The sequence below is a fragment of the Carassius gibelio genome, chromosome A6 (assembly GCF_023724105.1).
Source record: "Carassius gibelio isolate Cgi1373 ecotype wild population from Czech Republic chromosome A6, carGib1.2-hapl.c, whole genome shotgun sequence".
NCBI classification, from domain to species: Eukaryota; Metazoa; Chordata; class Actinopteri; order Cypriniformes; family Cyprinidae; genus Carassius; species Carassius gibelio.
The window spans coordinates 15433416-15567940 of record NC_068376.1 but is presented as its reverse complement, the minus strand read 5'-3'; the positions used below and the strand labels follow the sequence as shown (position 1 = coordinate 15567940).

Sequence of the window (134525 nt, the reverse complement as noted above, 5' to 3'; positions counted from 1 at the left end):
GTGTTCTATCACATACAGTGGGTATATTTATATATATATATATATATATATATATATATATATATATATATATATATATATATATATGTATATGTGTGTGTGTGTGTGTGTGTGTGTGTGTGTGACGAGTGGGGCGGGGCCGAGAGACGTGGGAACGAGGAGGGAGGCCAGGTGTAGTGATTAGAGATGAGCTACACCTGCGACCCACCACCGGTCTCGAGTCCCACGTAGGAGATGGAAGGATATAAAACTGGAGCGACGACCGTGAAGGACGAGAGAGGACCAGGCCTGGGCAATATTTTATGTTTTGCTTTATTTATGCGCACCAGTCGTCCATGAGGGGCTGGTGCGCTGTTTTGTGTTTATTTGTGATTATTAAAGTTTAATTTCGATTGTGCGCCGGTTCCCGCCTCCTTCTTCCCGGTGATTATAGGGTTTTTATTATTACAGTGGTGCCGAAACCCGGGAGAAGGAGGGACGCGCTGCTGAAGATCCCACGACACTGTGATGAATCCACGGTGCCATCGAGCAGGCGAGGAGTGTGCCCCCATGGACGCTCGAGGCGGTGGGCTGGAGCGAGTTTCCGGGGATGGGCGAGTTCGCTGCCGGCCGCCCACGATATGGAGGGGCGGCTGCCGTCCGTGAGGGAGCGAAGGAGTCGCGCTGTTCGCCAGGGGGCCGGAGCCTGCTGCCTCCGTGAAGGAGCGCAGTCTCGAGGGAACCCCGGCCTGCAAGGGGCGATGGGGGTATGTGGCGAGTGGGGTGGGGCCGAGAGACGTGGGAACAAGTAGTGAGGCCGGTGGAATGATTGGGAAATCAGCGACACCGGCGACCCACCGCCGGTCTCGAGTCCCACGTAGGAGATGGAAGGATTTAAAACTTAAGGGACGATAGTGAAGGACGAGAGAGGACCAGACCTGGGTCTTATTTTATATTTTGGTTTTTATTGATGTACACCAGTCCTCCGTGAGGGGCTGGTGCGCTGTTTTGTGTTTATTTGGAGTTATTAAAGTTTCGTTTTTGATTGTGCGCCAGTTCCAGCCTCCTTCTTCCCGATTACTATGGAGATTTTATCATTACAATGTATATATAAAATAAATCACCCCCCTTTAAAATGATTAAAAAAAAAATTGCAGCCTGAAATGAAGACAGAAACAGTTTTTGTTTTATCTAGCTGAATTTTCTCAGTGCAATTTCTAACATCCACTTATGCTGCAATAAATATATATAATTGTTCATTTATTTATTTATATAAAAATGAACCTATTTAGGATATATATATATATATATATATATATAACTGAGATCACACACGAAACCCAACAATTGTTCACTGTGTTGAAATTTAATATCTACTTACAGTCCTATTTTAATATTATATACTGATAGTATTTATTCAGTATAGTATAATATTTATTCATATTTTAAATTAGCTTTTATTAATTTTTTTAGTTTTTTTCAATTTAACATTATTTTATTTAAATATTTTACATTTTTTGTTAACTATAACAATGCCGTCAGACACCACAGTAAATGTTAAACAGGTAGGTCTTTACCTAGAGCTCCATAATCTGATCCCTGAATCATACTTAATAAACTGCTTTTTTCATCAGTCAGCTTAAGTCTATAAGTGGTCCTGCTGTCCCAAATATTGAAACTCTTGTGCTAGCATGTGAGAAGGACACCCGTCCTTTGTCTCCTGTTGACCATGCTACCAACAAAGTGTTTGTGACTCATCACAAGACTGCCTCATTATAACTGACTAAACTGTCCTCAATAAGACACTGAACAGAGAAGCAAGCACTCCTGACAGAGCTAGTGCTACTTTATTAATAGCCTATGGTTAAGACCATTTATTTTTATTCCTATTGACATGAAGAGCTGCTGTGGTGCCCTGCAGGCTGAGTCTTTAGGCAAGTCCTTATGTTTGTTCAGATCTCTATAAGCCATGTGAGAGACACCTGCGCTGTGGAAGGTCTTATAAAATAAAGATCTTTTTTTAGAGCAAACTTAAACTTAAGAGATTTAAAAAGAGACAAAGGGCCTGGTTTTGCTTCTGGACATGATCTCTGAAAGCACACAACAGAGTTTATAATCAATAAACCAAGATAGAGGTAGAAATATGCTAATGATGGAGATAGAAATTCTCACATGTCCGTTATGGACGCTTTATGTGTAGCTGTGTAAAATTCACTCAGGAACATTCTGGTACTGGCAAAACTGTTTTAATGTGGAGCTACCCAGAATGCCTAGCTGTATTGTCCATTGGTGCTTAGTGAAGTGTAGATAGCCACGTTGCTGAAGGCTGTGAATCAGGCTGGTCTCATGACTGCCACGGCTCTCTGTTCACTCTTTGTTTGTTTGCCTGCAGGTTAATTTTGCTCTCAATAACAAGTATAAAAGAAGACCGTCTGCTCCTTTCTAGCAGAGAGACTGTTTACAGATACAGAACTGATTTGGTTGACTACTTTAGATGAAGCAGGCAAGCATTAGAATAAAAACACAATGGGATACTACAACAGGAAACAGAATGACAAGGTAGTGTTTGGCTGAACATTATTAGTCGTCTTTCTTGTAGTATTTTGTGCTAAGTAGCAGGAGAAATCAGGGTTGGCAGGGAAAAATACAGTTTTAGTTGTCTTTTAATTTAACATTGTAAAGTGTTTGATTGTGCTTTTGTGCACTGGCCACTGACAGAGAAGATGAGTCAGTGTAAGAAAGAGTTGAGTGAGAGAGAGAGAGAACGGCTGCTCATCCGCAGGGCCAGCGGAGCCAACGCCTCTCAGCTGGCTCATATGGAAAAGATGCTACAAGAAACCAAAGGCCTGCTGGAGAAGAAGACAGAGACGGATTCAGAAAGCAAAGCCTGTGGAGACACTATGGGTCTGTATCTGAATCCTCATCAGAGATATTGTCTGGGAATCTGAGCATTACATTACCAGTTCACAATAGTGAATATCTGCACTTTACTTTTTTTAAAAACAAGAAACATTTGGTGACCAAAATGACAAGATTTCATAATCTTTCTCTTTCAGATAAAAACTACTGGAAAACCAAAACTTCAAATGTTACCTAATTATGAAATTTATAATAAAAAAAATATATATATATATATATATATATTTTTGCAATTAACTTCTACAAATATATCTAAGACTTGTTTTCAGAGAATATATCTTGAATTAAGCTTATTGTACTTACCCAATTAATATTTTTTCCTTCTCATTTTAAACAGAAAACTTCTGTGTTTTAAATGCTTTATTTATTTATTTTCTGTGTTTAGAAAAGACAAAGAGACAAGTGGGTAATGAATTCAAAACCTTCTCTCAAGACTCAACAGTTCTAAGTACTGCTGTCTAATTTCTTGCACATTCCACAAATGGAATTAATAAATGAAAAAAAAAACACTATTTATTCATTTAAAATAAAATAAAAAATGTTACTTCTGGTTTCATTGTGAAACTTGTGAAACCTTTATTTTTTTAAGAGTGTGTATTAGACTTTTTTTAAAGAAAGCGTAACAACTTTTTGTTGCTTCCTTATGAAGGTTGTATATCATGCTTTTCATGTTGACAAATGAATGTGTATAGTTATGAACTGATGAGTGTATATTCAGACTCATTTGTCTATTTGCTCTGGTCTTAGTGTCTGATCTGGAGCAGAAGGTCCAGCGCAGCAAGCGAGACCGTCGTAACTCTCTCCACCGCACACAGCTGCTGGAGAGTCAGATGAAGACGGTTCGTGGTGAGCTGGTTGGCACGCTTGACCACCTGCAGGAGCTGCGCAACATACTGCGACGCTCGCAGCAGAACGCAGAAGAGCGGGACGCAGCCATGCAGAAACTAGCTGCAGGGCTGAGGTGAGACTCCACACCATCTGTCTGCCTGCAGTTCCTGGGTCACCACATCCATCCATCTCGTCTTAAAGACTTTAAAGCACTGTTCCTCTGAAATATTTCTGCTTGACTGCACATCCAGAATGATGTCATTTTTCACAATGGCTCATACATTCCTATGCAGCCAGATGATGCTGTTGTAAAATCTATGTTAAATGATCAAAGCATGCCACAGTTATTTAAAGGGCATGGTTTCATTCTCTTAAGATAGAAGTAGTTCTGCTATTTTGGTTGATGAGAAATCTGTTTGGTAGCATCCGGTTTTTATATACTGTTGTCAGTGAAATGCAGCCTTAAAGGAACACTTCACTTTTTTTGAAAATAGGCTAATTTTCCAACTCCCCTAGAGGTAAACGGTTGAGTTTTACCGTTTTCGAATCCATTCAGCCGATCTCCAGGTCTGGCTGTAGCACTTTTAGCTTAGCTTAGCATAGATCATTGAATCTGATTAGACCGTTAGCGTCTCGCTTAATAATGACCAAAGAGTTTAGATATTTTTCCTATTTAAAACTTGACTCTTCTGTCGTTACATCGTGTACTAAGACCAACGAAAAATGTAAAAGTTGTGATTTTTTAGATCGATATGGCTAGGAACTATACTCTCATTCCAGATTAATAATCAAGGAACTTTGCTCCTGTACTATGAGTGCAGCAGGCGAAGTGATATAACACAGCGCCTGAAAATAGTCCCCAGCAACTCTGCTATTGCTGCAACTACACAAACTAACTGGGGACTATTTTCAGATCAGCTGAATGGATTCGAAAACAGTAAAACTCAACTGTTAAACTAGGGGAGTTATAAATAAGCCAAAACAGTGGCATAATTCACCCATATAAAGAAATGTCTGTATAAGTAAATAGACATCAATTGAATGCCTTGTTAACTTCTTGTGAATAAAATTTACACCGTCACATCTGACACATTTTATTGTACCAATTCTTGTGTGACAGCTTCAGTCAATTGTTTATTTTGGTTTATGTCTTCATATAAGTTTTGTAAGACCACAGTGTACAATGACTTGTAGCTTTGAGCTGTTTCATATGTGGTACCTGCAAGGTCCAACATTCCTTAATATGAATGCTTTAGTCCCGTATATTCAGAGAGCTGCTTTTATCGTTTAATTTAATATATTGTTTATTGCTTTTACATGATCCGCAATATTACATGCTGTTTCATTAATATTAATCTCCAATTCACCAAGTAGTGCAGGTTAAGAATGTTTGTGTCTGGGCACTCATTAAAGTATCGATATGTCCTCCAGGTTGTACTTTATGAAAAGAAAACAGAAACATTATATCCATTTCAGTTGTGGATTTCCCCCCCATATCTTGAAGATCGCTTTTTCATGTTGCTTTCGGGAGTTTTTGTATGAGATTCAATTTCAAATCTAATTTTCAGATCCTCCTTTGTGAGTGAAGTTCTCTCAAACTCTGCGTCCTCATTCCAGCGTTAGCAAGATAACGCCACTTATCCGTCCTCATAAGGTAATGGTGCAGTATTTTACCCCTATTAAAATGCACACAGAGACATTTTAAATAAGTTACTCTGTCAGTATTGTAACGGAAACAGGTCAATTTAGCTCAAAGGGAATCATTTAATAAGTTAAAGGGAATTTGAACAGAATCACTGTTTCACGGCTGATCGCTGAGACGCCCTGCGATTCACTGAACAAGCCGTTTAACATCAAATCTGCGCTGGATATTAATATCCAAAGTATAGTGAAAACACTATCAATTAGCACAGTAACAAGATCGGCAGTTTAAGACATTAACTTGTAAGCACAAAACACAAGATACTTCTCTTTTCAATATGAATAAGGCTAATCTAACACATAAGTTTACAGCAATACGTTAAATTGCATAGACATGAACAACCATCAATCACTTAATTAACGCTCGCATTGAGTTCCTCAATGGGGTTAAAATTATATTAGATACACCAGCACAAATGTCTGAGGATACATTGCCTTGGTTTCCTGTGAAAAAGGAATCCCGTTGAAAGGGGTATCCCGATGTCGCTGATTGGCTGGAAGTTCAGTAGTCGCTGAAGTGACGTCTTAGGAAGGCCTGTGGTGGGGCGTTGGCTGAAGGTGCAGTTGTGTGGCTGGTTAAAGTTGAACGGTCAGGCGTCAGGGGCTGGACGTTACAAAACTTAACTCAGAACACAAAACTCTCAAACGGAAAAGAAAATAAATAAAGTTTGACGAGACAAGGTGGTGTTTCTTCTCATCGTGGCTAAGTAGCAGCAGGCGTGCAGGCTGAAGCACGCTGCAACCGCGCTCAAAGAATAGTGATGACAAACAGCATGGCTAAAGGCTAAAAGCTAAAAGCTAAGAGCAGGCATGACTGATTGCAAAAGCAAGGCTAGAACTAAAAGCAAGATTTTATGGTGTCCTAAGTATTTAAACTGGCCTGTTGTCCACACCTCAAATGTTGTCTTGACCAATACGATATTGTCTTGGCTTGGGGGTATCATAAATCATATGTTTATCTTACCAAGCATGTGGTCCGAATTTATTTTGACAAATAAATGATTGTCTGGACTAATTCAAGCAAGCAGATTCAATTATATAAATACTAGACATGACTATGTATCCTATAGTTATGAAAAGACATACACAATAAGTGATTATACATGATAGTCGAATGTGTGGGTTACATATAAATGAATATGGAGTTAAGCGATGGAATGATATTCATTTAGAAGTCATTTTGGAGTTCATTTTGGTCCATATTTATGTACAAAAGACAGTTTCTTTGTCATTCTCTGACATAGGGATGTTCTGTGAAGACAGAGGTTTCAAAGCCCCTTCCCCCACTTAGCAATTTCAGTTTGGTTCTGCTGGGTGGGGGAAGTGTTTAAGAAAGTGTTTTTACTCTCATGGGTTTACATGTGATGCCCGACTTTGCATCTCACTTATGAACAACCCATTTGACACCAAATTTCTCTTCTTCGAATTGAAATTGTAAATAAAGCGTTTCCACCGCCGGAACTTTACCCAGGAACTAGGGACTTTGGCCTGGTACTTGGTGTGTTTCCACCGCAGGAACCAGGAACTAAATAAAGTTCTGGGTAAAAAAATGCCCCTTAGAAAGTCCCTGCTGGCAAGGTGGTACTTTTTCAAAGTTCCGGAACTTTCGGGCGCGGGACTTTGGCGCTAAACATCCTGATTGGTTGAGTTCATGCAGCATTGGTTGAGTTCAACCACCATTTATTCGGATCAACATTTTCAAAATATTACTGTTATTGTGTCATGAAATGTAATTTTAAAAGTATTTCAGGCGAGAATGTAGTTGTTTAAAACTCAAATCTGTTGTTTATTTATAAAGACAGCGCCTATTTCAAAATGTGTTTCGCCGATCTCGGAGACGGTGAGCTCCACGCAATCAGCGGGAGCTCAGTGATCATCTATCCACCGAGAAGCAGCCTCACCTCGGATAGACCTTCTGATATGTGCCGCTGGCTCTGATGTCTCTTTAGTGGTTAAACATAAAATATAATTCAGCTGCGGGGTAAATCTAACAGGTTTTCTTTGGTCTGTATTCAATTTATCTATATGTTAAAATGAAAATAAAAAAGGCAAGTCTATTTCGTTTCATTGTAATGGCTGTATATAACGTTACACATCCCTGAACTAAGTACATTTCTGCAGCTGTTATTATGTTTAAATGAAAACGAAAGGAGGCAGTGGTATTTTATATACTATTTCGTGTTATTGTAAATATACTGAGGGGAAAATTGCTGTAGCCAAAGCCATCTGAGTTCGCGCAGAATTGGTTGAGTTCAAACACCATTTATTCGGATCATTTTCAAATATTACTGTTATTGTGTCATGAAATGTAATTTTAAAAGTATTTCAGGCGAGAATGTAGTTGTTTAAAACTCAAATCTGTGGTTTATTTATAAAGACAGCGCCTATTTACAAATGTGTTTCTCCGATCTCGTAGACGGCGAGCTCCACTCGATCAGCGGGAGCTCAGTCCTCATGTATCCACAGAGAGCAGCCTCTACGCGGCTAGACCTTCTAATATGTCCTTCTGTAGACCTTCCGCTGGCTCTGATGTGTCTTTAGTGGTTAAACATAAAATATAATTCAGCTGCGGGGTCAATATAACAGGTTTTCTTTGGTCTGAATTCAATTTATCTACAGTATATGTTAAAATGAAAATAAAAAAGGCAAATTTATATAATATTTTTCGTTTCATTGTAATGGCTGCATATACACATAGCCTATCCCTGAACTAAGTACATTTCTGCAGCTGTTATTATGCTTAAATGAAAACCAAAGGAGGCAGTGGTATTTGATATCCTATTTCGTTTTATTGTAAATATACAGTAAGGAAAATTGCAGTAGCCAAGACGAGCAGACTGAAGTTATCAAGTATGCTGCTGTTTATAGATTTACCAGACTTGCGTCGTCGTGGACGTCCAAAATCAGCATACTTTTTTGTTTTATTTTTTTATGAGCGGTACTTTGTATTGAGAAACGCGGCGCAGACCTACGTCACCAGTCATTTGCCTAATCTTCCCGGTACTTTACACCGCGGTGGAAACCAGGCCCCAAGGAAGTCGACTGGAAGTTGAAGTCGGCAATCTGCTACATCTTGTAGCAGAACTTCACTTGCGTTAGCATTCCCATTGACTCCCATTCATTTTGGCGTCACTTTGACAGCGAACAACTTTACATGTGAGTCGTTTAAAGACTCCATTTGTCCATCATTTATTTCTAAAGATACACGACAATGTATAAAGGGCTCCATTACCTTCTATGTTACATTATGGCCCCGTAGAAACAGTTTTTGTAAAAAATAGGCTAACGATTGCGTCATAACCACTCGACTCTCTGTCGCATTACCGTACAGACAGGAGGAGAAGCTCGCAGGCAATTTACTTAATATGGCGTACTGGCGTTACATTTTAAAATACTATACAAAATAATTAATCAGAATACTTACTCCTGCTCACTCACGCCAAAGAACTCCCCGCTCAAGCTCGCCGTCTCTGCAAGATTAACGATGACAGTTTGCACGCACAGCTACTAGAAGATGTACATCTGTCAGACAGGTTGCTGATGTCGTCAAGCTTCGTTTGAGTCTGCGCGTCAGAAACGGAAGTGCTAAAAAACACTAAAAATGGGCTTCACTTGTCTCAATTGATTTCCAATGGGGTCGCTGTGTCCATTTTTTTTACTGTCTATGGTGGAAACACAGAAAGCAACAGGTCTGGGGGGAAAACAGTTCCTGGGAAAAAAAGTTCCTGGTAAAATTGTTCTGGGTAATTTCGGTGGAAACGCGGTATAATTGTTCTAGTGGTGTAAATGTTGAAAGCTGTTTTGTTAACAAGTTGGTTGCTCATCTTGCTTGGGACTTGTGGCACAGAATGTTTTATGACTTCCTGAGGAATTCGGCTTCGTGTTTCAAACATACCCTTGATAGACTCTTTGATTTGTCTGGTTCGACTCATTTCTGTTACAGTATACATCTTAGTAGATTGCTATAGTGCCCATGGAATCATAAACAATAAGAGTGTACCGTTAAGCCATGATTATTTATCACACAGTTTCAATGCACATTACATAACAATTACTAAAAATATGACCCAAAACATTTCCCTAATTTATGGAGCTCCACACATAATTGAATTTATTTGATCCCTTGTTTTAGTAAAATATTATACATGTATTATACTGTGGCCACAAAATCTTTTTTTTTTTTTTTCCTTTACATGTCATGCATTTATTGTAAAATATAACACTATATTTTAAATCGTTTTCCAATAAAAATATCTAAACATTCTCAAAATATATAATCTTGTATTGAATTAGAAGACTTGTTTTCAGAGAATGCATCTTTAAGTTTATTGTTCTTAGCCAGCTGATATTTTTTATTTTTTTTAAAACATATAACTTCAGTGTTAAAAAAAAAAAAAAAAACAATTCCTTAAGACAAGAATTAAATGATTTCAGGTTCTCAAAAAGACTCAACCGTTCTCTGCTCTATTTATTTATTTAGTCCTTTAATTGTTGAAAATTTGCATTTGATTTCTGCTCACATGTGCTCAAACTTTCAAGGTCTTGTACAAGCCAGCGAAAACACTGGACTGGTGAATCCAAACTATAATCTTCTGGGCCACTTACATCTTGAATGAATCTTTAGTACAGCACAAACTGGCAGGTTATTATGAATCTCAGAATATCAACTTATCTGTTTGCAGATAAGCATCGACAGTAGAAAACTCTGGATGGCCTGTGAGTGAATTTCATCAAATATCTTCTTAATGTATATATTAAAATCCTAGATGGTTTATTCAAACCAAGCTCTCTAATTACATTATAATTCCTCTCAGGTCACTGCTCAGAGAACAGAATATTGTTATAAATCAAGGAGGTTTTTCATCTGTATCATTCCCATCTTAAAATTTCTAACAATGATTTTAATTCTCACACTGCCTGAAATATTCTCCCGCTCAGCATTTCCTTCTTACTGATATATTTATCTGTCTGACTTGCAATGTGTCTCAAACAAATATAATGTTTAGGAACTAATTATGTTGAGTACTTGTTTGTGCATGTGGTCTTGTCATGTGAATTAAGATCAGGAATTGAATGTTTTGCAGAGGAGGAAAAAATGTGTAAATCACCTTGTTCTTTGGATTTAAGAGAATGAGATTAAACATTCAGAGGAGGACGCACAAGCAATGAAGGAATGAGAGATACAAAAAAATCAAGACTGCTTTGAACCACCTCTGCACTCATCCAGAACCTCTACGTACTATCAGCAGCACCAGACACCACTATTCATGCTGATACACGCTGAAAATCATGCAGGAAACATTATGAAAGACTGCATTTTCAGTGGAGGAGAGCACTGAAGTACATCTGGTATGCAACATCACAGCACACAATTATGGGATGTTTTGTTTATAATTATTCTTTTTTTTAAGTATTTTATGTATTTGGATCTTAAGGACTTAGATTGTCTACACTTTAAGTGTGCACTTTTTTTAAATTTTAACTGTGTATATGCCTCTTATGTGTATATGAGGTGTCTTTTTTGTACTTATATATGTATATATATATTATTAAACAAATAATAGATATATTATTCAAACATTTTCTTAATTAAATTCACAATTGCTAGGGCACCTGTGTCCTGTCTCATACATACACTAAAGTGACCATGGCCAAGTAGATGTCACTGTAAAAACATGGCCGAGAGAAGCATTAACATTCGTTTGCAAATGCCACGTTACATATCTATGCTTCATTGCGTTTTGAGTTTTGTCTTTCTTGTCTTGTGACCTAGTTTTACTGTGTTGTCTGATTAGTTATCATGTCCAGCTGCTGTCAATTAATTAACTAATTAGCTTATGTAGTTTCACATTTGTTCTTTGAAGTATACAGTATTGTTCAAAATAATAGCAGTACAATGTGACTAACCAGAATAATCAAGGTTTTTCGTATATTTTTTTATTGCTACGTGGCAAACAAGTTACCAGTAGGTTCAGTAGATTCTCAGAAAACAAATGAGACCCAGCATTCATGATATGCACGCTCTTAAGGCTGTGCAATTGGGCAATTAGTTGAATTAGTTGAAAGGGGTGTGTTCAAAAAAATAGCAGTGTGGCATTCAATCACTGAGGTCATCAATTTTGTGAAGAAACAGGTGTGAATCAGGTGGCCCCTATTTAAGGATGAAGCCAACACTTGTTGAACATGCATTTGAAAGCTGAGGAAAATGGGTCGTTCAAGACATTGTTCAGAAGAACAGCGTACTTTGATTAAAAAGTTGATTAGAGAGGGGAAAACCTATAAAGAGGTGCAAAAAATGATAGGCTGTTCAGCTAAAATGATCTCCAATGCCTTAAAATGGAGAGCAAAACCAGAGAGACGTGGAAGAAAACGGAAGACAACCATCAAAATGGATAGAAGAATAACCAGAATGGCAAAGGCTCAGCCAATGATCACCTCCAGGATGATCAAAGACAGTCTGGAGTTACCTGTAAGTACTGTGACAGTTAGAAGACGTCTGTGTGAAGCTAATCTATTTTCAAGAATCCCCCGCAAAGTCCCTCTGTTAAAAAAAAGGCATGTGCAGAAGAGGTTACAATTTGCCAAAGAACACATCAACTGGCCTAAAGAGAAATGGAGGAATATTTTGTGGACTGATGAGAGTAAAATTGTTCTTTTTGGGTCCAAGGGCCACAGGCAGTTTGTGAGACGACCCCCAAACTCTGAATTCAAGCCACAGTACACAGTGAAGACAGTGAAGCATGGAGGTGCAAGCATCATGATATGGGCATGTTTCTCCTACTATGGTGTTGGGCCTATTTATCGCATACCAGGGATCATGGATCAGTTTGCATATGTTAAAATACTTGAAGAGGTCATGTTGCCCTATGCTGAAGAGGACATGCCCTTGAAATGGTTGTTTCAACAAGACAATGACCCAAAACACACTAGTAAACGGGCAGAGTCTTGGTTCCAAACCAACAAAATTAATGTTATGGAGTGGCCAGCCCAATCTCCAGACCTTAATCCAATTGAGAACTTGTGGGGTGATATCAAAAATGCTGTTTCTGAAGCAAAACCAAGAAATGTGAATGAATTGTGGAATGTTGTTAAAGAATCATGGAGTGGAATAACAGCTGAGAGGTGCCACAAGTTGGTTGACTCCATGCCACACAGATGTCAAGCAGTTTTAAAAAACTGTGGTCATACAACTAAATATTAGTTTAGTGATTCACAGGATTGCTAAATCCCAGAAAAAAAAAATGTTTGTACAAAATAGTTTTGAGTTTGTACAGTCAAAGGTAGACACTGCTATTTTTTTGAACACACCCCTTTCAACTAATTGCCCAATTGCACAGCCTTAAGAGCGTGCATATCATGAATGCTGGGTCTCATTTGTTTTCTGAGAATCTACTGAACCTACTGGTAACTTGTTTGCCACGTAGCAATAAAAAATATACTAAAAACCTTGATTATTCTGGTTAGTCACATTGTACTGCTATTATTTTGAACAATACTGTACATGTTTCTATACTAATACGTGACAAACAGGATATTTTCTCTTTTTTTGTGATGACATTATACATAACTCATACAAGTGGGGGATTAAGTGTCCAAATGCTCTTTGGGGCCGATTAATGAGTCCGTTTGTTTGACTTTGTAATTTCTACTTGTAGTCAAAATGTAGGGTGACCATATGTGCCATTCATACGGGACACGTCCCAGCCAGGATTTTAACATTGCCTAAAATATTCAGGTTTTGGCTATTTGCACTGTGCAGGTTTAACGTTGCGTAACATTCATGAGAGCTATAAAGACCAGAGCAGACGGGTCCTTATGCTTTCGAATCGCTTTCACGTGTTTGTTCGTTGGTTTGACTTAAAGCATTGTGGCGCACTTTGTTGTTTTTTGGATTTGTGCTCAGTGACGCTTCAAGTCAATCGAACGAACAAACACCTGCACATATTTGCATCGCTTTGATCATTCCCTCTAGATCTCACCTTCTCACATGATTGGTCGATTATGTACAATACATGTTATTGGTCAAACTGCTCTGGATGTTTTAGGCATTATTAAAATCCTGTCCGGGACGTGTCCTGTATGAACGGCGCATATGGCCACCCTATCAAAATGCAGAATGACTAATATGTGGTCATTACTTAATGCCCGGGACAACTCTAAATTTTAAAACCCAGGCACTTTGGTTATGTGACTTCATTTCATACCTGTACTACTTCAATCAATGAAAATTTTGTGTGTCCCTAGTTTGCCTTTTCTAGTCCTAGCTGGTTGAAACATAGTATCTGTTTGCACATATTTGAATGAAGAGCTACTCTCTTGCCACAAAGGCTGGCATGAGCATGGCTGTGCTATGAGTTCCCAGAAGTCAGCACCAGGAAATGATTATGGTGATTATGGTTGGTTATTCAGCACACGTGTTGCTCCAAAATCTCTTCGAGATCCAAGTTCACAAGGACACAGGGAAGTAGAAAAATGTACAGGTTAGCCAATAGTGTTTCAGATAGACTGACATATGGAAGGTCATTTTTGTCTCATATTTGAGGTAAACTTTTCTTTTACATGAAATGGATAATATAACTATCAAATCCACAGTACAGTGGCAGTGTGAGACATGTTTATTTTATTTATTTATTTATTTTTTATGCTGTGATGTTTCAGAAAGGGAGGCCAGAGTAAATTTCCATTGGCACAGGAACAAATCCAGAGCTGCAGAGAGAATGAAGGCTCACATCAAACTTTGCCAAAAGCTTTATTGAAAGCTTTATTCAGTTCGCAGGCCAGTTTGTGATATAAAAATTTAAGACTAGCACATCTACCAAGATTTTAATTTATTTTGAATCAGCATTCATCAGCCTTTGTTTGTTATTGCTGGATAATCATATAAAGCCTATAGTGCTGGATTTATTCACATTCCTGATGGCACACTCTGCTCACACTCCTCCGCTCTGAAGACAATAGCGTTATATCCCTGTCTTTTGTTGCATGAGCATTAAAGCACAGTTTTGTATTTGTGAATTTGTGCATGAATGAGGCTTGTTTAAATTTCCACAATTGGACTGTGTTACTGACCACTTCGGGAGGTGTGTGTGTGTGTGTGTGTTCAGGTATGTGTTTCTGTGTGTGGGGGATTGTGTGTTAAGGGCATCTGTGTTTAATAGGCAGACAATAGCAGAAAATGCTGAGGTTGCGGTGAGGGGTTTAGGGATTCTGCAGCCCTCCCACAGTCATGAGAGGGTCTAGCAGGTGCACTCAATCCTCTGCCTTACAACTATGTGACAACTAACACATACAGACCCACCAAATCACTTATTCCCAATCAGTGGGGTCTACCACATTAATACTGCCACAAATTTCTAAGTTTTATATAATACCTTGAAAAATATTTAGGACATTGTAACAGTAATAAGTTGAGACAATACTTTAACTATGGTCAGATATAAATTACCAATGAAAACAATGCAGGAAGACTTCTCTACTTCTATGACAACAGGTTTTCAAACATTATTCATTACAAAGCTGTAATCATTGGTCCATAAAAATGATGAAAATAAAACAAATGTGAAAATAAAGCATTTCTGGTCTGGCACACACTGTGTTCCCATATGCATGTTAAACTCACAGCATATGCAGTTCACTTGCTGTATTTACTGTAAACATAGCTGAGATGCTGAGAAAAAGAGGACTATTTGCTTAATTTTTCACACTGTGGTTTATATAAGGAATATGAGATTGAAAAAGCAAAGGTGGTCTATCAACAACCTGCAAAAAAGTAAAAAAATACTAAAACCATTTTCAAAATTTTTGGAAAAGATATATATATATATATATATATATATATATATATATATATATATATATATATAGAATAAATCTAGAATACATTTTAGTACGAAAGCTATTATGTAATAACTCATGATTTGTTCGGTTCAGTTCACACAGTTAGTGAATGTTTCAGGAATTTAAAAAAGCTAAGAACAATACCCTAAAATCTGGTAAAGTTGCTAAGAAACAGTTCGTATTCTGCATTATTTCTATTTCTATAACAGCATGTGCAATGAAAAAAGTATAAAAAATGTATTCTAAAATTATATTATTAATGTTTTATATAAATAGATTTCAAAATACACAGTTTCAACATTCACATTTAACATTCAGACATCATTGCTGTCAAGTCTGCTATTCACTGATACAATTGGTAACATAATGTACTAAAAAGTGCAGTTATACCTGTAGGTTTACTTTGATATATTAAGCAGCAGCTCTGTTGTTGTCATTGGAAACATTTGTTTGTGCCCTCAGAGAAAAGGGTTTGTATCATGGCACAACAAGCTTCAAAACACACTCTTTACTTCTTCCATAATCAGGAAGTGACAGCGATGTGTCTAAAACCCGGCCTTGATACACATTCATTACTTCAGAGATGTGGTTTTGTCTTGTGTTTCTCCATATTATTCAAGATAGGCAGTGATGTGTTTCAACAGAAATATTAAGAAATAACTTAGAATAACATAGTTTCTGTATTAAATAGGACATTTTTAAACCTTTGGTAATCTAAACAAAGATGTTGCTAAATATTAAAGCATTGTAATATAGTTTGAAAAGATGCATCGAATTTTACACAAATAAAGACCCTCAGTTGTGTTATCAATGCCTTTTTTTAAAGTTAGTGTACTTGGTTACCAATGAAGACAATATGCAAAACTTGCACATTTCAGATATATATTTAGGACACACAAAATGCTAGCTTATAAGTAAGTATTTGCATTTTAAAATGAGTAGTAGTTAACCCAAGAGTGAAAATCTGCTGAACATTTAGCATTTTAATCACCCTCAGGACATCCAAGCTGTAGATGAGTTTGTAACAGATCTGGAGAATTGTTGCATTACACCACTTGCTAACCATGGATCCTCTGCAGTGACTGGGTGCCATCAGAATGAGTTGTTCTGGACTGTTTTCACTTGTAAAGTGTGCTTGATCTGTGCACATTTCTCTTCTGATTCAGACAAGCCTGCTTTTTCACTGGAAAAAAAATATTAGATTATAAGAAGGTGACTCATGTTAGCCGAGAGCAACAGTTTGAAGTCAACAGTTTAAAGTCTTAATGATGGATTTGTTTATATTACAAACATGCAGCTATTTGCTTTAAAAAATCTTAATTGATGGCGTCATGTTGATTACTTTGGATTATTGTGATTATTTTATAATATTTGTTGTTTGTTCAGTATGGCAACAATTGCAGAACTGTCCTGTGACAAATTACATTGACTAGTGAGAGTAAGAAAAGGTTAGAGAGTCAAGTGTTCCAAATGTGCCCATAGATTTATTCAAAAGTCTGTTTCATGCGTAACAGTGAGCACAAGTTAATGCAATGGAAAATGGCCATAGACAGTTGAGGAAACACCACTATGAGACTAAGTTTAGCTCTGAGAGCCTTTGACTCTGACTCACACTCTGACTCACTCACTCCATCTCACTGTTATTTTCTCATAACAGGCATTCGTGCTTTAAAGGCACAGGCATTGTTCTGAGCAAATCGTTGGGCATATTTCCCTTTGAGAAATGCATATATGATTGCCCTGAGAACTGCCTGAGAAATCCTGCTTGGTAGCGTCATAAGCCAAAGGCATATTCAAACAAAGCAGTGCGCTCAGGGCATTACATGGTGGATCTGATGAGAATATTAAATAGAATGCTTGGACGCTCCTTATAGGCTGGTGTCTTATAGGCAAATCTAACAGTCTTTGTGTTGCCAAAGGTTTCTGCCTGCTGTTGTGAGGCAGGTTCTCAGGTCTGCAGGAGTAGTAGAGCTCAGAGAAAGCCTTGAGATTGTAATGACATTGGAAAGCCATGAGGGCTGGGTGGAGCAGTGTGGGGAAATGCAAGATTAGGGAAGGGCAGCACAAATAGTCAAGAGCGTAAAGAAGGCAATGAATGACACAGGGAAGACTGAATTGTTAGCTGAACTGTGAACCTAATGTGCATGAAGCACAAACAAATAGACCTGACTAAAGCAATAATTACATGAAAGGTGTGGTCACACTTTCAACAAGGACAGAATGCCACCTCACTGGAAATGTGAGCTTCATGAGCTTAACCTTAAATGTGAGAACAATGCTTTACTAGAACGACCAACTGCAAAAATAATTTTGAATTATACTGTACAATGAATAAATAACATGTCAATAAATCAAAGGAAAATAGAAGTGGTGAACACCTTTCTATGTCCCTTGCATGCACTAAAATGTTTGTCATTTGTTATTTTTACACATTCTTTTGAGACATTTACCCTTCAGTACCTCAGATTCACATTATTACACTTCTTTAATTAAGAATAATGCATTTTACATGCAATAACATTTTTCTGTATGAACTATTTAAAGTGTGAAATGTTTTGTGCATACAGACTTGCATTTGTGTAGCCAGCTCTATCATGTATGAGGATGTTGAAATATGCTGAATATGAAATACTTTTAGGAAGCTGACGTGTTCTGAAGTTGTGCATCTAACAGTTTTTCATAAGAGCATTTTGAACGAATGAATGAATGATTATTGAATGATAATTATTTTGTATTTATTTTTAGTAGCCTATTTTCTCATGGTAAATTAAATTTACGTTTTAAATGATAAAAACAAGCTAATAAATAACTAAGTAGTTAAATAAATAACTCAAATATATGTATAAACGAAAAATACTAGTTTATAAATATGTGTATAATAAATACTCGTTTTTTTATATATTGTTTTAGTATAGTAATCGTTTTTATAATGCATTTCATTATAGTAATATATGTTGCACTGTTCTAGCATGCTGGATTTGGTTTTGGGGGAGTGGAATGACTTTGTGCCATAAAGTTGCACAATGTGGGTTTTAGAGAGCAGCCTCAGGGGGAAGAGAAACAGAGAGAGTCATTGGCTGAGCACTCGCATCTGCCTCTTCCCTAAAAAAAAAAAAAAAAAAAAAAAAAAAAAAAAACGCAGGTCATTTAAAGTCGGTTCGCATCGATTGAAACTTTTGAAACTGAGTCTGGACTAAACCCGGAGCAGCTTCTCAAACCAGAGTCTTCATCGCCCTCTGTGCATTTCAGTGACCAGGAAGGTAGGAAAACTAAACTCCCTTCACTTTTAGTCTCCTGCTTCAATGCATCTCCTAAAGACAGCTGAGTGCTGGATAAAATGTTATTTTGTATCTGGGTTATCACTTTACATCTGTTATACTTTCTGGCATCTTTCTTTTGGTTTGGTTTTGCAGGGGATGTTGGTAGCGGATTTTAATTCTTTGTTTGCCTTTAATAGATTATCCATATCTCCGCTTTATCACGGAAAGTGAAGAACAGGAAATAACAGTTTTATTATAAATGTAGAGGTGGAGTCTAGCTGCAGACGACATTTATAGTAGCCTACTGCAAACTCTTATCTGTATTTACAAGCGTAGTTGGTACGAAATTATTCTTTTGTGATTTGCAGGCATTTGAGATCATGCAATTTAGAGCATAAAATCCCTTTCACTTTGAAATGATCCGAATCGCCAAAAAGGTGAGGGGGGGGGGGGGGGGGTGCATGTTATTTAGCTGATCATGCACGCTGATTGTGCATGCTATTTATATTAAATAAAAATTTAAAAAATGTCTTTTTTAATTGATTTGTTGCTTTAAAATTATGGCTTGAACTTTAAAATGTGGGCGTTTCCATTCAGACACGGACGTCAAGCCCTTACATGAATTGCCATGATAACCATACCTTGCTTCAAAATATTTAGGCGTAACCTTTATTTTAACAGTTTCAGCCTCGTCTAAATCAATTCGAAATGGTTGAAAAGCTTATAAATGCAGGGTGTAGGGTACACAACTTAGATTTTGCATACAAAGTTAATTTAGAATTAAATAATAAATAATTAATAAGATGGATAGATAGATAGATATCTTTTCATAGTTTATGGTAAATGGCACTGTCAGGTATTTCTTATAATAATATGAATCTGTAAATGGCAGATCTCATGCACATGCAAAGTGTTTTCTTTGCATAAAATATTTTCCTGGTAAACTCAAAGGAACGGGGCACGCATCTCTGCCAACAGCTGTAGGCTTTATCATGCAGCATGACTCATCCATAATTTTTTTTTTTTTTTTTTTTTTTTTTCATATGTCTTGAAAATGCTGTTAAATGCTCACTGCTGAAGTGCAGGTACAGTAATGCAGGGAGCATATAAACAGCCTCATATTGTCCTCCGAGAAAAAACGCATCTGATGCTTCCTGCATTATTATTAATGCAAATGTTTTACCGTTTGCATCCACAAATTTTCCTTATATTTAAATAAAATGTAATGCCACTGTGTTATAGTTTTTTTTTTTTTTTTTTTTTTTTACATATGTAGTAAATAAAAAAAACCTTAGACTTTGGTCTCTGTAATTTTAATGTTAGTAAATAATTAGAACATTTGCCATTCTAATATAAGATCCATTTTTATAAAATCCATTGTGCACGTTTTTATCATTCTCTCAGTAGTTTTCACCTTCAGACCATTACGTCTTCTAATAGTATGGAATTTTAGCCACAGTATTTTTGTATGTTCCAGGAATCATGGTTTCCCATAAGGAGTTCCAGGATGCAGGCAAGGTGGCTGGTCTGCAGATTTGGAGGATAGAGAACCTGGATCTGAAACCTGTCCCCAAACAGCTCCACGGAAACTTCTTCACTGGAGATGCCTATATTGTCCTTCACACCACTTCTGCTCCATCCTACAAGATCCACATGTGGTTGGGTGAGTGAAAATAACCACATTCACAATTCAGTTCCCTTTTAAAGATGTGGCACTGTTGATTTTTTTTTTCCTTGTCAGATATGTTGGCTAAAATAAGGCACACCCTGACCCTATTTATTTTGAATATTTGCATTACTCTCGGTCTATTTAAACTGCAGGTAATGAGTGCTCTCAGGATGAAGGTGGAGCTGCTGCAATCTTTTCTATGCAGCTGGATGATCATCTGGGTGGAGCACCAGTCCAGTACCGTGAGGTTCAGGGCAATGAATCTGTCACCTTCCTTGGCTACTTTAAAACTGGAATTAAGTACAAGGTAATAATGTTTACAGAGGACTGAATGAAAAATAATGTCGCTAAATCTGACAAATTCATAAAATTGTCTTTTGTGTCAAAAATATGTCTATTTGTCAACATCAGTGGTCGGCCTGGGAAGTAGTTATTATAGTCCATGATTACAAATATATATTTTCCCTCAAGTAACAAATGTGTTTATGTAGGGTGTCAATCAAAAAAAAAAAACAAAAAAAAAAAACATTCAAATCAGTAGTGGAAACTTCCTGAATGATTTTCCCTTGCAAATTTTATAGTATGTTGTGGCAGGTTTAATGCATGTGTTGTCTGAGATGATTTTAATAATTTAAAAAGAAGAATTCATTCACCAGAACATATCACTGTGTATTGCTGTGATGAATATTTCTCTTTTTCACTCATGTGCAATTTTCCCTCTAAGATTAAATGCATTTAACTTTTTGGTATAATTTTATCTGCAATTAATTTGTGTGTATCATGAGAAAACTTTACTTATTTTAGTTGTAATTCAAGACATTTTGGTGTATTTTGTTCAATGGCAGATTTTCTTTTCCATTTACACAGCAAGGTGGTGTGGCCTCTGGGTTCCAGCATGTAGTGACTAATGACATGAATGTGAAGCGTCTGCTTCACATTAAGGGACGACGTGCCATTCGTGCCACGGAGGTGAATATGTCTTGGGAGAGCTTCAATCACGGAGACTGCTTCATCATTGATCTCGGCAAGGTCAGAAACACATGGAGTGACGCAAGAAAAAAATCTCTTTACTTCTGTCCTTTTGAGAAATCCAAAATTCTCAACCTCACATATCATAATCTGAATTTCCTAGGATATCTACCAATGGTGTGGGAATGAGTGCAACCGTTTTGAGCGGTTGAAGGCCTCCGAGGTGGCTATTGGCATTCGTGACAATGAGAGAAATGGGCGCGCCAGTCTGCAAATGATTGAGGATGGTGCAGAGCCAGATGCTGTCCTCGCTGTAAGTCTTATCGTCTTCTACAAAACAACAACAAGAAAAAATTATGTTGCAAGTTTAAACGTGCAGTGCAAAGAATAAGCATGTGTTTAGTCTTGTTGTTACAACAAGTGAAAATATAAGTAATTGGGTCCGTGGTGGCACACCTCAATAAGTTGTTCATTTAATAGAACAAATGAAAGACAGCAAAAGAGTGAGACCAGTAACAGCACTGATTTTCTTTATCAGTTGTTTTTGGCTTCTTAAGTTGTAAACCACCTGAGCTCCCTCAAAACAGAATATACAAGTATATTGTGAATATAAACTGGTAGAACATTAGACTATGGACACTTTGGACATTTTTTTTTTTTTAATTTGCATTCATGCATTTGGTTAATGCTTTTACTCAAAGAAACTTACATAGCATTCAATTACCGTATTTTTCGGACTATAAGTAGCACCTGAGTATAAGTCGCATCAATCCAAAAATACGTCATGATGAGGAAAAAAACATATATAAGTCACACTGGACTATAAGTTGCATTTATTTAGAACCAAGAACCAAGAGAAAACATTACAGTCTACAGCCACGAGAGGGCGCTCTATACTGCTCAGTGGTAGACTACAGGAGCAATGAGCAGTATAGAGCGCCTTCTCTCTGCTGGAGACGGTAATGTTTTCTCTTGGTTCATCATCGAACCCATGACCTTGGCATGATTTGCACAGTGCTCTACTGTTCGAGCTACAGAAATGTAACTCAAGACATGTGATTGATCGTATTGTAAACAATTCATCCATGCACATTTCTTTTTTTTTTTGTCCTTGTAATTTTCATTTAAAATACCATAGCGCACGCGTTCACAACACTGCAGTGACGCTGCTGACGTATGATGCTGCTGACGTGTTATCTTTGTTATTGGGCGTGCCAGAAAACACGTCAGCAGCGTCATACGTCAACAGTCACAGTAGTCGCACTCACAACAGACCCGGAAGAGAAGACAATGTTGAATAAAGTCGTACTTTTTGTTCTTTTTGGACCAAAATGTATTTTCGATGCTTCAACAAATTCTAACTGACCCTCTGATGTCACATGGACTACTTTGATGATGTTTTTCTTACCTTTCTGGACATGGACAGTATACCGTACACACAGATTCAATGGAGGGACTGAGAGCTCTCGGACTAAATCTAAAATATCTTAAACTGTGTTCCAAAGATAAAGAATCAGAGACACTAGACAAAGTGAGAAAAAATGAATCAGTGAACATTCTTATAAAGACTCTTTTATCCCAGTGATTTAAAGTATATTCAAGTTCATGCATTCTCTGAACTCATGATCTTAGTATTGCTTGCACCATGCTCTTGTGTTTAATGCACAGAAACACTAGAAGAAAGATGGGTAACACTTTAGAATAAGGTTCCATTAGTTAATGTTAGTTAACTACTTTTGTTAACATGAACTAAGCAAGAACAATCCTTCTACAGCATTTATAAGTCTTAGTTCATGTTAATTTCAACATTTACTAATGTATTATTTATATCAAAAGTTGTGCTTGTTAACATTAGTTAATGCACTGTGAATTACCATGAACTAACAATGAATAACTGTATTTTCATTAACTAACATTAACGAAGATGAATAAATACAGTAATCAATGTATTATTCATTGTTTGTTGATGTTAATTAATACATTAACTAACATTAACTAATGGAACCTTATTCTAAAGTGTTACCGAAAGATGGAATTCATTTGTCACAGTAAATATTATTAAATAGTAAATGTTAAATGCAACTAGAGTTGTAATCAGCAAAAAAAGAATCCCAACTTATCTGGTTTTGATTTTGACTTTTAGCTTGAGGTTCTGCATTTTTGTGTCCTGGGTTGACCGCTGCCATAGAGAAAACTGGTGGAAACTCTTACTGTGTTTTATTTTTAGGCTCTTGGGCCCAAGGTCGACATCCCATCAGGAAGTCCTGACGATGAGACAACTGATAGAAGCAATCAGAAAAAGGGCACACTCTACGTGGTACATTTATGTATTATGCACATATCTATGAGTTACCAGGAGCACTGCATCATGCTAATTGTGTGGCATTCATGGTGTTTTGTAAATGTATGCATCTGTGTGTTTTGTATGGGTTAGATATCTGATGCTGCAGGCTCTATGAAGACATCTGTAGTGTCCGAGAGTAGCCCTTTCAAACAAGCAATGCTCAATCCCGATGACTGCTACATCCTGGATAATGGAGTGGACAGCAAGATCTTTCTTTGGAAAGGTATGGTCAAAATATATTTTGGCGTCCTTGAATTACACACACACACACATATATATAGAGAGAGAGAGTGAAGCATGGATGCGTTTGACTTTATCAACCATTTCATCTGTGTTAACAACTCAGGACCAAACGCAACCACTGAAGAACGTAAGGCATCCATGAAGGTAGCTGAGCAGTTTATCAAAGAAAAGAACTACCCCAAAAACACACAGGTATCAGACATAGAACTGGCAAGTTAATGAAAAGTAAGTCAAGTGAAAGCCAAATTCTAAATAGTCTATCTAATTTTTTGTGACCAGATCCAGGTTATGCCAGCCGGAGGTGAGACCACAATGTTCAAGCAGTTCTTCAGTAACTGGAAGGATAAGGATCAAACCACAGGTCCAGGCCAGGCCTACAGCATTGGCCGAATTGCCAAAGTACCACAGGTTCCCTTTGATGCCTCCAGTCTGCACGACAACAAAACAATGGCTGCCCAGCATGGTATGGTGGATGACGGATCTGGCAAGGTCCAGGTACTGTATAAATATTGAAGCTAATAACACCAAAAACCATAGAGTTGTTCAGTTTAGTCCTAAAAACCAGAAGAGAATTTGCTATTTCAAGCCATGGGTTGCCTCAGGAATTGGTAATGGGTTTTTAGAATACCTTTTTGGATTTTGCTTGCATCCATTGTCAGTAGTGTAGCAATATATGAAGCGCACACATTTATGTCATATTCAAACTGAGCAGCTTTCTGTTGGTCAGTGGCGCAAATTCTAATGACCAACTTGAAGCCGTAATGGAATCTGTGAATGGAAGTCTTTCACACCCACACAAAATACCGTATTGCACAGAAGTTCTATTGAAATGACTCGGCTTGAAAATTCACAGGAAATTGCAAACTGTATCTTTGGTTAAAATGACTTAACAAAGCTTTCAGGTAATTTCTATACAACATATACTATACACAGTCACATGTCAAACCTTCGTTTTTGCTATGTACTAACTACAAGTTTATAATGGTAACTATAAACTTATAAATGAAGCTCTATTCTAAAGACCCATTCAAACTGGATGAACAGCCATAATTACTAACAATTCAATAATGAGGTTGATTTTATTGTTAACTACAATGGTGCACTTGAATGAAGTCCATTGCTCTGACTTTGGCAGATATGGCGTGTAGAGGCTGGGGATAGAGTTCCTGTGGACCCTTCCAGCTATGGGCAGTTCTATGGAGGAGACTGTTACTTGATTCTCTACACCTATCGCCAGGGAAGCAGAGAGCAACACATTATCTACACCTGGTAAGTCAAGGTAGCCACATGTTGACATGCTAGAACATGTGTTCATTAACCACCTGATCAGCCAATATTTACCCAATCAAGTCAATATTTAATGCCCTACTTACAGTAAATGTGACATTTTTATATCAGGCAAGGACTGAAGTGTACACAAGATGAGCTGGCTGCCTCAGCTTTTCTAACAGTCAAGCTGGATGATTCCATGGGAGGTTCCCCTGTCCAGGTATCACCAAACACAAGCCAAGTTTCACTCTGTCTATGCCGTTTATTATAATGAGCTTAACTAGCAAGCAAGGGAATTTAAAAATAACTCCAAAATTGCCTGGTGCTTTTCAACACCTCTGTTTCTATTAGTATAAAATATTAAGAAAAATTATTACAATTTCTATTTTTGTTTCTTATTTGAATATATATATATATATATATATATATATATATATAATGCAATGGCAGTACATTCTGCAATCAAAAACCGTGGCAAAATTATAGTCATAAATATTTTTGGGATAAATTGTTTAACTGAATTTTAGAATGGAATTGTTTTTTTTTATTTTATTGTAGGAAATAAAAAGATATACTTGATTTTCTAATTCACTTGTATTTCACTCTGCAGGTTCGTGTCACTCAAGGCCAGGAGCCAGCTCATTTGATGAGTCTGTTCAAGGGGAAACCCATGGTCATCCACACGGGTGGGACTTCACGTAAAGGTGGTCAGAGTCAGGCTGGCAGTACGCGCCTCTTCCATATCCGCCAGAGCTCAACCCGTGCAACCCGCGCTGTGGAGGTCAGTGATGACGGCAGGCACATACATGAACACAATCAGCAATGACCATCAGGCAATAATCTTCCACTCTGGCTCTTTCTCTCTCTCGCTCTCTCTCATTTTACCCAGGTGGAACCCACTGCATCTAAACTGAACACTAATGATGTGTTTGTGCTGAAGAGTCCTGGCGGCCTGTTTCTGTGGAAAGGAGTGGCCGCTTCAGAAGAAGAAATGGCTGCTGCTAAACACACCAGCAGCTTCCTTGGAGGAAATGCAAAAGAAATTTCAGAGGGCAAAGAGCCGGGTGGGTGTTCAAACATTGCAATTTTTACATTTCAAAGGCATTCCATAACCAGTTTCCTGTTATTTCTAACTGATTGGTACTTATCTGTATCTTTGCATTGCTCAGCTGAGTTTTGGTCAGCTTTGGGTGGAAAGAAGGAATATCAAACCTCTAAAAGTCTGCAGAAGACTGTTAAACCTCCACGCCTCTTTGGATGCTCCAACAAGACTGGACGTCTAATCGTGAGTTAACATAAATGGAATTTCCAACTCATTTAAATAATTTTTTAAAATGAATGCATACAATTTATTATTCCTCTCCTATTCCATTTCAGGCTGAGGAAGTGCCTGGAGATTTCACTCAGTCTGATTTGGCCACAGATGATGTCATGCTTCTGGATACCTGGGATCAGGTTAGCATTTAAAGGAATAATGACCTAAAGTCAACATGATATGATGTTTGCAACACACTTTATGCTCTTAATCTGATAACCTTCTGAGTAAAACAGGTGATATGATGAGAATAGATTTTTATATATAATCATTTGACTGGTTCTTAAAAACTGGATGTTAACATACCAGAATGAACCACAGAGGGAAGTTCATTTATAGACCTTAGTCAGGGTAGCGCATTTCACAAGAATGAAATGAAAGCAGAGCTGTGAAGGATATAAATACAGTAGGCTACGTTCAGTGGATTGTGCTGTTGTTAAGAACATACCAGTTCTTCACGTGCAAAAAAACCTGCTTTCTGAAAAAAAAAAAACCTGCCAATAGATAAAAATTACAGCTACAGTTTTGAAAAGTCGTGAAAATGATTTGATCGATGCCCATCCATCACAGCCTTGTTATCATTCCTGTCGAAAATTAAATTGAAATGTAACCTGACTTAGTTCTAATGTTGACCTTTAAATGTTTAATTCAGCTTCTTAAATCTTCTTTCTTTAGGTCTTTGTTTGGATTGGTAATGAGGCCAATGAGGTCGAGCGGAATGGAGCAGATAAAATAGGTAAGCAAGATGCAGTAGCACTAGCCAACTTAAAAAAATTACATTTATACTGTTATACAGTATTTATGCAGTTAAGGTACCACAAATCAAAATCAGAACGCAAAATCCCAACTAGAGCAGTCCATGTTCACCAGTAATGGAGAATTACGATTACAAATTTGTCATTGAATGTAATTGCTGATTATTAATGTGCATTTTTTTTTTGCTGTTAGCCAAAGATTATGTGGATTCTGACCCCTCTGGTCGCCGTGGCACCCCGGTCATCACTGTAAAGCAAGGCTTTGAGCCCCCAACCTTCACTGGCTGGTTTCAGGCTTGGGACTCGAAGATGTGGGAAACAGACCCACTGGATCGGATCCGTGCTCGCTTCTAAAAGCACGCACATTCAGACACACAAAGCATTTTATACTATAGCTTCCAGAATATTCACCTCTTGTGATTCATGCATTGATGGTCTGAAAGGGATGCAGATGGGAACACAGGATGCAATAATGCTGCAATGTTTTTACTACTTTTAATGACTTTTTGCCTTATTATTCCTATGCCTTTACTTTGCCTTTTATACAATTCAACTCTTTTATATTTTCTTTTTATATGCTTCTTAATTCCAGTGATGTTTTCACCTACATGGTCTTTATGGGGTTTTTTTTTGTTTGTTTTTTAAAGAAATGGAAATGGAAAATGTATTTTTTTTTTTAAGCAAGACAACGTTTGTCTGTATTTCACAACTTTGTGCCAATTAATTTTTAAAGACAATTGAATAATTGTATTGAATAATGCCTCATAAATTAGCTAATTAAATTATCTGAAAATATATTGTAACTGCTAAAAAGATTGTAATGTCTCTAAACTTCTTCTTTTTATTATTATATGATTCCCCATATATAAAAATAAAACTACAAAAATACTACTGAGTTATGTGTTTGCTTATGTGGGATGGTACAATTTTTTAAATACTATTATAATTCAGCAAGGATGCATTAAATAGATAGAAAGTTGCAGTAAAGACTTTTACATCATTAATATATATATATATATATATATATATATATATATATATATATATATATATATATATATATATATATATATATATATATATATATATATATATATATATACTAGTTGGTGCTGTAAAAGCTGTTCTTTAACTTCCTGAGAGAAAAAAAAATTATGATCATGTTTAGACAAACTATCATTCTGGGATAATAATAGTAATGTTACTTAATCACCAAATCAGCACATCAGAATGATATTTCACAACATTACTGTATTTTTTAATGGCATAATAAACCTTGAATGATATGTATATGATGTTGTGTTTTATCAGATATTTCTTTCAGATGACAGTGGTTCTGTATAGACCTTGTGTCCCAGCAGTCTTAATGTTACATATTGCCCACCACATGTCTAGACTATAGCGACACGTGGATCATTCTGCTGAGTCTTTATGCTTTGGATTAGCAAGAGTTTTAGCTCATCTCTCAAGCTCTCCCTCATTCGGTCTCTTTATCTTCTTTCCAGTTCTCCTTAGCCTTCATTTGTCTCTTGTTCTCTGTCCCACCGTATCATCAGAGAAAGCAGCCATGAATCAGAAGGTTGTACTGATCACTGGTTGTTCTTCTGGCATTGGATTGGCACTTGCGGTTCGTCTCGCCAAAGATGAGAAGAAGAGGTTTATGGGTAAGGCCCATAAGTTATCTATAGTAGTATAATGGTGGGATAAACCAAGTACACCTACTGCTGTAAAATGCTAGCTTTTCATTGTACTGTCTGCCTTTTTTTTTTCAAAGGATGCTATTTTCTGTTTATCGACAAAATTTCAAAAACCTAGATAGATTCCTATTTTCCAATATTATTGAGACAATAAGTTATTTTGCTACCCCATGCTACAGTGCCCTGGGACAATTGTGACATGAATTAGTGTGCTAAATTAGATAGACATGGACACGTTTAACAAATGTTAATGTGCACATGGATGATGTAAAAAGGGAAATAGTCTTCAAATTCATTTTCAAATCTTTTTTTTTCACATGGGTTTATTTTTTTTGTATTCAACTAAATGAATTGATATTGCTTGTAGATTTTCTCAAAGTGAGTATCTCAGTAACTTTCATTAAATGACGACTATGTTCTCCATCTTTTAGCTGAAACCACTTATTAGCAGACTAGTTCAAATCAAAGTTCAGCTAAATGTTTTGGCTTTTTCAGTGTATGCGACCATGAGGAACCTGGCTAAAAGTGAAGCTCTGGTGGAGGCAGCAGGTCGTACATTAGGCAGGACCCTGGAGATCAGGCAGCTCGACGTGTGCGATGAGAATTCTATCAAAGCCTGTGTGGACAACCTGCCGATGCGCAGAGTTGACATTCTCAGTAAGGGTTTCCTAGATGAATTTCTTACATTAAAACACAAACGCAATGATTTCACTTTTGTGGCCATAATAATATCTCTTTTCCCTGCATACTACGTGCAGGTCGCCCTGATATACTTTAAGGTGGAGATGGACTTAATCTTAACACGCAGGGCTTTTTACACTGCCCTTAACCCCGGATTATCTTCATTCTAAACGAAGGTGACCAGATTTCTGAAATGAAAACCAAGGACATTTCCTACTTCAGTGAAACGTTTTTTTAATTGTTGTGGTTTCCATATACTAATATCATCATTAGAAATTACAAAAAAAGTTGATCACAAATAAATAATAATAAATAAATAAATAATTATTTACAATGATGTTTAAGGATCGAACTTACTTTAGTTTATTAATAGGCCTACAATTCACCAAATGTAAATAAATAAATAATTCACACTATGAAAAGTAAATTGTAACTATACTGCAATAGCACACAGATCAAAATAAAGAAATTACAACTTTTCAAATTATTTTTTTCCAATTTATGTTTATGCTTTTAGAAATGGATCTTTAGCTACCATCACTAATCAAGATTATTATTTTGCATTTCAGGCTCATTTTGACCGCAAAGTATCTGCTTTCTGAAAATGTAATTGTATATTTTATTTACATTATTTATATTGGAGTTGTGGCAGTGGAAGTTTCAGGACTTTTCTTATCATGCTTTGTTTTAAAGTGCACACAAACAGTATTAGTCTACTTTATTTTAACATGTATAGTTAGTATGTGACTTTATTGTTTCACACTGTTCATAATTTACCAGGGGTTAATAATAAATCCTGGGTATTGAACCCTAGGGGAAGTAGCCTATGAGCAGTATGAAACATAAAGCAAGATAGCCCAGGATTCTATTTACCCGGGGTTTTAGAATGACACTAGGTAGTGTGAAATGCCCTAATATGTTGTAATATGCTGTGTAAACAGAAGTCCTGCTTTTCATTAAAAAAAAAAAAAAAAACAGCATGACTTCTTTGTGGCATGGATATAACAAGAACCTGGGGAAATCAGAGATTCTGGTCTATGCAGACTTTATAACATAGTGCAGTTGCTGCACATTCAGTTCTATCCACTTAGACTACAACATTTAGATTCAACATTTTCATCCAGCATTGCTCTACTGCATAGCAATCTAACACAACGTAATTCAATTCCTTCCTGTTAGCTTTAATCTGCCTGGCCATTCACCTCTGATTTCTCAGAAAGTATCATTACCCACACAATTGATTCTTACCGGATGTGTTGTGAACTGTGAAGGAAAATCCCAGCAGTTTATGAGATACGATCAAAAAATACACAATGCTTTTAAAGTTGCAGATAAGAAAAAAAAAAATACAATATTAAAAACTTTTCATGATTTGCTTAGTTTATCCAAGAATCAGCATTCTTTAAACTACTCTTTGGTTCTCTGTATTTCAGTTAGTAATGCTGGAATGGGAATGATTGGCCCCATTGAGTGTCAAAGCATTGATGAGATGAAAACTGTCATGGACACTAACTTCTTCGGGCTTGTGCGACTCTTGAAGGAGATTCTGCCTGGTATGAAGATGAGGAAAAGTGGCCACATAGTGGTAATCAGCAGTGTGATGGGGATTCAGGGTGAGTTGTTTAAAACGGACAACAACCAGCTTTCATTAATGCCCGATTCTCTTAAGCTGATATTTGCATTTGAGCTCATTATACCAGTGGGTGAGAGGTCCAACTTAGATACTTATAGGATTAACAACCATGACTAAACGAGCTCTGAGAGGATTGAAACAGGGCTTACCATCTCTAATCACTGTTGTGTTCATGTACACAGGTATTTTGTTTAATGACATTTATGCTGCTTCCAAGTTTGCTGTTGAAGGGTTCTGTGAAAGTCTGGCAGTTCAAGCTCTGAGATTTAATCTGAAGTAAGTGATCGCACTTATACGTAGGGGTCCAAGCATTTAATTGTCCCAAATACCCCACTACCCTTGTCTTTCCTGTGGTAGTTTTTATGACTAAAACTACTCAAAGTTCACAAGTTTAAAAGAGCTCAGTTTGCTTGTTCATGATAATATATTGCAGCATTTTGAAATCATTGACACTCACATTTAAGTTGTAATTGTATGCATATTGTCTTTGCGTCGGTGCAGTATCAGCCTCATTGAACCAGGACCCGTCATCACAGAGTTTGAGAGTAAGGTGTATGAAGAAGGTGCGAAGATAGACCTCTCCAAAGCTGATAAAGTGACAGCAGATATGTTTACCAACATCTACTTGAAGAATTACAACCAGATATTCCAGAGTCTTGGACAAACTCCAGAGGATGTTGCAGAGGTACAACCCAGGTGCATGAGAAATGTTGTTGTTTTATTTTTTCCTCCGAATGGCTAACAGTCCATATGTTGTTTCTTTTATAACCAGCACACATTCAAAGTGATCACCATGGAGAACCCACCATTTCGGCATCAGACTAACAGTCTGTACACCCCCATGACCACCCTAAAATATGCAGATCCAAATGGTGACCTTCCCATTGAAACCTTCTATAAAATGGTGTTTGAACATGACAAGGTGTTCAATGCAAGTCTCAATTTCCTTAAGCTTCTGCGCTGGAGAAGCCGTAAGAGCTTTACTCTGGGCAAAGAGAAGAATGCCTCTTAAAGAATGTTCTGCAGGAGATCTGGGGCTATTCCAGAAAACAGGTTAAGCAGTTTAACTGGGTTAATTTACCCAAAGTAAATGGACAACCTTACCTTTCGGTTCAGGGTATGTAAATAGCCATACAACAACTTATAGTACTTTAAAATAATATATATATATATATATATATATATATATATATATATATATATATATATATATATATATATATATATATATATATATATATATATATATATATATATATATATATATATATATATTATATAAATAGTATCATATTTAATATACTTATAACATAATTTATAAATTAAAAATACAACTGACAAACACGTGAGATACATCACACCATATCACTAAATGGAAATGTAGAAGTAATATGGCTAAATAAATAAAAAATAATTATGAAGAAATTACACGTGCATGGCAGGGACGTCTAGTCTTTCTCCTTGAGGGATTTTTTTCTTGCAGAATTTAGTGCCATCACATCTCTTTCTGGAAATTTCTTGTGATCCTAGGGACCTTTATTAGCTGGTGTGTTTAATAGGTGCTGAAGCTAAACCAGGGCCACTTTAAAGTAAACATCCAAGGTTAACAAAAAATGAGTGTAGCGCTATGTTACACTGGGGTAGAAACAAAGCTTTTTCTTAAAGGATGTCAATGGAGGCTTTCACATGCTGAATAAACTGACTTTGTGAGGAAACCACTTATTGCTTAATGAATCAACATAATATAGGGATCTCCAGCAGTGCTCTTGTTACTGTCCTAAGGTGCATTTCTCAAAAGCAACTATGGTCACAGGGTTCAAGGGAACTGGAAATATCAAGTAACCCTGAACACCTTGATTAGCTCAGGTGTGTTTGAGCTGAACTCTGCAGGATGGTAGCTCTCTAGGAGCAGGGCTGGAGACCCCTATGATAATGTGATCCAAGACGACTGATGCTTTCGCCAGTGGTAGAGATGCGAAGGTTAGTATCTCCTCAAAATTTAAAGGAATATCTCTGGCTAAACTCTGCTGGATGGTAGCCCTTTAGGGGCAGGATGGGACACCCCTGGCCATAATACAGCTGTAATATCTTTGCAACACATATTATAATTTATTTTATTTACCATCAATTCTGCATTACTGAAGTACAGCAGCCTCCTGAGAAAGAGGAAAGAGAAAAACAGTCAGTAGGTAGCAATGCTAGTTGCTTCTTAGCATCTGTTTTCATGGTGTTTCTTTCTTTGATTCGACGCACTCTTGAGAATGTATTTGTGTTCACTGTTAAGTCTGAGTTTTAAAACACCAGCCATCAAACACTTGATGACTTGTAAATGGTTACACAGAAAAACTGGGCATCATACATTACATAACTGAGCATTATTACCTGATTTCCAAGTGTGCCTCATTACTAGAACATTCTAGACAAATAAAAACAGTTTGTTCTCAAAGAAATATATCAGACATGTTTGATATCCTCCAGCTGGGTGGAATCATAGTCTGAAGCCCATCATAGTCTGTGCCCATCATACACTATGCAGTTTTCTGCTAAATCTGTCAACATTGACGGGTTGGCTCTGATAATCACACACAAGTTAATCAACCGTGAGCTCAGGATTTAAAGGACACAATAAACTTGTTTCCTGCAGTACCTCTAAGGACAACTGACCTGTTTTTCCAGTTCTGTTTAAGATCATTTCATTATATATATGAATAAAGCAAATCTGCATAATACAAAACATTGTACAGTCTTTCAGTCTAAATCACAGAGTTTGCTATAAAAGTTTTCAAAATTTTCATAATAGTTCTGCTGTTATCTGTGCAGCGGTGCAAAAACGACCTAAATGCCATACTCGAGTAAAAGTAGCCTATCTAACCAGAAAATTGCTTTGGTAGAAGTTGAAGTTTAGAATATTACTTGAGTAAAAAATTTAAAGTATGTGACATTTATTGTACTTTAAGTAGCCTATGAAAATATTTTATTTGAATAAAAAAATAAAAAAATAAAAATTAAAAAATTCTAAAAAAAAAAGATATAGAATTCACAAAGTTCATTTGTGGATTATGAATCTGAAATTACATTTAGAAGTATTTACACAGTTTATGGAGCCAATATATCTCAGAGGGGACATGAATGCATGAATACTGATATTTGAAATTATTAAAAAAATGAATATATATATATATATATATATATATATATATATATATATATATATATATATATATATATATATATATATATATAATAGTTAATAATATGTTAAAATAAAACCGCATGTAGGTGACAGCAAAGTTACTGTTAATGAGTGAGTCATTGAGATTCAACCCAGACTCGACTTGAGTGGAAAATGAAATCGTCCGTGGATGTGGGGTCAGGGTATATTCTGGCAAACCGTTTACCCATAGAGGCGTGTGCCACAGATTGCTTTGCTGATTAAGAAACGTGATTTGTAAACGGTTTGCCAGAATATACCCTGACCATTTGCGCGCGCGGCGCACCGGTTTGCACGTGAGCAAAGGTGTTTTTTAGGAGTCTAACTTGCAAACACCAGACCACTGATTCATCAAACCTGCTTTTCTCGAGTCCGTGTTCTTCTGATTTCTGACTAATTTGTGGTAGTAACAAATATGTTTTGGGGAAATTAAAGTATTCATTTTGATTATGAAATGTAGCGGAGTAAAAGTAAAAGTAGGCATATATATATATATATATATTTTTTTACTTTATTTTTTTATAGTCAGCATTGAAACATATGTTGTGTGTAGCTATAAGTGTATATATACAGGTGCTTCTCAATAAATTAGAATGTCGAGGAAAAGTTAATTTGAGTTGAATTCCTGAAATAAATTGTGAAACTGATGTATATTATAAATTCAATGCAAACAGACTGAAGTAGTTTAAGTCTGTTTATTTTAATTGTGGTAATTTTGGCTCACATTTAACAAAAACCCACCAATTCACTATCTCAACAAATTAGAATATGGGAACATGCCAATCAGCTAATCAACTCAAAACACCTGCAAAGGTTTCCTGAGCCTTCAAAATGGTATCTGACAATCATTGAGATCCTTCACAAGGAGTGTAAGTCAAAAAAATGAATTGCCAATAAGCTGGCTGTTCACAGAGTGCTGTTTCCAAGCATGTTGCAGAGAGTTGAGTTGAACGAAAAAGTGTGGAAGAAAAAGATGCACAACCAACCAAGAGAACTGCAGCCTTATGAGGATTGTCAAGCAAACTGAATTCAATAATTTTAGTGAACTTCACAAGGAATGCACTGAGACTGGGGTCAAGCCATCAAGAGCCACCACACACAGACGTGTCAAGGAATTTGGCTTCAGTTGTTGTATTCCTCTTGTTAAGCCACTCTTGTACCACAGACAACATCAGAGGCATCTTCCCTGGGCTAAGGAGAAGAATAACTGGTCTAAAGACATTGGTCCAGTGTCCTTTTTTCAGATGAGAGCAAGTTTTGTATTTCATTTGGAGACCAAGGTCCTAGAGTCTGGAGAAAGAGTGGAGAAGCTCATAGCCCAAGTTTCTTGAAGTGCAATGTTATGATTTAATGTCAATTGCTTTTTTGAAAACCCAAGTCACTGCACCCGTTTACCAAGAAATCTTGGAGGACTTCATGCTTCCTTCTGCTGACCAGCTTTATGAAGATGGTGATTTCATTTTCCAGCAGGATTTGGCACCTGTCCACACTGCCAAAACACCAAAAGTTAGTAAAATGACCAAGGTGTTGGTGTGCTTGACTGGCCAGCAAACTGACCAGACCTGAACCCCAGAGAGAATCTATGGGGTATTGTCAAGAGGAAAATGAGAAATACGAGATAAAAAAGGCAGGTGAGCTGAAGCCACTGTCAAAGAAACCGAGGCTTCCACACCACCTCAGCAGTGCCACAAACTGATCACCTCCATGCCACGCCGAATTGAGGCAGTAATTAAAGCAAAAGGAGCCCCTACCCTACTGAGTACATGTACAGTAAATGAACATACCTTCCAGAAGGCCAACAATTCACTATTTTTTTTTTTTTTTTTTGGTCTGAGCCAAAATCATCACAATTAAAAGAACCAAAGACTTAAATTCAATGCACACAGACTGAAGTAGTTTATTAAATACACAAGTTTCACAATTTGAGTTGAATTACTGAAATAAGTGAACGTTTCCTTGACCTTCTAATTTTTTGAGAAGCACCTGCATATTGTTGCTCTTTTGTACATTTTAACTTCTTTTATTGTCCTCATTTATAAGTCGCTTTGGATAAAAGCTTCTTCTAAATTACTTTCAGATTAAAACATCAATCTGATTGAGAGCTTCTTCTGAAGTAAATTAATCTTGATTTGAAGATTTTTAGTTTGTGTATTGAAGTCATTGTAGTCAATGTTAATGTAAAATGTTAATGTTGCCTTTGAGGATTGGGAGGGGGAAAAAAGAAATGCTTTGAATAAAGCTTCTGCATTATACACACAAATCTAAAATCAATCACTTGTTATAGCATCACCTTGTGGCCAGTTCTCTCAAAAAGTGCATTGCACTGGTACATGTCATGATGATCTTTAAAAAACAGTAGAAATTATTTTATAAGCCGTTCAAAAGTAAATTGATTGATCAGATTTTCAGATCTTTTTAGATACATTATTGAAAATTGGTTTTTCAAAAAAAAAAAAAAAAAAAAAAAAAAAAGAAAGAAATCAGAAAATTGATTAAATCCAGTCATCCATGAATGGTTTATTTGTCAGTAGTTGTTTACAACTCTTTGTAGGATTAGGGTACCTTTGAATCAAAAAAAAAAAAAAAAAAAAGAAAGAAAAAAAAGTTGATCCTGATCAGTCTGGAAGTCTGTATACAGTTCTCTCCCTCGGGATACATGCATCATGGACAGTCCCTGGCACTTCAGTACAGTTCATGATGGTGAGGTCATGCATACTGTAGAAAAAAAAAAGAAAAGGAAGAAAACCATAAACACAAGCCTCAAACAACTGGATACTTGCACCCTCAACTATGTACCACATAACTTACCCTAATCTTGTGCTTGCAATTTAAGTTTTGTACTTTTTCTATACAAAATGTCAGGGGTATATACAATATAATGTTTTGAAAGATTTCGATTTGCTGTAGGTAATGAGATCAAATTTCGTAATTTGGGGTTCGTACAGCAAGCGGCAGTGTCGAGCAACCCCCGGATACAATAACAAGCAGAAGAATCGCCGGATATCCGGGAGTGTTGCATTGTAGGGTTCATTTAGTTGATCGCTAACGGAGTGGTTGAGGCAATGAATTAAGAACTTCATGCTTAAAAAAAAAAATCCGCTCTGGCCGAACGCTGGCTGCGTCTGTTAGTTTATCCAGGCAGCTTGAGAATGAACGATCGGAGCTGAATCATGATTCTAGACGTGCACAGGAACAGCAGCAGAAGCAGCACTGATGTGTGGATGTGGAGAGTCAGCGTAAACTGATCAACCGAAAGGTACCGACTCCTCTCATCCTCTGGTCAAACACTCACCCTCTTTCCCTGGATTTGAGTTCAAAACTATATTCAAAAGCATGCATTCTCTCTGACAGTGTTTTAGTGATCTGCTATAAGAAACCGAGCGCATCATTTGAAGCTCCACACAAAGCCGCCTCTGTGGCTGTTTTATCATTAACAACGCATTAACCTCCTCGTCTGGAAGCGCCTCGGCAGCTCATCCCTCATGGCCTCTTCATCGGGCAACGACGATGACCTGACGATCCCGAGGGCGGCGATCAATAAAATGATTAAAGAAACCCTTCCCAATGTGCGAGTGGCGAACGACGCCAGAGAGCTGGTGGTGAACTGCTGCACAGAGTTCATTCACCTCGTCTCATCCGAGGCCAACGAGATCTGCAATAAATCCGAGAAGAAGACTATATCCCCAGAACATGTTATAAACGGTGAGGATGGCACTTCTGGATGACTTTTGAGATCAGGAACTGCTAATTAATCAGAAGGATGAATGATGGAGGGTTGTATTCAAAGCTTGCGCAGAAAACTTGAGTTAAAGGGTAGTTTACTTGAAATAAACGTTCTTTCATTTGCTCACCCTCATGTTGTTCCAAACCCTATATTTCTTGCTTCAGATGATCACAAAATGAGATGTTTGCCTGAGTGATAGGGACTGTCAGCCTCGGTCACCATTCACTCATCGGCTCATTGAACATTTCTAATTCATGATCTTAAACCAGCCTAAAGTGTTCTGCTGGTCTTATCTGCTCTTCCAGGGGCCAGTTTCAAAAACATAGCTGTTATGTCCAGACTTCATTAGTTTGGCCACATTTGTCCCCTGGTCTGGCTAATCGTTTGACTGTTTTTTAAAGAGGTTTGGGGCACTTTTCAGCTGCTCGGTCTTGAAGACTTGCTGATGTCCAGCTTAGCCTTTCTTGGGGACCACCTTGAACTGGCTTAGATTGGTTTAAAGTGGAATTCACCTAAAAATGAAAATGGTTTGACTTGCTTCAAACCTGTATGCTTTTCATTCTTCTGTGGAACACAAAACCTGATAATGTAAATTGAGTTATTCCTTTAAATATGTTTATCAAATTCATAGTGGGGATTGCACTGATGGCCCTTTATGGGTTTGAACCTACAACCTTTTAGGTTACCTTTAAAGTCTTGGATTGTATTAATTCAATGCTTTCTGATTAATTCAGATTATTCTAAAGATTAATTCAGTGTTTTAGCATTAATTATGCATTTAAACTACACAGAAGATAGATGTGAATGTGTAACAGTCACGATAAAGGTTTACAGTATGAAGATGATGATTTCTTGTTCACTGGTTGTACATTTCATTTCCAACAGATACGTAACGTCGTAACAGAGATCGTTTTTTTTTCTCCTCTCCTCAGCCCTTGAAAGTCTAGGTTTTGGGTCATATATCGCAGAAGTAAAAGACGTTCTGCAAGAGTGTAAGACAGTAGCACTTAAACGGAGGAAAGCCAGCTCTCGACTAGAGAACCTTGGCATACCCGAGGAAGAACTTCTCCGTCAACAGCAGGAGTTATTTGCCAAGGTAAAAAAAATCCCTGAAGGGACGCTTTAAAAGCATGAAACGGCTGAAATCAGCTTTGCGCTCTTGTGCCTTGTATTGCGTAACAACCTGAACGCTGTGCTTTGAGGTGGCTCTTCTGATCAGTTCTGCTGATGTGTCTCGCAGGCACGGCAGCAGCAGGCCGAGCTGGCTCAGCAGGAGTGGTTACAGATGCAGCAGGCCGCCCAGCAGGCACAGCTAGCGGCCGCTTCAGCCAGCGCTGCTCAGCAGGCCGGATCTTCCCAGGATGAAGATGAAGAGGATGACATGTGACTCCTGGCAGGCTTTTCAAGCACACAGATAGATTGACAAATATATATATATATATTTACAGACATGTACGGCTTCGATCACACTCTCTGTCCTCTGTAACCTTTGCAGAGAGGGACCTCTGCAGTGTTTTCTTCTGTATAAACTTTTAAATCCCAGATCAGCAGTATAAATTCATACTGTCGGTTTAGGAGCAATCATGGGTGTTCTCCTGTGATCTGTTGCTATGTTTGCCTTGATTCACTTGTTAACTAGAATCATTAGCTTTCAAAAATCCCTCTTTTTTTTCTCATTTGTTTTGGATTTATTTGAAGCCAGTTGCCATAAGTTACACCCTATGTGAACATTAAGACACGTGCTGTGACATGAGGTGCATCGTGTTATTGTCATTTGGTTAAATTCAGGAGCCGGTGTTTTGAATCGCGTCCTGTTTTAGGCAATTGCGTATTTCTCTTATATTTGTATTTGTAAAATAGCTTAAAGAAACGCATTTTTTGGAAAGCGATTTTTACAGCCGTTCATCCCCACTTCTGTGTTTCTCTGTTCTGCTGAGTGAGATATGAGAATGTGATTTGTATTTTACGATGGTGCTTTTTGGTTCATTTTAGTTCAAGTAAAGATAATAAACATCGTGTAGATAGGCTTTTAGCTGCCCTGTGTTCAGAACAGTATTCCAAGGGAAAGATTTACATGTGCAGAATAAGAATCTGTGTCATTGTACCAAAGATAGAAAAACTATGAAAAATTCAGTCACCAGATATGCTTTGGAAATCTGTCCTGGTATTCGCTCTCTGTATGACGTGAACACTTTGCTGCATACAGCGCTATAAATGCTCTGCGAATCTCACTTAGTACAATGTTTTGATAGCAGGTTTTTTTCCAGGTGCAATGTGTAAAAGTGCAGATGTGAATGTGTGGTTAATTCTTGTATCTCGTAATGACTGGTAAGGTGTAGTTGAGAAGTGTATTCACATGCCTTTACAAAAGCTGTAAGCTGTATTCTCTAAGCAATAAAGTCACCCGGTTTTATAGACAGCCTGTGTTCTGTTGTTGTTTTTTAATGAAAAATTTGAAAATAAAAATCGATTACAAATGTTATAAACAAAGTGTTCATTATAGTAATTGCCAGACATATTTTAAATGGCATAACAGATAAATAATTCAGAAAATGAAAGTGGAAATAGTGTCTTTGAACAGGGTGGTGTTTATATTATTGTGCGTCGATAGATGGCGCTCCTGCAGCCCTAATGGATACGAAGACTTTCCTAAGACTATGGCAAAGGTTTGAGATATTAATATTAATGACGCAAACTGACGTTCTCCCAGTAGCCCAGTGCGTTTGGCTGAATAATTTATCAGGTTACGTGACCGGACGCTACCGGAAAGTTACCAGGCAACGTCAGAATGACTTAATTAATATTCATAAGCTTTGCCTCTGCCCGCTGTGGACGTGTAGAGAAGCTGTTGCGCTCCAGTCCTTCCAGCGTTCCCACCGTTCCGCCTTATTTTCGCGTACAGAAGAAGTGAAAGGTCGATCGGTTTCTGAGTTTGGCCGTGTTTAATAAACATAGAGAATTCTGCAGAGCATTCAAGTCAAAAATAACATGTTTATGAGGTGACGGTTGTTACAGACGAACTTTATATACTTTATATACTGCCATCGACAGGTCGGTCTGTTTTGGTAGTATCACACCAGGGTTGTCCTTCCATTCCCGTTTTTTCCTCTCCACTAAACCGACTGAGCCAAAATACGGTAAGTGTCAAAATGTCTGCACGTTTACAGTATGTTTAAAGGCGTTTATATGTGTCCTTCATCACTCTCATTCCGTGATATTCTGTGCAGGGGTAAATAACGTTTATCGTTTAACGTTAAATGTTTATTAACACTGTTGCTGTTGCACGAAGACTTGTTTGTGTACGATATTGTTTTGATCAGGCTTTAGACAATATTATCTGTCTCTTGTTTGATTGCTGCTGTAACAAGGAGCTCATGTTCAACCATCAGAAAATTATTACAATGGCTCTTAAGATTTGCTGTACATTTGTTTATTTGCCATTAATGTGTTTCCAGTTTGAATGGTTTAAGATCAGCTGAGATATAGCTGTCACCTTAAGACAGATTATATCTGGTTATATGAAGACATTATTCCTGTATGGGATCTACTACTCTTATGCTGTTCTTTATGCTTTGGAAAGAAAGATGAGTTATTGATCATCAGTGTTCTGCAATAACTACAACAAGATGTGACTTACCACAGGAAGTTCAACAACACAGTTTATGTCATCCGGAAGAAAGCCAGAACACGCTCATTCATTATCACTGACATGAACCAGATATTTAAACGTACTGTAAAGGACTTTGCACATTGATCTGTTAAATGCAGGCAGTACATAGGCAGTTTAGACTTGAATAGGTATTCTGGGTATTCGCATAAAATGAAAAAAGTGTAGAAATCTGAGTCTGTTCTTTCAGTGGCATATCGTATTTATTTCTTTAAAGTTTGCTATAATATTTTAATAATGTTGTATTTTCATACCATTTGAAACAGAGTGATGGTTGCGTGAATGTTTCTAGGCTGCTGATCCTGTGAAGTGTCTTGTCAGCAGTGGGGTCTTAAATCTTTACCCTTACGTGCTTAATTCATTTATTGGCCTTTGTAATTGGATTTATAGCTCATGAAAATAAACAGGTGTAGTTCACCCCAATTTTTCCTGTACATTATTTACTTACCCTTATGTTAATCCAAACCTTTTTACTTCCTGTTTTCTGTTGGAACACAAATATATTTAAAAAAAATACAGATTTGGAACAATATGAGATTGAGTAAAATACAAACTTTTCATTTTGTGGTGAACTATTTTCACTTTAAAAAAGTGTCCCATTAGTGGTTCCAATTTGGTTCCAATGGCTTTGCAATTAATTGAAATATGGCCTCCAAAGTCAAAGTATTCATGTTTTTAAAAATCATGAAATAGAACTTGCACTGTTTCTCAGGAGGAATTGATGTGCTCGGAGACAGAACAGAACACGGTCAAGTAAAGTGAACGTTTATCTTTAGGTACGTGCCTAAATGCTCAAATACATGCAAAAATGTGTCAAAACGCGGCGCTTGAATATTATTCATGTATACCCTTGTTGGTTATGTAATATATGAACGTAAACAGTTGAGAATGAAAACGTGCATAACAGTAAATTGGATTCTAGCCTCATTCGTCCTGCTCACAGACCGTTGGCTAAAAGTCTGATGCATATAGGACACAAAAGTGGAAACTTATCAGGATCAACTAAACACTGGAGTTTCAAAAGTATTTAAAATATTTAGAGTTTGCGGCATAGAATCTTTCAAATACATCCAAGAGATTTACACACCGGTGAGTTATTGTGGCAAAAATTCCACACCGCAAAACATGATGCTAAAAGAAATGAACTGTGATTGATTGTTTGACATGTTGGTCAAATGGCCTCATGGGCGGGCCTTGGCTAATGAATGCTGCCATGGATTTCAGACCTTCAGCCGTCAGTCTGAAGGTCTGGCTACATGAGACTAATTAGATCAGGGGTGCCCAACCCTGCTCCTGGCGATTGGCTGACAAAGTTTGGCTCCAACCCTAATCAAACACACCTGCCTTTAATTTTTAAGTGAGCCTAAAAACCTTAATTAGTTGCTTCAGGTGTGTTTGATTAGGATTGGAGCTAAACTTTGCAGGATAGTCGATAGCCAGGAGCAAGGTAGGGCACCCCTGGATTAGATCAATGCAGCTCTTAAAGTGACAGCAGGCTAAAATTCCTGCTGCTGACTGTGCTTAAAGGGTAGTTCACCCAAAAATCTAAATTATGTCATTAATAACTCACCCTCATTTCGTTCCAAACCTGTGAGACCTCCGTTTATCTTCGGAACACAGTTTAAGATATTTTAGTTTTATTCCGAGAGCTCTCAGTCCCTCCATTGAAACTGTGTGTACAGTCTACTGTCCATGTCCAGAAAGGTAAGAAAAACATCATCAAAGTAGTCCATGTGACAACAGAGGGTCAGTTATAATTTTTTGAAGCATCGAAAATACATTTTATTCCAAAAATAGCAAAAACAACGACTTTATTCAGCATTGTCTTCTTTTCCTTTGTCATATCCTGTTAGCGAATGAATCATTTGATTTAACCGGATCTTTTTGAACCAGTTCACCAAATCTAACTGAATCGTTTTAAACGGTTCGCTTCTCCAATAAGCATTAATTTACAACTGACTTAAGCTGTTAACTTTTTTAATGTGGCTGACACTCCCTCTGAGTTCAAACAAACCAATATCCCGGAGTAATTCATTTACTCAAACAGTACACTGACTGAACTGCTGTGAAGAGAGAACTGAAGATGAACACCGAGCCGAGCCAGGTAATGATTCGTTCACGAGTGAAGAACCGGTTGCATCGGTGTTCGGATCACCAGTAGTTCTTTCGGACAGTTCGATTCAATAAACCGGTTGAACAGTTCACCGGTTCTTTTGCGCTCAACGTAATGGCGTCATTGGCGATGATTACCCTTGATTCAAGCCTTCGGTTTACCTGGGCTCATAACATTAGCTCAGAATCAATCTTTAAAAGAATCAGTTCGGTTCAGACGCTCTGTGTGTCGGTTTGCTTCACGCTGAATCACACATGCGCAGTATCATCAGCTCCTCGGTTCTCGAATCGGACACGTCTGACAGAAACGGTTCTTGACACGAGAACGAGTCAGTCTATTGTTCGTTATCTGGCTCGGCTCGGTGTTCATCTTCACAGCAGTTCAGTCAGTGTAATGTTTGAGTAAATGAATTACTCCGGGATATTGGTTTGTTTGAACTCAGAGGGAGTGTCAGCCACATTAAAAAAGTAAACGGCTTAAGTCAGTTGTAAATTATTGCTTATTGGAGACGCGAACCATTTAAAATTATTCGGTTCGATTTGGTGAACTGGTTCAAAAAGATCCGGTTACATCGAATGATTCGTTCATGAACCAGATATCACAAGCTGCTTTGTTTTGAACTCCCTCACAACAGACATGGAAGAGAAGTCAATGCTGAATAAAGTCGTAGTTTTTGCTATTTTTGGACCAAAATGTATTTTCGATGCTTCAAAAAATTCTAACTGACCCTCTGATGTCACATGGACTACTTTTGATGATGTTTTTCTTACCTTTCTGAACATGTACAGTAGACCGTACACACAGCTTCAATGGAGGGACTGAAAGCTCTCGGACTAAATCTAAAATATCTTCAACTGTGTTCCGAAGATAAACGGAGGTCTTACATGTTTGGAACGACGTGAGGGTGAGTTATTAATGACATCATTTAGATTTTTGGGTGAACTATCCCTTTAATATTGATCAACAATGTTGTGGGTAACGCGTTACAAAGTAACGCGTTAGAGTACTCTAATTACTTTTTTCCTGAAATTTGTAACTTAACGCGTTAGTTCCGTGCGTAAGTAATCAGTAACTTCGTTATTTTTTTAAAAAAAGTAATCCGTTATTTTAAGGAAAGGAAAATCCCGACTGCAGCCTGCTTTTTGTCAGACAGTAGTCCTAGGTCTACTGTGCCACCTGCGGATGTATCAGTGGAGCCGAAGCTCTGTGATCGTAAAGTCAATGGCTGTGATGCGTCTGTGCCCTGCGCCTGACCTTGTGTGTGTGTGTGTGGTTTTTTTTTTTTTCGAACTCCCGTCTAGATAGCAGAGAGGACAGCGTTTGGTTTATGGAAGTACGCACATTATTTTCAATTTGTCAACGAAAAAGAAAAGAACATCACGGTAAAATGCACAATCTGCTTTGGTGAAAAGCTTCTGTCGACCGCCAAAAATTCTACCTCAAATTTAACGCTACGTTTTAATCACTACTTTGAAGAGTAAATGTAAGAGGACTGTGTTAAAGCGAATTTAGGCTTGTGACTGTGAGTGACACTTTAATAATAATTAGTTCGGCTATTAAGCGATTTGTCATTTGCCTGTGTGGCAGTGAAGAATTTAATTCGGTTTGTTATCATTTTTGTTTGACAGGCAGCTGTTAATTTCTGTTAGATCATTGGCTGGCTGGTTGTTCATCATTTCTAAATGGATTTAAATCTGCAAGCCTGTTTAAGGTTGTGTTTACAAGTAAGCATACTTGTACTTTGATAACTGCATTATTTAAAGTTAAAGAAAAATCAGGAGTTATCTTGTGGTGCTCATAATATACAGTAGCCTAGGCTACCCGGGCTGGGTAACGTTAGGTGCGAATTTTGATTAATAATATATTCTGTGATAATAAATAAATAAAACGCCATGTGGAATAGCCTAATGCTGACTGTCTTTCCTGTTATTGTTATCCTGCAGTGTAAATTTAGTCGGATGACTGACGTTATTCGTTGTCGGGAGTCACGACTTCTAGGTGCATTTAAAGGGGCCGGGGGCTGTGTCTGTCATGTGTGAGCCACTGCAAACGGCTTTTAATTTTTGGTAACGCATGAGTACTCTAACGCGTTACTTTTATGAATAGGTAACGCCGTATCATAACTGATTACTTTTAATTGATGGTAACGTTGTAACCTAACTAACTACTTTCCAAAGTAACTATACCCAACACTGTTGATCAAACAACAAAAGACAAAGACAAAATAACACACTTTCCTTGACTGAAGGACTTTTGTAGCTTTAATAAGAAACAAATGAAGTTTAATTCTTACATTGAAGACTATGCTGTTTTTTTTACTTTCAATTTCTGCAGTAGGCTGTTAGCCAAATACTGTTTGTTTTAATTGTATCCTTTTTTCAATTTTATTTGTCCTTTGCTTTTTTTTTTATTACTAACAGTTTAATTATTTGCAGTAATTTTTGAAGACCTTTTTTTTTTTTTTTTTTTCTAATATTAGCTAGCCTACATTATAGTGTTAAATGCCATAGCAACCCTATTTACAGAATATAGATATTTATTATATTTTGTATATATATGGCTATCTTTACATAAATCACTCATATAAAGTTTTGGTCATGTGGCCCAATCATAATTGTGTTAAATAATCATGATTACAACATTGATCAAAAATAATCATGATTATGATTTTCGCCATAATCAAGCAGCCCTAGTTCCAATAAAGAATTTAGAAAATAATCGCCTCAGACAAGTTTCCTGAACACTCCACCAATCTCTCGTTGATTGGACAAACATATAGTCCCGCCCCAAACTCATACCATTGACACATCTTGGTGGTGTGTTGTGTGTGTTACGAGTCAACGTTGCCTGGTTGTTCAAGGGGTGAAGATTTGCCTGGTCACAATTGTACACAGTTTGAAAAGCTATTTTAACAGATACCTTTCTCCAGACATCAAATACCTTATTGTTAAAGACTCAAAGAGCACCACAGATATTAGAATAATAATATTATGTTGTATATTAGTTTAGATAATTCTAATTACAGTCCGAGTACTACATGCTGTCAGGCCAGAGTCATGTGAGGAATGGGGGGAATTAACCAATGAATGTGGATTTACCAGTTTGGTCTAGTTTTTTTTTTTTTTTTTAAATAAGAACCAGACAAGTTGCAAGGTTTGCCTTTGGCTTTCCCACTTTATGTAATCTGATTGCTCTGTAGTATATATTCTTGAAGATGAATTGACTAATTCGGCCAATATTCAAAATCCACCAAATATCAATACATTTAAAGGACTTGAATTTCGGCCGGGGATTACGCATAATTCTACTGATTCCCACAGTTTATGTGCTTGTAATGTGGGAAATTCCTGCAAAAGTTTCAGTGTAGAAGACACTCAGGACAGATGACGGAGTGTATCGTTTGCATGTGCTTCTGAGTCTTACAATTTTAAAATGCCGGTCTTGATGATTATTTATGTAAACAGTCGATTTATACTAAACAGTTGAGAAACAACACTTGTATAACAGTTAGATTCGTGCATGTGGTCTTAAAGAGACAGCAACCTAAATAAACCTGCTGCTACATTGAAGATTAACCAGTGTTATTTTAAAGTTAAACAGCTATTCAGTTTCTGAAGGCATTTCTGTACCTGAATATTACTGTTATACCTACCTGACAAACACAGCTAACTTTAGGTCTGTCTTATTTTTTATTTGTGCCATTGCTTGTCATTTATTTCTTTTTTATTCTATTACTGCTTACTTGATTTTTTCAGTTAAAATAAATTCAATTTAGAGTTTGAAATCAGTTCTTTGTAAGTATCTTTCTCACAGTAAAAATATGAATTAACAACATTTATAAACTCTAAAACACAAATACAGTTACTGCAACAGTTGTTGCAGATGAACTATACAGCAGATAACATTTAATATTTTTTCCCCAGTTTAGATGTTGATTATTGCTCAAACCCATTTCTCGGCCTTGCATATCCGCCATGCTTGCTGTTTTTGAAACACTTTTTATTTATTTTATTTGTTTGTAGTTCTAATCGATTCCTTGTCTGGCATGCAGTGGATTGTGGGCATTAGAAGTCAAACCAAAAATAACCACCCAGGTTCCTTTGGGATAATCATTTCAAATTACTATGAGACACATTAATTAATTAGATTACTATTTAGGATGGATAGTGTGCGGATTGGGACGCAGCAGTATTAACAATGTTTGAAAACATGCTAACAACATGCTGACAGTGTACTAAAATGTTAATCATTTTGCCAATATGGAAACACATTAACAACATGTTAAAACATGCTATTAATGTTCTAGCATCACGTGAAACAAGCTTAAAACATTTAACCTATGAATAGCAAAATGTTAAATCATGCTAATAGCTCCAAGTAAAATGCTAGCACTGCCTGACAACACTTGTTAAAAATCTTAACAATTAGAAACATGCTAACAATGCAGAGAAACTTGTGATCCGATGTGGTTTCTTAGTGATCTTATGAGGTCACTGAGTTCGAACTACACTGTTTTGTTGTGGTTTCTTATAGGTGAGTGATTTAATATAGTCTGTGTGAGATTTTATTTGTCCTCCCATCTTCATCTGTCTATCTCACAATAAAACCTTCAAACCTCAAGCTTGTAAAACTATTTAATTCCTTGTCGTCAGACCTTATGTATTTAGTTATGTGATTCCTGATGTCTTCTACATGTCTGTCCTTTCAATACTTCTTTACTAAAATTCCACTCAGAACTGCTTACATGAAGCAACCTTTCTGATATGTTAGCATGAACATTGGTATGGGCAGAATCAGTCTCCGAAGGAGAGCTGTGAGTTAAAGTTTATTGCTTATTTTAGCTTGTTGGCCCAGAATCTCAGTTTCACCATATATTTATATAGCCTTCCTTTTTTTTTATCAATATATGATTAACCCACACAAGGCAATAAATGTGTGGTGACACATGGCTTCTTTCTCTTTTATAAACATACCCTCTAGAACTTGGTCTGATCTCTAAACAGCTGTTATTCTCATCATTAAGCAGCCTTGCTCTGTTAATCACAGCAACTCCAGAGTTATTACTTTTTCCATCGATTGATTTGTAGTGGTGCGTTACGGCTGATTTGTTCCTTTGTTTTGAATTCATTGACATTCAAAGGTCAAGTGAGTCATTTTATAACTATTACTATATTACTTTAAGTAATCCATTCAGTGGTTGACATACTGATGAATGTAAACACTGTGGCTTTGTGGCACTTTAAAAACATGAGGTATGACGTGTCAGCCAATGGCATGAGTTTGAGGCAGCGCTGCCTGTTTACCCAAACAATGTCAGATGAGGGGCCATGCAGTATATTACACACATCAACGTTAAAGATTTCATGAAGAGAATTTGACCAAAGGGAATGCATGAAGTGCGAATATAGTCCCATTTACAAAAAAAGGATATTTTTGCTGGTATAGTACATTGGCTGGTTCCTGCCTGTTGTTGACCGCTGACACCTGAAGATTTTCATGTGCAATTGCATTATTGAATCTATGACATAGATTTGTTTAAAATGAATATTGACATTTATATTGGGGTCACTGAATTATTGACTCACCGATTTGTTAAAAAATGTGTATTTATTTAATAATGAAACACCACTGTGTGTTGCCCGCAGGTGTGCAACAGTGTTGCTGTGGCAATTTCTATTGGCGAAACAAAGCAAAAACAAACAATGAGAATATTATGTTCAAAATGTGTCTGAAACTCACATTATTAACTTCTTGTTTAAAAATCAGTGTTGTGTAAAATCAATATCACGTTTGCAACCATGCCATTCGTTCTTCCAAACAAATAGACTTTATATGGCCCAAGTATATTTGGAGAAACATTTTTGCTTTTATTATTTTTATCCTCTTATATTTTTTTCCCTAACTACACATAACATTGCTTGTACCCCAGGCACATTTTCAAGAGGGCTTGGGTGTGATTCTTCACCCACCAAAAAATTCTGATTGAAAGCTTAATTAAAAGCTTATCTGTCTCAGTGGAATTGAGCACAACCCCAGCTAACCCCATGTGATCTGTTTCAAACTACGCCTCTCTTCTACCATTAGAGAGTACTTTACCTCACTCATTGACTCACTTCATTTCAGTAATCTTCCAGAAGGCTTTGCTGTACTCAGTCTGTTTGAGTCGCCCTCAAAGCACTTAGTATCACACCTATTTGAAAGCTCCAACTCCCTGTAGCAATTTTCGGCTTAATGTCAGCTTTCCTGCCTTGCCTCCATATTTATCCAAGTGGACTTCATTGTTTTACTCATTGTCTTGGTCATTAACCTCATGACAGAGATTATTTAAATGACCATAGGCGGGTACTCTCTCTATGTCATTCACACAAAATGATGTCATGAGTTGGCCTGCTCACTTATGTACCTATTAATTTTGGAATAAATTACTTAAAATGCATTTTAACATACGAGCGTGCACACACACACACATGTTGTTATATGTGGTTTATGGGGACTCTCCATAGGCGTAATGGGTTTTATTTTCTATTGCCCTACCCCAACCCTACACCTAAACCTAACCCTCACAGCAAACTTTGTGCATTTTTGGATTTTCAAAAGAACTAATTCTGTATGATTTATAAGCGTTTTGAATTACGGGGACACTAAAAATGTCCTCATAAACCACCTCCTCATTGTAATACCTGTGTCATACCTATGTCATTATACAAATTTGTGTCCTCGTTAACCACATAAACAAGCTCACACAGACACAGAGAGAGAGAAAGCACATGCTTTTTTATCAGGTTAGGTTGAAACACTAAATATTATGGTAGAAGATTAATTTGAATTACTAGTCCTTAGTATTGACATTTTCTGTAGATGCAAATAGGGTTGAAACTTTTATAAGTTAACTGCAAATCCTTGTATTTAATGGAGAAACAAATTATGGAAGTGTGAAAATGGATCAATGTCATAAAGCACGATTTAAATCAGTTACTCCACTTTCTAAATACACCCGTCATACTGTATTTTACTATCCCTTTTGTGCAAATGTGGAGACCTTTGCTTTTGGACAATCATTTAACATTTTTAGGTGTTGTTGTTCATGCGGTCAGAGGTACAGATTCTGATCCTGTTTTTCGAGATTACTGTCTGGTTTCGGGAACAGAACGACTGAAACTCCAGGCTTTCTGGATGCATGCACCATAACAGCAGCTTTTGTTAAAATTAGGGTTGAATGTCACATACAGTTTAGTAAGATTAAAAATGGTTGCACTTTGGTTAGCTATTTTAAGTCATTTCTCTGTTGTAAGGCCAGTTGTGTACAAATGCTAATAACCTCATCAACCCCAGATGTCTTAACTTTCACTTCCAAGGCATGGTAGGTTGAAACAAGGTAAATGCACTATTTATTGAAGTCACAACCTGATGTACCAGATGTTCATGTCATCTAAGATGACTTTCCAGTTTCTTATGGGAAGCTTATTTACCAGGATAGCAGAAATCACTCATATAATGATGCACAGGGTCACTCGGCAAGAGCTGGTTAATTAGGTGCTGGCACATGAATGCCGTGGTCATGTTATTGCCTACATGGAAAGGAAGAAAAAGAAGAACCCTGTACAAACTCACTGGCTAGGGAAGTAAGTGGTTGCCTAGTAACTGTACAACACAGTTGGTAATAAAGAAACAAAATAGGATCAGCACCTAAACCAAAACAGTAGACGCCATGATGTTTGGGTGTAGACAAGCATCTTTTGTCTCTGAGCCAAATATGATCCATTAGATGATTGAAGGTGCTGTGGTGTGGATGAAGGAGAGTTTGTCATTATTATGCTTTTAAGAAACAGATATTTCATTGACTCCATTTGATACTTCTGTGTGATTGACGGGGCGATTTCCGACAAGCCGTGATTTCCCTCGAGACGACTGCAGAATCTGAATTGCTGTTTTGTGTAAGCGTGACTCTGTGAATAACCTCGGGACTCACAGTTCTCACCGTCCACAAGGCCTTATCTTCTGTCACGGTGTTGTGTTGGAACAGCTAGATTACACTAATTGTAAACACACAGAGGGAAAATGAGCCCGGAATGGATTTGAATGGATTTTAAGCTGGCAAAAAAAGTAGGATCGAGAGTTATACTTGCAGTAAATCAGCAGTGAGACATAGTTTTTGGACTTTGTCTCTACTTTATGAGTTCTTGTTTTATTAAGCCGTTTCATCTGGAGAGTGTTCTGTCCCGCACCTCCTGTCTCCATCACGGGTTTCCTGCTATGTTGCATAGCAATCTAGAAACCTACAATGTCTATAAAGTTTCTCTGTAGAGCCGCATATTCAATTTAATGTTGCTGTTGTATTACTTTCTACAGCTAGTTTGTTTACTGCCAGCATTCAGACTTGTTTATTACAAGCTTGTTACATCCTACTTTGCCAGTCTGGACCGTGAATGGATTACAGAGATTTTCTGCAAAGATCTCGTTTTTAACTGGGTCAGTGACGCAGTTTTTTTTTGTTTTTTTTTGTGCCAGATCTATTAATTATTCAAAAATGTATAATGAATTGAAAACATTACATTGAATTACATTACATTGAATTACATTTTTTGGAGGTTAAAGTAAAAAAAAAAAAAAAAAAAAAAAAAATAATATATATATATATATATATATATATATATATATATATATATATATATATATATATATATATATATATATATATATATATTTGATGGTTATATCATAAAAAAATATATTTTTATAAATGTGAATAATGTATGTATTTGTATCACTTAGGAAGCATCTGGGAAGCTGATGCCTGTTGCCAGGCAATGGCTAAATTAACCCCTCCAGCTGCTTAAAAGAGACGGTAATAAATGTAATTGCTCACACTGATAAGAGCTGCTGTATGTCCAAACTAAACACACTAGACGTTGATACACTGGTAGTCTCATTCTCATCTCTGATGCATATTGCTCAAAAACTGGAAAACCCTTTCTAAATCTGCCAAGCTCTATCATGAATGGCTGGTCATATGCACTCACACACATACGGGCAGAGGATTTTTCTTTTTATTAATCAGTTTGTCTACAAAGTCATGTTTACAAGTTACAATATGGCGTTTTAAGGATGAAATAGACTTGATTTCCAGGAGAGATGTAGAGAGGCCGAAAATTTCATGAGACTTTGGCCATCGCTGAATTTCATGGCGATTGAATTCATGCCAAATATAAACAAGTAAGGAAGTCTTCAAAGAAAAATTAAGAGGAAATAAAGACCATAGGGATTTTCCAAGAATGTGTTTCTCAGGTTGTGTCACGCTTGTATAGATCATATCGACCTGCATCTGTTGGTTGACAAATGGTGAGCCTTAGGGGTTAAACTGGTTTCACTAGAATGTGGTCAGATCCCCTTCCTGATTATGTCCAATCTGATAACCAACTGGATCCAGAAAATAAGCGTTTCCTTCTATTTCTGAGTGTTAGCCTATATCCTCCTGGAATATTTTTGTTGTTAGAAATTACATTCACAATCCAAATGGTATGTTAAAAGTTGCTAAAACTCAGCACAGACGGAGCTTTTATCACCAGCACAAAACAGTTGCCCAAGCCTAAAGATGTGAATTCTCCTGGTCTATGTCTGTTTGTTCTATTAAACATTCAGAGGTATCCTCTTCAGTCCTTCATTGAGCTCACGTTTCATAATAATATTCACATACTACTGTTCAAATATTTGGGGTCGGTAACATTTTTACATTTAAATATGCTGATTTGGTGCTCATGAAACATTTCTTTTTATCATCAATATTGAAAACAGTTATACAGCTTATAAAACTAATTGCAATACATATTTTTCAAGATTATTTGATGAATATTAAGTTCAAAAGAGCAGTTTTCTTTGAAATAGAAATCTTTTGTAACATTATAAATGTCTTTACTGACCATATTGATCATTTTAATACATCCTTGCTAAATGAAATCAAACCTAATCTACATTTTTTTTCAAGAGTTAGTGTGTACCATTAAAATTGATTTGAATGATTTTGACGTTAAAACCACTTATCTGTTGTTATTAACCCTTTTCCTCCTGCTGGGGAACACTGACCCCTAGTGAGGTAAAGACAGCAATGCATGCGGTTACGCACAGTTGTAGTGATATTATCAAGCTCTTTCAAACTGTGGACGAAAGAAACAGTGGCAAGTGTCATATACGGAAATGCTTATATGTGTGACTGGAATTTTCAGTGGTTTTTTTAATGTTTTGCTGGACTATCACTAAAAACATTCCGGGACTAAATTGTATCATCCAAGCCCAATGGTACGGCTATCATGTAAAAACATAGTCTAAAAAAAGTTAACAATGAGAAAATGTGTTATGAAATTTGGTAAAGAAAGATGAATCATGAGGGAAACATGAACATTAACTACCTTAAATGGCCCTCCAACATTCTAGGCTCTGGGAGACAGTTTCTCATCGCTTATGATTACTTTTAGATGTCTAGAGCTACAAGTGGTGGTTAAAATAATTTAATTGAACTGATTCATGGATTCCGGTTGGCCAAAGTCTCGTGAAGCCACTTTGTCCACTAGAGGGAGCCACAGAACTATAGAAGAGATTTAAATTCCCTCAACATAGAACACTAAGCTTCCATCAACAAAGTAGACTGGATTCTTCTTTTATAAGAATTGCTGTGCACCAGGTCCAGCATTATAATTCTTTATCTAATCTAATCTGTTTACATGTTGTTATGATTATGCCACAATTATTCCTTCAGGTTTTATCCTTCACTTCTCACACAGAGAAATAGATCCAAGGCCCTTTCGTGGTGTCCACTTCTTAAATAAAAAAACAGTCTTTGTGAAATTCTGAAGTTTCACTGTCAAAACTAGCCTAGTGTTGTAATAACATACTTGAGCATAGCAGTGAATGCAGGTCAGGTGTGCTTAGTTACTCAGAACACAGCCGTAATTCACATGAATAAAAGTGTATTTGTTAAATTTGTTAACAGAGAGCAGGCTGGAATGCATGAAGTGTAATACAATCTGTGATGGAGTGTCATATTGAGCTGCTTTAGAGAAGAGGGTCTCTTGGCTGAGAAAGGTTGTTTTCACCCCTGCTGGAGGAAGTGTGGGAAAAATTCCTTTCTCTTGCAGGACAACAAGAGCGGCAGGTTTTAGTTTCAGTCTTTCTTTTGTGTGGATTGACGGCTTGCTCTCTCAGAGCTCATAACCGTGTGATCTCTTGGCTGGTGGGCTTGCATTAATGATATGCTATATGGGCACAGCGGATGCGAATGTGAACCTGAGCCATAATCTCAACTCCTGTACACACGCTAGAAGGACCTCTATGGAGCCTGAGTCATTATGTTTAAATGGGAGGTACAAATGGGTGTCATCAGCGTACGATAACTTATCATAAGTGAAATGATACTCCATATTTGAAAAAGATGGAAACCAATGGCAGCAAGTATAAAGAGAATAATGTTTGAGCAAGAATAATGTTGGAGCAAGAATAGAACCCTGTGGAACACCACATCAGGAGAGATGTGCTGCTGAGGAGGTATGGTTTCCGATACATACAGAGAACTTTCTGTTTGAAAAAAAAAAAAAACTGAACCAATTTAGAATGGTGCCTTGAATGCCTACAATATTTTCCATTATGGAAATAAGAATTGTATGAAATACCATATTAAAAGCTGAGCTAAGATCTAAAAGAACCGGAGCAACAGCACTCACATTATCTGTAGCCAGCATAAAGTCATTGGTAACTTTCAATAGAGCAGAATAAGGCTGTGTAATTTTCTAAAACCTGAATGGAAAGTATCATTAAAAGAATTTAAATTCAGAAAAGATTGTAGTTGAGCAAGTACAACCTTTTCTAAAATGTGTGATGTGGTTTCTTCAGAAAAGGTGTAACTGAAGCATGTTTTAGGCAGTCAGGGACTGTACCAGTACTCAAACACGTTAATAAAAAATTGATAGCAATGATTTGCTTAAATAAGTGTGGAGGAGTACTTTCATACAGACAAGAAGTAAGTTTCAGGTGATCAATAATGTCCAGGTCTGGAGAGAAATTAAATCAAACGTGCTCTAGGTAGAAGAGAACCTAGTTATTTTGGAAAAGGCATAAGGAGTCACCATTGATTGTGGTCTTGACTTTGTTGTCTTTTCAACAAAAAATGGCTAAAAGTTTTCAGTTAAGATATCAGATACATCAGAGAAAGCAGCAAGGTTTAAAACAGCATCTATAGTTGAAAATGGAACTCTTGGTCTATGGTGATTTATCGTGACAATCTCTGAAAGAAATATAGATTTAGCAGACTCAACAGCTTTCTGAAAAAATAGAGAGAGTCCCTTAAAATGTCATAGGAGACCTGCTGCCTGTCCTTATGCAATTTGCGTTTTGCTGGTCTACAGTTTCATCAGAGTGAATGAATAGAGTCATTAAACCAAGGAGCAGCTTTTTTAATAGAATGCTTAATCTTCAAGGGAGCAATGTTATTAACAATATTCAAGCAGGTATTACAAAAAAAAAGTAAACTTGCGTCAGCATAAGAGCTTTCTGGAAACCAGTCTTGTAAACTATAGCAGAATCCTTGTATGCGTAAGAGACCTGTAAGGATATATATATGATATATATAAATATGAAAATAAATGCTGATACTATGTCAAAAATGTTAAAGTGAGAAATTACAGGCTTGGCCTACATTGCCTCATGACTGCTTTATTATAGGCACTTCCCATTGAAGGCATCTCTAACTTCCTGTTTCGCAAACACCTGCACATATATGGGCATTGCATTATATATGAATGTGGTTGAGTTCCGTTCACCATTCTTTTAGCTCCCCCTCTACAAGCACATAGACTCGCACTCTCCCACATCCTCCGCACAGACACACTCACTCGACATACGCACAAACCAGCCCGAAGCGCAGACAGGCGTGGTCTGGCAGGAAGTGATGTTACTTGGCTTTGTAGGACTGGTCTTTTTGATCCTGTGTGTAGTAGTGTACCCCAAAGGAAGTGCTTCATTTAGGATTTGTTGTTCTCTCTGTCTGTTAGTACGGATGCTGACTACAGATAACTTTGTAGTTGCTTGTTAACAGAATATGCATGAAGTTCCTTGTTCCTGTGTGTGTGTGTGTGTGTGTGTGTGTGTGTGTGAGGGTTATGTTTTGCCTACTCTGTGGAGACAAAATGTATCACAAGAATAGTAAAACCTGAAATCAGCTGCACTGAGGATGAGCCAGTATTACCAGAAAAAAGCTAGAGCTTCTATTTTTCAATATACTGCATTATATTAATGGACCATGTATGGCTATATATTGAAAAATACATATAGACATCAACTGCACTTCATTTTTACGTGCAATTCAACAACAACTCAGTTTCTCGAGAAACCTCTCACTTGTTTGCATTGTTACACATTTGATATATGAAAATGTGTGTAATGTTTATAAGAAAAAAATGTTTATTGATTTATTGTTTATTCTGTGGAATCACCATGCCACTTGCATCTTGTGAATTGTAGAACAGGTTTCTGCTCATAACCTCATTTAGGAAAAAATAGGGAGAAACCATAAGAGAGCCGAAGTGTTACAGCAAATAGAAGTCATCATGACTTATCTGTGTGTCTGCTTGTGCACACAGCTCTGTCCCAAAACCTGGTGAGCTACCTGCGTAAGCAGCATTTTAAGGCATTGTGCATGAGTTACTTTTGTGAAGGCTGGTTCAATAGATTATAAATTTGTGTTGATTTAAAAAATGCATTAAATCAGCATTAGATTTAGAATGCATTTCAGAATGCATTGCGTTCAAAAGCTCTTTTCAAATTTGTGTTCATGTACTTTACACTGAGATGATAACGGTATTGTTTTTCAGGCCCCCAAAATGCCAGCGTTGTGTAAACGAAAGGATTTTAGTTGAAAACTGTCGTGTACATTCCCCCTTTGTAAAATTGTGGTCACATTGCACTTAATCAAGCAAACGAATCATTGATTAAAAAAAAACTAATTTATAAGCTGTTGCTCATCAGTTTAAGAGCTGTGTTTTGTTTTTGTCTCATTTTTTTTATTTTACAATTGGGGATGTACAGAAAAAAAAAAACAATGGGGTCTGGATAATGGGACTGTTTTGTCAATATTTGTGTGCTCTGGATTTGGAAAGCTTGTAACAGTGTCAATGTGTTTGTTTTTGTTATTTGTTCTATAGTATAATGTAAGGTGATGTGCAAAGATATTTGAAAGGTGAGATATATGTCAAAGTAATGAAATAAAGTGTACTATCCTAAAAAATGCAGCAAAAAGTAGAACTATCAAAACATGACCTTGCAGCAAATTTGCAGGGGTTTGTGTGGGATATCAGTTCAGATGCTCTCTTGGAAGCCAGCTGCCTCTGGAGACAGTCTTTCGAGGCTGCTCACAAGGTTTTTAAAGGGAACTGTTTGTGTGGTCAATCAGAGAGATGTGAACACACAAAGTCTGCCACAATACCACTGAGACATTTGAACCAGATTTGTCCACAGATCTCCCTCATGGCTGAATCTGTCGGACATCTTGTGCAGTCATGGTCTCCTGACAGCAGTCAGATTTGTTTAACATTAATAGCTCTGATAAGAGTGTCTGAATCCTGTGTTGTTGTGTGCCTTCTGCAGCTTTCTCAAAGGGCTAATTTGAATGTTACAGTCACTAATTGACTAGCAGAAGACAGGAAGTGCTCTTTTTAAGTGTATTGCCCAACCTCCGAGTCAAAATCAGGGCTTGGACATTGGTCTTTTTTTGTCCCTTGCAGAAGCGTGTGGCAAGACTATCTGGGGAGTATCAGAGCTCTGTGTGTGGGTTACCTGGTCCCTGTCACACTGGTATATTTGACCTCCTTTAACTGGGTCATCTCAGATCACATTTCTGTATCTCAGGCTTTCTTTCTCACACTGACAAAGGCAGGTCAGTCGTGGGATCCAGTGCTGACATGCATGGTAGCCATTATTATGGTTCTGTGTGTGTATTTATTTTGCCTGCTTGTTTGAGTCAGAATATTACATTTTATCTCAGCTATCTATGAGATTTAATTGAAATATTTGTGCCGCATGCATCAACTTCCATGGATCTAGTGACAGCAGGATGAGAATGGACATTTTTTTTCAGGCTACAAAAACACACTTCAACAGCTGGAAGTTTGTGAGGTTTTAGGGGTTAAATAATGATTAGATATTCAAAGACTTTAAATGATTCAAATACCCAACTCTACATGAGAAAGTGTTATAATGTTTGCCTTTCTGTTACTAATTAGACAGAACTGTTAAACAAAGACTGTAAAATAATGAATGAGGAGTGTTTGTGTATCAGGTGGTTATGTTCTCAACGCTGTTACAATAAAAGTCTCGCTTATGGCACTTAACGGCCAAAGTGGAGAAACTTATCAGCTGATGCCGCTTTAAAACAGTATATCTGTGTTTGTAATCTGGAATCATTTCAAAGAAGCTTGCCTTCAGCAGTCTGCAGGACATGAGTTGATATATTCAATGATGCTCACAGCCAGGTCAGCAGCATGTGACCAAACCCTCTGTGGCCTCACAGGAAAAATCTCCACATGCCTGAAAATCTGCATGCAGTCTGCCCTTCGTGATGTTTTTTGTCCTTTGTCCTGTTTTTTATTTATTTTTATTTTTTTAGGTTAATTTGAAGTCGTGTCTCTTGGCAGACATAGGAAAAGGAAATGTTTGCCTGGCCATAAATGTGAAGAGTTTAATTGCAGGGGTAGTGGCTGTCAGTGGCCAGAGAATATTAATGTGCTGGAAAGTAGATGGAGGTAGCTTTGCCAGTCCTCAGTTTAATGAGTTTTAAATATGCCAGTTTCAGTATAAGTTAAAGTCTCTCTCTTTTTTCTGCTTTCATAATTTCTTACATATTTGCACACTTGAAAGAACATTACATTATTATTTGAAATCAGAGACTCTTAGGGTTTCTGAAAATTAATTAAATCGAATGTAACAATGAAATCGAATTCCTTCAATGTTTATAGGAATCGTATATGACAGGAATTCTTATCATATCAGCCTTATTAATATTTATGAGTGTACATGATTTACATTCTCAGGCTCAGCATAGGTGCACATATGGACACATTACTTATTCTGCTTCATTCAAAATGCAGTTGAAGGAATATTCTGGGTAAAGCAAAATGTTTCGTTACGTATGCAACCCTCGCTCCCTGAAGGAGGGAACAGAGATGTTACATTGACACTGACATCAGGGGTCTCACTTGGGAGTATAAAAAACAGGCCAATGAACATTGGTGAGTGTAATTTGCATGCCCAGCCACTCCCCTGTACACATGGGTATTTAAGAGGACAGTGCGCATCTACTCATTCGGGTTTGTAGGTTTATAGTGGCCGTGAGTAACACCCTACCCCCCAAAACCAGTCATCCAGCTGTAAATGCTTTCACTCCAGCTCAATGCTCATGGTGGCACAGGAAAGCATAGCTGTCAACTTTAAATCCGACTGGCAGTCAGCCCAAAGTGGTGACACTGAGCAGAGGACATTGGCTTACCCTCCAATGCAGTGATCGAAATCTGATCCTCCTCGGGAGCCCCAGATCTGGGAGCATGCAAGATTTGTCATGTGACTGATCAGCGGCATCACTCGGGAGCTCAATGGTATGCGACACGTGGGTGGTCCGTGGGGACTGACCCAGCGGAAAAAGCTCATGCTGTAATCCTCAAGCCTTCACAAGCAAAAAAAAGCAATAGAGTCGTGATTGCAGTGAAAGCATAAACTATGCACAAACAAATTCTCAGCATTCTTTTTAGACATTATGAGAAAGTGACCATGGCCGTCAGAAGATGCCAAAAAAGGACTGCATCCAGAAATGTACAAATGGAGAGGCATCTTTAAAAAGCTTGTCGCTGTGTTGCTCTTTTAGGGAAAGCTGCTCTTTTATTGTGTAGCACCCAGGGGGAATCGCTGCACTCATCTGTGTCAAACACCAGCGAAACACCACTAACTGCACCATCAGAATCACTATCAGCAAGAGAGTTTCTGCTTCTCTTCTACTCATTTAGAGATGAATGTGAGCATGATTTCTTAAATATGGGCAACCACTTGGCTCCAAAGCAAAAATCATATATTAACATGTGTATGGGGTATAGCTTGACATGCAAATTCCACTAACCTGTTTTTTACTTCTCAGATGTGATTGGGACGTAACATCAAATGTGACTAATTGAAAGAGAATTTGGGTTACTACGAAATCCCACACAGGAATTTGCTCCCATATATAAACTCATCCTTTCTACTTGTCCGCTTGATCCTATTCCATCTCATCTCCTACAAGCCATTTCTCCTGCATTTGTACCTGCACTCACTCACATCATTAACACATCCCTTCACACTGGTGGTTTTCCCCTCAGGATTTAGACAGGCTCGTATAACCCCACTACTGAAGAAACCACCCTTAACCCTAAATCTTTTAGAGAAATACAGACCAGTTTCCCTTCTTCCTTTCATTGCAAAAACAATTGAACAACCTCCTTGACAGCAAATAGTCTGGTTTCAGAAGTGGAGGTTCAATCGAGACTGATTTTCTCTCAATTGTTGAAGCCCGAAGACTGGTAAGAGTGGATTAAAAATCTTCAATATTTATCTTGCTGGATCTGTCCGCTGCTTTTGAAATGGTTAACCACCAGATCCTCCTATCAACCTTATTGGTAAAGGGAATCTCATGAACCACACTCCAGTGATTTGAGTCTTCTCTCTCAGATAGGTCCTTCAAAATATCTTTGAGAGGTGAGGTGTCCAAGTCACAGCATTCAACTACTGGGGTGCCTCAGGGCTCGGTTTTTGGACCACTTATTTTCTTTGTCTACATGGCATCTCTAGGTTCTGTCATCCAGAAACATGACTTTTCACATCACTCCTATCCTGATGACACTCAACTCTACCTCTCATTTATGATCCTGATGATTCAATAGCTGCTCGTATCTCAGCTTGTCTAACAGACATTTCTTGATGGATGAATTACCATCACCTTCAACTCAACCTTGCAGAGACAGAACTGCTTGTGGTTCCATCAAACCCATCATTTCATCACAATTTCATCATCCAGGCACATCAACCATAATTCCTTAAAAAACAGCCAGAAACCTTGGAGTTGTTATTGATGATCAGCTGACTTTCTCAGACCACATTGCTAAAACTGCCCTATCCTGCAGATTTTCTTTATTCAACATCAAGAAGATCAGACCCTTTCTTTCAGAACATGCTTCACAACTCCTTGTTCAAGCTCTTGTTCTGTCCAGGCTGGACTATTGCAATGCTCTCTTGGCAGGTCTTCCATACAGTTCTATCAACCCTTTATAATTAATTCATTCCCTAATTTTAATTTAGTTAAATCATGATATAACAATTAAAATATTTTTTTGTCGCAATGATCAGGTTATCTTTTAACTAAAACTACAAATAGAAAAAATTCAAAATATTCAATGATCAGTATCACTGTAAAAAAAAAAAAAAAAAAAAAAAACATTATATAAAAACAAAACTCCTCTACTTCAACTTCTATTCCACCTACTTCTAAGTAGGTTTACATACTGAATTATAGCTTAAAAACTGAAATTGAAATTGGTTAAATTAAACATTTAGGTTACAATCAAGCAAATGGAAATAAATGGGGTAAATTTATATGTAATTTTTTTTATTTATTTAGTATAGCCAGAAGGTGATTGGTGTAAGGACGTTTGTAATTGTAATCAATGTAAATACCTTGATATATCTTAAAAATAGTTGCAATTATTTTTTGTGTTATTAAAAAAATCTTTAGTCAGTGATGCATAAGGGTGCATGATCACTACATATGTTATTTTAGAGGTCGTGTAAATTAAGCACTATTCGGACGGGACTAGTTTTCTAAACTACGTTTGAGTTTCGATTCTTACCACCTGACGTCTGTGATTTTCATGTACCAATTCGGACGAGACTAGTATATCCGTGTTTATTACAGAGGTGGGAGGGTCTGATTTGTGCATTTGGGCGTCACATCACACGCTCTGTATGCGTGCATTGCATTCATTCAAAATGATTGCCATTAGTATTATTACACAATAAATACTAAATGGCTAGTATAGCAAACCTTGTTAATGTGTGGTTCCTTTTAGTTTAACTTGTTTTCCTTTTTTTTTTTTTTTTTTTTTTTAATGTAACTGAGTACATAAATGAACGTGAGTAATCTTACCTGATGCTGATATTACAATAGCCGGTATTAACAGTTTACGCGATCTTGCTCTTGATTTTATTATTTGTATTTTTTATTATTATTATTTATTTGCCGCTAAGCAAATATATCAAACATCCGCGCGGTAAGAGCATCTACGGTAATTCACGTTGGCCAAAACACACATGGAAACGCGTTGTGAAATAAAATATCACCGGCAATCACAGACATTCGCATTCGGACGGGATTAGTTTTCTCAGAGGATCACTGAGTTTGCTGAAAAACGGTAGGTAATTTGCTCTGGAATTATCACAGAGGTTGTTTGAGAAAAACACAGACGTGGCAGATTCGGACGGGATTAAAATCACTAAGTACGTCTGTGAAACGCAGATTTCTCTAACGACCCCCTGTAAAACTAGTCCCGTCCGAATAGGGCTTTAGATGGTAGAGCTGTGAAAATAATTCTTGAGACCAACTGTGGTGGTTTGTTCTTTTTAAACTATCACAGACTGATTAAATAGCCTGCTTGGATTGTTTATGGTGGGGGGATTTTTTTCCCAAGGTTGTCAGTTCATCCTCACTTCTTCCTTGTAAAGATGGAACATGAGAAATATAAACAAGAGAGAGAGGAGGAACCTTCCCATGAGCTGTCAGAATGGCCTCCAGACCCGTGGTCAGTCACACATTATGAACATACACTCACTCCTACCTTGTCCAGTCCTCCCACCAGAGCAAGGCGGATGACCCCATGTGCACTCTCACAGAAAGAGATTGAGTAGTGAAGAACGTGTTTGAGAACTGAACAAGATTGTTGTGTGATTTTAGATAGTTTGCATTTTAGTTTAATGCACATGGCTCTGATTTAAGCTTTTGACCCTGCTGCACTGGCTCCATCTTCAGTCATTTGTTTCAAGGTTTTCAGTTCAGTTATATTTCCATTTGCTCAGCCTAAACATAAGACGATCGTATCCTCTTTACAGTACAGACAACCGTTTCTCTGAAATTTCTCCTTTGCTTTTCCTTTTTTTCACGGACATGCTATTGCTCAACAACACCACAAGCAGCTTCCCGCTTGTCCTTGGCCCTCCAGGAGCTGTTTTTTTCAGGTAGGCTAATTCTTTTCCATGTGCTTAGAGAAATCTTTCAATTTCACTTTACTAGAAACAGTGCTGGCACTTCTAAGAAGTGGAGGGAGGAACTGAACTGAACTGAACTAACGCCCAGCTTCCAGTTAAGCATTAACTCTGAATTCTCTGCACTGAGGCCCCTTCTCAAGATTGCAGCTGTGCACAGGGGCCAGAGATTTACACAGGGTGTAGAGCAATGTGTGTGTGAGAAACAATACTGTATTAGATATTCTTCAGGCTTCTGATGATATTTGAGACCTATACCTATATATATTTTTTTTATTTTGGCTGTTGACACTTTTAAGGTTGAATGGACATGTGGCATGAGAAATGTTTTAATTTTGTGAGTCTCATGCTGAATGCGTGTGAGTTGGCAGCTCTGCTGTCAATCAGTATTTACATAGCAGCACAGTAGTGAATGTATTTGTCCCACGTTTCCCTCATTGTCTCTCAAAATCACATCTACAGTCCTGCAACAGCTCTATTGCCAGGTGGTCAGCCAAATTGTATTTAATTAACTTACATTAACAAAGAATTAGAGGAGCCATCATTTAATCAAACAACCATTTTGGCCAAATAGATCATTGTTTAGGGCTCCAACTTAAAAAAATAAAATAAAATAAAAAAATAATACATAAATTTAACCAGTTCCTCAGTTAATCAGATTTTCTGCCTCTTGCTCAATAGGGGTGTAAGAAAATATCTATATACGTTAGTATCAGGATATTTTGTTTGGCGATACTGTATCGATTCTCAAAAACGGAATATCGATAAAATATATAATAATAAAAAATCATCCAAGATTCATGGCAGTTGTTTCATTTAGATTTTTGACTTTAATTCCCAACTACCCCACCCTTAACTCGTACTGCACAAAAATTGTTTCAATAACGCTGAATGCAGGGACTGATTATTGCAAATGCAGATCCAATTGTGTTCTGGTTAAAAATTGATTTTTCCATACATTTCTGCCTTATTTGCATAAACTGACGTGACTGTCAGTTTATGCAAATAAGGCAGAAATGTATGGAAAAATCAATTTTTAACCAGAACACAATTGGATCTGCATTTGCAATAATCAGTCCCTGCATTCAGCGTTATTGAAACAATTTTTGTACACTGATAAGTACTAAATATTGTAGAAACGTAATTTTATGTAAAGTTGCTTTGGAACCATTTGTATTGTAACAAGCGCTATACAGATAAACTTGAATTGAATTGTGTTCTTAATGACAGCTTTTCTAAAAATATATCCTATTCCTAAAATAAGAAATATTCCAATATATCGCCTTGCTGACAGTATCACAGTGTATCTCAACATATCGTATCGCAACCCCTGTATCGTGATATGTATCGTATCGCCAGATTCTTGGCAGTACACAGCCCTATTACTCAATGCTCTGCTTTACACAATGTGCAAAAAGTAAATATAATTAGGGTTGTACAGTATATTATTACTATACTGTATATTGGTTAAAAGCCTGATGGAACATTTTAATGTAATCTCTAATATTAGAAATAAACACATATAAAAATACATATAAAATAATTGCCTGCTTATTGGTTTAAGACAGAATTTTCAAAACTATGCATTCTGAGCTGCATCTTACAGCTATTTTATATTATTTCTTATTTTTTTTCTATTATAAATAAGATATTGCACAACATTTAAAATTATGTATAGCCTTATACTTATATATATTTTGTGTGCAACTTAGTGTAAAACACAATGACTAAAATATACAATAAAAAACACAGTTTGAAAGTGGCAAAAAAGTAAACAACGTTACCATCTTGTAAGAGATGGAATGTTCAGGAACACACGTCCTCTGAACAGAAGTAAAGCACTACTCTATTTTTTTGGTTCTACCATTAAGTTACTGTTGATATAAAAGGCTTTAAAAACTAAATTTAATGTAACACAGCAAATCTCGTTTTTAATCAAATGATTGCACTCCCTTTTTGTTGCACTGTTTTTTTTTTTTGTTTTTTTTTCTGCATATGAACATATAAAACAAAATATTTTTGGAAGAAGTTTTCAAATATTTGTGCAACATTTAGTATCTTCTTTGCTTTAAGGATGCACATGATAATTTACATAACAGTCAATTTTAAAAGTAAATGTACATGCACAATGCAAGTTAATGTACATTAGGTTTATCTCATGCAGAATGTAAGCTTACGTATGCAAATGTTTGTGTGAGTGTGTGTTCTTTGAACTGCACTGAGGAGGTGACTAACTATGCAGCAGGAATGTGCTCTCTTGTCAGGTGCTTTCTTATCTGCCGTTGAAATGTTTGAGAATCCAGCTCGATTTCCCCGTGCTACCTCTTCCTACCCGCTGAGGTCAGCCTGAGCCTGGCACACTCACATACACGCATTGAAATCTCTTCCTTGTACACACTCGTTGTCCTCTCTCTCTGTTTCTGGCCAGTAGGGACAGTGTGCAGTCACTTAGGTAACAGCTTTACGCTTGTGAACACGCATCATTGTTGAGTTATGCCACGATGAGGTCATCCTTGTGTTTTTTTCTCTCTTTCCTTCTCGAAAAACAAAAGAGGCATGTTTTCACCTGGATCGGGGACTTCCCTCATTGTCACATTGAAATATCTAAAAAAATGCAGTACATTGCGATTAAGTTTGTTGTGCAAGTTTCCCACAGATATTTGTTATTACTGAATGTCCTGTTAATGTTTCTTGTCTCATCACATCGAAATAGGAAACAGTGTGTAGTACACGAATCACGTGAATGAAAAAGTCTATTTTTAATTCAAAACTGCAATTTTGACAAAAAAATAAAATAAAATAATAATAATAATAAATATCCCTTTCAATGTCTGTTATGGTTAAGGTTTCTGTGTTTCTGTACTTAACTCTTGTCTTCTTGTGTGCACATACAGTAATATGTAAACAGTGCAGATAATACCTGTTCGTCAGTGCATATGAAAGAGATTGATTGTTACTGTGGTTATTTCTACAGAATGTTTGCTTGTGTCAGATAGTGTGGAAGTCATGACCAGAAGAAAATATATTGCACAGAAGCCAAGAAATATAATGCAGGGCTCAATGATAAGAACGGCCTGGGCCCAGTGTGAGAGCGTTTTGACCGAAGTTTCACTGTATCAGGGCAGTGTTGCATTGTTATTGCATTCATGTACCTTTCAGACTTAAACATTTAGTGATTTGTGATACATTGAATATTGTCGCTGTGTATTCTGCTGATTTAAATAGTCAGAAAGGTGAATCTTCTAGCTGACTCACACAGATGGGGCAAGATCAATTTACAGTAGTCCTGGAAGCATCATTTAGAACATAAACAAATCACCATATGCCGTCGCTTTTCATGCTGTTGTATAATTATAGCCTTCATGAAGTTGCATTTTAACTCTTTCCAGCTGTTTTTTACAAATATGTATGTGTGTATGCATGGGGCCAGCTGAAATTTTAGAAGCACAGTGGAAGAAAATCCTTCTCAATTACATTTTATTTTAATTATCAAATTTGCACTATAGTACAATTTCAAAGCTGTGAAAGAAAAAAAGAATCTGTCCTCTGTAGCATAGTTCACTCCGACCATTTAGTATTAATACTTGAATTTTGAGTGCATCATCTCTTGGCAAATATGAGCAGAGTTTGTTATATTGTTGAAATTCCATAAACTCTAGGGGACACACGTGAGATTAATAGTGTTGTTTACTATAGGAGGCTTGCAACATTCCTTATTTGCCCCCCATATAATGCCATTGTCGTCTAGGAGTGCCGATTGAGATATTAAAGATACTAAACATTTGTGATTTTTTTTTTCTTTCCTTACGTGTGTGTAAGAGACTGTCGCCATCTACAAGATAACAACCTCAGTGTACACGTGACACCATGTTTCAGAGATAAGAGCGTACTCTTATACTGTGAAAATCAGTGTGTGTGTGTGTGTGGAGCTGCACCTCACATTCCCGCCTCAAGCCATCTCTGTCCTCCACTATGTCTCATAATCACATCTGCCCTGTTTGCTTGTCATAAAAGCTCTTCTAAAGAAACAGCAGATAGTTATTATGGTAAATAAGGGTGATTTTAGGTGATTTAAATATAACTCTGCTATATAACGTCAGTAATGTCTTTCATCTTTGATGTTCTTGGCACAAAAGTGTAGAGCAAACAGATTTACATGGAAATATGACGGCTTAGCATTCAAGTCACTGACGCACAGATTGAGACTACTAGGAAGACTGATGCATGTTTCCTTTTTTCAACTCAGTTTGGCACAGAATAGTCATACTTGTATGCAGTGGCACAAATTACTAAGTTTGAGTTGTTAATAGAAGCATTAGGCATCTGTTACACTAGTGGGTTTTTTTTTGTCATGAATGTAAGCTGCTATTCTTAACACAACAGAGATGGTCTTTAAATGGAAAGAAGGTAAAAGGTGACTAAACAACCTTGCCGTGCATCCTTGATGGGTCAGTTTCAGGAACACACCCAAAGCTTTACTGTACTCACATCTACAGCAGTTTCTTCATCCTGGGCTGCTTTCGCTTACGTTATGAGCTATTGTGCTTTTGTACGTACACACACATCGTCTGCGCACTCTACAAATCCTTGCTATGCTCTTTTATTGTTACTGTTTGCGGAGAGATTTAGGCGTTTGCATAGAGATACTGCGAGTAAATAAAGTTTACATGCAATGTCGGACGACAACATGTGCACTTTTGTATATAACTGGCTTTCGAGCATTTGATGTTAAAGACTCTTTAAGACACATTCATAAAAAAAAGGGACAATATCATTGCGTTTGATTACAGCAAGTGGCATTTATTTATTTTAAAGAAACCGATGCAGAACTTGGTGGGAAAATTGTCCAGATCTTGTAACAAAGAAAAAATAAAAAAACATTTTGTTTTCTTCTATATTGTAAATGTTTGACAAATTTTGTCTGCCTAATCAAAAAACAGGAAATGATATTACAGTGAGGACCCCTAATAAACTTTATCACAAGTTCAATAAAATAGGGAAGTCATGGCCTAGTGGTTAGAGAGTTGACTCCTAACCCTAGGGTTGTGGGTTCTAATCTCGGGCTGGAAATACTACGACTTAGGTGCCCTTGAGCAAGGCATCGAACCCCCAACTGCTCCCCGGGCGCCGCAGCATAAATGGCTTCCCACTGATCTGGGTGTGTGTTCACTGTGTGTGTGTGTGTGTGTTCACAGTGTGTGTGTGCACTTTGGATGGGTTAACTTTCCCTTTCATATCAGTTAATTGTGAATTTTTTATGTCAAGGTTAGTTCAAGTTGTAAAATGTCATATTATACAACTCCTCAAATACTCTAATGATATGCATGATATTTGTTTAAAATACTTATGTTAAAGTGTGTTTTATTTGTGTGTACTTATTATGTTTATTTCCTTGGATTCATGTGAAATGAGCTCAGTCTGTCCTGGACCATAGACTTAGAATGGAGTCATTGGCTGGACCTGAATGTTTTTGCTCGAGCAGCACAAAATAGTCTAACCCAGAGCTCAGGGCTCCAGGAAGTGGTGTGTGAAGGGAAAAAATGGGATTGAGCTCTTGTCAGCATCAGCCCCTCCGCTGTTGACCCTGGAGAGGGTACTGTAGCCAAACCACTCTGCTCAAGCGTAAGATACACAATCTTCCTTTTTGCAGCTTTCCTGCATGGCTTGCCATGGAGCCTCTGTTACTCTGTCCCTCACTCACATTTACGCCGCTGAGAAATGATGACATCCCCTCCTGCTCACTTGGAGCGTTGCACGACTGATGGACGTCAGAGTTGTGCGTCTGTACTGTTCCAGATCAGGAAACACAGGGTTGAGCAGCTTAACATGAAATACTCCAGATACTCAGGGGCTCTTTCACAGAGTCTTTACGCAACTATCTAGTTGCATGTTCCAGTAAATGACAGTGCTGTTGGTTTTTTGGGGTTTTTTTTTTTAAGCTTGAATTAAAGTGATAGCTGACCCAAATTTAAATAGTTTAAAAATATCAAATGTGATTTACTTACCTTCTTGTCATTCCAGACCTTTCTTCCATGCACTTTGCTCCTTCCATGCAATCAAAGTGAATAGGGACAGGAGCTGGTGAACTCAAAATTGAACAGAGTTATTTTACATAAAAAGTGTTTAAAAAAAATCTTATGTTAAAACAATTACACAAAATTAGTCCATACAACTGTATTCCAAGACTTCTGAAGTCATACAACAGCTTAAAAGCTTAATGTATGGGCACATTTAGCATTGTTGTGCAAATTTTTGTGCTCAAAATTATAATTATGAATTCGAAGAGGACCTGAAGGCTTGTTGCAAGTCGGAATCTCATAATTATGGCCATCCCGACATGCATGTACTTTAAAAGACCAAAATGTTAATTATTTGATGAAAATCTTCACCTGTTTGAGCTGTAGCATTTACACTTGGGCATATTTTAATTAATATTCATAACCAATCTAGAAATGGTGAGCCAATGCGGATAAGTTAATTATTTTTTATTTGAAAAACTTTTTCATTTTCATTTTCTATGCAGTGATTTTTATTTATTCTAGGTTTGCATTTTTTCCATACTTGCATACATGCATGAGTGTTGTTTCTCAGCAGTGGAGTACTTGGCTGGGATTCAGAAATTCTTTTGCTGCCATGAGATAAATGTAGACCTCACAAGCGGAGTGCACAAATGCAACATTTTCTCACCAGGTCAGTGAGTGAGATTTTGAGGAACCGGAATCTTTATATGTGCCACTGTCATTTCTGGTAATCTTAACGCAATCCTTCTCGTATTTTTAATAGTGAAGCACACATGCAGCCACAACTTCCCTATTGTCTGCATGCAGATCATAGAATATAAGGATCCACTTTGATAGCATGAACCGTGAAATGACACTGAAAGTGTCTGTTGTGCATTTTTGAAGAACAAGCAGGGCCCAGACAGACTGCTCGTCTTCATGTCTGGTATGTGTTATCAGGTGTAAAGGTGAGTCAGTGTATGGAGTGGAGACGAAAGAAAGCCTTTCTACTTTCTCACCACACACAGAGCCCCTATTAAACCCCACTCCATGATAAAACACCAAAGACACAAACAAAAGCTGTATCGTGATCTGCTGATACAAGCTTTCAGCAAAGGTGAGCATGCACACTGTCATAAAAGATGACCTCCACATGATTCACCTATCCTCTTTCATCTCCTCAAAGATGCACTTACTGTATACATAACATGACAGTAGGGTGAAGAAAAGGTGATAGGCCACCAGCAGCTCTAAAGATGCAGAGTCTCTTTGTCATTGCACTTAACACAGTGACAGTGAGGATAAAAGCTGCTGCTGATGCCAAAACTACAAGTTATTTCCATATTTACTGCTTTAAATGGGTACCTACTCCAGTTCTCTAGACTTTAGATCTTTCTCCACTTAAAGACAGCTGACCCACCTAAACAAGGTCTTCATGATACTAGAAACTTCTTAGCTGCATTTGAAATCACATAATACATAGTCATAGCACTGGATTTGATTTGAACGTTACTTTGGGACCATTAAAAAAAAGAAAATCTTTATTAAAAAAGTACCTATGTAGTATGTTTTGGCGTACAGTATGTCTGCAGAGAAAAGTCTTTATATAAATGGTTTAAAAATTACTAAGTAAAATAAATATATCAGTACAAACATATGCATGGATGAATTGCATTTAAAACATTTTTAAGGGTCTGGAAAGGGTGGAGCCTCTGCTTTTGGCACAAACTTACAGTAGAAGTGGATTTGCTACAAAACGCCAGTTGAGGCCACTTCAAGGTGCACACACACCCTCAAGCCATTTTACCAGAATTTCATGCCAGCTTGTCTCATTCAATAGCCAAGGTCTAAAAGCAAACAGACTTCTACAGCAGGTCTGTGTTCTCTTCCCCACCCTTCTCTCTTTGTCTCAAACTGGTGTATTTATAGAAGCAGATGGTGGATTTGTTCATTGATGTTGCATCTGGTTGTTCCTGACTGAACTCTCTCTACTGTGCCGCACCATTTCCTGTCCCGCCATGCCTCAGAAGGGCCGCCCATGCCAAATGTACACATTCTTCGTCTCTGCTGGATTTGATGGCGATTCTCCTATTTTTTTTTTTTTTTTTGCCTTTCCTTTTCCTTTGCCTCTTGTACTGCCATGCAGATGTGGTGAGATGCTCATACACTTGAAAATGAAGTGTCTCTGAAGTCTCTCATCTGGCCCGTCCACATTGCACATCCCCCCCCCACAACCAAAAAAAAAAAAAACCCCTGAAATTTAGATGTTGTTACGCAGACTGTTTAATGCAGCTCAGAGGCGGCTTGAATGCATGTACACTGCATTTGCTCAACAGTTGCATTAATAATGCTTTGAGATTTTAATTACGAGTGACCATGACATTTCGAGACACACACTTCTAGGTGAAAGTGATTCCCAAATGCTAACAGTGTGAATGTAGCCATAGCCAGAAAGAAGAAGATAAAAAAAGCAAAAACTGTCTGAATTAGACATGGTGGAGGTTACTGGAGTCTTACTGTCCCGGATGTGTCTGGGATGTAGGTGTGCATTTACTTTTCAGCTCTTTTCTTCATTCCCTCAGTCCGAGACACTCTGGAGACATGAGAAAACTCGCAGGATGTGACTCACAGGCTAAATGTTCAGAGTACACACTGTAAATGAAACAACCTCACATTAGACATTCCCACAATCTGTCATCTTTTGTCTGTCATGATCAAGAACCTTAATGTGCTCTTATCTATAGAATTACCTTTATAGACAGTGCTAAAGCGTTTGCCAATTTTACATTGGTGGGAATCTTTTTTGTAACTCCCATCTCTCCTTTTAAACAAACACATGCACTTACACACCTCTGTCAACACTCTTCATCCCCTCTTTCTCTAACCAAAGCCCTGTGTCACTGTAAGAGGGGCTGTCTCTCTTCTTCCCCATGCTTCATGGCCTCAGTCTGTCTGTCTGATAATATCAGTCTTTCGGAGATTAGCTTCCATGAGGGTGCTGTTAAACTAGTTACCTCGGCCTACCATGTTTTACTGTCTAGCTGTAAACTATCTCCCACTTTACAAGCTGGAGTGTGTCAGTTCTATGATAGCAGACTCTTAATTTTCCTTTCTGTGCACTGTGTGTCCAGGACTTAACAGCCTTATTGTGTTGCAGCAGCAATTTTAGGCACAACCGTCACTTAGCAATCAGACCGTGTGAAGGAGAGATAATAGACCTGGCAATAGAACATTTATGGGACAGGGGAATAAAAAATAGCTTGTTCTTCTTAGTACTTTGTAACCCACGCCGCCACCCAGTCATTAAGGAACACAGTGCTCAATTCATGTACATCTTAAGACGTTATGTTCAGAATGCTGAAGACTTCATATGCATACTTGCTGGATTCTGTCCCAGCGATGGTGGTCCAGTCAGATTTAGGCTGTCACTGTGGTCGAGGGCTCTCATGTGAGGTACGACCACCCGACAAATTCCTGTCTGAGCATTGGAAACGCAGCTGTATATATATATTTCTCCCAAACTCTCCTAAAAAAAACCCTGAAAAAAAGCAGTGTGAATATGAATAATGTTAATGTGAAAGGAGTAATGTAGTGTACATACCAACAAATACTCTTGTGGCTAAGTGCACATATTAGTACTGAGATATGCATTTTTTACATTTTTTTCATGTCTTAAGTCAGTGGGGGTATGACTGGTTCTTGCTAAGGCATGCATCATTACTTTTGCTCATACCATTGATATCAACAGAATTTATCTACCCTTCACTTAGTCTCTCTTTCAGTCTATATATATATATATATATACATATATATATTATTGTGCAATATTTTTCCCCACTGTAAATACTGAAAATTCTAAATTAATTAAGTATATTTTAAAATACTGAAATATTGTTTTAATGTTTTTTTTAATTATTTATCAAAACTGTTGCAAAAAGGGGACAAAAAATTGACAATCCAAAATAGTAAGTAGAAATTCAACTGTGCGTGCTTGATGTGGGAGAACAAAGTTTGAGTGTCGTTTTACCATATTTGATATGCTATATGTTTGTGTTCATATGTGAATAAGAGACTGAGTCAAATCTGTTCATCAAAATGCAATCATCAGAAGACTTGGATTAAATTGCTTAAAACGTACGGATTATATTTATGATGCCTTCATTAACCCTTTATACAGTAGCTTGCAATTGTTGGTTGTGGGTACTTTCAATGGAAATAATATATTTATATATGTTTGTTTGTTTTCTGTAGATGAACAAAAGTCTTATGTGTTGGAAATCCACTACCGCTCTATCACGAGCACAATTAATGGCAACAGCCCATAATATAACAGCATTTTAGCAAGAATTCATGCACTATCATTAGCTAGCTTGACAAATACGTGGATCACTCAAATCAGAAAGAAGGTGAAGGTTGGACAGCGATGGACGAGTGCGGGATGTTATTTCTCAAGCATGTTTGTTTGTAGCATGTTGATACTCAACACTGATTGGGTTAATTTACTTTTTAAACCGTCTTTTGTAGTTAACCTCTGCTCTAAACTAATGTGCTGCTACATTGCTGCACACACAACACAAAAGCTTGCATATAACATACAGATTGCGCGCACATAGAAACATTCAGGAATGAAGAAAATAATTGAAAATTATAAGGCGGAGCAGTGTTTCTGTTCAGTGGAGTCACTGGAGTGGGGAGTGGGAAGTGCTGAACCTGGAGCGGGGCTGTGTTGAATCGTGTTTTCTATGCAGCTCATGGTATTTTTTAACAATAAAGGATGTTTAAGACAAATAATAGCAGTTTAGCATTATTAAATATATAAAGAGTGCCTGTGTCTGCTTATTAATCAAAATTAACTATAGATCACAGTTGGAAGATATTACAAGCACTCGATGATGGTTTAAAGTGGGAAGGTAATTTATAAATTACATACATTTTCAAGTGTAGCTTGATGCTAATTGCACGTCTAATTATATTTTAGGACGTAGCCTATTCTTGTAAGCATTATAAATAGATTGTTTTCTGGTGTTTATCTTAATTTAATACTGTATATTGAGAAGCGGATGATGTTAAATCCATTTACGAGATACATATCTGAAGAAAAATGCATTGTTGCCACCTAGCGTGCAGGCATGAATTAGCAGAAGGCGAACAATCGTTTCACGTTCCGTGTGAAAGCACCGTTTGTCTGCGATTCACATCGCTTTTTCGCATGGCGCTCAGTGTGGAAAGGCCTTTACAACGCCTTTACGCTTCCCACTCTCTGTCGCCGCTGTGGTGGTCTCAGTATGCCAGTACTCTGTTATTCCTGGAGTGCTATATCAGAGGCTGGGTCGATGGCTGGAGCCGCCTGGTCCTGGCTGTGATCCAGCAGGCGACGGCAGCCAGAGCGGGAGGGAAGCGCAGCCCCGTCTGTAGAGGTGTGGGTGGCCTGGTGGGCAGCTCAGTCAGCAGCAGTATTGCTCTGTGCCCCCAAGGTGGTCTGTACTCTGCCTTTTGGTGGTCTTAGTTTCCTGTTCTTGTTGTTTGTTAGTGATTCAGCTCGATTCACACACTTCAAAGACTGTTACAGTCCATTCTCTTTCTCTCCTCTCACTTGCTCTCTCTCACACTGTTCCTACATATTTACAAGACATACAAACATCTAGCCACCCCTCCTGGCCTCCACATCCCTCCTTTGATGAGCACCAGCCAGCCAGTGCTACACCTCCTTTCATTCAGTCCTTGTTGTCTTTCCTTCAGGTTTAGAATGGCTGTTAATGGATCTGATCTGACCAAAAAACACCATGCACACCATCAATTGAAAAAAAATAAAAATCTGGTTTGCTGTGCCTGTTTGTAGGAGCTGCACAATTTGGCTAAAATGTTGAGATTATATACATTATTAATATGGCATTAATAATAATAATTCACTTTAACTGACTTTTAAATTAAATGTTCCTTCTTTGTGGAATGAGCTTCCCAACTCAATCCAAGTCCTTAATAAATCTTCAAGAATTGGTTAAAACACATTTCTTCCATTTTTATTTGACCCTCTAACTCTCTTATCCAATTATATTCTTTATAACAAAAATAATGATAATTATAATAATAATAATAATAACAAAAAAATGCATCTGTGGATAAATAGCTGCTTGTGCAAGAACACAGTGCTGCGCTTCACTCTGAAACACACAGCACATACATTTATTTAGTTAAATTGCAGCCTTTCGTACAAATAAAGTCGTGCAAGCATAATCACACGAATCCACATGCTTTTTACTTTTTTATTTTGATTAATCACGTAAGAAAGAAAACTGGCCAACCGATAAGATTTTTGCACTTATGGTCATGTGCCAGTGTATTTGGTGTTTTCTGATAAACACCAGAGTGAAAAATATTGAACAGTTGTTTGAAAACTGTTGGACGTCAGAAACAGAAAGTAGCAGTAAATTTGTGTTTTCTTTCAGCTACCGTTTTTTTTCGCTTTGGGCTGAACAGAAAGTTTGTATTTGAAAATTAGAATTTTCATGACACGTTTGTTAGTGTGAACAGGCCTTCCCTCTTGAAGCTTCACAGTTGTTTTGGGGGGCAGGGTCACAGCGAGGGCAGAGGTGAGGAGATGTAACAAAAGACTGAATGCTGCGGTGTCAGCCTGAGCTTTTGGAGTGTGCTTGACTGTTGGGTCCCTCTCTCTAAAGCTGTAATTACAGTCGGGACAGTCGAGTGTACCTCGAGTGTCCTCTCTTCTCAACGGCCAGCTGTATATCCCGGGCAGTGTTGTGGGTAACGCGTTACAAAGTAACGCGTTAGAGTACTCTAATTACTTTTTTCCTGAAATTTGTAACTTAACGCGTTAGTTTCGTGCGTAAGTAATCAGTAACTTTGTTATTTTTTTTAAAAAGTAGTCCGTTATTTTAAGGAAAGGAAAATCCCGACTGCAGCCTGCTTTTTGCCTAGGTCTACTGTGCCACCTGCGGATGTATCAGCGGAGCCGAAGCTCTGTGATCGTAAAGTCAATGGCTGTGATGCGTCTGTGCCCTGCGCCTGACCCTGTGTGTGTGGGTTGGGTTTCGAACTCCCGGCAAGATAGCAGAGAGGACAGCGTTTGGTTTATGGAAGTACGCACATTATTTTCAATTTGTCAACGAAAAAGAAATCGACTGTCGGACAAACGTTTCGAAAATCTGCTTCTGCTACGTTTTAATCACTACTTTGAAGAGTAAATGTAAGAGGACTGTGTTAAAGCGAATTTAGGCTTGTGACTGTGAGTGACACTTTAATAATAATTAGTTCGCCTATTAAGCGATTTGTCATTTGCCTGTGTGGCGGTGAAGGATTTAATTCGGTTTGTTATCATTTTTGTTTGACAGGCAGCTGTTAATTTCTGTTAGATCGTTGGCTGGCTGGTTGTTCATCATTTCTAAATGGATTTAAATCTGCAAGCCTGTTTAAGGTTGTGTTTACAAGCATACTTGTACTTTGATAACTGCATTATGTAAAGTTAAAGAAAAATCAGGAGTTATCTTGTGGTGCTCATAATATACAGTAGCCTCGGCTACCCGGGCTGGGTAGGTGCGAATTTTGATTAATAATATGTTCTGTGATAATAAATAAATAAAACGCCATGTGGAATAGCCGATTGCTGACTGTCTTTCCTGTTATTGTTATCCTGCAGTGTTCATTAAGTCGGATGACTGACATTATTCATTGTCGGGAGTCACGACTTCTAGGTGCATTTAAAGGGGCCAGGGGCTGTGTCTGTCATGTGTGAGCCACTGCAAACGGCTTTTAATTTTTGGTAACGCATGAGTACTCTAACGCGTTACTTTTATGAATAGGTAACGCTGTATCATAACTGATTACTTTTAATTGATGGTAACGTTGTAACTTAACTAACTACTTTCCAAAGTAACTATACCCAACACTGATCCCGGGATCTTCTGTCCATTCTACATTCAAGCAAGCGGTTAGCCTGCTGGATGATTCAAAGTCAGTGTTTCGTAGACAGCAGAGGGCATATGCTCAGAGCTCTTTAGTGGGGGAAACGTCACACACACCGACTTCCCAGCACAGAAAGGACAAATTCCAGAGCAAATGAAGGGTTTTATCAGGATGAACGTGAGAGGGATGAATGAAATCATGTGGGTCCGGATGAGCACTTATTAGTGAACCCTTTCTCCTCTGAGTCCAGGCTAACAGACTTCCTGTTCTTTTGCTATTTATACATTCATACACATCTTTAATCATTTATAGAGCAGGGAGAGCAGCGAGTGGGCTGATGAAACGGATGTGGGCTCTTGGAAGGCTCGCTGTCTCTACACGTGAACCTCTGCTCGCCTGGTGTGAGTTGACGAGGACAACAATCGAGCTGAGGGGTCAGAGGTCACGAGTGAGTGAGTTGTTGAGCCTTGTCTGTCTGCGTCACAGTTCGGCTCTCTGTGCTGCGTCTGCCGAAAATTTACTCGTTGTCCCTCAGAAGCCACTCTGAGCGAATGAAGCATTACCTGACAGGAACACTGTGCCCTTTAACAGAGCTGCGTTCTTACTCAGCCTTGACTGAGATCAACTGAACACAGTCTGTCCTTGGTCAAATGACATTGTCTAACTCTCACATTTGTTAAACTCTGGTAAAATTTCAGATTTAATGAGACTCTTATATGACATTTAAAGAAAAACAAGAATGATCCTTTAATCCAAGTAATTTAGACATACTGACAGAGTGTCTTTTACAGATTTGACCAGGTTATCCATAAAAATAATTTTAGTTATGAAATAATTTAAAGTTTTTATTATTATTTTATTTTATTTCATCTTAGAATGTTCATGTTTTTAAAATCTTCATGGTTTCATCAAAACATTTTTCATTTTCTTTCAGTTGAACATGATTATTAAAATAACTAAAACTGAAATAAAATAAGAACATTTTTTATGTAATACAAATCACAAAACAACATTACTAAAACTTTAATTAAAATGGAAATGAAAAATATAATAATAAAAACGAATTCAAAATATCAAGAGCTAATAAGAGCTAAAACCGTAATCAATGATATTAAAATAACATTGGTTCTGACCATTTTTTCCCAACATGTGCATATCTATTTGTGTTTTGATGCCAAAACCAAGGAAAACAATGTAGTTTACTTGTCTTTTGGGGTTTTTAGAATAAATCTTTATCTTTTTTTTTTTCTTAGTTGTTCTATATATATATAAAAAAAACTATTAACATAGAGCAATAATAAAATAATAAGAAACAAATTAAAATTAAAAAATAAATTATATAATTGAAAAGTTATTTTTATATTAATCTCAAATTTCAAATAAAAATATTAATACAAAATGTTCAAACAAATAATTAAATACTGGCTAATGGAAAACAAAATAAAATCAATTTAACTGTGATAAAAATGCTAAACACCATTATCAAAATTGCATTGCATATTTAATTTTTCTATTTTGATTCCTTTGATTACAATATGTGACCCTGGACCACAAAACCAGTCTTAAGTCGCTGGGGTATATCTGTAGAAATAGACAAAATACATTGTATGGGTCAAAATTATAGATTTTTTTTTTATGCTAAAAATCATTAGGAGATTAAGTAAAGATCATGTTCCATGAAGATATTTTGTAAATTTCCTAATGTAAATATATCATAACTTAATTTTTGATAAGTAATATGCATTGCTAAGAACTTAATTTGGACAACTTTAAAGGCAATTTTCTCAATATTTAAAATTTCTTTGCACCCTCAGATTCCAGATTTTCAAATAGTTGTATGTCAACCACATGTTGTCCTATCCGAAAAAAATACATACACCCGATACATCAATGAAAAGCTTATTTATTCAGCTTTCAGATGGTATATAAATCTCAATTTTGAAAAATGTACACTTAAGACTGGTTTTGTGGTCCATGGTCACATATTGTTTTGTTGACCTCAACAGAGACACACATAACATACTCAATTATAACTGCAATGTAAACACATGAGTTGTTAATCAGTTTTGCCATTTTCTTCCTTTAAACAAAAGACATGATGCCAACAGTTTAACCTGGGTTGATTTGATCAATTCTTGATCAAACTAAAATTAGCAACCTGGGATGCTTTATTGTCTGGAAGGTGTGATCATTACTAAGCTGTTCTTGTCAGAGGCGTCAGGTTTTGTCCTTGTTAAACTGCAGCTGAGCAGTGTGTTCTCTGGACCGTAATGTATGGATGGCCCCTTGACCTCTGGGCTTGTGGGAGCAACTGCGGCCTCTGTCTCACACTAATTTTGTCACTACATTAACAACTAGCTGTTATCCAAACCTCTTAACCCCTTCTAAGGATGTCTGGTGTGCAACCAGAAAAGGCCACCCCCCCAACACCGAGCTCCGTGTAGAGATACAGCCCTGTGCCAGTGGAACAAGAGACAGCCGAACACTCTTTCTCTGAATTCTTGATAAAGCTATGTCTGGGCTTCTCAGGAAGTGGGATATAAGGGTTTGTTGTGCTAGAGATTATGCGGCTGACCGTGTAGCAATATGGAAGCCACTCTGTTAAACATTTCCCATGTTGTCAGAACTGCTACTTACACCTTGTCTACATCAGACACGAACAGCAAAAAATAAAAGTGCTTCCATAATAATCAAGCATCTTGAGTTGCTAAAAGACCTGTCACTGTCCATTCTTTCATTAATATCAATGAAACAATTAAATTATCAATAAGAAGAGAAAACGATACACTGCTCTTTTTATTACTAGTACTGACTTGGATAATGATTTTTTTTTCTTTTTTCGATAGAGCTGACTTTGAAGATGTTTCATTATTCGTAAAGGAATTTTTGCAACATTAACAGTTATTTAACAGAACGTTGAACTCATCTGATCTGAATAATGACACTATTGTCTTCTGCAGAGCTGCTTTATAGCTGGACAGAATTTGTCGTAATTGATGAACTTTGTAACACCGACGCTTCCGTTGAACTGAACCGAATCAACACTGAAATGACTTGACCTCAATTGTCTTCAGCTGTTTTAGTTGACATTTTACCACACTGCTTATCTTCCGGTTTATTCCTGTATCCTCTGAATTTTATAAACCGCTCTATAAAATACATGTGACTCGAGTCAACTTGTTAGAATTTAAGTATGTCTATTTTTATTTCTGTTTATTACTTTATGTTTAAGTCTATGTTTTATATTTATATTATTCATTTTCTATTTTAATTTATATTTTCATTTAGTTTCTTTATTTCAAACAAATGAAGTGGCCATTAGCATATTAATTCTGCTGTGCTATTTTCTACTAGTTTTGCTCGCTACTACTGAACTTTCTTGTATTTCAGTATCAACCTTTCAGGTATCAGTGTTGTTTTATTTCATTCTGACTAAAGTTAGGAAGTTAGAAGACTAACCGCCCTCTTTTTATCTCGTGGTCTTATGAGAGAGCACCCATTTCCTCTTTTTTTTCTCTCCTGCTTGTCTCTCTGCACTTGTGCACATGTGCTCATTGTGTAAGATGAGTTGGCAGAGTTACAGATGACGTGACGGTGACGATGGTTTACGGAAAGAGTGCGCTGCAGGAACAGTCAGTACCTGCAGAGAATGAACTGCTGGCAGCATGTGATCTGTTGAAACACAAACAGCTTGCTTTAGATCTCCCTCCTGCAGTCTTAAAGCAGACCAAGTGAAAAGCCCTCACCTGACGCACTAAACACCCCCAACCTCTGCAGGACTGAAAGGGGCCCTGTGCACCTCTTCAGAGAGCTTTTGCTGTCTCACTATGCATGTTAACATACAGACAAATATCCTGTCTTTCACGCTTTGTAAGAACACTCTGTTGTATGTAGTTCATGAATCATGGGACTTGAATGATGTGTAACTTTGATCTTCTGCCGGCTGCTCATAGTAAATGAAGCAAAGTGCATGTCAGTATCAACTTATCATTTCTTTTTAATCCAGGTCTGTGAAGATTATCGAAGATGTCGTCTAAGATGCAAAGCTCTAATAATATAGCCCAGGCCAGAAGGACTGTTCAACAGCTACGGGTAGAAGCTAACATAGAGAGAATAAAGGTAAGTGTTATGTTGATTTCACTTACATAAATGTACTGTGGCATACCATGATATTACTGTCAAATACTGTGTTACACATTAGGACACACTTGATTGAATGAATGTTTCGCATGATCCTAAAGACGATTTGAAAAGGTCAATAAATTGTGCCTTTGCATGAATATCTTTGCAAAATTGAAATTTTAAATAAATGTAAAATATTTTAAAAATAAATAAAGCCATTTGTGAAGGGAAAATAGCCAAGATGTGTATAGCATACTTGCAAACTCCTTCAAGAGAATTAAAATGGCATTCAATGTGGCACTTCAAGAAATTGTTGGAGCATGCAGAGCAGTAAATCTAGAAATTTGGTGGCTTGCGGAAACTACATTATAGGATATTTATAATTTTTTTTGCTCAATAAAAACTTCCATTCCTGTAGTTGCATTAATTTTACGTTAGTTTAATATTTTAGTGCATTTGATTTTTTTTTTTTTTTTTTTATTTTTTTACCACATAACAAAACCATCCCGAACCGCAGCTGACAGAATTGTAAATTTTTTTACGAACTACACCTTTAACGATAAATTAATAGTTAATTTAGTTGTACACTAATCACGCATTCTGTATGCACTTCTTTCTTCTGAGAAACACAAAAGAAGGTGTTTTGAAAAATTTCCCAGTGTTTTTATCCATACAATGAAAGCCTGTGGGTTTAATATCGTTAGCTGTTCCATCCATATATTTTATATGAATTTTGGTAAATCGCTTTAAAAAAAAAAAAACTTAATTCATGATAAAATCTTAAAATGCACATAAAACATCTTAGATTCTCAATTGAGGTTGATATTTGTTTAATCCAAAATAAAAAACAAAGGAAACAATTTTCCGAATAAATTCCTCTGTGAACAACAAAAAAACCTCACGCAACTTTGCCTCAGCAGATCATGTGATAGGATAACTGAACTAACCAACGCACCATCTCAAATGTTATTTTAATCATTTTAAATCGCCTGAGCCAAAGTCCATCGTCAAAATGAATTGCTATAATCACCTCCCATAACTTGTGTTCCCAAACATCAGGCATCTGAATGCGAAATAACATGGCAGCGTTTGTTATTGCATTTAATCTTCCGCAATCATTAATTATGTAAGAAAAAAGAGCCACAGTCTTCCCTAGTTGCAGAAACGTTTGATTTAATTATTGATACTTTGCCAGTATTGCAGAAAGAGATGAAAGAAACAGGTGAAATACAAATGTTTTATGGAATATACTAATTTCCTCGTAAGTTGAATTCACAACTTTGGATGGAAACATAGCTACTGACATTAATTGCAAGGCCAAAGCAAAATCTCAGATAAAAACAACGGTTGAAATATTCTCCTTTTATGTTTTGCATGAATTGCGTGAATGAACTATCCCTTGAATGACAAATGAATACATTTACAAGTCACACAAATCTAACGATTACTGTCCATATCATATCTCCTCTTCGCAGGTGTCCAAAGCTTCTGCTGACCTCATGAATTACTGCAGCGAGCATGCCAAGTATGATCCTCTTCTTATGGGCATCCCAGCTTCAGAAAACCCTTTTAAAGATAGAAAGCCCTGCACCATATTGTAATTGGATGCTTGAACACTTGATGTACGTTTTGATGTTCCCTTTTCTTTCTTTTTTTCCTTCAAACATTCATTCGTTATTAAAATGAGCTAAACCCCAAGCTATTATTTGACTGTATCCACACTAGAAATGTTCCTATTGTCTATGAGAAGGAGAGTCAAAGCTCCTAGTAAACAAATCATTTGTGGTGCAAAGAAAAAACCAACCCATGAATGAATTTTTCGCTTTAGGGCACAGCACAGATGAGTTAATGGCTTTGTGATAGTGTCTACTGATGTGGTTGTGTCTTCTGCAAATAAAAGGTGAGGTCAGAGTGGGCAGCTCTATTTTTAATGATTGCACTGTAATATATATCTGCAGATAATCAGAGCCTCATCAGTGGTGCTTTGACCCCATCTGATGCTTTTTAAGGCGTCTAGTCACAGGGAGCTGTGGGGGGATTGATGCGAGTGCTATAATGGCAGCTTCACGAATGTGTGAAGAGTGCTTGTGCTCAGTGGAGGAGGAAACAGGTGTCTTTGGAGGCGTCACATTGACGTAATGCTACTCTGGCCCTCCCTCATTAACTCACTGTGTCTGAACAATGGAGCGATACAAAACTAGCTCCTCCTGTCAAATCACTACATGCAAGACTGTGCCCTTTCCCTTTTCTCACAGTAAACCAAGTGAAATGGGTTTCAAAAGTTCAACAACTGCCAAAACCTGCAGATCAGCATTTTATGAGTAATACAAGGTCATATGTTCATGCATTTGTACGGAAGCATTGTTTATCTCCCACTTTTTTGTTTTTCTTTGAATTAGTCAGACGGTATTTGGGAAACACTTTAAAATAAGGTTCAATTAGTTCCAATTAGTGTATTAGGAATCATGAACTAGCAATGATAAGCACATTTTAACAGCATTTATCACTCTAAATTAATGTTAATTTATAAATATACTGTACTTGTTTGTTGTTAATTAATAATATATCAGCTAATGTTAACTAAAACAACTTGAAATGTTAAAAATGTATTAATATGCACTATTCAAAAGACTGGGATCAGTAAAATTTAATTATTTGTTGTTTTTTGTTTTTTTGAGCAGATAATAATTGTTTCTTGAACGGTAGTGTATGTAGAACTGAACATTGACCTATTAACTAATCGATGTAGGTTGTACTGTAAGTCAGCACAATCAATTCATAGTTAGTTCATGATACTTTTTAAAAGTAAAATTTTATCTTATTGCAAAGTGTTACCGAAATGTGTTTGTTTTTCCCATTTCTTCATTCTTTAAATGCCTACTTTCAGTAAATGGGATGAGATTTCACCTACTCTGAACATCTGAATTTGCATTAAAAATACTTTATCTTGTGTTATTGCCCTGTGTTTGTTACAGTAGCAATACTTTATTGCAGATCATGGTACGTCATAAATTATAACCCTTTAATGATTATTTACGAGATGCCTTATGTTAATGTACACGTCTACTGATTGTTTTGATTCATAATCATTGTCTCTTTTTATGACAAAATGTCAATGTTATTGTGCCATCTCATTCTGGGATCTAACCAGCAGTAGAAACTTACGTAGGGTTTCATATGATTTTGAGCCTGAGCACATGATGATTTCTCTGATTGTAGTTATTTTTTGTGACTGTTATAACTATTACAATGCATTTTGACATCATTCCATGTTTACAACTCGTGTACCTTTTTAGTAACACTCTTGTGAATTGCCATGCATTTAATGAAAGTGAGTGTGTATTGCCTTCATGACACAGCTGCCAGAAAACAACTTCACCAGACCAGCTGAACCAGCCTTAATGAAGTATTCCTGCTCTGACTCGTTCACTACCGTGCTCCTGTCTTGAGACGACAGCCAGAGTTAAACTACTGTGAACCAGCGGCGCTGCTTTCCCACAGACATCTTCACTGTGTGTCTTCATGATAACACACCTGTCTCGTGGCTCAGGCTGGATATATCTATGCCTGTGCATCATGCAACTGAACTTGTACATGCATCAAGATTTTGCTAAACCAATCATAGTCTTATTTGAACAACAATATGCTTTGGCAATTTCAGCCTTGCTTTCTTGTTGAGTGATGCTTTTAATGTCACATTTTGTAATGTTTGCCAATCTCAAGGGCCTGTTGTGTTTTTCTTGATGCTGTGGTCATTTCTGAAGGTGCTTTTGTATTGAAAATTTGACATGCACAAGCTCTTCAGTCTGCCGTCTTTTCCATCTCTTTTTAACTTTAAAAAATATTTAAATCTGAAGAGCATATGGTGTCACCATATTTGAATGAATTTTCCACCTTCCTTCCTTTCTTTGTGCTGAAATTCTAGATCTGGGTCACAATATACTGGGTTGTAGATGTTGTCTTTTTCCAACTAAATATAGATTTATTCTCAATCTTGTTGTCTTGTTTGTATATGTTCTGGTTGAGTCCAGTCTAACATTTACATTTATTTATTTACAAGCAGAGCTAATATTAATAAATGCAATATAAGCTCATTGTTAGTTCATGCTGAAATAGTCAACTAATGTTAACATATATAAAACCTTAATGAAAAAATATATATATATTTTTTATTAATTAAAATTAAATTATTTTTAATTGTGAAAATGTTCCTGTAGCTCAATTGGTAGAGCACTGCTTTATTAAGCGCAAGGTTGGGCGTTTGATTCCCCGGGAACACATGATATGTAAAAAATTGATAACCTGAATGCACTTTGCGTCTGCTAAATGCATTAATTTAATTTTTGGTAATATTTTGCAATATTCGTTTTTACTGTATTTTTGCTCGAATAAATGCAACCTTGATGTATTATAATAACTGCTTAGTCTGTCAGGTGACATATATATATCCTGTATACCTGCTGCACTCAGAATCAGGTCAGGCTGTATTTACTGCCCTGGATCGATGTAATCAGCAGAGCCGCTTGTCTATGATTGATGAAGTGGCTTTGTGGTCGTGTCATTTTTAGTGATAAGGTTACCTCTCAACTCGCCAGAAAAGCTCCAGGATAAGCCCCACAATCCTGTATGCGGGAAACAAGGAGCAATATATCGCCTTTTATTTATTTGTTATTATTCAGCTATATACCAGAGCTGCACTATTCATACTACAGTAGTCTGTAGTAGACTCTGTATTATTTCTTTCCTGGGATGGCCTTGCAGCTGCAGAACCTGGTTTTCAGGATGCTTTGTTGAATGTAAAGTTTAAAAGAACAGCGTTTATTTAAAATATATTTTTGTAACAATATGAAAGTCTTTAAATGGGACATAAAGTCCTTTATATCTCCAAACTCCTAAGAGATTTTAGTTTCATAAGATTTATAAAAGAAAGATACAGCTTTAGCTTCTCTTTGAAAACAGTCGAGCTCCTGGAGGCGTGCCGTGGGCGGAGCTAAAGAGTCACGACTCACGAGCACGCACAGCTTTTGGACAGCAATCATATTTAAGCTGTCAACATTGACATAAATAAAACAGACAAAAAATGTATTGACTTTAATTTTATTTATTCATTAAAAAAATTGTCTCAGAAATGTAGAGAATAAACTAAAACACTTGCAGAGCTCCATTGCTGCCCTGGAGAAACAACTGCATCCATTGTTCCCTTAACGATGGGTTCTTTGGGAAGCTGAACAAGGTTACCTTTCCCTCACCACCAGAAACGCATTTCTTTGCTGACATTGTTGAATTCGTTGTCTAAAAAAAAAAAAAAAAGAACAATCCTTCTCGAGCAAGTCCTGTGCAGCACAGCCAATGGGCGTGCATAGTATCACTTTAGTTGATTCCATAAAAGGAATTCCGTTCTTTATGATGTAATAAAGGGATCAAAAAAAATAAAAAAAAACTTTCCAATACTTATAGAACCCTGAAGGAATGTATTTGGCACATACATATTCCGTCATATGTCCAAATAGTTTTTTGACACTTAGGCCATGTTTAGCATGAAAATCAAATATGTGTCGCAAATCATGTACTTATGCAGTATTCTTTGTTTTGTAATATAAATAGTGTGAGTAGTGCGTTCACAATGAAAATTCCAAAAATAAAAAATGCACTTAAAATACCCGGATGATGCACTTAACCAAAAAAATTAAGTGTGGAATGTTGTACACTTCCTGCTATCGATTATTTTGTGAAGGGGGGTGGGCTATCAGACCCCAATTATGAATAAAAAAAATAACCTTAAGTAATTCATACTATAGATTGTTGAGTGCACAGTGCACAAGTACATACTATATAGTGCATCATTTGGGACGCAGCTCAACTCTTTAACATAACCGTATAGTATAATATAGTAGAATCACTTGATATGGCAAGTAAAGGGTTAATTACAATAGCTCTGTGCTCCTATGAGAAGCTCAACATTAAACTGTCCTTTGTGAACTCCTGGTTTAATCTGTGGCACTGCAGTCGGTCCCTTTAGAAACATTTGCATTCCTCATGCGTGGGAAGAGTCAACGTCTCACTTCCACCTAAAATCATGGTCCCAATGATCCCCATGAAGCTGGAGTTTCCCATCTCTAGGCACTTCTGGAGAGAAAGTACCATTGTGTCACTCCATTTACCTGCAAACCTGTATTTAGTAGGAGGAGGTTAATGGCAGGTCAGTCAGTAGAAACTCCAGAAGTCATTGCAGCAGGGACATAATGTCAGCCCTGTTTACTTCTAGTCAGCCTAGTACAGAAATACCCCTCCCAAAATGGTGCAGTCTGGCTTTAGCACCACAGTTAGTGCAGAGTGAGTAAAGATCCCAGTGTAGCTGTTGTATTTTTTCCCCTCCTCCCTCCCTACACATTTTAGAACAAAAGGAAGGACTCCCAAAAATGCCGGGAACCTGACGACAGAAAGACTTATTTAGACAATGGGGAAAAAAATGGTGCAAGGTTTGCTTTGAACATTTTCACTTAGAAATTGTAAGGAGATTTCACAAATAGTTACAAAGTAATGTAAATAACACACTGAATTAAATATGAAATTTGGAAGTAGAAAAACTGAAATAGTATTCTCACAAGACAAATGGTGGACATTTAAATTATAGTTTATTTTTATTTTGTTATTAAAATTGATTTGCATAAATCGTCTCAACATCTCAACATCTCAAACATCTTGTGAACCCATTGAGGATAAGTGGACTCCTGTTTGGGAATACAGTATGGAATGACCCAGTTTCTACTTAAAGCCTGAATTCTGCCTCACAGCATCAACTGCTTGAGCAATGGAGGAAAGCTTTAGCTGGAAATGAAACAACAGTTTACAGTGGTATTCAATGTGTATTAGGGTATTTCCAGCCCTCTCTCTCTGTTTGTCCTGTCTCAGTAAACTGAGCGAAGGGAAAAGAAGGCTATTTTTAGTTGTCAATCTCCTGCTGCAGCCTTGAATGGCCTTGACTCATACTATCTTTTTTTTTTTTTTCTTTGTCCACATTTTAACTCAGCCTTCGTTCAGCATGTCCCCCACCCCTGCTGATGCTGTCAGGTATGATTCACTCTCAGTGCGGTTTCTATTTCTGGCTTGGCAAAGGCCCAGATTATCTCCTGTTTTGTGTAAAGTCACAAGGCCATAATGACCTGACGTCATACGTCTCTCAGCTGCCGTAGTGAACATAATGGAATTCTCGGTCTCACCCACTTGTTTTAGCAATACAGGAGAAAAAAGCTGTTGACAAAACAGTCCAGTGACACTTTAAAACTTGCTCTCTAATCTACTGCCATCAGAATGTGCCTGCCTAGTGAAATATTTAGCATATGGTGCATTTATATATATATGTGCAAATAAATGTCCTTTGTTGCTTTTGTACTGTACACACTTATTGACCATTAATATGTTTGATATAAAAATTTGACAGATTTTTTTTTATAAGCCAATAACATTATTTTAATTTTATGACAGATAACAGAAAAATTTAGACGTCAAATTCTACGTTTAAAATAAATAGAACATTTTCAAATGTTATAAATTGATTTAGGCATCACAACGTTATAATGTAAAGCACAAAAATAAAGGATTTTAATTTTAAGATTTGCTAAGATCTATGATTTTAAGACTTACATTTAACAGTGCATTGCATAGGATAAAAAAAAAAAAAAACCTGTAATATCGGCCGATAACCAATATGGTACCGATATATTGTGCATAACTAGAGTTTTCAGACACTAACATATGCATGCACATAATAACAAACACATGAATATGCATAAGCACGCATTTCACAGACAATAGAAACACTGCCAAAGACAGATGCATAAAAGGTCAGACATTTTATTTTAAAATTTCTGACGAACGCAACAATATAAATACAATTAATAAATTAAAAGCTTGAAATTAACAGTGTTAAATACGAAACCTATTCCAGAATGGTTGAATTTAAACAAGTAACTCATTTCTAAATCAATAAAAGACCGTTGTAGATTCCCTTTTATATAATTATAATACAGGACAGCATTAACATCATAAGTTATGGTCTTTAAATTGTAGGAAGTCTGCAAAAGGGTCATGCCCATAATTTAACAGTCCATCTGACCTCCGACAGTCTGGTCACATTTCATTGAGTAGATTCCAGTTGAACGCACTCCAGTCTCTCAGCTCACTCCTAGTACTCTAATCCAGCATGTGTGATTCAGTTTCCTGTATAGTTCCCGGCAAACCTGTCGTTCCCTGGCAGCACTGTGAACATAGTGCCGAGTCATTCTTCCTGCTCTGAGGTGAAACCATGAGTTGCCTTTCCAACCGGAAAAACTAAATCCACACTTCTGATCACCGGGTTTGCTGGAAAACATATCATCCATTGCATTTTGTTAATCCCCCTCATGTCTTATTCTCAGTGGCATTAGGCTTCATCAAGAGCAGAACACAAATCTAGTGCAGGAGCCCATAAAAAGCTCAGACATAGTTTATCCGATTCTGTTCAACGTTCAGGCAGATTGATAACCGGCACCCACTGGTCCAAACCCCGACTGTCTCTGCAGAATCGATTCAGTTTGCTGAGAGCTGGATCCTTCCATGCGGACGACTCTGGAGTCTGTGAAATAAAAAATAAAAAATTGTAATGTGCACTTGAATCCTAGATCAATTCAGAAGGTCCACAGCAAGAGTCTGGCAGTGAGTGGCTTTAACAGCTGCTGGCTAATGGACATGCACTTGTTTTCAAAGGGCCTCTCTCTAATTTGTTAAAGATGGTCACTTCACAGAGCTTTTTTTTTTTCAGGAAACAGTTTGCAGAAATGCCCCAGAGTTGCACAGGAAGTTCTGCGAATACTAAAGGCAGCCACAGAAGTTAAATCTCACTGAAGAGCTGCCAGTTTACTGCTGCCTCAGACCGGCTGGAATTCCACATCATAGACTCTCGAATGGATCATTGAACTCTAAACTACTTCAGTTGTACCGCCCTCAAAGAGTTTAACTAATACTTCCTGGCGGTTAATATGAATATGCATGAACAATTCTGCAAATGTGCAGCTGTGACGGATCTGTGCGCTCGAGGCTACCTCGCGTGCGAGCAATAAACCGATACTAGGAGAATGAAATGACACATACGGTGACTAATATGCAGTGGAGGTCCATCGTCTCTCCTCCTGGTTTCACGCCCTCCAGGATCTCTGCCAGACGTCTCATGTTGTTCACTCGTAAGATATTGATGTCATTCTCACAGCAGAACGCTTGAATCAAGGTAAAATGAATCTGGAGCGCGACGTCTTTCACATCCTCCTCGTCTGTGGCCAGCAGACACAAAACCACGTTGTCTGGGTCCCTACGAAAATGAAGATGAAAGTACATTTAAAAATGTGCAAAAAAAGATTTAATGAAAAATATGCAAGTTATTTATTTATTTTTGTCCCCAGTTTGAGCATCTGCCCTTCTACTAATCATAACTCTATTATGCAAAGTAATGACAAAGCCATCATGATCCAAGATGTTAACTCTTCAAGTACAAGGATACGTTTTTTTATTAATTTATCTTGTGTTTTGTTAGTAGTTGTTGTTTGTTTCTAATAAACAACTTGTAGTCTAATGACGTTATGACTAATGGCATATGTTAACCGGTTACCCATATCCCAGTATTTCTTTTATTTACTCATTTATGATTTGGAATTGATCTGCAATGAGCACTTACGCATTAAGTGACTTCGCAGCCTCATAAACTCCCACAGTGATGCAACCCTGAGGTAATGCAGCAGTCAGGACCTCTTCCAGTGCCTTTTCAACCGAGTCCATTCTAAGAGATGATTAGAAAACACGCATTAACTTTCATTTACATACAAAATGAACAATATGATTATCTTACAGAGAAAAAGATAAGGAAACGTTCTGCAGGAACGCCATTTGCAGCTGAGATGAGGCCATGCAATCAGTGTCACGACTAGCAATGTGTCATTTGTTCAAACTTCTGCACGCGATTCAGCGAAGCATTTTATCGAGTAAACTAAACAAGAGCCAATATGCAACGACAGAGGCGTTCAAGTAAAAGTCATTTATATGGGCACATAACGTTACCTTTCCGTTGCGTTGTCTCCACACGGTTCTTCAAAAGTCATATTGCACATTAGAGACGGATATCCTTAGTATGTGTCGCGCACTGTTCTCCGGTAGAATGTAAACCTGTGCGATCCTGAGCCACGAATGTGCTGCTGGTGCTGAGTCCAGTGATAAACTGACGCTTGTGTCTGCAGACAGTGGAGTACTCAATCCAACCTCATTTACATACCGTCACTGATTGGTCAGCTCACGTGGACGCGCATACAAGAACAACGAGACCGATAAAATTTTCTAAATATCATGCACAATAATTTGTAGGCAATCACCCAAGAAAATACTTCATAAAATATAATAATAAGAAAAAGAAGAAAAAAAGTTGATTCAAGCTAACAATAAGCTTTCTAAACGATGAGTTTTGAGTGATCAACGTGATTAAAGTGACATCTGGTGGCAGGTTAGAAGGGTTGCCAGGTTTCAAAACAAAACCCGCCCTGCTCAAAATAACCCAATCGCGTTTCTGGTGGTAGACATAGAATACACTTTTTTTCCCCAGATTTCCGTCGTGGAATTCGCACTCCAGGGGCTAAATATCACGTTTTTGGGGTCGCTTCAACCCATGGACACGAAAAGCTTCTTACAGAGTATCCCACGTATAGGAAATAAATTAGCTGAATTAAGGTTAAACAAGCTACAATATAAATATGGAAATTTTGCAGTTTTAAAATGCATTACTAGTTTAAATTACAATACATATTAGTTTAGTTGTTTTAAAATTCAATGCATTAGCGATTAGCCAATGTTTCGCAGAATTGCGGTATGCATAAAATTCCCTCCTAAGATAGAATGTTTAACTCTAAAACTTTAACTGTTGACTATAAATACCTTATAACGAATGCATTAGTACTGTGCACAATTTTGTACAGTTCCCTTCCTAACATCTTCTCCCATGAGTAAATACTGTGCTCCCCTGACGTGTGTCCGCGCCTCTGCAGCTTCTCGCGCGACGATTCCGCACGTCGTGGCAACTTTTAAAATTCCAAATATGGAAGTGAGTTCAAAAAGCCCAGGTCGCCTGTCAAACCTCTGTATGCAAAATTACCGTAAGTCCTACTTTTATTTATTTCACATTTGTGGTAATTTTATGTGTAAAATAACTTATTTTTATGTTTTATAACGCGTATTTTTTGTACACCAATGGATGGCTTCAGACAGTTATGCATTTAGAGTAAAAATAGCCTAATAAAAAGACGATGTCCAGCTGTTGCATAGGGATGACAACAGCTATTTAGAATGGCCACGACAAAGGGGTTCATTAAATATAAGATGTATTTTGACTCCCTTGAGTTCTGCATACCCTTCTAGAGGTAGAAAGGCAGGTTCATGGTTCAGCTCTGCTCGTGTCGTGTTCTAAAATGATGTGGCAAGTGCACTTTGAAACTATGACAGAACACAACAAACGGTCAACAGCGCGTGTGTACATGGAAAACATCTAGAAACCCGTGAGTTATTTGAATGTATTTTGAAATGTGTCTTTAATGATATTGTCAATTGTCTTTAATATATATATATATATATATATATATATATATATATATATATATATATATATATATATATATATATATATATATATATACTATACTGTACATACATATATATATATATGTGTATGTATGTATATATATATATATATATATATATATATATATATATATATATATATATATATATATATATATAATAACATTAAACTTACAAGGAGTTTCGTTTCTATGTAATCCATTTTGGGTACATAACAGTTTTTAGGACCTGCTGCTTTATATTAACTAATTAACTGATATTTAAATTAATCGTTTGATAAAGCACTAATTTTGTAGATAGCCTTCATTTTTTGTTTGTATTCTTGTATTTAAAAATAGTAGCATGTAATTACATCTGTAATAAATTTCTGTAATTGCACACAGTTGACTCTAACTTAAACCTAAACATTTCCGCTATTTATTTTTCTTTAAAAAACACCTAAAAAGTGGGCCTGTTTCTTTAAATCCCATACTGATGTCTTTATGTATATCAAAATTTACTAGTACTGACAAACTGAAAACAAAGGTTGCTTTCGATTTACTGCTCTCTTCCTGATAAATAGACTCTGTATCTATTCTCACTGATAACTTTTGACTTACAGCAGACAGAATCCTCCCCTGTTCTCACTAACAACTGCCTTTTGTTTGTGTAAGTGCATTTTGTTTATTCGACACTGTGTCGTGTGACGAAGTCCAGAGGATAAGTCTGGCATATGCCAGGTTATCAATACCAGTCTTCACTACAGATCCTCCCACCGAACACCATATTACTACCCACCTACAGACCCGAGAGGGAGAGAAAGACAGTGGTCCCACGGGGACCCTCGCTATAAAAGCAACATGGCCAGTCCTCCTCCTTAACCAGAGCAACTGGATAGAGCAGCAAATAAATGCTGTTGTTTTGCTCTTTCTATTCAAAGAACCCTGAGAAGAATCACAGTTTCAATTTATTAATTATTAAATTAAGCAGCATAAGAATCTTCAAAAAACAAATAAAATTCAAATGTAAAGAATTTAAATGAAATCCATTATTTTAAACTTTAGTATTTCACAATATTGCTTTTTATTGTTTTTGATCAAATAAATGCAGCCCTGGTGAGCATAACAGACTAAGTATACTGTCCGTAAACTTGTGAATTAATATCTTGGAAGATCCAGCACCTTGTTGTTAATATTTGTTAATGAAGAAGCACAGTCTAATATCCCAGATCTAACGGCTAATATATGTTCAGGCAGGTCAGGTTCAGGCTCGCCTCCAGCTACTGGCCCTTCAGAGAAGACTATGGGTATTATTATTATCATGGTTATTACAGATCACAATACAGCTCCCCATACTGTACATTATATTCAATCACATGCCCTCAGTTTTTAATTCAGTCCAGCCTTTGCCTCTGAGTGGATCTCCACAGTCTGGAGGTAACAGAGACAACAGGGCATTTAAGGCATGATATGAAGTATTATGATGGATTAAATATGTCCTTGAATGATTCTCTGTGACACATGAACAGCAGGATATGAGAGACTTTCCTGGACCACTGGCTAGGTATCATATTCCAAAATATCTCTCTTACAACAAGACATTAATCAGGTCTGAAATCTCTCTCTCTCTCTCTCTCTCTCTCTCTCTCTCTCTCTATATATATATATATATATATAAATATTGGAATGGACTGTAATCCCATGAAACAAATAACATATCAACTAAAAAAATAAATATAGTCTGGTAAGTAATATGGTAATATAGTAATATAGTCTTGGTAAGTAAAATTATCAAGTCTGTAATTAATGAAAAACAGCAAATGTCTTATCACTGTTGAACTTATGAATGTTGGACGTTTGTGCTGCTTAAAAATTTTGTGGAAAGAGAGGGACAAAATTATTTAAGATTTTTGATTAATTAAAAGTTCAAAATTGCCACATTTGGCTGCTAAACATGATTATTTATAAAATAAGTTGAAATAATATGGCTTTGACAGAAGCATAAACCTTGTATTAAGAACATCATAACCCACAGAAAGTCTGTCTTTAAATTTTTCTATAAAATATATTGTTGAAAAATATTTTCTCCTCTAGGGATAAATGGGGATTTTACTTCCGGAACCCAACTGTTGCACTCCCTATGGAGAATAGTTAAAAGTAATCAGATTTTGTTGGCTGAAACCACACCTACTTAACTAGATTGCTGATTTTCTCCTTTTTTTCCGTGAAGGGAGGATTTGCCTTTAGGTGAATGCCATTAACCTTTTTTTTTCTACCTCCAAATGTCAGAGAAATGTCTGAAGGATGAGAAATTAGAAGATGCCACTTCTGCTGCCCTCTTGTGGCATCTACTAATATTGCTGTGCAGACAGAATGGAGTAAGTCTCATACTCATTACACTCATCTCATTACATTACAGTATTTTTAAGTTATCGTTACTAAGCCACCGAATAATAAATCAAAAGAGCATTCTGTTCAGCTTTGCTTGTGCGCCCCTTTTACACTGTTGATGTGAGTATGTGTCGGTGTTATGTAGAGGATCATGGGTTCAGATGTTGCAGAACTGCTGACGAGGGACTGCAGATCTTTGGGTGCGTGCAGGGTGTCCGGTGAGCCTACAGATGGAGAAATCCTCATTTATCTGAGTGAAACACCCACACCAGGAAAAGAGACCTTCAACATTACTGACCTGACAGGATATCCACCAACTGACAAAGAGGCTGCAGAGTAAAACCCTCAGAAATGCACAAAACTATTGCTGTCTGGCAGAAAGAAGGTTTATTGAAGTGTATTTTCTACATTGTGTCTCTTAAACCAACATTTTTTGACTGGTAAAGACCCTGTAAAACTGTTTGACCAATGCAGTTCTGTCTTTGTTGTCATATACTGAAAATGGACATTGGGCAAGGACACTTTTTTTTCTTTTTTCTTTCTTTCTTTCTTCTTATTCTACTTCTTCTTCCTTTTTTGTGTGTAATATAATACATTGTTTATACACTATATATATGTGCAATACCGTTAAAAAGTTTGGGGTGGGTAAGATTCTTAAATAAGTTTTTTTTTTTTTTTTTTTAATGTTTTTTTTAACGATTTTCTTTTTGAAAGAATATGCTTACCATGGCTGTATTTTTTTAATTCAAAATATATAAATTGCAAAACCACAATTATTAATACAATTTTAAATAACTGTTTTCTATTTTGATATTTTTAAGAATGTAATTTATTGTTCTCAATGACAAAGCTGTTTTTTTTCCGATAGCCGCTATTCCAGTCTTCATTGTCACATGATGAGAAATCCATGAGAAATCATTCTGATATACTGTTGTGATGTTCAAGAAATCTATATTTCTCAAAAAAAAAAAAGAAAAAAAAAAACTTGCTGACCTAAAACCTTTGAATGATAGTGTATATATTTGCTAAAAGCTTTTATTTATTTATTTATTTATTTTTTAAAAGGGTTTCTTTTTCTTTTTAAACAGTGTTCAGTGCCTTGCCTCATTTGTAACAGTCTTTTGAAATCTCAGTTGTCTGATCTTTTCTCCCCACTTCTTCCTTCCTTGCTAGAGTCAGCCATGGAAAATGGTCTTTGGGGTTATGCTTTATTTCTGGTCAGCAAAATGGAGAGCAGATCCCACAACATGGTGCTGAGCAGGTTTGTAGCACTGCAAAAGATGATTGACACAGCCACTGCCAGAGAGACATCAACCCATGCTTTTCAGCATTAACCACTCCCCATCAATAACTGCCACAGTCAGACATGTTTTCAAATAGCACAGATCCCTGAGTCATCTGCTCATGTCATGGTATCATGTCAAATCCATTAGGCTTTGATTGGTTTATGTAAGCATTTCCATTGCAGTTACACATTTTACACTCAGTAAACACTCTGGTATGAGGTCAGATCAAATATACAGTATAATGAGACAGTTGCAGAGACATAGATAGGTCAAGCTTATATTTATACATCCTGGCAGTTGCCAGTTCCAAGGATATCTGATATCTGTTTTATTATTAGCACTGGCATACCTTGATAAATGTCTCATGGAGAAGACACCTTTACATAAATTGGTAGTAATCCCGATAGTGAAATAGTAAGTCCAGAAAACATGACGGTAATTGAGTTGTATTTATACATGCTCATGAGGATACGGGTGAAAGGATCTGGTTTCCTTTCTGAGTGGGACTTGCCCGGAAGATTGCATGCACATCCCAGTAATGTTTTAGCTGGATGGATTTCATGGAAATGCCTTTCATGCTCTTTTTGGGCTGTGTTTTAAGAAGTTAACAGTTTTGTTTGTTGATATGTACAATATGATTCAGGTGGTCTCATCACATCACATCATGCACCTACAGCGCTTCTGCAAGTGGAGAAAAACGGGTTAATAAAGCTAGGCTATATATATATATATATATATATATATATATATATATATATATATAGATAGATAGATAGATAGATAGATAGATAGATATATATGTATATATACGCTGAACGAAATTATAAATGCTACACTTTTGTTTTTGTCCCCATTTTTCATGAGCTAAACTCAAAGATCTAAGACTTTTTCTATGTACACAAAAGGCCTATTTCTCTCAAATATTGTGGCCTGTGGAATGGTTGTGCAAAGTTGCTGGATATTGGCAGGAACTGGAACACACTGCCGTATACGCCGATCCAGAGCATCCCAAACATGCGCAATGGGTGACATGAACGGTGAGTATGCTGGCCATGAAAGAACTGGGATGTTTTCAGCTTCCAGGAATTGTGTACAAATCCTTGCAACATGGGATAGTGCATTATGATGCTGCAACATGAGGTGATGGTCATGGATGAATGGCACAACAATGGGCCTCAAGATCTCGTCATGGTATCTCTGTACATTCAAAATGTCATCAATAAAATGCACCTGTATTCATTGTCCATAACATATGGCTGCCCATACCATAACCCCACCATCCCCATGGGCCACTCGATCCACAACATTGACATCAGCAAACTGCTCACCCACACCACACCACGCCATGCACGCTGTTTGCCATCTGCTCTATACAGTGAAATCCATCTTCTGTGAAGAGAATACCTCTCCAAAGTGCCGAACGCCATCAAATGTGAGCATTTGCCCACTGAAGTCACATACGATGATGAACTGCAGTCAGGTCGAGACCCCGATGAGGACGACAAGCATGTAGATGAGCTTGACAGTTTGTTCAGAAATCATTTTTTATGCAAACCGATTGTTGCAGCAGCTGTCCGGTTAGCTGGACTCAGACGATCTTGGAGGTGAAGATGCTGGATGTGGAGGTCCAGGGGTTGTGTGGTTACACGTGGTCTGTGGTTGTGAGGCCAATTGGATGCCAAATTCTATGAAACACCTTTGTAGATGGCTAATGGTAAAGAAATGAACATTCGTTTCACAGGCAACAGCTCTGGTGGACATCCCTGCAGTCAGCATGCCAATTGCATGCTCCCTCAAAACTTGCGACATCTGTGGCATTGTGCTGTATAAACTGCACATTTCAGAGTGGCCTTTTATTGTGGCCAGCCTAAGGCACACCTGTGTCATGCTGTATAATCAGCATATCTTGATATGCCACACATATGAGGTGGATGGATTGTCTCGGCAAAGGAGAAGTGCTCACTGACACAGATTTAGACAGATTTTTGAACAATATTTTAGAGAAATAGGCTTTTTGTTTACATAGAAGAGGACATTAACAAACAGTAAAAAAAATTCAGTTAAAGTCAGTTATAAAAATGAAGAAAAAAACTTCAGAAGACTTGACTGGTTTCCGTGGTCTTGTCCCAATAGCTGTCTAGTTGACGAGGTCTTCGCAGGGTCTAGTTAACATGGTTTCAGCTGGTATTCAGGGCTGTAGAGGTCGTCTCTAGGTGCTGATCCACCATCTGGTCTGCCGGCTGGGTCTGGGTGGCTACGGTGACCTCAGAATAAGAATTAAACAGACTAATATTAGTGTAGATGCCATTCTTCTAATGATGTAACAATTACCTTGGGTTTTATGGGAAGTTTTCCCGATTCCAGTTGACCTAATTAATACAGCCTAACAATCCTTTAACGGATTTGGATAATAGAAATGTGATAGTGTGTTATGTGTATGCCAGGTTAACAAGATGGGTCTTTAATCTAGTTTTAAACTGCCAGAGTGTGTCTGCCTGTCAAACAATAGGTAGATTGTTCCAGAGTTTTGGTGCTATATATGTATGACACAGTTGATTTTGATATCCTAATTATTATCAAATAACTAGAACTAGAGTTTTGAGATTGCAGCGGATGTGAAGGACTACAGTTATGTTGTGATTTTAGCTCACTGAAGTACTGAGGAGGCCATTCAGGGCTTTACAAGTAATTAGCAAGATTAAAAAAAATTATACAATGTTCAATAAGGAGCCAGTTCCTGGTTCTAGTAAGAACTCTAGCTGCTGCATTTTGTACCAGCTGGCATTTGTTTATTAAGTGCAGAGCAACCTTAACCTTAAGGTCATGAATGCATAAATTATGCATGAAACTTTTCTGCATTTGACATAGAGAGCATAGGTCATAGTTAGACATACTTTTTAAGATGGATAAATGCTGTTTTACAAATGCTAGAAACATGACTGTCAAAGGAAAGGTTGCTATCAAATAGCACACATAGGTTCCTAGGTGATGACGAAGAATTGACAGAGCAGCCATCAAGTGTTAGACAGTGTTCTAGATTATTACATGCAGAGGTTTTCGATCTATTAATTAATGCATCTGTTTTTAAGGACTTTAGCAACATCAAATTACAAGTCATCCAGTTTTTTATATCAACTATGCATTCCTTTAGTTTTATAAATTAGTATGTTTTTTTGCAAAGAAATATAGAGCTAAGATATCATCAGCATAACAGTGAAAGCTAAAACCATGTTTCCTGATGATATCTCCCAAGGGTAGCATGTAAAGTATGAAAGGCAGTAGTCCTAGTACTGAGCTTTGTGGTGCTCCATACTGTACTTGTGATCGATATGATACCTCTTAAGTCAATCATGACATTGCAATTACACTAATGCCAACCTAATTTTTTTGTCTACTCAGATGAATGTTGTGGTCAATAGTGTCAAACGCAGTGCTAAGATCCAGTAGCACTGATAGAGAAATACAACCACATTCGGCTGATAAAAGCAGGTAATTTGTAACTCTGATGTGAAGAGTCTGTATGATATGGTTTAAATCCTGACTGGAAATTCTCACAGTTACCATTTCTCTAAGGAACATAGCTGAGAGGATATTGCCTTTTCTAGTATTTTTGACAGAAAAGGGAGATTTGAGATTGGTCTTTAAATTAACAAATTCTCTAGGATAAAGTTGTGTGTTTTTTTTTTATGAAAGCCTTAATGACAGATAGTTGAAAGGATTTTGGGACATATCATAATGGCATTTATGAATTACTAATATTCAGAAGAGGATCTATGTGTGATGAGTGGGGCGGGGCCGAGATCCATGGGAACAGAGCGAGGCCTGTGGAGTAAATGATAATGAGTGACACCTGAGCCAATCACCATTCTAGAGTCCCACGGAGGAGATCTGGAAGGATAAATGGAGGAGTTATAACAGTGAAGGACAAGAGGGTACCAGGGACCGACAGACGGACCATACTGTGAATGGACAGGAGATGGCAGAAGGGAGTAGATGATCAGTAAGTGAGATGGAAGAAAATCAGATGGGAAGGACAGGATGAAACAAGGAATGATTACTGGAATTCCTACTAACAAATCAATGGAGCAGATTAAGGAAAATCTTAGGGGAGGGAAAATAACAGAGGCTAGGTGCCTTAAAACAACTCGTAATGGTGAGAGAACTGATAGTTTGTCAATTGTGATGAAATTCGACAAAGAAAATCTGCCTTCCAAAGTGTGTTTGATATATGAGCTCTGAGGTAATACCTTATATCTCTCTGCCACTAAGATGCTTTAAATGTCACAGGTACATCCAACTCTCAGGCACAATCAGGAGGTGATGTATTCAGATGGTAGGATTAGGGTTAAATGCAAAAAGTCTTGCCAACAGTTTAGAGTTCAAACTATTTATATAAAATATACAGGATAAGTCCAATATAATTTGTATTCAAGAAACATGGCTCAAACCACAGTGGGATTTTAGAATTCAAGGGTATACAACAATTAGAAAATGGAAATGGGGGTGGAGTGCACTGAACCCTGGTATAAATATAAGAAAAGCAGCAACAAATGAAAACTTAGATGTGCCTTTTAGTTTGTTTAAATTAAAGAAGGCAATTCATTCGTCCTCAGGTAATGATTACATTTGCTATATTATGTTGGCACACTTTGAAGACTGTGCTAGTACTAAAGCTATATTCAATAAAATTTGGGGCACAGAAAAAATGAATGGAAACAGTCTATTATAGTTCCTATATTGAAACTTGGGAAGGATGTGTCAGACCCCACAAACTATAGACCTAGCACTAACTTCACAACTAGGGGAAAATTATGGAATGAATGGAAACAGAAAGAATAACATAATAATAATAATAATAATAATAATAATAATAATAAAAATTAAACTATTTGTCTCCTTATCTGTAAAGGGAACAATACTATGGATCTGGTATTAATCTTGGAATTAAGAATAAGTAAAGCACAAATAAAAAAACAAATAATGGTAGCAGTATTTTTCAAAATAGAAAAACCTTATGACGTTATGGAAAGAAGGGCTGCTTATTAAGTTAGGAAATTAGATGTAGAAGGCAGGCAATAATAATGGGTGGGGGATTTTCTTTTTGACAGGACTATAAAAGTTAATGTATACTTACTGAACATTTAGAAGTTAATCATGTGGAAAATGGAATCCCAAACGGCAGTGTTTGCAGCCCTGTGTTTTTAAATGGCATGATAAATTATATATTTGAGGAAATTGATATAGGTGTAGGCAAATCTCTATATGCTGATGATGGGGCCCTGTGGATTAGGGGAGGCAATTTGAGAATTATAGAGAAGAAAAAGCAAGATGCAATTACTAATGTAGAGCAGTGGGCAAATAAATAGCCTTTTAAACTATCAATAACGAAAACAGTTATCTATTTATTTTATTTTTTAGAAGAGAAAAGGAAATATCACTTAAATTATATGGCCAAACACTTGAGCAAGTCAAAGTTGATGAAAAACTAACATGGTAACAACATGAGTAAATAAGAGGAAAAAAAGAAAAGAAATGAACAACCTTTTGAGATGCTTAGCAGGAATAGACTGGGTGCAACTAGAACATCACATCACTGAAATTTTTCAATCTCTCCCTGTCTACTACAGTCTCCACATGCCTTAAAATGTCCACCACAGTAGCTGTACCATAGCAACCAAAAGTAACCTGCTTCAATGACTGGCGCCCCATTGCTCTGACAACAACCATCAGCAAATGCTTTGAGAGAATCAGGAATACATATGCTCTGTACTGCCTGCCTCCCTAGACTAACTGCAGTTCTCTTACAAAGGCAACCGTTCCACTGATGACACCATTCCCACATAGCAAATGGACTTGGCCCACATGTGGCCTAAAGGTGGCACTGCTAGCCTCCTGTCGGCAATGGCATGTACCCTTTCAGCCGATTGTTGATGGCCCAGATCAGTCCAGTGATATGTGGCCCAAATCAGGCTAAGATCTGGCAGCATATTATGTGACCCATGATAAACAAGATAAATACAACCCAGACAGCAAGCAGTTTCGGCCCAGGTCTGGCCCACATCTGGCCAACATGGATTTCATGCGGGCCAGATGTGGGCCGGATCTGGGACAACACTATGTTGCTGTCTGGGAATATTGGATGATAATGGTTAAATGATCACATACATTTTATTGAAGTGTAGTATTTTTAAAATGTAAGCTTTGAAATTCCAAGTCAAAACAGAATGAAACATTTCATTTAAAAATTAAGCAAATCATTAAACTGCACTTAATTATAATTTTATACAATTTTATATTATAAATATTATTGGTCCAAATAATTTTTGAATAATTACATGAAAAGAAAGAGAAAGAGATATAGTATCCATTGTCATGTAATATTTATTTGATTTACTATGGGACACACACTGATAATAGAGAGTGGGGGCACATCATTTTTATTAGTATGCTTTCATGCACAAGCATTAAATAAAATGATCATGAAAGTATTTTATTTTTATTTAAATCCTGTATCCATTTGATACTTTGTGTGAGGAACAGATACAAATTCAAACCACATTTTTTGAAGCACCCCTGGGCGCCGCCATTGGTTAGCGGACACCCATCTGCTGTTAGCATTCCATTGACTCCCATTCATTTTGGTGTCACTTTGACAGCGAATAACTTTACATCTGAGGCATTTAAAGACTCAATTTGTCCATTCATTATTTCTAAAGAAACACGAAAATGTATAAAAGGCCCCATTACCTTGTATCTTACGTTATGGTCCCGTAGAAGCAGTTTTTGTGAAAAGCAGGCTAACGATTGTGTCATAACTCGCAGAGAATCTTTTACTGTCTATATGGCAATCGGGGGGGAGTGGAGGCATGACATCAAGGGAGAAGCCCATAGAGAGTCCATAAAAGCAACAGGACAGAATTATTCAAAAACGTCTGCAAGATTCAGTGGGTGATTCAGATTTCTTTTGGCACAGCGATTAGAATACTTACAGGCTGCTCACGTGTCATTTACATCATCAAGCTCAGTTTCAGTCTGTGCAGTACGCTCAACCCCCAGGAAGTGCATGCTTCTAATTGACTTCACTTGTCTCCATTGAATCCAATGGGGTCGCTGTGTCCATTTCTTTTACTTTCTATGGTTTTGTCAAGGGTTGCGACATGCCGTGTTTCTGGTGATGCGTGTTTTGAATGAGAAACGCGCGCCTTGCGGGAGTGGATCGGGATAGTATTTTCAGCGTTTAACAACAAATTATGCCCTGCTCCTCACACTAATATTATATTCTGCCAGACTGGACTGCAACTGCAATGCATCATCAATTGAACTACTGGTTTCATCTGGTCAGAGGAGAACTGGCCCCCCAACTGAGCCTGGTTTCTCCCAAGGTTTTTTTCTCCATTCTGTCACCGATGGAGTTTCGGTTCCTTGCCGCTGTTGCCTCTGGCTTGCTTAGTTGGGGTCACTTCATCTACAGCGATATCATTGACTTGATTGCAAATAAATGCACAGACACTATTTAACCTGAACAAAGATGACATCACTGAATTCAATGATGAACTGCCTTTAACTATCATTTTGCATTAATGACACACTGTTTTCCAAATGAATGTTGTTCAGTGCTTTGACGCAATGTATTTTGTTCAAAGCACTATATAAATAAAGGTGATTGAACTACTGTGGTAATAATATGATATAGGTAATAAAGGTAATGATATGAAATATTACAATTCCCAGGTATCAACATACTGTTGGCCCAGATCCGGCACACATCTGACCTGCATGAAATCCATTCGGGCCGGATCTGGGCCAACACTGCTTAGTGTCTAGGTTGGGTCTGGGCTATATAAGGCTCAGGTGTGGCTCAGATTTGGGCATTCTGGTTTACTTAAGGCTGTGAATTGGCACCAATAATAAAACCTGTTTTAATAAAACCAGATCAGGGCCAGCTGAGGCTGATAAACTGGCTGAGATTCGGGCCAGTTATGGCCATGTGTGGCTCGAGACTTTAATCCAGTTCTGGGCCACTTCCAGGCGGTTATTCTTTGCGGTACTTCTTGGGCTGAGGGAAAAGTCATTGTGTGGCCCGGATCTGGGCCAGAAGACATTTGCTATGTGGGTTGCACACATGCATTGGCATTGCACACTGCTCTCTCTCATCTAGACAAGAAAAACACATATTTGAGAATGCTGTTTGTAGACTACAGTTTAGCATTCAGTACCACAATGCCATCGAAGCTTAATGTGAACCTCTGGGCTCTGGGTCTGAACAGTTCACTTTGCAGCTGGATACTGGACTTCCTGTCAGGCAGATGTCAAATTGTCAAAAGGAAATACTATCTCCTCTTCACTGATCCTCAGCACTGGAGGACTCCCCAGGGTGCCCACTTATGTACTCTCTCTACACCCATTACTGCGTGGCCACACACAGCTCCAGTGTCATCATTAAATTTGCAGACGACACAACTGTGTTTAGGTCTGATAACTAATGATGATGAGACAGCTTACAGAGAAGAAGTGACACACTGGTGCCAGTAAAACAGCCTCTCTCTCAGCATCTTTAAGACCAAGGAGATCATTGTGGACTTCAGGAGAAAGCATAGAGAACACAGCCCAATCACCATCAATGGAACTCCGGTAGAGAGAGTCAAAAACGTAAATTTTCTTGGCATTCACATCTTCGATGACCTCACATGGTCTGAACAAACCCAAGCAGTTGTGAAGAAGGCCCAACAGCACCTCTTTTTCTTGAGACGACTTAGGAAATTTGGAAATTTGCAACTGAGGATAATTTTACACATGCACTGTTGAGAGTATCCTGTCCGGCTCCATCAAGTATATACTTTTTTGGTAAAGAAAACCCTTTTGAGTGTGTAGTAGAAGAGTAGTCTCTAGCGGAAGCTCTGTAGCACAGTTACACACATCCTGTCACTGTAAACTGGCCTGTCAATTATCATGTCACAGTTTCATTTCATTTCAATTTTCATTTTTTGAGTGCTTTTTACACGTGTTTGTAGTAACACAATGGATTATTGGTAATATTAGCCATTAGAGTGTACATGGATCCACACTTCAAAAATAAACCTGAAATAATAGACCATCTGGGGATTTTTGGCATAAATTTTGCAACATACTATGCTTTGGGACATACTAATTCTAATCTCACATACTGTACTATTTACGATGGATAGTACAAACATTGGGATGCGAGGCAAGACAGTGTGACAATAGTTTTTTTTTTTTTCTAGATTATTTATTTGTTTTGATCGGTTTTTATGGTTTATTTTGTCCTACAAGAAAAATCCTGATTCATACTTTATTCCAGTTGGTGGCTGTAATGCACTAATCAGTTGAAGTAAAGGACAAGAGAGGACCAGGTCTGGATTTTATGTTGTTGTTATATAAAATTTTATGTGGCAGTCGTCCGTTAGGGGCTGGCGCTTTTACTTTCATTTTGTGTTTGTTCAGTTGTTCAAGTTTTAAATGTTTGCTGGTTCCCATTTCCCTTTTCCCAATCTACGAACTTTATTACATTGGTGGCAAAACCTAGGAGGAAGGAGGGACACATTGTCAGAGAGCCCTCGCCGCTGAGGGGGATCACGATGCTGAGGAGATCAGGCAGCACGAAGGAGCAGAGACCGCTGGTGGCTACCTGAGGCATGGTGCTGGAGCCATTGTTCAACAGGTGGGAGAGAGGGGTTGCTGCTGTGCTCCTGGCTCTGGGGTCAGGGTGGTGGCTGCAATCTGAGAGAGATCAGAGGAGTCTGTGCTCTTTTTGCTAGGAGGCCGGAGCCTGGTGACGTCCGCAATGATTGGAGATGAGCAGGGAACGGGGGACTCGATGCCGGCTGCCCTCAACCAGAGAAGCCATTGCCATTCACCAGGAGGCGGAGGACCTTTGGGGCATCCACCAGAGATGTCCAGTACCATCGCATGGCACCGCAAGTGAGAGCCTCTCAGCTGTTTGAGGACCAAGTGGCAGTGTGCCCGGACCTGGATGAATTCCTCTCTCCACCCTCTAATCACTTTCTCTCCTCATCCTCATCCCCTTTTCTCGTGCCTGGTCTATCTTTACCCCCAGGTGCTGTGACTGCCGTGATTGGCTCCCCCTGCCACTCGTAGAGGGGGGAGTAGAGTGCAGTCTTGAGTATAGTATTTTAATTTTGTGTTCGTGCAATTGTTTATTAAAGTTTTATATTTAAATATTCACTGGTTCCCTCCTCCTTCTTCCCGGTCTACAAACATTGTTACACTATGACTTCTGGAACCACCTCTTTTAGTAGCTTAGATGGAATAGGGTCTAACATACATGTTGTTGGTTTAGATGATTTAGATGAGATGAAGTTAATAGAATTCTTAATCTCCTATAGCAGAGAATGGGTGGAATTGTTCTTTAGGGGATCTATTATTCACTGTATAATGCAATACTGTAGCTGTCGGCTTCATGGTTAGAATTTTATCTCTACTATTATCGATCTTGGAAGTAAATAAGTTCGTAGTCATTACTGCTGTGTTTTTGGGACATTTCTGCACCTGTTGATGCTTTATATATTTCTTTATTTATTGTTAATTTAGTGTTTAGAGCTTTTCTATAAGTAGAAGTACTTTACCTCCATGCAATACAAAATACCTCTAGTTTCGTTTTCTTCCAGCTCAATTTTCTGGGATGCGCAAGTGTGATCATTATAACACATTATCGGATTGTTTTCCTTAATCTTCTTTAAGCATAAAGAAGCAACCATATCTAAAGTGCTAGAAAAGAGAGAGTAGTCTATAGTTTCTGTTACAACATCAAGTTTTTATGAGCTATTGGATTTGCTGAGAAATTTAGACAAATTAGGAAGATTATTTACAAAGCAGGCTTTTGTTGTAGAAGTGATGATACTACTATATTTGTAATAAGGGGTTGAGTTTGCAGCTTTAGCTCTATAAAGTATACACAAGACTAGATAAGAGATCATCACTGCTGCAGAGTTTCAAAGTCATTAACATCAACTCCATGTGACAGTATTAAATCTAAAGTATAAATACGACAGTGAGTGGGCTTTGACACATGTTGTCTGACCCCAATCGAGTTCAGAATGTCTATAAATGCTGATCCCAATGGTGTAATATCAAATGATTCTCAAAGTAGATCTTGACTTTATGTTCCATCTCATCCTCCAAGCATATGCTGTATGCTTCCCATATCTGCAACCTCACTTCTCAATGTCCCTTTGGCTGGTATACAAACAAATCAGAATGCCTTGTGCTTCTGGGCTGCAAGCAAATGTGAGGATTCAATGTGGATCAAAGTTCCTAAATAAAAATGTCTCTTCTATTTAATACTTTGATTGCAGCATTCTGTTTTCCAAGTTCTGTCACAACGTTTTGCTGTACTGAATTCTCCAGAATTCTCTGGAGGACTGAAAATGCTGAGTTTTTAATTCCTGCTTTTTTTGGGTAGCATTCACACATTAACTAAAGGAATCTTAGCAAATCTGTGGATCTGAAGGTTTGAGACCATTAGCGAGATAATTGTATTCCAATTTATTAATAATAATAATAATAATAATATAAATTACATTTTATTTTAATTAAAATGTTATTCATTTATTTATTTCATAAAATATAATGTAATGTAATTGTTTTAAATTGTTCAGTGTAGTTTCAGAATTCTAGACCCCACTGTGTATCCTACTTTATTACTTTATGAAAATATGATTCATTATTTTTTATGATTATAAGTGTTCCTTAATTTTCAAATCTGTCAGATTATATGACTTTCTTTTTCTGTTGTTTTACTATGGTTCAGTGTGTGTTCATATTGTATATTTTAACTACTGTATAGTTATTATTGTGTTGTGTTCTGTATATGTATGCTAGTTACTGGTCTGTGGTCTGATTTCTCAGGCCTTCCACTACTGTGAGGTGGTGGCAAAAGCTCTGCTCAAGATAGAGGAACCCCATTTGGTGCTGCTGGGAGAGCTTATTAAAGTAACACACACCTGTACATTTGGTGCTAACAGGGATGCTGTAGACAGTTTTGCCCTTTTTGTGTATGTGTTGAAAAGTGTTTTGTGATCTGATTTGTTGGCTACTACAGCTGTTGGACAGATTGAAGTTCTCCGAGGCACAATTCAGAGACATAGGTCAGCCTTTCCTGGATCCAATAATTGGCTGGTGCAGATTTGCTGTGGACACCAGGCCATGCAAGTAAACCCAAAGTTTGTACAGTATACTGTATATGGGAGTCATGAGTCCACTTTAAGATTAAAGGACTATATATAGCAAGACTAAATACCATCCATATTGAACTCAATGTATAGACCACTACTGATGCTTTCAATATGTATACCAGGTGAAAATGGTAAATACATCTTGGCAGACAACTTGTGATTGAGTCCCCAAAACTGCATTTTAATGTGCCGGTAACAGGGTGTTTGCTTGATTTCTGGAATTTTGTATATAATTTGATTTAGTACCAGTCTTAATAGGCTGAAGAATAGGCTGCTTTTGTTGTGACCTTTCCCCTTGTTCCAATATCAGTAACAAGTTTACTTTCTTAGGAGGGGAGATACTGGAGAGAAACATATCAGTTACCAGTTGGGGAGACTGCCTGGACTCTGAATTACAAGGGGGGGTTGGGGGATCTGACCCCCCTAAAGAAGGCTTGACCCCCCCAATGATGGACATCAAAAGTAGACGTGTGTGTGTGTGGGGGGGGGGGGGGGGGGGGGTTCGGGTGTTACTTGTAAATAATATGCATACTATGGAGATGTACTTGTAAACATTAATATGCATTTCTATAGCCATGACTGATTTTAAAATATAATTTTGGTAATCATATTGACATTAACTGAGTGGTTGAAGAATATGCTACAGCTTATTAAAAGACATGCATTCATTGCTTGGACAGAGCGAGAACACCTAAAATGCATGTGTAGATTTAGTTTAGTGACAAAGTTTACCCCCTTTTAAATGAATGCTGTTGAACTGAATTTATGGAGCAAACTATTTGCTAAAATAACCATTAACAGCAAAACAGCGGTTCTGTCAAATGCGTGTGAAAGATGCACGTGTTACTAGATTTATAGTTCATTGTTCATAGAGCTCATTAATTGTAGCGGTGCCTCAGGTGTTTGCAGTGTGTATGTGTATGCGGTCAGCAGCTAGAGCGCATAAATATAACGTGAAAGCACATTAAAATAATGCACGAGCGCAAATCTCTCTGTTCACACACAGCTTTCCTTTGCGCTGTCACAAAACCAGACGTACTTGCTCAGATACACGCTGCTCTGCGCGGAGAGAGTGTGCACACTTAAAACGTGCCTCCTCTCACTTAAACTGCATCCTGTGCACAGTGCACTCACAATTCTCTCTATGCTCATGTGTAGATATTAATTATTTTCGCACGTTTTTATTTTTTAGCCTTTTACCGCGTTCAGTGTGAACGCTCTGATCCGTTAACATGGGCTCGGAAAAAAGGCGCATCACAGACAGTGTGTGAACCTGGAGTTAGGCATATGCCCAGTCTGTTCTGTTCTTGCACTAGGCGTTATGCATTCTGCTCAAATCGTGATTTTATGATGATTTCTATTAATCGCACAGCCCTAGAATGGACTGGAAATTAACAGAAAATAATTCTGGCTGGCACCGCTCAGCAAAACAAGAAAACCAGATCCAGGCAGAGCTCGGCAGTGGGTAGATAGTCACCGGAGAAAGCGGTCAGGAGGAAACACATTTTTTGTTCTGTAGCATATGCAGCAAAAATATCTAAGATAAATTGGTGGTTTATTCTTAAACCAATCAGCGAGCTCGAATAGTGGAAGCATAGTAACAGTTTAATATTTCTTTTTTGTTATTTAATTAGGCTATATATATGAAATGATGTTATGTTATGACTTAGACATTTTTACATATATTAACAATATTATTTCTTTTAATAGTAATTGGCAGTCATTTTGTGTAACAGAATATTATTATGTGCTTTAATGTTCAAAAAACACATTATTTAACAGAAAAGTAATATTATTTAACAGTAGCAAAGTCAGATTGACCTCCCCTCTTAGTTTCACAAAACGGTCGTCCATAAAATGCGTTGCTGTTCTGTTGTAACTTGTAAGTTATCTTAAAGATTCCTAAATTAATCTAATTTCAAATAAAGTGCTTTCATCTAGAAACACACAGCATCTCCCTGACATGGCCGTTTTAACACTAACTACTGTAACTGAAACCACACCTTCTTTCTTTGCATGAAAATTTGGGCGGCATTAAGCAAATATTTCCACATAGTGACAGGGCACGTGAGGGCGTGTTTGAACAAGCCATTTTAGGAGGGCATGGCAGTCTTAACTTTGATAAAGAATATCTCTTTGGGTTTGAGACTTTAGTATTTTCAACTTAATTAATTTGTATGGCTACAATAAGTAAATCACTAGATTATTTTTTTATGGTCACTTTGTAATTCGCACCATGCTTGGACTCAATTGGAGAGTCACGTGTTCAGGTTAAAACATTTATCAGATATTTTTAGATGTTTTCCTGTGAGCCACTAGATGGCAATAAAAGTTTGTCAGTGTTGTCCGTAATTTTAGAACATTGTTAATGTGCAGGAGAAAAGTGTTAACAGTTTGTCAGTGTGCAGTAAAAAGTTTGCTTTCTCTCTTGGCTTCTCTGTTGATTTTACAGAAGGCTTCCAGAGAGATGCCTTTAACCACTTTAGCACTGAAAACGAAAACTCAAACCCATCTGAATCCATGATACTGCACACTGATGCCAGGTTTCAGGAGTCTTGTTAGCCATTTACTCTTTTAAAGAACAGACTCCTGAAACCATGGCCCCAGTGCACTGTACCTGAACCAGCAGCCACTGACACTGCCCCCACTGTATTTTTTGGAGTGGTATGTAATTGGGTCAATACCGGAGTATCGATAAGCTTCAGGACAAATACTGTTATTGATACTTGTGTTGTTTTATCTCTGTGTAGTTTTAATGTTCACAATGAATGCTGTTTGTCATTTCCCTTCACTGAAATATGTGACTAACATTTGCTCGACTTGCGTGTGATATCCATTCGTAATAGTGAACGAAGGAGGCAGTACAAGTAATATAATCAAACATTTACTAACAAAACACAACATCTACCTCAAGCAATGTGTTGTATTATGTCACGGCTCTAGCTCCAATAGCAACTCACGAGACACATTCACATTAAATGTCAATTCAGCGGTAGAGTTACACTCACGAGGCCCTGCACTTACTGCAATCACAAAAGAACATTTGCATGTGCTTTAAGGCCTTCCCGGTGAAACGTTTATTTGTGTGCCTGTGCTTATTAAGAGCGCGTTCATATAGGGCTGTGCAAAAAATCGAAAGCTACACAAAATCGCTTTCAAAATCAGCATTGAATTGCTTGCGATTTTGAAATCGATTTTGTTTAGATTGTCAGTGAACTACGGCTCTGTTTAGTAAATGCCAACCTGCCAAGTCAGTAGTTGTTTTTTATGTCCTTGGGTCGAAGCGTCCCCAATCCCAATAACGAGATATTTAGCCCCTAAAATGCGAATCTTACCAAGGCCATATTTTAGCGCCCGGAACGAAGAGCGATTGGGCTCGATTTGAGATGCAACTGGGCGATTTTCTTTTTAAAACCTGGCAACCCTGATCTGAACGCACATGCTGGATATACAGTATACTACTAATCACAGGAGCGCATTTACTTTTTTGCACAGCCCTAGTCCATACACTAAAATTCTGGTTAAACGTCTGATTGTGCTACTACTGTCAAAAACACATAAGGTTTACATATAAACACAGTTAATTGTGTATAAAGTGAAAGTAAAGAGGCAAGAGAGAAATGGGTGTGTGCATCTCTTAAAGGGACAGTACTAAACATACTGCATCTTGTCATTAAAGGGATAGTTCACCCAAAAATTTTAATTCTGTAATTAATTTCTCAATCATGTTGTACCAAACATGTATTAATTTGTATTTATTTTTCATGCTGAACATTTTGACTATTTTGAAGAATGTGGGTAACATGCAGTTGCTGGTTCCCACTGACTTCCTCAAAACAAGTTATTATGCTCAACAGAAGAAGAAACTCATTCAGGTTTGAGTAAATGATGACTCAATTTTCATTTTTGTGTGAACTATTCCTTTAATTTCAATAAAAATAAAGCACAAAGAGAAAAATAACTCACTGCTCTTGACTGAAGATCATTAATACATTTGCTAAAGTTCAGCAGTAATGAAATAACTTGACATTTTCAACAACTTCATATCTTTTTGCTCCAAATAGTATTGATAACAGTATTGATAAGTATTGTTATCGGTAAAATGTAAACGATACACATCCCTATCTGTACGTCTGCCTCATCACTGACTCGGCGCTCTAAGACTGTTATGGTGTTTTCCATTACCAGTACCAGCTCAACTCGACTTGACTCGCCTCTGCTCGGCTCGGCTCGCTTTTCACTCCGTTTTCCATTGCAGATAGTACCTCCACAATAGTACCTGATCGTAATAGCAACGCCACAGGAAACTGCCGTGATGTAATCTTCTACACGACACACAAACAGGACAATGGAGAAAATTGAATGTATGCTGTTTTTGATCCTCAGGATGTGGCTGTCTCTCAGCAAGAAGACAAACGTTGTTTCAGGAGGGCAGCAAAACTATTTAAAAATGGCTGGGTTATTCAGGAAACTCTGTCTGGTGTGTGCAATGATGATGCAGTGAATAGTGAAGATACTCTCTGACCAATCAGCAGTCTGCCGTGTTTTCACATCACGTTTTAGTATCGCCTCAGCTCGCTTAGAACCTCGCCGGAGGTGATACGGAAAAATATCTGGAAGTAGGTACAGGTACAACTTTTACACAGTGGAAAACCAAACAAAGGCAAGTTGAGTCAAGGCGAGTCGAGGCAAGGCCGGCTGGTACTGTGTAGTGGAAAAGTGCAGTTAGACTTAACGAGAATGAGCTGACAGACTCAAACCTTTAGTGAATCACTGTGCTTGTTATCCTGTTTGACGGCTGTCAATTTAACATTCAACCCTGATGCAGTTGTGGTCATAAATCCCTTGCAGAATTAGTAAAGAGGGATAAAAAAAATGCTGTTTATTTTTTATTTAGTAGGATAAAAATACAAAATAAGTAAACTTTTGAACAGGTTAATTTAAAATGTAGTTATTTTTCCTGTGGACTGTATAAAGTTCTGTTATGTGAAATATATTAGTTGGGGGATTGCTTAAAATGATTTTTTTTTTTTATTATTAACCTGTCACTCACCTTTTTGAAGATAGACTTGAATGTGCATGATACAAACCTAAATTTGTATAATTCATGACTGAAAACATTTTGTAACATGATTTTGATGTGCCATTTACATGGTAATGCAATGTCTGATTTTAAAATGGGTTTTAAAGGATGAATTTTGAGATTTTATGTTTTCAAGTGATATATAACTTCTGATGATTTCTAAAATGTGATAGAGAAAAAGGCAACGAGGAAGTTTTTTTTTTTTAAACAAAGGTCAAAACTCCTTTTGTAATGTACATTTCTGAGGGTGCACTCTTGTCATAAATTAATCTATTACTTTTCCTACATAATTTTAACAAAAAAATATTGGTAAAATATATATTTGGGAGTCTTAGACCTTTCCAACGATATATAGTTTGTCAAGATTAGATTAGATTTGATTGTAATAAAGTATAGTCAACGTAGGCGTCCTGTATACGGCACAGGGGGACATTTAACAGGTTAAAAATATTGTTGATTATTAAAAGTAAAACATTTTTTTCACTTTATTCACTTACATAAACTAGTCATTAAAGTTCATCCATTTTTCTCAGGGTTCAAATAAGATAAAAAGCTATGAAAAAATTTGAAATTTGTTGGTCAAAAGGTATTTTATCCAGAAAAAATATGCAATATTTATGTTTGAGATCCATATACAGTATGGCCTGTATTTTTGCACAAATTAAATTAAATTTGAACAATAGTTTTGTAACAAGTCTAATATGAGCATAATATTTTGTGTTACATGACAAAAAATATCTAGGACAATGAGTCAGAACCAAGGGCCCATGTCACAGGAAGAAATCCTGATAATTGTATATATGTGACCCTGGACCACAAAAAACAGTCATGAGTGGCAGGGGTATATTTGTCGCAGTAGCCAACAATAAATTTTATGGGTCAAAATTATAGATTCCGAAAATCTTTAGGACATTAATTAAAGGTCATGTTCCATGAAGATATTTAATACATTTCCTACAGTAAATATGTCAAAACTTAGTTTTGATTAGTAATATGCATTGCTTAGGACTTAATTTGTCAACTTTAAATATAATTTTCTCAATAATTAGATTTTTTTTTCACCCCCAGATTTTCAAATAGTTGTATATCAGCCAAATATTGCCCTATCCTAACAAACCACACATCAATAGGAAGCTTATTCATTTACCTTTCAATGATGCATAAATCTTAATTTTTGTAACAAAAAATGAACCCTTATGACTGGTTTTGTGGTCCAGGGTAACATTACAGTATCATAGCTCAGTATCAATATTCAGGTTTATTGTTTTGTTCATAGGATTCCTAATTAAAGGGTTAGTTCACCCAAATAGCAAAATTATGTCATTAATAATCCGTTTATCTTCAGAACACAGTTCAAGAAATTTTAATTTAGTCCAACAGCTCTCAGTCCCTCCATTAAAGCTGTGTGAACGGTATACTGTCCATGTCCAGAAAGGTAAGAAAAACATCATCAAAGTAGTCCATGTGACATCAGAGGGTCAGTTAGAATTTTTTAAGCATCGAAAATACATTTTGGTCCAAAAATAGCAAAAACTATGACTTTATTCATCATTGTCTTCTTCTCTCTGACTGTTGTGAGAGAGAGAGTTCAAAACAAAGCAGTTTGTGATATCCGGTTCACAAACGAGTCATTTGATGTAACCGGATCTTTTTGAACCAGTTCACCAAATCGAACTGAATTGTTTTAAACGGTTCGCATCTCCAATACGCATTCCACAAATTACTTAAGCTGTTAACTTTTTTAATGTAGCTGACACTCCCTTTGAGTTCAAACAAACCAATATCCCAGAGTAATTCATTTACTCAAACATTACACTGACTGAACTGCTGTGAAGAGAGAACTGAAGATGAACACCGAGCCGAGCCAAATAATGAACAAAAGATTGACTCATCGGTTTTCGGATCACCAGTAGTTCTACCAGAAAGACTCGGGAGATAGAGGAATGTACGAAGCATACATTTATTGACAGCGCAGCGAGCACAATTATAAATTTCTTTGGCGGAAGGCCCCGTCCATGGTTCGTAATCCGAGGGTAGCGAATCTGCATTTCCTGCCTGAAGACGAAGGCAGGGGCGCAGCAGACCCCCCTGGAAGGTAAGGACAGGACCATCCTGGTGGTTGTGGGGAGGGTGGAGGTTGTTGTCGCGTTGGCATCTGCGAACTCAAACATGTGTAAGTACGATCTTTTATACAGGAGTATAAAGACGTGATTGGATAATGATGAAGGTAATTAGTGACGAAGTGATTGAGTCTTCCTGGCAGAACTTAGGCTAAAGCTTCCATTTCTTTCGGACAGTTGGATTCAATAAACCGATTGAAGAAAACGGTTCAGCGGTTCTTGTGCGCTCGACGAAATGGCATCATTGGGGATGATTGCCAGTGATTTAAGCCTTCGGTTTCCCCGTGCTCATAACACTATCACAGAATCAGTTCAGAATCAATCACCAAAAGAATCAGTTTGGTTCAGACGCTCTGTGTGTCGGTCTGCTTCACGCTGAATCACACATGCGCAGTATCATCAGCTCCTCGTTTCTCGAATCGGACGCGTCTGACAGAAACAGTTCTTGAATCGAGAACGAGTCATCTGTTTTTCGTCATCTGGCTTGGCTCGGTGTTCATCTTCAGTTCTCTCTTCACAGCAGTTCAGTCAATGAATAGTAAATGAATTACTCCAGGATAATGGTTTGTTTGCACTCAGAGGGAATGTCAGCCACATTAAAAAAGTTAACAGGTTAAGTCATTTGTGGATTAATGCGTATTGGAGACACGAACCATTTAAAATGATTCAGTTCGATTTGGTTAACTGTTTCAAAAAGATCCGGTTACATCGAATGATTCGTTCGCGAACCAGATATCACAAACTGCTTTGTTTTGAACTCAGAAGAGAAGACAATGCTGAATAAAGTCGTAGTTTTTGCTATTTTTGGATTAAAATGTATTTTCAATGCTTAAAAATATTCTAACTGACCCTCTGATGTCACATGGACTACTTTGATTATGTTTTTCTTACCTTTCTGGACATGGACAGTATACCGTACACACAGCTTCAATGGAGGGACTGAAAGCTCTCGGACTAAATCTAAAATATCTTAAACTGTGTTTCAAAGATAAACGGAGGTCTCACGGGTTTGGAACAACATGAGGGTGAGTCATTAATGACATAATTTTGCTATTTGGGTGAACTAACCCTTTAAGGTTCCTGATTGATGAGTAATCACCTGCCGAGGAACTCAGGGATGGACTTTCAGCTTGGTGACTAGTTTTCACATGACCAAGGGATTCCTCGGACACACCCCTGCACTTTTCCTAGAGGAGGTCAGAGCAGCGTCTGTATCTTTACATACAGTAACATCTGTGGTTACAGAAATACACTGAGGACATAGAGGTCTTTTAATAATCTGTTAAGTGTTTGGTGCCCAGTCTTCTTTGACTGAGGACACTGAACAGCTGAGGCACAGCTCCCCATGCTGACTCTAGGGATTTGTGTCATTCCCTGTGGGGCCAGGGACATGATGGAAATGAGTGCTGAGCAAAGGTGCTGTGACCTATGGAAACATGAACTTAGAATGTCTCTACAGCTGGTAGTGTCAGTAAATTGTATAACATGTAACACTTCCATCCCTCATCCCACTTCACCACATGCAAAGTTATTTTAATAATTTAAGTGGGTTTTGACAAATCAAATTTTTAAGATATGGAGCCGGACAGTAGTGAAGAAGTGGGAAATGTATTTTTGTACAGGTATTACATCACTGCCTTGGTTTATTGCAGAGGGAGATATATTAATGATTTATTCAATAACTCTATCAAAAATGTTTAAAATTGTTTTAAAAATGTAAAAAATCTGTACTATTTGTGTATGACAATGTATTTAATTAACAAGTAAAAACAATGTAATTAGTCAACTAAAAATATGGATATATGAGCCAACATCTCTTTTTGCAATGTAGGACAGTGGAGTTTATTTAGATGTATGCCATCTTCTTTTACCATGAGTGTGCTGTTCTGACAGCAAAGGGACAAATGTTAGCACAAGCGAGGAAATCTGGGAATTAAGTTTTCTGTCCTCAAGAAAGACATACAGAGGGAATAACATGATTCCAACAACATTCTCTATTTCAACACCCTCCCATGTTTCCAATACCACATTTCACACATGGATCCTGAAAAAATCTGGATTTTATTAATTCTGAGTTTTAACTACATAAAAGAAGAGGTAACAGTTCATAGTTAATTTAATTCAAAATATAACATCCACCACCAGCCAAATATCTGCAACTTCAAAATACAATTAAACATTTCCTCCTACGGCACACATTTAGTACCAAAATATAGTACCACCACATAGTAATATCAAACAGCTTTAATAACATATGTTCAAACTTGAAATAGCAGTATGCATGCAACACCTCTAAGAGAATTCACAATATTCCTTATCGCTTTCTCTCACAAACAGAATCTACCTTTTTTGGCAAGATGCCATAAGCTTCCAATAACATTTTACAAATGGGTCACCAGTGTGTTTACTCTCGACAGTGGTCCCCACAATTTCCTGCAGTTAACACTAATAAAAACAGACACAAGTCTCATCAAATGTTTTTTTTTTTTCTTTTTTTAATTCTACCTAATAACCATGTGGTTAAGGCAGATAGATAGATAGATAGATAGATAGATAGATAGATAGATAGATAGATAGACAGACAGACAGACAGATAGACAGATAGACAGATAGACAGACAGATAGATAGATAGATAGATAGATAGATAGATAGATAGATAGATAGATAGATAGATAGATAGATAGATAGATAGATAGATAGATAGATAGATAGATAGATAGATAGATATATGGATAGACGGATAGACAGATAGACAGATAGATAGATAGATAGATAGATAGATAGATAGATAGATAGATAGATAGATAGATAGATAACCCAGGCTTACTTGCTATCCTCCAGTTACTTCAGTAACAGTACTTAGGAAATGCAAGTCTCAGCGTCAGCATGGCTCTGCATGTGTTCTGTAAGCAGGGAATCCTGTGGGAAAGATTTACTGCACTGCCCACATACAAAGATTGTGCCCTCTCTATGCTGCTTCTGATGCCTCTTGAGTTCCGTGAGGTAGCTGAATGACATATCGCAGGCTTGGCAGTGATAAGAGCGGACAGCTGTGTGAATACGCTGGTGTCGCACTAGCCGAGACACCATTGCAAATGCCAGTCCACACTCTGAGCACTTGTGTGGCCGCTCTCCGCTGTGAACTGAGAGATGTTCAGCGAGGTTCGAGGACTTGGTGAAAGCTTTGGAGCAAACGGAGCAGGTGTAGGGACGCACGCTGCTGTGGATTTTCCTGTGCTCTGTCATGCGACTGGCCAGGGCAAATGCTTTCCCGCACTCCGGGCAAACAAAGGGCCTCTCACCCAAATGCTTGCGCTCATGACGGAGAAGAGATAGGGGTTTGTTGAAGGTTTGGCCACACTGCTTGCAGAGGAATGGCTTGTTGTTGGTGTGCATGTTGCGCTCGTGCTTCCGCAGGTCTGAGGAACGCACAAAGTCCTTTCCACATTCCTTACAGGTGTACGGCTTCTCTCCGGTATGCGTTCGGATGTGTTTACGGAAGTCAGAGGACCAAATGTAGCTTTTCTCACAAAATGGGCATTGGTATGGTCTTTCGCCCGTGTGTAGCCGCTTGTGCTGCTGAAGAGTACCTTGGTGCGAGTAGGCCTTCCCACACAGGTCACAAACATGTGGTTTAAGACCTTGGTGAGTATCGATATGACTCAAAAGGTTGCTAGACCTTTTGAAAGCCCAGTTGCAGTAGGGGCACTTGTATGGACGGTTTTCCGTGTCTCCTTCCATTCCTCGCTTTTTCATGCCTGCAAAGACAAAATGTCTTTTTAAAACCTGAATCTGAGAAGAATTCAGGCTGTCCACTCTGTTACCCTCAACCTCGCATTCATCCCCCACAGTCTCCTGCTGATCTTGTGGAACTGCTGCCAGATCATATGGCGCAGTGATTTCCACCTCCTGCTTCACTTTCATGTTGGGGATGCTGGTCGCTTCCAAGTGCTCATGATTCAGTCGGGAATCAGATCCAGGCTGAGGGTCAGATCCAGGCTCAGCCTTCACATCAGTTACATCCACTTCTCTCTCCTTTTCAGAGGATTGTTCAGAATGCCTCTCATGAAGGTGGCATGTAGCTTGACTTCTAGAATTCTCTTGGCTTCTGTTGTTTTTACTTTCATCACAACTGGCAGAAGCACTGATGTCCTTTTCACTGGGCAGATTAAAGTTCATTTTCACAGTGTCAGTAATGTTACTCTCCACAGGCAGATAATGCCTCTTGCTGATGAGAATCTTTCTAATACTTCGTTTTGATATGTATACATTATCTGTAAAAGCTGTTGAATCCCACAGGTAATTCATTTTAGCCATTGTAGATGATCTCTTGAGTGAGGTTTAGTGAATCTAGCTTTATTAACAAATTAAAATGTCTGTGTTTACAGTCTCTGAAAAAGAAAAATATTTTTTTTAGTTTAGTTTTTCAGATCTAGATATAATATCTTGAAAAATACTTTAATCTGGATTTTATGAACTGTGAAGATTATAGACTAATACTTGACACTTCAAACAACTAAACAAATATAACATCCTGCTGCCCTACATTGAGCAATAGTTTTGGATATAACTCATATCAAGATTTTAAAAAGCCAAAACTCACTACAGTGCTGGTAACCCTCCTTATATATCAACTGAATTAAACAAGAGGCCCTTGTTTATTTTATTCTAGGCTATGAATTTAGTCTTGGATTTTTGAGTACTGATGTCATAATGAAACTGTTAAGGTTTCCAGCATAACTTATACTAACTGGAAACCATCCAGCAGATCTCCTTTGAAGAGTTAGACACTCTTTGAGCCAGCAGAGATTTTGTTCTCAGCTGTCTAGTGCATAGTATGTCCTCTCAAGGACCATTAAAACATCTCACACATGAAGAGAGCCTCTTACCTTGGCAGCACCAAGTCCACCAATGGTGATTTCAAAGAGTGCAATTAATCCACTTCCTCTTCATGGTGGATGTTAAGATACCATAGGAGGAGCCAGAGCACAGTTAGACTTACTTCACATGGGGGAGTGAAACATCTTTTTAGCAGTGATCAGCACTTTACCAAAACCATTTGCTGTCGGGAAAGATCAAGTCATTGACACTTTCAGCCATGCTAGATGTGAGGTACATGGGATATTTCCCAGGGAATACCACATAAACCTAATGATGCGATTACAGTAAAACCTCCCAGGATGTTTTTATTTATTTATTTTCTTTTTGTAGGCTGTATCAAAATGTAAATATTTAATATTTTCAAAGCCTATATTTTAAAAAGTAAAATAAGCCATCTTGTCCAGCCTATACTGTATCTGAAATAGCAGTTTATATGTTATGTTTGTTGTTCACAGATCAATTTTACTGCAACAAATGTTCTCATTAGTATAAATGTATGTTGTTGTTTTTTGTTTTTTATCTGAGATGTCAATGTGTTACATTCTTTAGTTAATTTGATTAGCATTAGCATCTAAATATTTATACTAATTCACATACTGAGTGAAAGAATTAAGAACAGGAATAATATGCATATGTTAGACTTAACTGTGAACCTGATACCCATCCAGCAGGAGTACATATAGATTTAAAAAAAAAGTGTCAGAGGAAATATGAGAGGAAGAGAACATACTGTGGATCAGCTAGTACAGGACACCTGTTTGCCGCTTAAGGTTAAATTTACCCCTCAATGTAAATGCTGATGGAAGGGTATGCTGACATTGAGGCCTACTCTCTACAGAGTAACTTGGTGGATTGTTTTGGGCAGCCTCTGAAGAAAATATATCATAAATGTTGTCATCCTTTCTATATAGACATGTACAGGTGCTGGTCATATAATTAGAATATCATCAAAAAGTTGATTTATTTCACTAATTCCATTCAAAAAGTGAAACTTGTATATTATATTTATTCATTGCACACAGACTGATATATTTCAAATGTTTATTTCTTTTAATTTTTATGATTATAACTGATAACTAAGGAAAATCCCAAATTCAGTATCTCAGGAAATTAGAATATTGTGAAAAGGTTCAATATTGAAGGCACCTGGTGCCACACTCTAATCAGCTACTCAAAACACCTTTAGGTAGGTAGGTAGTACATGTCAAAAAGTCCACATAATCGCCAGGACCCAACGTTTTGCAGCAGTGAACATTGCCCAGAGCCAATATTGCATCCCTAGCCATTTCTTGGCCAGATATACAATGCAAACACACCCAACCATCCACCTGATCTAGAAGAAAAGATTATTTATCAGGCCCAGTAACCTTCTTCCATTGCTCCATGGTCCAGGTCTGATGCTCACTTGTCCATTGTAGGCACTTCCGTTGGTGGACAGAATTCACCATGAGCACTCTGACCAGTCTACGCAGCCCCATACGTCAACAGGGATGCACACTGTTCAGACACTTTTCTATCATGACCAACATTAAAGTTTTCACTCATCTTGAGTGTATATAATATTTTAAACAGTTCTACCATTTTTTTTGTTTAATCAGTAATTATTCTGCTCATAAGTACAGTTTTTGTTACATCTGACACATTCCATTAATACATGAACTCTTAATGCATTGGTTTGGAATAATGATACTACTAGCACATGCTCTAATGTAACCATTCATAATTATAATAATCTCTGGAAGATACAGCTCTTATAAATGTGAACAATGTTCAAATGTCTATTTTTCATAAATTTTTTAATGTCACATGTCCAGTATTCTGAATCATCCTTACATAGAAACAGCAGTGCAAAAGAACGTAACACTTTAACAATATATTTCTGAATTCACTTCGGTTTATTCAGACACAGAAAAACGGATTATTCAGTCGGTATGCTTAATATATTAATTAATCTTAACTGAGTTGGTCATTCTGTAGCTCATTAAAATATTAAGTAAGGCCTAGACAGTTATTCTTTCAGTATTTGACAGAATTGGCCACTTTAACAAACAATACAACAAAATTAATTATTTAAAATAAATGTTTACAATGTCAAATCAGTTATTTATATATAACTTTACGTGATGTACATCCTTTCAAATCAGCTTTACAGGAAAATATTGCAGTCCATTACATGAAATTCCAAAGGTTTAATAATATAATTAAGTCTATACTTTTAGGCATTCTCATTTTAAAATATTATCTTTATACACATGTTGTATATAATATAATATAATACGATAAAGACTTTTAAAACACAACAATGTATCAACTATGACTTGAAGAAAATATTATGGGGTAGTTCACCCAAAAAAAAAAAAAAAAAAAAATCTGCCATAATTTACTCACCCTCAAGCTGTTCCAAACCTGTTTGAATTGTTAAACACAAAATTAGAACCAAAATATGTAAACAGTTGCTGTTCTTCATTGACTTCCATGGTATTTCATAGCCAAAGTGGATCAGCAACTGTTTGGCTACTCGCATTTGTCAAAATATCTTCTTTTATGTTCCACAGAAGAAACAAAAACAGAACCCATATGACATATTGACCAGATTATGCTTGACTATGGAGGTAAATCAGTAGCTAAACTCAAGTGGTTGAAGATCTGAATGTGAGAACTTGTCATATTAACATTTGTATTTGTAAGTTAAAATTTACACTCACAGCTCTGATGTGAAGAGCTGCATCTTTCAATTTGCACACACAGACAATGATCAAAACACTTGTGTTTTGAATTGGAAGTTGTAGATTAATAGTTACAAATGTGTAGAATGACATTCACACAAACATAATGACATTCACAAATGTTTACGACATATTTACTGTTGCACTTTACTTCAGGTTCGCTGCACAATGTAAAGTCAGCACTTACAACCTCTTAGATCTGGCAGAACTGTACAAGTTCAAATCCTAGTGCTTTGACTTTTGCTACTCTTTCTGCGGTATTCCTGTTACAAAACTCAATTGAGCCCTTTTGAGCGATTACTTACGGATAGATAGACAGATGATAGATGAATATATGTCAAAAGTGTGAGAATTAAGTCGTAAATTTGTTGTTATTATTGCAGCATTACTGTTGTTTAAATCTGTTTTTGCATATTCAATAACTTGTATTTTCTAATAATCATTCTTTAGAATTGCATGTATCTGCTTTTTATTTCAAGTTTGTTCGTTTTTAGAGGCCAGCATAAATAATTCTGGTCCTGAGGAGGAGGAGGAGGTCCTGTTCTGTTTCCCCACACAACAGTCCTGGCTGTTGATGGAAATTCACATTCAAATCAAATGGAGTAAACAAACTGGTATGCCACTTGTATCCAGCAGAGGTCGATATTATCCGTATACTACAGTATATTTACCAACACCTTTGATCTTGTAGAAATCGTACTAGCAGCTTAGAAAACATTCGAAAAATGTTTACTCCCTTAACATAAATATACTTTACAAAATGTTAAAATGTAAAATGGTTCGTGAAACACAAGAAATTGTTGATTTTATCCCTTTTAATGGCTAAAATACCATTTACAGAACTAGAACTAACTTTAGTTTCGCTCTCAACGTGTGATAGTTTATTTTTGTTATTTGTTTGTTCATTGTAGACAAAATGTGTACTCTAGGCTAGAGCAGAATAGTTTTGTTTGATCTTCAGCCACGTTCACAAGTGACTATGATGATTCTGGAATTATCTAAACAGTGCGACTTCTTTTGTTTATAGAATGAAAGTCAATGGAATCCAAAGCTATTTGCACTTCAGAATGTTCTTCAAAAAGTTCTAAAAGCTAAAAATGACATGATGGAGACTATCCCTGTTTATTTTTTTATTTTTTTATTTTTTTTTTATTTTTTTTTACTGCATATATTCATTACGGTTTTGTTCTGTGATTTTGACCAGTATTGTTGATTATAAGTTATGTTTTAAGGGCCGTTCACACCAAGAACGATAACTATAAAGATAACTATAAAGATAACTATAAAGATAACGATATTAGCATCCACACCAGCGGATGATATTGTTTGTGTATTCTAAGCGGACGCCAACAATATCCAACAATATCGTTTCTCTGTGCCTTTATCGTTATAGTTGTGGTGTGGACTCTGCTTTTCTTTAATATTGAGAACAATTTTTAGAACTATATCTTTATCGTTATCTTTATAGTTATCGTGCTTGGTGTGAACGGGCCTTTAGGATGTTGACCTGTACTTATCAAACTGTCTAACCACAGACATATGACCTCACCTAAACGTCCTGATCTGCTAGTTTTTCATAAGGCTACTTGACCACTTAGCAAGAAGCAAGAGCCTGTTGCTTTACTAGCTAAACCGACAAAGTTGTCTTTGTCTAACAACCAGAACCCCCCCCCCCCCCCAAACCCCCCTAAAAAAAACACACAAAACAAAACGATTAATGGAGACCAAAAAACACACTGACTATCCATCAGTTGTTGCTACTTTATTCTTGTTCTTCTCAGTAGTCAGTAGTGGAGCGGCAACAATTTCCCATCCACGCTCAGAGTTTTTAATAATCACTCTGCTCCAGCTCAGCTTCAGGTTCACAATTTCCCGCTCCCGCACCACTCCGCACTCACAAACACCAAAAACACTGTTCCGCCTTCCCTCCGTGGCTAAAGTATTTCAGTATGTTTCAAATGTTATGTTCATAATGCAGCCTATATTAAAATAAATAAAAAATAAATAAATAACAGGAACAAGTGGCTTAGGCTATTGTGTGCAAAGACTTGAAACTGAACTGAAAATGAATGAGTCCCTATGGACCTCAGCTTGATTCATGTAGTCATTGCACTTCACTTCTTGAACTATAAACCATAAAGTTTTTTTTCTCTGACCAGCAGATGACAGTATTCTATCCCCAATACATGGCCCAATATATATTTAATATATATTTAATTTAGGTTATTTCATTGATTTTTTTCATAAAAAAATCATTTTGCATAAGCCAGTTTTTGGCATAGTTGAGTAATTGTGCAATAAATAGGAAAAAAAAATGCATAGTTGAGAAGTAAAAATAAATAAATAAATAAATAAATAAATAAATAAATAAATAAATATATATATATATATATATATATATATATATATATATATATATATATATATATATATATATATATAGTTTATCATATATAAAAAAGTATATTTCCTTATGCAATTACTCTGTAAAAGTTTAGGGTCTATATGACCGCAAGGGACTTAAGTATAAACACTATTAGAGGGCCGATTAAGGGCTTTATAACAATGGCATGAACTACCTTATAGAGATGAATCTTGGTCCTACTTCTCTCCTATAACTTTTTATCAGTCTGACATTTTAACATTTTTATTCATTTATTTAGTTATGTTTTAATCATTTCATGACAAAACAAATAACAATAATAATAATAATAAATCACTTTATAGTTAATAGTCTTTATTGTTTTTGTGCATGAAGTGGGTTATCTCATGGAGAAAACATGTTGAGATCACATTGAATACTTTATCTCAGTAACTCGTTATCTTGGACACATTTTCTACTGGAAGAACTTAATGGTCAGTAGCTTCTAGCACATTGCAACAATGGCAGTGACAATGCCTCGGTTAAGTAAGGAGGGAACAAAGTTCCAACACTAGGGATCTCTATAATAAACGCCACAGCTTCTGAACTACGTTACAAGTTCATGGAAGTGCATATGTTGACAAGCCCAGTGTGCCACGACCTAAAACCCTTCACCTTCTAGTAACAATTCAAAGTCCAATACTTTTGACCTCCACTCTGCCATATAAGGCAGAGGTCACCTCCAAACCCACCGATTGTAAAATTTGCCAAAAAGTATTAGGTTTATCCCAACCTGCAGCTCTTAAAAGTGTACACAAATAACGCGATTTGTTAAACCTGACGAAGCAGTAACACTCCTGTTTGAGCATGCCCTCACTCACAGTGTGTATGGTAAGCCTCTGGCCTTATGGTCCTTAATGATCACATCCACAATCTAGTGGGATATCCTTTGTTTGGAGACAGCATTCCACTTCAGCTGACTTCCGAAACAGACAAAGAGCAGACAGTCTGAAACTCTGTGTGCATTCAAAATAGATGACCAGTCTTCATAGAGAGGGCAATATGTCCAACTAACTGAAGGGGCTCAAACAGATCTTTTTGTAAGGCTTGAGGACCAATAAGAGACTCCAAGATGGGATGAGGTGGGGCCTTGGAGGATTCAACCTTTGGGTGCCTCCTAGGAATCTGATATCCAGATAGTGCTTTCCCAGCGATCTGCAATCTACAATGTTGTGGTTCATTGTAATAGTGTCCACATACACCTTATGTGTAGATGCAGACAGACACCTGTCCAGACCCTCTTGGAGGAAATATAGCACATCTGATGCAACATCTCCAAGGATCCTTCCCATGGAAAGAACACCAATTCATGAAAATGTGCCATTTAAGGTCATAGAGCCGCCTAATAGAGGGGGCCTTAGCCTGCATATTGTCATTCACCACTGTGGGTGAAAGACCTCTGAGTTCCTGCTGGTTGTGTCCAGGGACCCCACATAGAGGTCCCAGAGATCATGGTGTGGGTGCCAGATTGTGCCTTTTTTTTCTCCCAGGACCTTCCCCTGGGAGAGAAGGTCCCTCCTGCCAGGGAGGAGTTGATGCCAACAGCACAAGCTCAGAGAACCAAGTCTTGTCGGGCCAATGATGTGGCACAAATAAGAGTTGTTCCATGTCGTCCCTGACTTTGCACAGCGTTCGTGAATTTATATTCACGTAGTCCTGGGCTAAATGTGTGCCAGTGTGTCCGTCCCGAAAGGGCCTCTGTCAGGGAAACCATAGTGGGCAATGAGTAGATATGCTGCATCAGCTCCAAAGAACAGAGTGGTTGAGCAAATGCCACACTGACCTATTTATACTCGGATGTCCAGGGCAAGGAAAGGCAATGCATATTTTGCTTGCAAATTTCATTGGTCTTTTCACAGTGATTTCAGAAGTGTCTGGGGTCTCAAGTGTGACCCCTAATGTCAGAACTTCGACACAACGTAGTGTGAAGTGGATGGCAACTGAAAACAATTCTCTGTTTAATTCTCTGACAGCCTTTGCCGTGTGTGTTTAAACCAGTCACATCACACAGCCTTTTCCTCACATCTCAGCTTACCTTTGTTCTTATACATGGCACATGAAGAACTTAAACATAAAAGATCTTAATTTGTTTACTTTTGGTTTGCACAGACATGATTTGTTACCTTATGAGTACCAGTAGAAGACTGGTCATTGCACTTGCTTTCATACATCAGTCTCAGTTTTGAGATCTGCTTAAATATAATATGTATACACTGACTGTACTGCAATTATTTTATAGCAATTAGATTTTAGCCAGTGACTAGAAATGTTGGTTGTTTATTCAATTTCTATTTTGATTTATTTTAACTGAGTTACTCAAAATATTAAGACTGTATTAGATGGAAAGACATATCTTATACATGATCGATAGATATTTTGTACTGTTTTCCTTTTCAGATAGACATAGTTTAATATAGTTATATAATTGCCATGAGCCCAACAACAAAGTAATTACAATCACCTAAATGTTAGGTTGATTTTATGTTTCAGGTTTATAGCTATTTAAATCTTGTAATGTAAAGATATAAAGATGAGGAGTGTAATATATTTTTTTAATCTATCTCATCTTAAAGGTGCATCTTTTGAAAGGTTACTGCCCTAAGGACAGCTTTTGAAGTTTTTTTTTTTTCTGAAAGTGTAATTAGCAACAATTTTGTTTAACCAGTGATTTGAGTTTGGGGTGGGACTTTCTGTTTGACTGAAGCAGGGGTTCTCAGCTCTGGCCCAACCTTGATCAAACTCGCCTTCTACTAACTGGCTGCCTTCCATTTCACTTTTAGACACACACTTGCAAACCTCGTTAATCACTTCCACTCTGGTGAATCCCTGCTGCCATTTTGAAGTGTGTTCCACTAAATTAAGGCCCAATCCCAATTCTATTTTATACCCCTTCCCCTACCCCTTCGCCTACCACTTCCCCTTGTCCCTTGAAACAGAGGGTCAAGGAGTAGGGGAGAAAATATTCCCCTAAGGATTGGGACACCACTACCATGACGTCACACATCATCATTCGTCATCTAGCTCTTACAACACACACATATACTGGTGTGCTGGTTTGCATTAGAGCCTTTAATTATAGTTCTGTATTAATGAGCTGTATATTGGCACACACACACACACACACACACACACACATATATTGGAAATTGCGCAGCTCACACATCCAGGAGAAAATAAACTTGTCAACGCTGCCCCACGACTTTCGCTACATTATATTTTCCAGTGACGAAAGGATACAATCGCTGTTTAAACTCACTCTAAAAAGATAAACACCCAGACGCGAATACATGCAACTTCCATTTCTCTCTCTCTCTCTCTCTCGATTAGGCAATATTTGAGAAAATGGTTTAGGGATTACTAATTATTGGGGGGATTAGCCCCCATATGTCTACGGCAGTTATCGCCCTGATCAGACATATGCTGTGGCACTATCATGCAGTCTGTAATGATATGATGTTAGCAAATATTAGCGATTTTTTGCAAACATTTCTTTGAGTAACATGACTGTTAATATGAACTCACAATTGAATGTAACATAAAACAAATTATTACTTTTTATTAAAATCTTTATTTATGCCAAAAAAGCTTACGTTTATGTGTCCCTAAAATCTGCGTTTTAAGGGCTATCTGGCCCTTCCTCTTACCCCTACCCCTCCTACCAAAAGAGAATCGAGACACCCCTACCCCTTCACGTGAACGCGTGAAACGGAAGAGCAGGGGAAAGGGCAAGGGATAAGGGGTAGAATTGGGATTTGGCCTAAGTGGATGAGGGAAGTTTATGTGGACAAATCCTCTAGCCCTAGATTTTGACCTATAGGAAGCGAGACTACTTTATATGTACACTTCAGGCATCACCATGGACAACAATGCAACACAACTGCAATCCCAGGGCCAGGACTGAAAACCATTGATCTGGTGAAGCATAAATAACACACTTTGTCTTCAAAATGACTTGGGATTCACACAAAAAATGCTTGTTTAAACATTTTCACGAACATACTGAATTTTGCCATTCATATTTTGCAATATCAGCAGAACTATCACGTTGTGCTGGGAGAGGAGAGTATGGTCTATAAAGATAAGGAAAGAGACAGAAAGCAGGACAGAAATAATTCAGGGCTGTTAGCACACTGATTTATGTGGAAAAAGGCTGAACCTACACCTAAATGTAAGCAAAAGTAGTTCCTCAATCAGGGAACACAAAGTGTCCTTTCTCCATTCAGGACACATAGTTTAAATGCATGTGCTTCTTGAAAGCACTGTAATTCATTAACTAAAGAAGACTCATGTTGCACACCATCTCGTTTAATTCTCTCAGTTACAACCCTGAAGACATCCTCCCATTGAGTATTACAAAGACTACTCTTAAAGAGCATTTTTAATAAGATATTTTTAAAGCATGACCAAGAACCAATACAAGAGGAAAATAAATAAATAAATAAATACACATTGCAAAATATATCTAGGTTTTTAAGAGCCTTCACCAAGTTATATTAAAATTAAAATGAGTTAAACTCTAGGAAATGTTTGACATCAGATCATTCCCAGATTTTATCTGGGTTACATTTAACTCGAGCAAAAATAGTTGCGTAAGCAGTTTAATTCAAAGCATACCCACATTTCACTGAACAGCAACTGAGGTTTTTTGAATGGTGCCTCACTTGTGATTTTTCAGTGTAATTTTCGAAAACATCAGTCAACGAGTAAATTCAGAAAAGGCAGTTGAACCAAGCTTTTAATTTGTATGAAAGGGCTGTTTTCCATGGAAGCCCAGTTCAAAGAAGACAGTTTTCTGGTAAAAGATGTGCGCTTAATTGTTTTTAATGAGCGCTGATAAATCAAATCAGAAATGTATGTACAGTATAGTATGTGTGTGTGTTTTTATATATACTGTATATATTTATATAAATTGCACATTGAAATAATGGTAGCACTTTATTTTACAGTCCTGTTCCTCATGTACATACTATGTACTTATTATAGTAATTACAATAACTATGTAATAACTAGGTACTAACCCTGAACCTACCCCTAAACCTAACCCTACCCCATGTAGTTACCTTGTATAACCAGAACTTTCTTAGATAAATACACTGTAAATACACTATAAGTACATGTTAGTACACGTACTGTAAAATAAAGTGCAACCGAAATAATTTCAAATTAAAAGTTTAATATAAACTTAAAGTACATTTTAAATGCTATTTTATTACTCTTTTATTTTACTTTAAACATTTTATCCAATGTAAAGTACACGATTATAATTTTAAATGTAGTGTCATTCAATATGACATTAAAGTGCAATATATTTTAACTTCATCATTACAAATGCGTAATTACAAATATATTGATATGCAATTCTTAATAGAAATTACATTAAAGTGTATTTTACTTTACCATAAATGTATGTCAGTATATTCAGAAGCACACATTAACCATATGTCAAGACAATATAAATAAGCATGAAATTATACATACATACATATATATAAACATATGTGTGTGTGTGTGTGTGTGTGTTTATTAAATTGCAAGTAACTTGCAACTAAGCATCTTAAAACATTGCATTCATTTTGCACATAATTATATTCCTTTCAAATATCTTATAAAGTGAAAGTGACGTGACATCATAATAAATTACTGTGAGCTTTTGTCATAGTTTTGACCTTCTTATTTATTACTGCACCTCCCCCTCCCAAAGGCACCTTTGACCTTTTAGGCACTGGGAGTTCAAACAGTCTGTGATTTTAAGGGGGTTAGTGTATTCTGTTGACTCCATTTCTGATCAGAGGAGCCTGACGTTTTCAGAGCTGGGAAAGAACTAGATAAAGCCAAGAGATTGTGGGGACCACACCTCTTAACACTGAAGCTGGATGAGTAAAACTTTCCAAGCTGAGCCAACAGAAAGGCTGAGCTCTTTGAGGCAGTGTGCGTGGAAAGTGTGTGATGTGGTGACTAGTGCTAAGTATGTTCCTGATTATTATCTCTGGCAGATCTCCAGTGGCTGTTGAAGGGCCACCTGCTGTAGTACTGGAGTTATTTTGCCCTCTCTGTTCAGCAGGGGTTTGACAACAGACAAATGTTTTTCTTGGGAGTAAACAACTAACTATTAGCAGCTCTTTAACTATGAGATAAAGCAAAATTCTGACATTTAATTCACACCTAAAACTGTGTGATTTTCATTGCATTATATACAAAATATTAAACAGTATCAAACAATCATGTTGTTCACATATGTGTCCAGGCAAAATAATCACTGATGTAGTTTATTTAGGTTATCTATAAGCATGTTATCTATTATCAATAAAAGAAGGTGTCCAAGAACTTTTTTTTTTTTTTTTTTTTTTAAATGTTTAGAAAAATTGTTCTTGTGCAATATAGTGAAGGTTTTGGCCTACTTTATGCAGCCTTTTATTGATATAAAAAATGTAATGTCTTACCATGCCATGACCAAGAAATATGAAAGTGACACACTGTGTTAAAAGAGGAATTTCCGGGATAAATCTGACATGGGAAATTTCTGTAAAACTTAAGGTGTACGCCCCGTTTACGTATATTTCCCAGTCAAGTGTGCTGAGTCCCATACACAACCATACACTTGAGATGTACAGAGATTTCCGGATACAGGATATTTCTGAACACACACACTAGATGTGTTCAGAGATTTCCAGTAAACCAGCCCTCATAAAATCCATGGAGGAAAATCATGGAAGAGTTGCGGTGTCGTTTTCTGTACTGCCAATAAACTAACAAATTATGAATTGATGTTATACATCCTTCCTAATAAGCATACAGAACCGGAGAGGATGATAAAATGGCTACAAGCAATAAGTTGTGAGAATGATCAAAGGAAGTTGTCTAATCCCAAGACTAAGCATTGTGTATGTGTGCAGTCAGCATTTCATCACAGGCAGACTACATTAACATTGTGTTCATTATTAACATTATTAAAACTGTGTAAGGTTTGAGAAAGTGGCATGCATATATAATTAGCTTTATCATTCTACCTTAAGTAAAACTATGTAAGGTTAGACTAGGTTCGAACCTAAACTCACATGAAAAGAGGTGCAGTCTACATGATACACAGTTATACACCATATACCCACTAGAAAAGGCCAAGGATTTCCGTATACCCACATAAAAAAGCGCGAGGATACGTAAAACAACTTCATTTTGTGTCAGAACTTTCACACTTTCATTCATAAATTCACCCCGTCTGTGTTTGCGAAGTGACACGGATAGAATCGCGGAATCCAGTCAAAAATGGAACTGGCTATATAAAGCTATTTTTTGATGAATAAATCTAAAGTAGGGCTGTACAATGAATCAAATATCAATATGGACTAGTGTATATGAATATTAAAGCTAAAAGAGACTACTACAATTGTTCTACACGTCTCTAGGAATGAGTGGTCAGTATGTGCATTTTTGTCATTCAAATACACACAATGTTCGCTTTGTTTTCCCCCACGCTTTTACCAAAGTTGTGGTTTAACTTCAGCATTTGAACTAAAATCAGTATTCTTATTATTGCTCTGAACATTTCAGACTGAGTTCAACAAACATTAAATTACTTTTTCATAAACTTAAAAAAAAGTTAATAAA

General features: G+C 37.2%; 6 protein-coding genes across 12 annotated transcripts; 4 read left to right on the top strand and 2 right to left on the bottom strand.

The window, feature by feature from the left end:
- Positions 1–18333: 18333 nt before the first annotated feature.
- On the top strand, positions 18334–27976 carry LOC128015518 (gelsolin). Its single transcript, XM_052599398.1, has 17 exons — positions 18334–18524; positions 20002–20187; positions 20346–20500; positions 21061–21222; positions 21326–21475; positions 23390–23479; positions 23597–23729; positions 23853–23941; positions 24029–24244; positions 24885–25018; positions 25148–25238; positions 25629–25799; positions 25908–26082; positions 26188–26303; positions 26396–26473; positions 27009–27069; positions 27282–27976. Exons 2-17 carry the CDS (start codon positions 20007–20009, stop codon positions 27440–27442), a joined length of 2163 nt encoding a protein of 720 aa, XP_052455358.1. The 5' UTR covers positions 18334–18524; positions 20002–20006; the 3' UTR covers positions 27443–27976.
- A 679-nt stretch (positions 27977–28655) lies between these two features.
- zgc:109982 (uncharacterized protein LOC553564 homolog) lies at positions 28656–32234 on the top strand. Its single transcript, XM_052598799.1, has 6 exons — positions 28656–28752; positions 29281–29442; positions 30900–31079; positions 31282–31375; positions 31601–31784; positions 31872–32234. The coding sequence occupies exons 1-6, from the start codon at positions 28656–28658 to the stop codon at positions 32109–32111; spliced, it is 957 nt and encodes a 318-aa protein (XP_052454759.1). The 3' UTR covers positions 32112–32234.
- A 5074-nt stretch (positions 32235–37308) lies between these two features.
- On the top strand, positions 37309–40453 carry LOC128015514 (protein Dr1). Its single transcript, XM_052599391.1, has 4 exons — positions 37309–37566; positions 37662–38012; positions 38967–39130; positions 39275–40453. The coding sequence occupies exons 2-4, from the start codon at positions 37793–37795 to the stop codon at positions 39419–39421; spliced, it is 531 nt and encodes a 176-aa protein (XP_052455351.1). The 5' UTR covers positions 37309–37566; positions 37662–37792; the 3' UTR covers positions 39422–40453.
- A 396-nt stretch (positions 40454–40849) lies between these two features.
- Positions 40850–86163, top strand: LOC128015516 (guanine nucleotide-binding protein G(I)/G(S)/G(O) subunit gamma-12). Of its 5 annotated transcripts, none has more exons than XM_052599396.1 (4): positions 40850–41171; positions 64062–64103; positions 82056–82168; positions 83647–86163. In XM_052599396.1, exons 3-4 carry the CDS (start codon positions 82076–82078, stop codon positions 83770–83772), a joined length of 219 nt encoding a protein of 72 aa, XP_052455356.1. In that variant the 5' UTR covers positions 40850–41171; positions 64062–64103; positions 82056–82075; the 3' UTR covers positions 83773–86163. The 5 variants fall into 5 exon arrangements, with proteins under 5 accessions (XP_052455356.1, XP_052455354.1, XP_052455353.1 ...); XM_052599394.1 differs by lacking the exon at positions 64062–64103 and adding an exon at positions 52587–52659; XM_052599393.1 differs by lacking the exon at positions 64062–64103 and having other exon boundaries at positions 40853–41171.
- A 3842-nt stretch (positions 86164–90005) lies between these two features.
- Positions 90006–92438, bottom strand: LOC128015515 (growth arrest and DNA damage-inducible protein GADD45 alpha). Its single transcript, XM_052599392.1, has 4 exons — positions 92258–92438; positions 91878–91979; positions 91301–91514; positions 90006–90785 (listed from the first exon to the last, which is right to left on the bottom strand). The coding sequence occupies exons 1-4, from the start codon at positions 92305–92307 to the stop codon at positions 90672–90674; spliced, it is 480 nt and encodes a 159-aa protein (XP_052455352.1). The 5' UTR covers positions 92308–92438; the 3' UTR covers positions 90006–90671.
- Positions 92439–98233: 5795 nt separating this feature from the next.
- Positions 98234–121889, bottom strand: LOC128015509 (zinc finger protein 648). 3 transcript variants are annotated; one of them, XM_052599387.1, is made up of 3 exons: positions 121781–121889; positions 119719–121282; positions 98234–99761 (listed from the first exon to the last, which is right to left on the bottom strand). In XM_052599387.1, the coding sequence occupies exon 2, from the start codon at positions 121206–121208 to the stop codon at positions 119751–119753; it is 1458 nt and encodes a 485-aa protein (XP_052455347.1). In that variant the 5' UTR covers positions 121209–121282; positions 121781–121889; the 3' UTR covers positions 98234–99761; positions 119719–119750. The 3 variants fall into 3 exon arrangements, with proteins under 3 accessions (XP_052455347.1, XP_052455346.1, XP_052455345.1); XM_052599386.1 differs by having other exon boundaries at positions 98234–99739; XM_052599385.1 differs by lacking the exon at positions 98234–99761 and having other exon boundaries at positions 118933–121282.
- Between the last annotated feature and the right edge of the window lie 12636 nt (positions 121890–134525).

Excerpts from the sequence above, each read along its gene's own strand:
- LOC128015518 (XM_052599398.1), top strand. The coding sequence starts at position 20,007 with ATGGTTTCCCATAAGGAGTTCCAGGATGCAGGCAAGGTGGCTGGTCTG. Across the intron at positions 24,245-24,884 it reads ACGGATCTGGCAAGGTCCAG|ATATGGCGTGTAGAGGCTGG; the intron begins GTACTGTATAAA and ends TGACTTTGGCAG. Across the intron at positions 26,083-26,187 it reads TTCAGAGGGCAAAGAGCCGG|CTGAGTTTTGGTCAGCTTTG; the intron begins GTGGGTGTTCAA and ends TGCATTGCTCAG.
- zgc:109982 (XM_052598799.1), top strand. The coding sequence starts at position 28,656 with ATGAATCAGAAGGTTGTACTGATCACTGGTTGTTCTTCTGGCATTGGA. Across the intron at positions 28,753-29,280 it reads TGAGAAGAAGAGGTTTATGG|TGTATGCGACCATGAGGAAC; the intron begins GTAAGGCCCATA and ends TGGCTTTTTCAG. Across the intron at positions 29,443-30,899 it reads GCGCAGAGTTGACATTCTCA|TTAGTAATGCTGGAATGGGA; the intron begins GTAAGGGTTTCC and ends TCTGTATTTCAG.
- LOC128015514 (XM_052599391.1), top strand. The coding sequence starts at position 37,793 with ATGGCCTCTTCATCGGGCAACGACGATGACCTGACGATCCCGAGGGCG. Across the intron at positions 38,013-38,966 it reads CCCAGAACATGTTATAAACG|CCCTTGAAAGTCTAGGTTTT; the intron begins GTGAGGATGGCA and ends TCCTCTCCTCAG. Across the intron at positions 39,131-39,274 it reads AGCAGGAGTTATTTGCCAAG|GCACGGCAGCAGCAGGCCGA; the intron begins GTAAAAAAAATC and ends TGTGTCTCGCAG.
- LOC128015516 (XM_052599396.1), top strand. The coding sequence starts at position 82,076 with ATGTCGTCTAAGATGCAAAGCTCTAATAATATAGCCCAGGCCAGAAGG. Across the intron at positions 82,169-83,646 it reads CTAACATAGAGAGAATAAAG|GTGTCCAAAGCTTCTGCTGA; the intron begins GTAAGTGTTATG and ends TCCTCTTCGCAG.
- LOC128015515 (XM_052599392.1), bottom strand. The coding sequence starts at position 92,307 with ATGTGCAATATGACTTTTGAAGAACCGTGTGGAGACAACGCAACGGAA. Across the intron at positions 91,980-92,257 it reads GGAGACAACGCAACGGAAAG|AATGGACTCGGTTGAAAAGG; the intron begins GTAACGTTATGT and ends ATCATCTCTTAG. Across the intron at positions 90,786-91,300 it reads TCCACTGCATATTAGTCACC|ACTCCAGAGTCGTCCGCATG; the intron begins GTATGTGTCATT and ends TTTATTTCACAG.
- LOC128015509 (XM_052599387.1), bottom strand. The coding sequence starts at position 121,208 with ATGGCTAAAATGAATTACCTGTGGGATTCAACAGCTTTTACAGATAAT.